Here is a 121159-nt window from a genome sequence, read left to right as displayed (position 1 = left end):
CTGCCAGTTCATTCAATGATTACTGAGCTCAGACTGTCAATTGAAAGTTAATGAAGAATGTACTGAAGTGAGGCACTGGGATAGGCAAAGATAAAAGCAGGTCCTTGCCTTTGAGAATCAGGAGAGACTGAAAAGTAACCCATTAATTACAGTACAGTAAGGTATCCTAATATATGGATAGATAGGTGTAAACTGTGAAGAGAAGATGTAAATAAGTCTCAAATGGTAACTAAGAATTTGCCAGACCCTAGAAAGGAATGGGCTTTCCAGGACAAGATACAACACATAAAGAAAGGACAAGTGGTTCATGATGTCTGAAGCATAAGGTTCTTACATGGGGTGTGAAGGTGAGAAAGAGAAGTGGGAGACTAGAAGAGAGAGAGACTGGAGACAGTTTGTGAAATACTTTAAATATAAAACTAAAGAATTCTGACTTAATCCTGTAGGCACACATTCATCCAGTACACATTTATTAAGTGCTTATTGTGTGCCAAACAATGCAGAATTATATTGAAATAATTTTTTTTTTGTTGTTCTGGGGATTGAACTCAGGGCCTCGTGCATGCTTAGCATTCACTCTAGAATTGAGACACACTACCAGATTATTCTAAATTAAAATAATTTTAAAAGTACAGCAGTGATAAGGTTGGAGGGTTATCTTAGTGAGTTGACAGTGGAAGCAAGTTGGACAATGATTAGAAGAGTTGAGATCAGGCAAGAGGGAGTTAGTTACTGAAAGAACACAGCCCCAGAGAGCTGAGCTGTGCACAAAAGGTGGACTTTAATTCACAATTCCAACTAAAGAAACTAGTTGGAACTAAAGGAATTCCAACTCAATCTCTCTGATTGAGCCTCACCTTTTCTGAGTGCTGTGAGCAAGCTGTCATTAAGAGAGACCAAACACATTTGTATTTTTCCATAGTGTCAGAATTTATTGAATAACAATTCACAGGCCACACCACTTTCATGGGGTGGCAGTTCATTAAATATTTGTGGGTAATCTGGTAGTCAAAAGCTGGGCAGCTGCAATGTTCTTTTATACCACTCAAGTCACAAATCACACTTGTTCAGGGTGTAGAGCTGTCAAAGTGCAGGAACTCACTCTAGGTTTGTCATGGAAGACAGCTGCAGAGTGTAAGCTTGGTGAGTCAGCTTGAGATGTCAAATTGGAGTGGGCTGTGTGTGGTCATCACAAGCAGAAGAAACCACAATCAGCTGAATCCTGAGCATGGATTCAGAAGTTTTTCACTGTGACAATTTCCTTGGGCAAGGCTCACCTTGAGGTGTGACCAGGTGATGGAATCAGGGTGCTGCCCAGTGTCTAGTCTCAAGGTGCTCCTCCTTATATGGGCCTTGAGTAAGAGTATTGTTTCATGCAGTAGACTGGTATGTTCAAAGAGCTAATGGCTCTGGTTTTTCTGATATGAATTTGATATGCCCACCATACACATGCTTCTGATTAATTCAGTAAGTTCACAGGTAGACTTTTTAAAAATATATTTTTTTACTTGTAGGTGGACACTGTAATGCCAGATTCATGGGACCCCAATAGACCTCCAGGAGCCGAATCCGATGCAATTACACAAGAGACTTTATTGCAAGCTCGATCCTGGACTTACAACCGTTTCCAATGCAGGGTCCCAGGGATTGAGTCCCGGCCCTTTGTCCAGTGAGATTTTATAGGTTTCTGGGGATACTCTATGCATCACAACATTACACAGCAAATCATTCCATACCATGGTAAAATCAAACAACAACTCTTAACATTGATTAGCACATTCACTGGCGGGAACAAGTTGGGTAGGGGTGATTGGTTAGTACAAGAGGCAGATTCCTTTGAAACATGGTTTAAGCCATGAGGGGGTGTACGTGCTAAACTTCGTGGTTTCCCAACATGTTATCAACCACCATAAACTACTTGGGGGTCATCTGGCATCCCAGGTATTTTCCCTGTCTCATGCTGATTGGTGGCTGCTAGGGGGCTGCTATGTGTCCTCACCTAGCCTAACTAAGTCAGAAACACCTGGCGCCACAGATCTCTCCTGTAACTTATTTACAAACAACTCAGCAGGGCGGCTATCTGCCTAGAAAGGCTCTGTGGGTTTTTTCCAAGGATAAGGGTCACGCCCCCTTCCTTAGGACAGACCTTGAGGTAGAAGCTGCTGTTATTTATTTATTTTCAAAAATGGGGTCACATCAGTTTCTCAGACGCAATACCTTTATTTTATTTTATTTATTTTTATATGGTGCTGAGGATCAAACCCAGTGCCTCATACATGCAAGGCAAGCATTCTGCCATTGAACCACAATGCTAACCCCTCACAGGTAGACATTTTTATTACCACAGTTATCAATTTGTGACTTATGGTTGTACTAGGCAGATATTGGTTGTTTACTTGTATGAAAAAAGATGGAGAGTCATTCTACTTTGGCACTTAAATTCAAAATGAAATTGCTTATGGCAAATTAGTGCTTTATAAAATGAAGTAACATGGGTTTAGTAACACAGGAGAACAGCTGTTCTATACATCATGGAGTAATGAATCTCAAGCCATTCTAGATGTCCACATGATTTAAATCTTCTCCAGAGAAGGAACTGAAGAATTTCTCTTCTCTCTACTCCACACTTAATAAGTTTCATAACAGGAAATTCTTCCTGGTATGGAGCCTAACATTTTTCTGAGAGTCTTGAAGGTCCTTATCCAGATGGCACTTAAGGATCATTGAACTGGTTGCTCACAATACCTGTGGGCCTGGATCCATAAATTGGCCCCACAATGACCTATAATAGAAAAGAAAGAGGAAGAAGTCCATATAAGAGCCTGGCCCATACTGGCTGTTATGCTGAGAGCTATATGCTATATGTATAGTTTATCATTTCATCTTCACTGTCACCATGAAGGGGATAAGCAGATGCTTTTTTTTTTTTTTTTTTTTTGGTCCTGGGGATTGAACTGAGGCACTTGACCACTGAGCCACATCCCCAGCCCTTTTTGCTTTTAATTTTGAGACAGAGTCTTGCTAAATTGCTCAAAATGACCTTGAACTTGTCATCCTCCTGAGTGCTGGGATTCTAGGCATGCTCTACCAACCTTGGCTGATGCATTCTTTTTAACAAGGTAGAAAATTGACTCTGATAGGAAAAGAAAATGTGTCAGGGCCACACACTAAGTTACAAAGCAAAGACCTGAGGTCAATTTGGACCAATTACCTGCAGATTGATGAAGGAAATGCATATGAAAAAATACAGAGATCAAAAGTAAAATGAGGTACTGGATGAACATAAAGTGCTTGAAAAGTAAGTAAACTATTTTGGGGAAAAGTGGACAGTATGTATGGATATGTGTGGGAAGCAGTTTGGGAATGGTCTTTTTCCCACCATCCACTTCCTTTATCAATCTTTACCTTTTGCCATGTCTATGGGTCTGGTAAGGGTCTAGATGTGGTAATATATCTGTTTAAATTAAATATATTATGGGATAACAGTCTGATTTTTCACAGTAATTTGGCAAATATATTTTAAGCCTCACTAAATTCCTATTTCTCACATGAAGAAATTGAGGAGAAGAGATGCAAAAGATTTATTCAATGTCACCCATCTTGGCTGACAGAAACAGAACACCTGATTCATGCAATCTTCCTATGGCTCCACACAGCCTATATTAAACTGCTACAGCTCCCATAGATTCTGAATGCCTCTATTATTTCAACTGGTTGATGTACTCCAATACAGGATGCTTTCAGAGGGCAAATCATACTCTGTGCTTCCCATACAAGGACATTGAAGGGAGATGGCAGTTGGTCTGGGAGAAGAGGCCTGGAACTTGGATGAAGGTCCATGCCATTTGTAACAATTAATATGTCCAATTAAAGAGAAATGATAAGCCATTTAATTTCTATGGGCTTTCCTTAGCTCTTTGATCTCTTTAGGAAAAGTTGTCTCACCCATTCCTTGCTATGTTTGTAAGAAACCAGGCTAGCAATGAGAGGGAGAAAAATGTCATAGGGCATGAGTGGGGAAGTAAGAAACCATAGCCTTCTGCCCCTTTTGAAGCAATATTTGAAACAGTATATCAATGTCAAGCTTGTGGCTTTCCCATACTAAGTGTTCAGTTCTCTATTGATCAGAAAGTTGTAATGAATGAAACAATATTTAGGAACTGTGCCAGCCATTGAGTTCTAATATATGATTTAATTAGAAAAACTGATTTGAGGTAGCAGGAATAAAAAAAAAACTTAGTTCTTTCAGGGTCAACATCATTGTTACCGCTAAGAAATGAGTAAGGAAGGCAGGTATATTGGCCATAAAATATAAGAAATTAGAAAAAATATAAGCCAAACTATTTTTGGCATGTTTTTACTTTCAGGAAATAGATCAAGATTTAAAAGGGGACACCAGAATGTTTGAATGCACAGTCTGTCTCTATGCTTCAATAGTGAACTCAACTATGAGAGGAGGCAGAGATACAACAGCCTTTGTTCTGAATTGCCTTTCAAAAAATAGTGCTACAAAACTCAACTCAAAGTGGATCAAGGACCTAGGCATTAGATCAGAGACCCTGCACTTAACTAGAAGAAAAAATAAGTCCAACACTCTATCATGTCAGTTTAAGAACCAACTTCCTCAACAAGACTCCTAAAGCACAGGAAGTATAATCAAGAATCAGTAAATGGGATGGTATCAAACTAAAAACTTCTTCACTGCAAAGAAAACAATCAAGAATGTGAACAGAGAGCCTATAGAATGGGAGAAAATGTTTACCCCTGTACTTCAGATAGAATATTAATCTCCAGGTCATACAAAGAACTCAAAAATACTTAACACCAAAAAAACCCAAATAACCCAATCAATAAATATGCAGAGGAACCGAATAGGCACTTCATAGAAGATGAAATATGAATGGTCAAAAATATATGAAAAAATGTTCAACATCTCTAGCAGTTAGAGAAATACAAGTTAAAACTACACTGAGGTTTCATCTCACTCCAGTCAAAAATGGCAATTATAAAAAATACAAGTAATAATAAATGTTGGCAAGGATGTAGGGAAAAAGGTACTCTCATACATTGCCAGTGGGACTGCAAATTGGTGCAATTACTATGAAAAGCAGTATGCAGATTCCTTAGAAAACTTGGGATGGAACCACTACTTGATCCAGTTATCCCACTCCTCAGTCTACTCTCAAAGGACTTAAAATAAGCATACTACAGTGATATAGCCACATCAGTGTTTATAGAAGCTCAATTTACAGTAGCCAAGCTATGGAACCAATTTAGATGCCCTTCAACAGATGAATGCATAAAGAAAATGTGGTATATACACACAATTGAATATTACTCAGCCAAAAAGAACAATAAAATTATGCCATTTGCCAGTAAATGAAGGGAAATGGAGAATATCATGCTAAGTGAAATAAGCAAATCCTAAAAAACCAAAGGCCAAATGTTCACTCTGATATGTGGATGTTAACTCACAATAAGGGTGGGTGTGGCGGGGAAGAATAGAAGTCCATTGGATTAGACAAACGGAAACAAAGGGAAGAGAGTGGGAATGGAATAGGAAGGACAGTAGAATTAATTGGACATAACTCCCTAGCCTTGTATTTGAATACATGACCAGGGTAACTCTGCATCATGTACAAGCAGAGTAGGATCCTAATTAGAATAAGTTATACTTCATGTATGTATAATATGTCAGAATACATTCTGCTGTCATGGATAGCTAAAAATAACGAATATAAAACAGTAGTGAATTTAATGCCATGTTTCTTAATCAGCATTTCTAAGAGAAAAAAGTCATTCAGCCAAATAATATTTATTATCTATTGTGTCAGATACATGTGTGGCAGTAGAGATCCCATTGTAGATATGGGATAAGGCCCTGCCCTCACCAAGTTTAGTGGAAGAAACAAGCTACTAAAAAAATAACATAAATATATAACTATATTAAGTGATCAGGGCTTGGAATAAGAAGTCTAGCTTCCTGTGAACGTGCATTAGAAGAGAAGCAACTTAGTCCAAGGAGACAGTCAAGGAAAAGCTTCCTGAAGAAAAATTTCAGTAAAAAAAAAAAAAAAAAAAAAAAAACTAGGCAGAAAGAGAGGAGAGGAGCAGGAGGTATCGACTTTTAATTAATTCATTCACCAAACACCTATTTGGTAATTAATACATTCCTAGGCTCTAGGAATATAGCATTTTACATGTGCTGTTAGTTTAATTTTTGCAATAACCTTATGGCATCCATATTGTTCTCATATTAGAGAAGAGGAAGTTAAGCCACAGAGAAATCATGTAACTTGCCCAGAGATACACAGCTAGTAGGAGGCAAAACTGGGATTTGAATTTAGTTTGGTTCCAGAAGCCATCACAGTCTTAGTCAGTCTGTTCTATTGATTCCTTAAGATGTCCATCCTCATGAAATTTATATTTTAAGTGGAAAACTCGACCGATAATCACAAAAAGAAAAAATATATATGATAATATATGGTGGAGATAAGGTAATAAAAACTCTAAACAAGGACAATGGAATAGGGTTGTGGTAGAAGTGAGAATGGTTTAGGCAGAATGGTCAGGAAAGGCCTCTCTGCAAGAAATGGCATTGTAGCAGATACCTTGGAAGGAGTCATTCATATAATGATCTAGGGCAAGATTACTCCAGACAAGGGGAATAGACACTACAATAGTCCTGAGGCAGGAACATGCTTAATGCTGATTTTGGGAAAAATATTCAGGATTGGCTGATTGAGGGGAGCAGTAATAGAGTGAGGAAATAAGCAGGAAAAAAAACAGGATCTTGTAAACCCTGGTGATGAGTTAGTATTCTATTATAAGCAGGGTAGCAACATGATTTAGTTTGTAAAGATCACTGGTATATTTATGCACATAGCATGATTTTGTTAAATTCATTCTACATTTCCTCCTCTTTCCCGTCCCTCTTCTCTCACTCTCAATCTCCTTGTATTCCACTGATCTTCCCTATATTTTTATTATATCCAATCAAACCCCCACTTTTTCCCCCTCATTTTACTCTAGCTTCCACATATTACAAAACATTCAACCCTTGATTTTCTGAGTCTGGCTTATTTTACTCACCACCATATAACCAATCAAAAATAAATAAATGAATAAACAAGGAAAAGGAAGACCAGTAGAGTAGAGGAAGGAGAATTGGGGAAAGGAGGAGATGTAAAAAGAGTGGGCACCAGGGACTAAAATGGAGTATGATTTATGAAGTTGATTACTTCATGCATATACAATTTTGTCAAAATGAAGCAAACTGTTATATATAACTATAATGCACTAATAAAAGAGAAAAATAGGAAAATAAAAGAATATACCTCCCCCACGACACACAAATCTTTCTGATTGTTGTAAGAATAGATTGTACTTGGGGTAAGAGTGGAAGCAGAAAAACCAGTAAAGAAGGCTATTACAATTGTCCAGGAGAGAGGTAATGGTAGCTGGAATTATAAAAGTAACAGTAGATATGAAAAAAATAGATTTTTTGATATGACTAGATCATGGATGTAATGAGGAGGCACAGAGGGAGAGATAGGGCAGCTAAAGAGATTCCTATAATGGGTACAATGTCATACTTAGATAGGAGGAATAAGTGTTGGTGTTCTATTTGCACAGTTAGATGACTATAATTTATGATAATATGTTGCATATTCCAAAACAATTAGGAGAGGGTTTTGAATGTGTTTACTATGAAGAAATGATAAAAGTTTGAGGGGACAGATATGATTTTTACCTTGATTTGATCATTACACAGTGTATACATGTATTGAAATATCATAGTGTACCCCACAAATATGTACAAAAATTACATATCAATCAAAAATAAAATTTAAAACAAATATCATTAATTTAAAAATAATAAAATAGCTCTTAGTTTTTGGATTGAGAAATAGAGTAGTGCCATTGATTGAGACAGGAAAGACTAGAAGTGAAACATAGATGTTAGAGTTGGAAGTGCCCCTACATGTAATATATGGAAAAACTAAAGATCAGAAATGGAAATTGACTTGACTGGGTTAGGAAATTAAAAGGCTGAAATAAGTAATGCCATTCTTCACAATCTCCCAGAAAATTATCATGTGCTCCATGTGTTCAACCCTTCAACTGTGAGGGGAGTGGTAATTAGAGCCTTACCTAAAATTCCCCCAGTACATGGGAATTGTGGGTGATTAACATGATTTGCATCTGCCTACATAGATTGTGTTAGGTATTCTCTGGCAGTATTTCAACTGAGATTCTTGCTATTTTTGATGGCTTTATGTCACTGAATTTTCATTCCTCTATTCTCTCTCACTTACCCAATATCACTGACCTAGATCCCCCAAGTGCAAAGTGCAGGAAACAAAGATCTGTCAGCAGAAGTGGGAGAACCCCACTTTTCCCTTCTCCAAGTCTGTAAGCCCTAGTCTGAAGAACCCTATTATAAAAGTAGCCTGGTGTATATCTGTTGAATTTTCTTAGTAACTATCAACAGCTTCTTCCAAAACTCAAGAAAGGAGAAGACATGTTGACTTTCAGGAACTTGGATTAAAATCCACACTCTGATACTGTCTCTGATTGTCCTTAGGCACGTGCCTCCCAGGAAGACAATCAGAGCCATACTCAGCAAGATGATATTGCACAGATATGGGGTTCTTTCCATTGGCTTTTAAGCCACATTATGCCCTCACTGCCTGCTAAAGGAGTCAAATTCTCCTTTAGCTCCTTTTGCTTTTTCCCCTTCTGACTTCAAAATAGAAGTAATTCCCAAGGTATTGACATGGAGTCTCTTCTTTTTTTTTTTTGTTATATTCCTTGGAAAATTGGCACCACTCCCTCCCCAGTCCTTCAATTCTCACTTGTTTGAGAGTGACCAAAACTAATTGTTGATCTCAAATTACTTTCATTTCCTCATTTCTAACAGCCTGCTTTTTATCACCTAGATAGAGTATGGGCCTGGGCTGAATCTTGCCAGGTTCATTTCCTATAAAATGTTCTAATACTGTGGAACTACCCATGGGGCCCTCCTCTCCCTCATAGGGTTGCTCAAGGATTAAATAAGAGATAAATTATGAGGTAGCACCTAAAACAATAAATGCAATATAATAGGCATTCAATGCATGTTAATACTCCTCAGCCTCCCTTTTCCACTTTCCCCAAATATCAGATTGACTTTGAGAAAACAAAATTGGACAGAATTCAGTGAACAGAAATAAGAGCAGAGTTTAGAAACAATACACTTTCTTGATTTATGCTTGAAAAGACAGTTATGGAGGCTTCATTTAGAAATCATAAAATAATTCAGTATTTGATATGAAGGTTGGAGACATTGTATTCCCTAAGTCCAGGGCAAAAAAATGGAATCAAGTATAGTAAAGATTTAGAAGATGATAACTTATAAAGCTATGATGACAGATAAGCAATCCTAAAAGAACAGGTGGACAGATTCATCTATATAAAGATAGAAACTGTACAATGAAAACTGACACTCAATACAAAAATGAAACAGACTGGGAAAATAAAAATAACACCCGAGTTTTAGTGTATCCCATGTAAACAGTGGATCAAATCTCAAGACAAAGAAATTAATTTCAATGAATGAAGCATCAGACATCAGCAAGTAAACAGATTGGAAGATGATGGAAATGCAGACATCCCTTTCTTGAGCCCTCAAAAATCTCCTATTTCATTTCTCACTAAACTGACTAGGGCCTTGCTAAGTTCCTGAGGCTGGTCTCAAACTTGCAATCCTCCATCATCAGCCTCCTGAGTCCCTGGAATTACAGGAGTGTGCCATCACATCCAGCTAAATTTAGCAATTTGACCTATAGGCAAATCACCTCCTCTTTCTAGGCTTTGGTGTTCTTATTTGGAAAATGAGGATGATAGCAATAGTAACTACCTCTTAGCATTGTAATTAAAATTAAATTGAGTAAATATTTAGAACTGACTCTAAGCAGCATAGTAAGCACTATAGAACTGTTTGCTATTATTATTAAAATGGATATTCTTTGATTAATGCTCTGATCACATCCTTGTTTTTCATCATTGGTAGCTTAGTTCCCCTACCAACTCCCCTATCATCTTCTAAATCAAAAGGATTGAAAGCATAATCACACATATCTACTTAGAAATTACCAAATGTGTGCACCATTGCTATGACTAATCTATCACAACATTAGGGCTAAAACAAATTTAAACCTTGACATCATTTAAAAATTTGAAAATAAGCCAGGCACGGTGGCACACGCCTATATTCCCAATGGCTTCAGAGGTTGAGACAGGAAGATTGCAAGTTCAAAGCCAGCTTCAGCCACTTAGTGAGGTCCTAAGCAACTTAGCAAGTCCTCATCTGCCACAGTCTGGCTGGGCACAATTCAGGAGCCACTTGTCAAAAGAAACAAACTTTATTTTTAGAACACACATGCCAAACCACACAGCTCTTCAGGAAAACCTTCAGAGCCCAACTGCCACCACCGGCTTCCCACAAGCCTCTCAACCTCCCCCACTCCTCCTGCTCTTGAGGCCGATTGGCTGGGTCGCATGGGCGGAGCCAAAAAAAGTCCCCCAATGAGCAGCTCCATGGTCTGAAAGGGCGGGGAAATAACCCAATGAGCATCACCACAGAGGAGCCAATCAGTTGGCAGCCAGAAGTTTGCTGGGGCCGCTGTGAGCCAATAATAAGCTGGCAGCTGAAAGTTTGCTGGCAGCTGGAAGTTTGCTGGGGCCCCTTCAGCTGCGGCTCTCAACATCCATTTCAAAATTTAAAAATAAAATAAAATAAAAATAAAAAGAGCTAGGAATGTGGCTCAATGGTAAAGTGCCTCTGGGTTCAATCCCTAGTTAAAAAAAAAAAAAAGGAAAATCATGTTCCCAGTTCTATAAAGTAACCATACTTTTACTTCACATATTGATTACATGATATACTATTCATATTAAATAATATCAGATGAATTCTAGATATGGCATATTAGCACATAAAAATACATCTCAACTCTATCCTAAATTAGATCAAAATTATTATTATTTTTTGTGGTGCTGGGGATTGAACCCAGGGCCTTGTGCATGTGAGACAAGCAGAATATCATGCTAAGCAAAATAAGCCAATCCCCAAAAAACCAAAGACCCAATGTTCTACCTAATAAGTGGATGCTGATCCATAATGGGGAGGTGGCATAGGATGAATGGAGGAACTTTGATTGGGCAAAGGGGAGGGAGAGATGGGGAAGGGACATGTGGGTAGGAAAGATGGTGGAATGAGACAGACATCATTACCCTAGGTACGTGTCTGACTGCACATATGGTGCAACTCTATACTGTGTACTACCAGAGAAATGAAAAGCTGGGCTCCCTTTGTGTACAATGACAGAAATGCATTCTGCTGTCATGTATAACTACTTAGAACAAATAAAATTAATATGTTAGCTCTATTGAATGCTATTAAATATTTAATTATACTTTAATTTTGCCTTCTTAAAATTTAGATTAGCTTTTTGGAAAGTTATTTGAATGATTTGGGTTTCTTGGCGGGGGGGAAGGTAGTCAAGAAATGATGTCTTCTTTCCTAACTTTTCATATCAATTCATGCTTATTAAGTGCCCTCCTTGTTCTAGGGATTGGAGATCCAGAGAAATAAGAACAGTTCCAGCTTTTAGGATGTTCATAGCCTAATTGAAGACAGGCCAGTAAATAAACAATGACAATACAATGCATGCCATGTTATAATGGAGGGATGAATAGCGAGCTCTGGGATCACACAGAAGTGTTATTAAGCAAGGGCTATTGTGCAACACACATAAAAACTAACCCTATGGCACCATACTTTTGCAAAAAGAAGTGGCAAGGAGGTCAGGAGCTAGAAGTTCAAATCTGCCTCCCAAATGCATTGTTAATTGGGGAATTTATAGGAAGGGAGGCAGAAAAATTTGCTTATTGACTGATAACAAGAAGTACATGTTTCTTTTCAGAGGGAGTTATGCTTTGTATAGAGATATCATTGACTACATAAATTGGATTCTTCTATTCGTGTCCATTTTTGAAAAGTTATTTCCTAACTGTAAGAATCATTAATGAAAGTCCTACAGTTAGAAACACTGGTAAATAAGGGGGCTGCTATGATCCTTCCCTCTAGAAAATAGTAAAGAAAATTTAAATCAGTCAGAATACAATGTATTCTTGGTCTTCCTGTAGCAAAACCAAGATGATGAAACAAGTTGTAGGGAACTGACACAGAGATTCCTTCAGGAAAATTGTAGCGGGACCTAAAATACCACTTCTATTATCACATTCAAGTTCATCATCAGAAGACTGAAAGAACTAAAAAACCAGTAGAAGTTCTATCATTGGAGTTATTACTAGCCTATAATACATAGATTGGTTTAGGGAAAAAATAAATTTCAACTTAATTATGCAAAAATCATATGCAAAAATTAACTCAAAATCAATAATTGATTTAAATGTAAGACATAAAACTTGTAGGGAAAATAAAACTAGGAGACTCTTCAGGATCTAGTTTAAGCAAAGAATTTTAAGTTTGACCCCCAAAGCATTACCTATAAAGGGAAAAGTTTATAGAATGGACTTTATGAAAATTGAAAACCTTTTCTCTGTGAAAGAAGATGAAAAGACAAGCTATAGACTAAAACATTTGCAAACCATGTATTCAACAAGAATTAATATCTACAATATATGAAGATCCCTCAGACTTTAAGAGAAAGAAATCAAATTAGTAAATGCATCAAAGAAATCACTAAGGAGAATATATAGATGTCAACTAATTACAAGAAAAGATATTCAATATCATTTTTTTCAAAGAACTTACTTTCAGTTTTGTTTATTCTATTGTTTTTATATTTAACATGTCATTTATTTATGCTCTAATCAGTATATTTTCCTTCTTTCTGCCAGCTTTGGTTTCAATGGGCTCTTATTTTTACAGTTCCCAAAGCAATAAAATTGAGATATAGTTTATAGTTGATACAGTTTATATTGAGATAGTTATAGTTTATAGTTATTTATTTGAGATATAGTTTTTTTCCCTTTATGTGGGGGGGGTGGGTACCAGGGATTGAACTCAGGGGCACTCATCCACTGAGCCGCATACCCAGCCATTTTTTGTATTTTACTTAGAGACAGGATTTCACTGAATTGCTTAGTGCCTCACCATTGCTGCAGCTGGCTTTGAACTCATGATCTTCCTGCCTCAACCTACTGAGCCACTGGGATTACATGCATGTGTGACAGTGCCTGGCTGAGATATGTCTTTTTTTAAAAAATATTTTTATTAGTTGTTGATGAATTTATTTATTTAATTTATTTATTTGTATGTGGTGCTGAGAATCTAACCTAGTGCCTCACACATGCTAGGCAAGCTCTCTACCACTGAGTCCCATCCTAGCCCCAGAGATATATGTTCTTTTTAATGTAGATACTTATACTATGACTTTCCCTGTGAGTTTTGCTTTTGCTATATTCCATATGTTGTGATGTGGTGTGTTTTAATTTTAATTCATTTCAAGGTATTTTATAATATCTGTACAATTGCCTCTGACTTTTTAAGAGTGTGTTGCTTAATTTCCACATATATGTGAATTTCTCCAATTTTCTTTCTATTATTGATCTGTATCTATTTCATTTTGATCAAAGAAGGCATTTTTGCAGGATTTCAGTCTTTTGAAATTCACTGAAACTTATTTTTTTGGCTTAGAGTATTATCTATCCTAGAGAATATCCTGTTTCATATGAAAATAATATATATCTGATGTGTTTGGGTAGAGTATTCAGAGAATGTCTTTTAGATCTAGTTAAATTTTAATGTTGTTCAAGCCCTCTATTTCCTTATTAATCTCCTATCTAATTATCCTATTATTGAATATGTGTATTGAAGTTTCTAGCTATTGTTGTAGAATCATCTTTTTTGGTGTTAGAGTTTCAGTATGTAAAATTTGGAAAGACCTGAACATTCAGACTGTAGCAATAAGGAAATCTGAGATTAATAATAAAAATAAATCAATCAGTACATGAAGGGAAGGAAGAGGACACCAATACAGAGCGTTTGAAGGGAAGGGGTAGCTAAGCTGATGCCAACTCCACTAGGGGCAGGGTTACCAATTAAAATACAGGATGCCTAGTTAAATTTGAATTTGAGATAAGTTAAAAAATTAATACCCAGGATTATTACATAACACATACTTATACTAAAAATGTATTTCTTGTTTATCTCAAATTTAAATTTATCTGAGTGCCAGTTTTAGTAAATAAAATACAGGGCACTCAGATAAATTTGAATTGGTAAGGGGGATTGAACCTAGGGGCATATCTGCCCTTTTTATTTTTTTGATACAGTTTTACTAAGTTGCTTAGGGCCTCACAAAGTTGCTGAGGCTGGCTTTGAACTTATGATTATCCTGCCTCTGCCTCCCAAATCATGGCTAGCATTTCTCTTAAGATCAGGAAGAAAGCAAGAATGTCGTATTTCACCACTGTTATTCAACATTGTAGTAGAAATACTAGCCAGAAGAATTAGACAAGGATACAAAGTAAAATATATTCAAATTGTAAAGGAAGAAGTAAAACTTTTCCTGTTAGTAGATGGCATTGTTTTATATATAGAAAATTCTAAGGAATTCACAATAAAGCTACGAAAGCTAAGAAATAAATTCTGAAATATTTTGGGTTATAAGATCAACAACAACAAAAAAATAAGATGTACTTCTATATACTAGTGATGAAATATTTGAGATTGAAACTAGGAAAAACAGAGGAGACACAATATTTAAAATCAAAAATTACCCTTGAGTTAATTATTCTTTAAATAATGGGTAGAATTCTCCGGTGAAACCATGTGATCCTAGACCTTTTTTGTTTGGAGATGTTTGATTACAGATAAAATCTCTTTACTTCTTATAGGTCTGTTGAGATTTTCTATTTCCTATTGAATGAGTTTAGGTAATTGTGGTTCTAAGAATGTGTCCATTTCTTCTAGGTCATATCATTTGTTGGCAATCATAGTAATAATGTAAATAGTGATTTCATTTATGATTATAGGTATTTATTCCTTTTCTCTTTTTTCTCAAACTTTTCCAAAAAATAGAAGAGGAGGGAATACTTTGTAATTAATTACTTCTATGAGGCCAGTGTTACTCTGCTACCAAAAACACACATCACAAGGCAAGAAAATTACAGAGCAATATCCTTTATGAATACAGATATAAGATTTCTCAAAAATACTAATAAACCAAATCCTATGACATATTTAAAGAACTATGTGTTTATAATTAAGTCTGTGTGTTTAACAACAGAAACATATCCACAGTTCTGGATTGAGATGTCATCTGATTTGGTTCCATTGTGAGGGCTCTCTTTAGTCTGCAGTCAGTTGCCTTCTTACTGTGCCCTCACTTGACAGAGGGAGAGAGCATTCTGGTTTCTTACTCTTATAAGAACACTAATCCCATCATGGGTCCTTACCCCTATCACTTCACCTAAACTTAATTACTTCACAAAGGCCCGCCTCCAATACTATCATATTGGGGGGTAGAGTTTCAGCACATAAAGATTTGGGGAGCACATTCAGTCCACAACAATAGGAAAAGCATATAAATAGACACTTCTGAAAAGAAGATACACAAATTACTGTTGAGTACATGAGAAGATGCTCGAAATCATTAATTATATGGAAATGCAAATCATAACTATAATGAGATAGTACTTCATACCTAACACTTCAGGACCATTAGTAGGCTTTAATTTAAAAATAAGAACAGAAAATAACAAGTGTTGATGATTTGGTAGAGAAATTTGAACACTTGGACACTGCTGGTGGAAAAGTAAAATGGTACAAACTCTGTGGGAAACAATCTGGTACTTCTTCAAAAAGTTAATTACATAATTACTTTACGACATGTATACCCAAAGAATTAAAAACAGAGGCTCAAACAGATACTTGTATGCCATTATTTACTGAAGCATTTCTAACAATAGCTAAATGATAGAAACAACCAAGTGTTCATTAACAGATGAATGGCTAAACAAAGTGTGGTATAGCCGTACAATAGGAAATCATTCAGTCATAAAATGTAATGGAGTTCTGGTATATGCTAGAACATGGATAGATCTTGAAAACAATTTGCTAATTGAAACAAGTCAGATGCAAATTGAAAAATATTGTCTGGTTATATTTATATGAAATATCTAGAATAGGTAAATTGACAGGGATAGAAGTGTACTAATAGGTTAGGTGTGGCAGTGCATGCCTATAATCCCAACTGCTCTGGAGTCTGAGGCAGTAGGACTGCAGGTTTAAAGGAAGCCCAGGAACTTAGTGAGACTGTAAGCAACTATCTGTTTTAGTCCATTTCATTTATGTTAGCCAATTTTGAAACTCTGTCTCAAAATAAGAAATAAAAAAGAGCTGGGGTTATGGCTCAGTGGTTAATGACCTTGGGTTCAATCCTGGGTAGCACCCCCCCCAAAAAAATAGTGTGCTAACAGGTACTGGGGGTGGGCATATAGAATGAGGACTTATTGCTTAATGGTTAAACATTTCTGTTTATGGCTGTGAGAAATTTTGTGCCATAAACATGCCTCTGAATTATACACCTAAAATGGTGCTTATTTGTTTTAAACAAATGTGTGTATGTAAATATATTTATATTTTTATATATTTACATATATAGCTGAATAAAAAAGATTAAATAGCTTTTCTTATAGCTTTTCTTCATTAGTTAAAACCAGGCATTAGAGGAATCCCAAATCAAATTTAATCAATAAAGGCAAAAAACAGGTTCTCATGAGTAAATAAGAATTGAAAATATATTCAAATGATCTTAAGTGATAGAATTGAAAAGTGAGGGCTTGACAGGTGATCCATGAACACAGAGTCTGGAGTTCCGTGCCTTGGTATTCATTCAATCATTCAAAAATATTTATTAAGTACACAGTATATGATCCCCTTGAATGATCTCCATTAAATTTTCCATGATTTAATAACTACTTGTGTATCAATTATCCTAAATCCATAATTCTAGTTTAAAACTGTCTTTAATTCAGATTAATATGACCAATTGCTTGCTTGCCATTGTCACTTGTATGTTTTGTAGACATCTCACGCTGAACTTGAACAAAATTCATAAATTATGAATTTATGTTCCTCAATTTGTTCCTCTTCCTCTCCTTCCATATATCAGTGGCTACCCTAGAGTTCCTCCATAAAACAGAACACACCAGTTGTTTTTATAAAGAATATAATACAAAGGTTTGTACTGGAGAAATGAAAAAGCAAAAAGAACACAAAAGAGCAAAAAAAGAAAGAGATATTTTGGAGGTGGTAACTGCAGGAAGCAGCTAACATCCCTTGACTGGGGAAATAAGGGAAAAGATTGGGATTATTAGACTTTAGAAGTGATAGAGAGCTAAGATCCAGTTCCCTGAAAAATAGGACCTGGTGGTGCTGGGTCTCTTTCTGGTCTTTAATTTGTACTCAAATGCACATCCTATCTAGGTCCATCTAACCCTCTTCATCTTATCTAAATTCCATCTATAGCTCCTTATTACTTTCATGACAAAATTCAAAATGTCTGATTTTTTAGACTTACCTACCTCTCTACTTTTGTTTCACACCACCTCCAAAAAGACTCTTATATCCAGCCTCCTGTAACTACTTTTTATATATACCTATTTTTTTTTTTTTAGTTCTAGGTGGACATAATATCTTTATTTTACTTTTATGTGGTGCTGAGGATCGAACCCAGTGCCTCATGTATGCTAGGCAAGCTCTCTACCACTGAGCCACAACCCCAGCTCCATACTGGTTTTTAATATAAAGAATATTCAAACAGAATTAGAAGCATTTAAGATAACATCCTGAAAAGAATGTTACTTTCCTAGTTTTATCAACTCTGGGAATTACCATCTTGGCTAATGTTAAGAAATAGTCTACATGTTCTGTAATAATTCTTCATGGTTCTCTCCTACTTCTTCATATTTTCCAGGCAGAGGCACTAATGGCGCTTTTATTTATTTATTTTTTTACTTATTTTTATATTTTTTAGTTGTTTATGGACTTTCATATTATTTATTTACCTGTGGTGCTGAGAATCAAACCCAGTGTCTCACACATGCTAGGCAAGAGCTTTATCACTGAACTATTACCCCAGCCTGGCACTTTTATTTTTAACTATCTGTTTTAATCCATTTCATATAGGCTAGCCAATTTGTTGGTGTTTCATGTTTCACTGTACTCTTGAAATATATTTTATTTCTCTAGAATCAGTAGCATTGTCCCCATTTTCATTTATTATTTTAGTACTTCAAGTTTTCTCTTTTTTTCCTTTAGTCCATCTAGCTAAAGCATGATCATTTCTTTGTTATCTTCCAAAGAATAATCTTTTAGTTTCCTTTATTGTTTTTCTATTTTCCATTTTGATCATCTCTGTTCTAATCTTTATTATTTCCTTCCTTCTGCTGTTAGTTTAATTTTCTTGTAATTCTTCAAGATTTAAAGTTTTTTTTATTTGAGATCCTTTTCTTTTTTAATGTAAGCATTAATAGCTATAAATGTCCCACTGCATTCCATGGGTTTTGGTATATTTTGTTTCATTTTCAATTTCTCTATGTATTTTCTAATTTCTCTGATTTCTTCTTTGATATGTTGTTGTTTAAGAGTGTGCCATTGGCATATAATGCAAAGAGACAAATCCTCATATGTAAAGTGGCCTGGTAATTGACAAAGGTGCCAAAAACAATCTTTGGAAAAAGATAATCTCATTAAGAAGTGGTACTGGGAAAACTGGATATACATATGTAGAAAAATGAAACTGCATCCTTATCTCACCCTGTAAGAAAGTTAATTCAAAGTGGATCAAAAACCTAGAAATTAGACCAGAAACTCTGCAAGAAGAAAATGTATGCTTAACACTCCAACATATTGTCACAGAAACTGACTACCTTTAGAAGACTCCTAACATGCAAGAAATAAAACAAAGAATAACTGGGATGGCATCAAATTAAAAAGCTTCAGCACAGCAAAGAAAACATTTAAGAGCATAAAGAGAGAACCTAAAGAATGGGAGAAGATCTTTGCTCTTCAAATATGGAATTAATATATAGAAATTATAAAGAACTCAAAAAACTGAAGACTGGAAAAAAAATGACCACAAGAACTAGAAACACGGGGAGAAATGAATTACAGTAGAGGGGGTAGAGAGAGAAGAGGGGAAGGGAGGGGGGAGGGGGGATAGTAGAGGATAGGAAAGGCAGTAGAATACAACAGACACTAGTATGGCAATATGTAAATCAATGGATGTGCAACTGATGTGATTCTGCAATCTGTATACGGGGTAAAAATGGGAGTTCATATCCCACTTGAATCAAAGTGTGAAATATGATATAGCAAGAACTATGTAATGTTTTGAACAACCAACAATAAAAATTTTTAAAAAAAGAACTAGAAACACTTCTCAAAAGAAGAAATACAAATGGTCAATTAAATATATGAAAAAAACAATTTGACATCTGAAGCAATTATGAAAATGCAGATCAAACTATCTTGAGATTTCATCTCACTCCAGTCAGAATGTCAATTATCAAGAATAAAAATGATAATAAATGTTGATGAGAAAGTGGGGAGTAAGGTACACTCATATATTGTTGGTAGGAATGCACAGTAGTGCAACTACTCTGGAAAGCAGCAGGGAGATTCTTCAAAAAAACTAGGAATGGAAATACCATATGACCCAGATATCCTACTTCTCGGTATATATCCAAAAGATCTAAAATCAGCATGCTACATCATGCACGTGATACAGCCACATCAATGTTTATGGCAGTGCAATTCACAATAGTCAAGCTTTGGAGCCAGCCTAGGTGACTGTCAACAGATGATTGGATAAAGGAAATGTGGTACATATACACAATGGAGTTTTACTCTACCACAAAGAATGAAATTATGGCATTTGCTGATAAATGGATGGAAATGGAAAACATCGTGCTGAGTAAAACGAGTCAGACCCAGAAGTCAAAGGTTAAATGTTTTTTTTCTCATATGCAAAAGCTAGAGCAAAATAAGGGGGGAAAGAAAAGGGGGAGAAGTCCCATGAAAATAGAAGAGAGATCAGTGGAGTAGAAGGTGGCAATTGACAGGGGGGAGGAAAGATAGGTAAAGGGAAGAATGGTGGAATAAATTTGATTAAATTATATATATATATATATATATATATATATATATATATATATATATATGAATATGCCACAGTGAATTCCACTTTTATGTATATTCATGATACTCTAATTAAAAAAACTATAAATAAATAGAAGAAAGACAAGTAGAGTAGAGGACAAGGAACAGGGAGAGGGAAAAAGGGAGGCAAAGAAAGTACTAGGGACTGAATTGGAGCAAATTATATTCCATACTTGCATAAGTATGTCAAAATGAACCTCAATATTATGTATATCTATAATGAACTAATAAAAAATGGAATAAAAAGAGTGCATTGGGACTGGGGTTGTGGCTTAGTGGTACAGCGCTTGCCTCGCACATGTGAGGCCCTGGGTTCGATCCTCAGCACCATATAAAAATAAATAAAGATATTGTGTCCATCTATAACTAAAAAATATTAAAAAAAGAGTACATTGTGGAGCTGGGATGTAATTCAGTGGTAAAAGTACTTACTTAGCATGTGTTAGGCTCTGGGTTCAATCTCTGCATATAACAAGAGTTGTTTAGTTTCTACAATTTAAATTTTTTTTCCAGTTTTACTTCTTTTATTGATTTCTAACTTTATCCCATTGGGTTCATAGAAAATACTTTGTAGGGTCATTTTTATAAGTCTATTAGGGCTTACTTTATGACCCAATGTATGGTATAATCTGGAAAATATCCCATGTGCAACTGAGAAGAATGTATATACTGTTTTTAGCTAGAGTGTTCAATATATGCCTGTTAGATCTAGTTTGTTTATTATGTTAAGTCTTTTATTTAGTTTTTTAAATCGGTTTTTAAAATATGTTTTAGTTTTTGATGGACCTTTATTTTATTTATTTGTATGTGGTGCTGAGAATCGAACCCAGTGCTTCACACATGCTAGGCAAGCGCTCTACCACTAAGTAAAAACCCCAGCCCATAATCTTTTATGTCCTACTCTTCTACTTGATTATTCTATCCATTATTCATATTGAGGAATTAAATTATTCAACTATTATTGTAGAACTGTCTATTTTTTCTTCAATTCTGTCAATTTTGGATTGATATGTTTCTAAGATCTGTTGTACAAAACTTTATAACAGTCAAGTAATCTTGCTGCATTGAATCTTCTATTTATAATGCATTTCTTAGTCTCTTATAATCATTTTTTAAATTCAGAACCTATTTTGTTTTATGTTAATGTAACCAGACCTGTTCTCTTTTGGTTACATGGCATATCTTTTAGTGTCCTTTTGCTTTCAATCAATTTATATCTTTGGATCTAAAATGAGTCTGTTATAGACAACATATAGTTGGATTATGTGTTTTTATCCTTTCTGTCAATCTTTGTCTTTTGATTGGAGGTTTTAATCTGTTTATATTTAAAGTGATTTTTGATAAAGAGGTATTTACTTCTTTTACTGCTTTATGATTTCTATATGCCTATGGCTACTTATCCTTCATTTCCCACATTACTCTCTTTTATATTTATTTGTTTTTTAGGTGAATGTTTAATTAGTTTTTCATTTTCTTTTGTATATATTATGTTGCTGTTTTCTTTGTGGTTACCATGGGGATTACATTTAACACCCAAAAGCTGTAACACTCTAATTTGGAGTTTTACCAGCTTAACTTTAATAATATACAAAACCTCTGCTCCTTTTCATCTTCTCCTCTATTCCCTTTTGGATGTTGATGTCATAAAATTATATCTTCAGACATTGCATAACCCTGAAAAGTAAAGTAATAATTGTTATATTTCTATTATATGCATTGGTGTCTCAAATTATATAGAAGCCAAAATGTAGATTTACAAACTGAAGTTATAAATTTATAGAAACATTAGCTTTTAGACACACACACACACACACACACACACACACACTTTTTTGCAATGCTGGGTATCAAACCCAGGGCTTCCACTTGGCTTTACCTCTGAGCTACACCTTCATCCCCTGATATTTGTTTTTTAAAGCATTTATTTATTAAATAATAAAGAAAACAAAATATGAAGTTACAAAATGTTATAATAATACTAACTTTTAAAAAATATTGCTTTTTAGTGGTATTTGGAGACAATACCTATATTTTATTTATTTATTTTTATGTGGTGCTGAAGATTGAACCCAGTGCCTCACACATGCTAGGCAAGTGCTCTACCACTGAGTCACAAACCCAGCCCCTAAGTTATTATAATTGCCCATCCATATATTTATTTCTTCCTACGACTTTAGGTTACTGTGTATGATCCTTTTATTTTACTTTGCAGGACTCCATAAGAGCATATCTTAAAGTGCAGGTCTGGCAGTAAATTAAGTCCCTTAATTTTCATCTATCTGAGAGCATCTTAATTTCTCCCTGACTTTTGTTTTGGAGGTGGGGTTACTGGGGATTGAACTCAGGGGCATTTGACCACTGAGCCACATCTCCAACCATGTTTTGTATTTTATGTAGAGACAGGTTCTTACTGAGTTGCTAAGGATCTCACTTGCTAAGGCTGGCTTTGAACTTGCGATCTTCCTGCCTCAGCCTCCTGAGCTGCTGGGATTACAGGCATGCACCTCCACACCTGGCTCTCCTTGACTTTTGAAGGATAGTTTTGGGACACATAGGATTCTTGTTAACAGGGGTTTTGTTTCTTGTAGTACTTTTAATATATCAGCCACTGCCCTCTGGTCTCCAAAGTTTCTGGGGAGAAATCCACTCTTATTTAGGATTCCATGTATGTGTTCAGTCACTTTTGCTGTTTTTAAAATTCTCCCTTTATCTTGGCCTTTCAAAAGTTTCACTATAATGTGTTTTGATATGGGTCACTTTCAGTTCATCCTACTTGGAATTTGTTAAATTTCTTAGATGATTATATTCATGTTTTTCATTAAATTTGTGAAGTCTTTAAATATTGTCTTTGTCACCCTTCTCTCTCTCTCTTCCTCTTATTGTACTCCCAGAATACATATATTGTCACATGCCTTTTAGATTCTATTCAGTTTTCTCTAATCCTTTTTCTCTTTATTCCTCAAGTTCAATAACTTCCATTGTTCTATCTTCATGTTCACTGATTCGTTTTCTGCCCACTAAAATCTACACTTTTTTTGTGATTCTGGGGATCAAATCCAGGACCTTAAACATGTTAGACATATTCACTACCACTGAACTACATCACCAGACCCCTAAAATACCTTTTAATCCTCTAATGAATTTTTTTAGCTATAGCTGTACTTTTTAGCTATAGAATTGCTATTTGTTTTTTAGATTTACTGTTTCTTTACTGAATTTCCATTTTGTCCTTAAATTTTTTCTTACCTTTTGCACACCTTTATTTAGTTAATTGTGCATCTTCAATATAGTTGTTTTAAATCTTTGTCTAGTATATCTGCCATCAAGTTTTCCTGAGAGATGTTTAGGTTGATTATTTTTTTCTTTTGAATCAGCCATATTTTCTTGTGTCTTTGAATGTCTTGTAGTTTTTTGGTTGAAATCTGGACGTTTAGTTCTAATACTATGGTAACTGTTGAAAACAGATCCTATTCCTCTTCCAGAGTTTTCTGGGTTTTGTTATTGTTTTATGTTTTTTTTTTTATTATTGTAGGTTGTTTCTGCATTGAGGAGTAGCTTTAAGTGTAACCTCTGGTTTTCTCAGATCCTCTCTGAACCTTCCTCTGGACATGCATAGTCACTTCCTAATTTTCTCCATATATACATTTGTTTTTGAATGTCCCAGTCTTTAATATCTGGCTTCTTAAAGTGAAAAAGGTAAAAATGAAAGGCAAGAAAAAAAGTGCTATTACTTTAAATCTGCAGGTAGTCACTTAAGCCAGAGGGTAAGGGGCTTGTCACTATGGAGGGAACTGCAACAACAATGGTGACCTATTTTTTTGTATGAGTTTTTATGGTGAAAAGCAGCAGTCTGTGCTATGAGTACACAGAGCCAATGTTTGGAAGCAAGGGTCTTTTTAAAAATATTTATTTTTTAGCTTTAGGCGGACACAATATCTTTATTTTACATTTATGTGGTACTGAGGATTGAACCCAGTGCCTTGTGCATGCTAGGCGAGCGCTCTACCACTGAGCCACAACCCCAGCCCAGCCAGGATCTTTTTTGCATCCTCTGGCTCCCAAAAGCTCTTGATAAGTTGCTGTAGGAACACAGTGCACAGCTGCCTCCTGTGTGAATGAGGGTTGTGTTAGAAGGGTGTCTCCTACTGTGCTAAGAGCTAAATTTGATCCAAATTAACCTCAATTCATAGTCCAATCCTTCCCCTAGAAGTTGCAAGCCTTAGATAAAATCCAGAGTTTGAAAATACTTTCATCAGACAGACTCAGTGCAATTGCCATCTATGTAGGAAGACATAGACTACTCTGCATTCATCCCAGAAACCTGTCTCCTGTGTCAACTATATTTTTGTGATGTTGGAGGTGGAATTCAGGGCTTCACACATGTTTGGCAAGTGCTCTACCACTGAGCTATAACCCCAGCCCAGTCAACTATATTTTCAAATTTCATAGAGCTAACAATTTTGGAAAATAGAGAGTGTCCTCTTTTAGAGCAGAGAGCAAGTTTCCTTACTGCCCAGTATAATAACGTTAATATCTCCTTCCAAAGCAAAAGTAATACAGGTTTGTATGCTGCCCATTATGAAAGATACAGGTTCCCTATCTTAAAGTTCTTTATTGTGATGCAAAGTCATTGGAAGTGCAGTATCCACCCAGACCATTTTAACATTATTCCATTACCCTTTCATGGCAAGGGGAACCAACATAAACATGGTGCTTGCTATGCTATAATAAAGTCCTTTGTCACAGGTGCTCTGTCAGCACCTATGGAACTGTGTAAGGCTAATTTGTTATCTTATAAGTGGGGTAAAAGCTCAAACTCTTCATGGTCCTTTACACTACACAGCCTAGCTAGGAGGTGTCACATTTAAGTCCAGAATTTGTGACAGCAAAGAAATATATTGAGACTTATTTAACTTATATTCTTTAATAAAATAGTATGAATTTTTATTACCTATAGCATATGCTAATGTATAAAACAACCAAAAGAATGCATCATCACACAAGTGTCCATCACTGACATATTTATATAAGCTTTCCTTTCTCTTTGATATTCTCTAAATTTTCTCTCCTCACTCGGATTTTGTTCATGCCCATATTAGAATTGGTCATCTTCTTTTTGGAGGATACTTATCATTATTTGCTTATCTATTTATCTGTGTAATATACATGATATTTTCAGTCTTCAAACTCAAATGTGCAAAAAACTACAATATGGTTTATTTGTGTGTGTGTGTGTGTGTGTGTGTGTGTGTGTGTGTGTGTTATACTCAAACAATTCAGTTTTCTGATCTTTTTCTCATTCTTTTCTCTGGGATATATTTAAATACCTTATTCACATAAGGTGAATTCCCAGTCTTTTGGGGTTCTCCATTCTTATTGAAGCTATTCCTTCTCTTGGATCAATTTTTCTGATTTAATTCCTGGCCCTGTGGTCTATGAGACAATCAAATGGATTTAGAAAGAACATCTGAGAGGGAGAAGTCTGGAACCAAATTTTGTTGTTCATATAAAATGTGGTAAGAGAAGGGAACAGATCAATTCTAAAAGAGCCCACAGAGAAGTCTGTATTACTCCCCAGGTATATACCAGTTTTAATGAAACTCAGGAGATGTTTATCATTTGCAGAGAGTAGGTCAGTAATAATTTTTTTCAAAATAATTATTTTAAGCCAGATACATCTTTTAATTTAATTAGGGATTCCTTTTTAAAAATATAGTATTAGTTGTTGTAACAGTGGTCTACTTTATGCTTTGAATACAGCCTTTGCTACTTTGCCACTGCAACTTGTTTTTTAAATGGACATGTTTCTTTCTCTTCTTCTCTCCCTGCTCCTCCCAAATCTCTCCCCCTCCCTAGTCTCAGGGGAAATAGGATTACCTTTCTTCCACATTCTAGACAGAGTTATCTGTCCTTGAGTACACAATCACCATGGGAATGAAGTAATTCAGATTACTTCATGGTACCAGAAGATCTTAGAAATGACTATCTCCCAAAGTAACCAGTGGATTACAACTCCAACAGAAAACACGTGGAATGTAGCCTTTGAACTACTTCTTCAAAAGCCCCCTGTTCTTGCTGATGGGCAGAATCACAGCTTTTGGGACAGGAGTTCCCTGTGTTTCTCCTTTGCTAGCAAAGGAATAGCTTTTTTTCATTTTTCTCAAGAAGGTGTCCTTGTTATTTGATTGGCATTGGGGACAAGAACCAAGCTTTTGGCAACAACATAAACTCAGAACAATTAAGTAATTTAGATAACCTCTTTAGTAAATTAATATTTTTTTCAGTTTAAATGCTGAAGCTTTTAGAATAAATGTGATTTGAGTTGGATCTTGAGAATTGGATTGGAGTTCAGTAAGCAGAGAAAACAGCATAAGCAGAGACTTTTTCCCTCTAAGTGTTACTGAAACCTTGATCCTTGTCTCCAATGCCAATCAAATAATGAGGAAGAGAAAGAAACATGTCCATTTTAAAAATAAGTTGCAGTAGCAGAGCAGCAAGGGTTATATCCAAAGCATAAAGTGGACCACTGTTACATAAGATTCAGATAAATTTTTCACTAAAAGGACATATCCATACTAGGCATAAGGCAAAGTATTTTTTGACTAACATTCCTACTTCTACACCTTATGATAATCCAATGATAAGCTGAGGCTTAAAAAGTCAAGTGACTTTGTTCAGGGTCACCCTGCTGAGTATCTTAGCCTGAATTTGAGTCTGTCTGACTCTAAAACCCATATATTATTAGTACACCATTTCTTTCCTTTGCTCAATCTCTTCTCTTGGCTCAATTCTTCTGATTCTTACCCCCATGGTCTGTGAGAGTATTAGCTTGATTTAGAGAGGTTCTGGGAGAACCAATTTTCTTATTTGTATAAAGTCTGAGATCCAATTTTGTTATTTGTATAAAGTGTGGCAGCAGTGAAGTTATTCTCCCAGAATTAAGTACTAGATCTTTGCCTAACAATCCAAATATGAGTAATAACGTAACAGTTGTTAGGTGAAGGGCAGGCTGAACGAATGTTAGCTGCAGGATAACCTGGACACTCAACCCTGGATCTGTCTGGTTCTTTATCGCCTGTTTGCCTCAAGTCCCAAGGCTCAAACACCACTCCCCACCCCGCCAAGGCTGAAAGCTTAACCCCCCTTATGCCAATAAGGCAGTTTGCAAACCCAGAGACCCTATTAGATTTAGACAGCACAGCAGAAGGGCACAGGCTCTCCTCCCTCCTCCCCCCTCCTCCTCCTCCTCTTCCTCCTCCTTGCTGCAATAAAGATCTCTTGGTCATTCTTAGTGTTGTGGTCACTTTCCTTTAAACAGTGGTCCACTCTATGCTGTGAATATAGCCCTTTCATGACTACCACTGCAATTTATTTTTAAAAGGACGATTCCTCCTCTTTCTCTCCCCGACTCTCTAATCTCAGGGAAACAGGATTACCTTTCTTTGGCATACTAAGCAGAGTTATCTGTCCTTGAGCATACACCCATCACAGGAATAAAGTAATTAAGATTTTGGGGATGACACCAGAAGATCTCAGAAATGACTGTCTCCTACTTTAACAAGTGAATTACAACTCCAGACAGAGAACATGGATTGTAGCCTTGGGATCAACTCTTAAAATAAAACCCATAAAACTGTGCCCCCTGATGAGCAGAATCACAGCTTCTGAAAGAAGAGTCCCATGTGTTTCTCCTTTGGTAGCAAAGCAAGTAAACTTCTCTTTCAGGGCTGGGGTTGTGGCTTAGTGGCCGAGTACTCACCTAGCACATGTTAGATACTGGGTTCAATTCTCAGTATCACATATAAATAAAAAAAATAAAGGTATTAAAAAAAAAACAACTTCTTTTTCCTTCATCTCAAAACTGTGTCCTCATTATTGGATTTTCATCAGCTTTTAGTACAGTAAACAAAAGAGTTACAGACTCACTTATCTGGGACACAAATTGAAATGGAAAAATACTATATATTATTTGGAGGTAGAAAGGTTTCTTGTCATTCTCCAGTGACTGAGACCAGTAAAAGCTAGATGCAGGGAAAAAATATGCCATCTTTGTGAGTCAATAGTGTGTGTCTCTTTGGTCATCGTCTCCAGTCAAAAGTAGCTCTGAAGTTTAAAAGCCATAGGGAAATTTAATACATTAGACTAATTTCAATATTAAGTCTCCTGCTATTATAAAAAAATAACTCACATGTTCATCCAAGTCATATTTGGTTACCAGTTACAGAAATTAGCTCAAGTAAAACAAGGGTTTCTGTAATCATACAGTAGAGAATCTTATGTAACCCAATTATAAGAGCTCAATCATGTCACCAGGGAATGGAAATCATTTGCATCTTTGGCTCTCACTAGCTCTTTCTTGTAGTACATGATTTCTATTTTCTTTTCTCTTGAAACTTCTGTTCCACAAACTCACTTATTATTTATCCTCTGCATATTTATCAGTGTATACAGCTAATCATGTCTATTCAAAAATGAAGTTACAATCATCTAGGGTACATAATTGCAACAGGTAGGCATGCTTTCAGCAGTAGCAAAGATTCAGAAATCCAACTACAATGGCTTAAATAAGGGCTATCAGGACCAACATTTCAGTGATCTTTCCCACATGGTTTCTTTAACTCTGCCCATCATATTCATGTTTATGGTAGAAAATAGGAAGGAAAAAAATGAAACAAAGTTATAACTGTTTCTGTCCTTCCCCCTTAATTTTTTTTTGCTACCAGGCATCGAACCCAGGGGTGCTTAACTACTGAGCCATATCCCCAGATCTTTTTATGTTTTTAGACAGGGTCTCACTAAGTTGCTTAGGTCCTCACTAATTTACTGAGGCTGGCTTTGAACTTGAGATCCTCCTGCCTCAGCCTCCTGAGTAGCTGGGATTACAGGCATGCAACACTGCACTCAGAGTGTTTTTGTCCTTTTTTTTTAATCAGGAAAGAAAAACATTCTCAGAAATGCACATCAAATTTTCCTGTATATTTAAGTATCCAGAACTAGTCTTATGGCCACTTCTACTTGTAAAGGGAGTAGGGAAAATGAGCTAGGCACACTGTTGCCCTGAATAAAACTCAGATCTATTAGCAAGGAAGAATATGAATATGGATGCAATATTGGTAGCTGAAAGCTACCATTATAGCCTACTAGCTCCCCTCTCTACAGCAAGCAACCCAGTCACTTTATAGCATAATCAAAGTTATTGACCAATCTTCAACCCAGCAAGCTGAGGGAACATAAAGAAGGGATGTCTTGTTGGGAGCATACCAGAGATAAGGGGTCTGTGGATAAGTCAAATTCTAAGATGATATGCAATGATTCCTGTCTCTTAGTATCCAATTCTTTGTGCAATCACTGTGATTGAATGTGAGGTAGACTTAATGACTTATTTCTGATGAATATAATATGGGAAAAGTCACAAGATATCATTTCCAAAATTAGGTTACAAAGATTGTGATTTACCTTTTGCTATCAGATTCTATTGTCTTCTTAGCTCAATAGAATGTTCTAATAAAATATTCTGCCATATTGGATAGGCTTATGAAGAATAAAATGAGGGCAGCCTTTGGTCAGTGGCTTGCAAAAACTAAGACTCCTCAGTCCAACAATCCACAAGTAATTGAATCCTGTCAACAATAATGGAAATTTGGAAATAGATTTTTCCAAAGTTGAATGACTACATCCCAGCCAATACAAAGAGACATGCATGTCTCTCTGCCTGTAAGAGACCCTGGAGCAGAGGATGTAATCAAGCTGAGTCTGCATTTCTGACCCACACCATCTATGAGATAATGTGACTGTTTTAAGATGCCAGATTGGTGGTTGGAGGGTAACTTGTTATGCAGCAAAAATAATACAGTAAGGAAATGATAGACATGTCCAGAATAATATTCAAACATTCTGTCATAAGCTAACAACTTGTGATTCAGATATTTTCTCTTCTACCCTCACTTCCCTCAGATGATTGCCTGTGTAAAGGAAAATCTTTTTAATATTTAGGTAGAAACAGCCCAATAATGGGACTGGATCCTTCATACATAAATTCCTCTTCACACTTAAAATTCATTTGTGGTACACTGGTTTGCCATGTTCCACTGATTTGAAAGCCCTAGACTTGGTGACTTAAGGCTTTCCAAAGTTAGATTCCCTGGATCAACGTGTGTGTGTGTGTGTGTGTGTGTGTGTGTGTGTGTGTGTCTGTGTGTTTTGTGGTGCTAGGGATTGAACTCAGGGCCTTATGCACGTGAGGCAAGCACTCTACCAACTGAGCTATATCCCCAGTCCAGGATCAATTTTTTTTGGTGTGATCTACAGAACAGCAGGGTCAGCATAACCTGGCACTTGTAGAACGCAAACTCTCAACACCCATCCTAAAACTATTGAATCAGAAACTCTGAAGGCAGGTCCCAGCAATTTGGATCAATTCTTCATGTTTGCATTTTCTAGCTGTAACCTGGGGGAAAGCCACTTTGCCTCTCTGAAACTCAGCTATATAATCCATAAAATTTACTGAAGAGTGTATTGAATGTGATATTTGTATAGTGTATAATGTATTACTCAACATATAACAGGTATTTGCTAGAAGTTAGTTCTATCCCCATTGAAAAAAGTGAACTGAATTTATCTTTTAAAAAATGTTTTGGTTGTAGATAGACACAATATCTTTATTTATTTTTATGTGGTGCTGAGGTTTGAACCCAATGCCTCATATGTGGAAGCATGTGCTCTACCACTGAGCTACAGCCCCAGCCCCCTGAATTTATCTTAAAGAGCATTTATGAACATATTCTGCAGCATGAAAATTGCATGAAATTATAAAGTGAGCAAAATTCCATAATTTTAGTTTATAAAATTATCATTCTCAGCATTATAGTATCTATCATTCCAGTCTTTTTTCTATACCCAGTTATACCTAGAGAAAATGAATGACCTGAACAGTTTCTCATTGTGAGTAATGGCTGTATTTTTCCAACTCTTGATCATCAACTTAACTGTATACATTGTGGATCACTGATGATGAATTAAAATCCCAAGCTGGTTTCCCTGTGCCACACAGCATGTGTCTTTGTTGCCTTCTCCTGCCACAAATTAATATTTGCTTGGGAGTGAAAATTCATTTTAATATTGGCCTGAGGGAAACAAGCTGCCCAAAAATCAAATCCTGCATTACAGAGCACACTAGAAATAGAAGTCAGATTACCTGGGGCTTATTCCTCTCTATTAAGGCAGGTTTCTGGAAATTGGCCTTTTAAGTACCTATTATGTTCAAAGGCATTTTGTTTAATAAACAGATGAATTGAGAGTCCAATTTTAAAGGGAGTTAAATAAGTTTATCAAGAATTATAACACAAGTCATATTGGTTGACTTCATTTCCAGACTATCTACTATGTTCCAGGTATCTGAAAAAAATGCCGAGATGTAATAATAAATGATATGCTATCTGGGTTTTTGAAGAGCTCATCACTTGCAAAGACCAAGGAACACATATTATCCAGATGTTGGCTGGGGTAGCCTTACTTATCAGAGATCTTTAAATTATTGATTTTGCCCTCAATCATTCCATGATGTATGAATTACTAACTCTCCCTGACTTCTAAGATCATCTGTGAGGCTTATACCCTCTTCCTTTCCTTGAGCTCTGGTCTCTAACTCCTGCATCTACTCATGCTGATTGCATTTTACTCTAATAAAATTTACACACAGAGCTCAACACTATACCAGTTTTCATAAGAAATCCTTTCATTAGTTCTCAACTTTTAAAAAAACTCGGAGGTAACATGGAAAGGTCAGCATTCACCATCTTTTTCTCCTCCTTCCATCTTCTCTTGGTGCTCTTCTTTCCATTTTGCTCTTCAAACTTTCTCCTCTGTATATTATGTAAAACACTTTTGTCCTTGCCTAACTTGCTTACCCCCAGGGATTAAAGATATCTAGTCCATTTTTTTAAATGGACCAATAACCACCTTGCAAGGCAGTTAGGTTTATATGGAGCAAATTCACTTTTGTATTATATCTCTAAATAAATGTATTAGTATAGTAGACTTTGCTTTTTTAATGGCCTTCACAATATATATTTCTCCTTTCTTCCCTGTCAATGAGAACCCAAAATGTTGTTTCAGGCAGCAGTCATACTGGTCATACCAGTCCCGGAAGTGATATTTTTTTTTCAGTTTACTTAAAATCAGGGTGACCATGCACCTAGTTTATCCAATGATCATGAAGTGGAATCAACTTGAAGAGCTCACAGAAAAGCTTTTGCTCTTCTGATAAAAGGGAAAAAACATCCTGTGCTCATGGAATAGAAGAATGAATATTCTTAAAATGCCATTACTACCCAAAGCAATCAGGAAATACAGTGCAATCCCCACAAAAATACCAATGGCATTCTTTATGGAAATAGAGAAAGCAATCACAAAATTCATATAGAACCACAAAAGGCCCAAAACAGTGAAAGTAAACCTGAGCAATATGAACAACGTTTGAGTCATCCCAACAGTGACTACTAAAACTACAAGGTTATAGTAACCAAATGTTGTGAAACTGGCATAAAAGCCATCATATAAACCAATGACAATAGAAAATCCAGAAATAAATCAGAAATAAACCCACACACTTATAACCAACTGATATACTTTTTTTTCTTTTTTCAGTGCCAGGGATTGAACCCAGGGCTGCTAATATGCTAGGCAAGCACTGTATCACTGAGCCACACCCCAACACATAGTCAACTAATTTTCAACAAAAACACCAAGAAAATAAACTGGAAAAGGTGAGTCACTAGAATAAATACTGCTGGGGAAGCTGGATATATTTTTCCAGAAGGATGATATTAAAACCCTACTTCTTTACATATAAAAAATCAACTTAAAATGAATTAAAGACCTAAATGAAAGACCTGATACTATGAAACTATTAGAGAAAACATAAACATTTCAAAATATTGGTATAAACAATGATTTTTGGTTAAGACCTCAAAAGCACAGTTAAAAAAGCAAAATTGGACAAATAGGATTATATCAAACTAAGAAACTTCTGCATAGCAAAGGAACTAATCAACAGAGTAAAGAGTAAAGAACCAAGTTGCAGAATGAGAGAAAATACATGCAAACCATGCATCTGTCAAGGGATTAATATTCAAACAACTCAACCACAAAAATGTTAAATAATCCAATTTACTAATGGGCAAAAGACATGAATAGACATTTTTCAAAAGAGGACAGATAAATGGTCAAGAAGTATATGAAAAAAATGATCAATATCATTAATCATGAGGGCAATGAAAGTCAAAACCACAATAAAATGTCATCTCATCCATGCTGCCAGTTAGAATTACTAAGATCAAAAAGATAAAAAATAACAAAGACTAATCAAGGTGAGAGCAAGGGAACACTTATTCATTGTTAGGGGGAATGTAAATTATCACAGCCATTGTGGAAAACAGTGTGGAGGTTCTTAAAAAAAGAAAAACCCTGAAAATAGAACTACACACGACTCATCAGTTGAACTACTGAAAAAAATCTGTCAATCTCTCTCCCTCTCTCCCTCCTTTCCCCCCATAAATATTTCCTTTCCTTTGGAGAATATATATATATATATATATATATATATATATATATATATATATATATATATACACACACACACACACACACACACACATACACACACATACATGAGATGAATGAAATCATTATAGGAAAGAGATACCTGCGATTCTGTTTTTATTGCAACACTATTTTCAGTACCAAGATGTGGAATCAAACAAGATATCCCTCAAAAAATGAATGGATTTTAAAAATATGATACATTTGCATTACAGAATAGCATAAAAAGAATGAAAATCTATAATTTGCTTCAATATGGGTAGAACTGGAGTAAATTTATGTTATATGAAATAATTCAGGAATACAAAGACAAATATTGCATGTTCTCCCTAATTTGTAGAAGCTAAAAATTTTGGGGCACATAGAAGTAGAAAGTAGAAAAGTTGTCATTAGAGGCTAAGAAGAGTGGGGGATGGGAGAATAGAGAGAAATTGAATAACAAGTACCACTATATGTTACATAGAAAGAATTAGTTTTGATGTTATATATCACAGAAGGAACTAGTTTTCATGTTTTATAGCACAGTAAGGCAACTATAGTTTACCACAATTTTTTATACATTTCAAAAATCACTAAAGAAGAGGCTGGAAGTTCCAAACATGCAAATATGATAATATTTGAGATGAAAATGCTATTTACCCTAACTCGATTATTACACTTCATATATATGTATTGGATTATCATATCATGCCCCAAAATGTTAACTACAAATGTTATATGTCAATTAAAAATAAAAATTTTAAAGATAATGAAAAGAAAAAAAAAGTCCTTACCCCAGGGAAAGAATCAAATGGCTTACCTGAAATACTGTACCCACCGTGGTCCAAACAACTAAGCCTAGGAAGTATGATTAGGTTGTAATAACACAGCAACCCTCTCTTTTATTTGTGGTACTGGGGAACAAACGTGGGGCCTTGCACATTCTAGGCAAATATTCTACCAATAAATTTTATCTCCATTCCCAGCATGGTTGTAACCATCTAGATGGTCAGGTAGAGGAACAGGATAAGGGGAGCAAAATTTCTAGAGACTGTTTCTGGATATATATATATATATATATATATATATATATATAAAATTTGATAGGTACCTGCTATAAAAGAAGATTAAGATTTAATATGTGGACAGATTTTATTGTTATTGGCCAGAATATAAAAAATTTGTACTACTCTTCTTTCTCAATTTTCCCTGAGATTAGAATAATTAAAAAAAGGAAACAGAGGATCTTATTATTATTTGGACTTTGGTCTAAATATATATAATACAGAGTTCTAGCAAAACTGATTTGAATCGCAGGGCACAAATTTGAGGGCTAAGAGAGGCTGGTATCTTCTCAATTCAGCACAAATAGAAATACAACCTTTTTTTTTTTTCTTAACCAGCCATAGGGCATGGGAATCTTCAATGAAGAGAAAGAACTTTGATGATTCCAGCATAGTTGAAGGGGGATATAGTTGAGACCAAGGCCTTGCCCAGCTGCCTGATCCTTAGTCCAGTGATCCCATTTCTTATGCCACAAGAATATATGATCAGGCTGGGGATGTGGCTCAAGCAGTAGCGTGCTCGCCTGGCATGTGCGGGGCGCTGGGTTCGATCCTCAGCACCACATAAAAATACAATAAAGATGTTGTGTCCACCGAAAACCAAAAAATAAATATTAAAAAATTCTCTCTCTCTCTCTCTTAAAAAAAAAGAATATATGATCCAGGCAGTTTACTTCCTGTTTAGGAAGAAGGAAAAGAGTAGGAAAATATGTAGAAACCATTTATTACATGTATTTCTGATGTGAAGAGGGGTAGTGGGAGCTTATTTCCCCTTACATCATTTTACATTTATTACCTCTTAGCCCTTTGGGTGTGTTAGCTAAATTCATGGTCATACATACTATCATTCTTGAGGGAGAAGACCCATTAATTTTTTTTGCCTCTTTTTGTGATACCATCTCCCTGACATCCATAAACATTTTGTCTATCTACTACTTTATTTCCCATACCAAATTATGCATATCTATACTTGTTCAACCTAATTCAGTAAGTACTACATGGTAGCATATTTCAGATAATGCAAAACCAGCCCAACAATATCAGAATATCCTTCATTTTAACAAATATCCTTCCAAGGATTGAATTTCTACAAAAATAAACGTCTCATACTGAATCTTGCTTCATCTTTAGAAATTAAATTCCCAAAGAAATGAAAACCAAAATTATCTTCCCCTAATTTTTCATTTTGTTTTAACTCAGCCAGAGTAGGTGTCACTGAGATGCCTGGGTAGAGTCTAGTTTCCTTCAACATCTGTATGCCTGGCTGTATTTCACTATGATTAAAATTCTTCTAGAATTTCTGAAGTTGGATTGATTCAATTTCATGTATCCTGAACATACCTTATCAGAGACACGAAAAATTGTGGCATAAAGGTGTATTGAGAGTTATAATGCAAAAAATAATAAAAAATTAAAAATTTTCATGTATCCTTTTTAATGTTACATTAATTATTAGCCAATCATTGAGAAAACTTATTACAAAAATGGAGATAAAGGTGACTATATATTTATAGAGTACAATAAATTCTGCTATCTTGCAACATATGCATAGATAACAGAAAAAACTGGGATTATATATCCCTTGGGTTTTGCTTTTCTCTAATTCCAGTCCCATACTCATAAAATGTGCTTACAACAATCTTAAGCAAAAACAATAATGTTCTTATATTGCTGTTACCAGCACTATTGTTTGGGGAATGAGAATAGAGGGTGTGGGGGTGGGGAGAGAGAGAGAGGGAAAGAGAGAGAAATATTTATTACTTCATCTGTATCCCTGTCAATTTTTGTTAATTGTACAGTGTCTACAACGTATTAAATAAAATTCAACTGACAGCATTTGCTCCTGAGAGACTGCAGATGAACTGCCCTGTTTATTTACAAATATCTCATGGAATTCCAGATCTGTATTAACTCTGTGCTGCTACTATTGTCACTTACCAAGCATGAATCCATAACAGTCTTGAATTCCCTAGGCTTCAGTTACCCAAATGGCAGAGCTAAATTTCTCCCACCATATAATGTTCCTGCCTTAGCAGTATGCAAATTTTCTTGAAAAAACACACCATTCCTCTGCTGCAGGTTAGAAATGGGTTGGGGTGGTGACAGCAAGATACCATATGGCTAACCAATGCACAGAAGTATGTAAGCCCAAATCCTTCCTATCTATAAAGGGTTTTTCCTGACTGGGTTTTCTTTCTCTATGTGGGACTCCACCTTCTAACCTAGCTTTAGTGGAAGGGAAGTGGCCTCATCAATCAACATTCCCCAAGGATATTCTATTCTTTAGGACAGAATATCTTAATACAAACTGTATCTGAGATTACCAAACATAGGAGCCTGCATAAAACATTCCCTATATAGGGCTGGGGTTGTAGCTCAGTGGTAGAGCATTTGCCTAGCATGTGTGAGGCACTGGGTTTGATTCTCAGTACCACATATAAATAAATACAATAAAGGTCCACAGATAACTAAATTAAAAAAGTTATTAAAATATTCCCTGTGTAAAGCTATGGGAAAGTGCAGTTGAAATGTGGTTCACTTGAAGCCTTAGTGAGGTTTCCTAATGGCACTCTTGTATTGAAGTTCAAATCAAAATAGTTCTCTTCTCTGATCAACCACATAATGCAGGAATATGAATTGATGCCTGTATTCTTAGTACAGAGAAGAGCATAGCTGGAATTGCCTCAAGGTAGACCCTGGTTTGCTCACAGTATCCACAGCAGGGAGAGAGGAGGGGCAGGAAAGGAAGTGCCATGCATTGGACATGAGACCTATTTGAAACACTGATTCCATTGTTACTGAAAGTTTGGTCCTTGTCCCCAGTACCAATTCAATAATAAAGACAAGGTTTTGAGAAAAAGGAAAAAGAAATCATTTTGCTTTGCTAGCAAAGGAGAAACACAGGAGATTCCTATCTGTGATTCTACACATCAGTGGGGACAAAGGGTTTTTAAAGAGGTGATTCAAAGGCTACATTCCAGGGGTGCACCTGATGGGGTTTCAAAATTCACTTGATAATTTGGGAGAGGGGAAAAGAGGAAAAAACACATCCATTTTAGAATAAGCCTCAGTGGCCAAGCAGCAAGCGCTATATTCAAAGCATGAAGAGGTCTACTGTTACACCATCTATTATTAAACCTGACCCAGTGAGGGTCATGTCATCTGACCTATAATTATTTCCTTTTTAAAAATAATTATACATGATAGTGGAATTTATTGTTCCATATTTGTATATGCATGTAATATAATAATATAATTTAGTCTATTTCATTCCCTACTACTTCCTTTTTCCTTCCCTGGCTCCTTCTCTCTGGTTCCCTTCCACTATTCTACTGGTCTCCTTTCTATTAGTATTTCCTTTTCTTAGGAATGAATGAGGTAAGAGAAGGATAGAAAGACAAGTATCTTCCTGGTACAGGTAGAGGGACTGAGTGCTACCTTCTTCATTAAAACGAGAAATTATTCAGGCAAAATGGTTGTGGAAGAAACAGCAATTTTCCAGGCAGTGGGAAAAAAATAATGTGGGAAAGAAATATGTTTGTTTGAACTTAAACTAGCTTGAGCAACAAAGGGATTTTAACATGAGGATAGAAGAGTGTCTTATAGAACCCCAAAACAACAAAGCAAGTGAGGTTTTAGAAGTAAGCTGGAGCTAGGAACTCAACTGTTATCTGGAGTATCTCTCTCATTGCTGAATCTTACTGTGTGTCTGCTTCATCTTGCAAAACAGACTAGTTTTTTCTTTTCTATTTACCAGACCATATGACAGAAAAATGGTTGTTACCAACAGTTCTCAATTTTATACTACTCAGCAGAAGAAAGCAACCATACTGGGATAAGATTTCTTAGACTAGATTTCAGATTCCTGAGGAAGGACTATGATAGTCCCAGGTTATTTGGTCCACTATAACCCAGAGATTACGTAACATGAAAACTCCTACATTTAAAATAGATGGAGTTGATGGGAAGAGAATCCCCCAAGAGAAAGGGAATATTAATTAAAGAAGAATTGGAAATAATATATTTCTAAGCATGAAGTGGGATGTGGAGAATGTTAGATATAAGGTTGAAGAAGAGATGCTTTATGAAGAGTAATATGGATCTTAAAGCATATTCATTAGAAAAAAAGAAAAGAAGCCCACTTAGGAAGTTTTTGAAATACACCTGACAAAATAATGATGAAGACCTAAACTTAAGGCAAAAATTGTGGTAGTGCAAGTATAAAGGAAAAATGGATATAAAAAATTTAGGAGATGGAATCAGGAGGGCTTAGTTAGATGTATGACACAAAAGAGAGTGTCTGAAATGACAGGAATATATAGGACTCACGTGGGGGCCTGCATGCAGAATTGCATTGCCCCTTAAGATTATAATTCATTTTGCTTCTTTTGGTCTCAACAAGACATAATTTCAAGAAATCAACAGGAACAGAATAGACAGAGTGTTTCACATATCCTTTATTCACTATTGAATAGAGTACCAAACAAGATGAAATGAACTTTGTAACTAAAGTAGGCATCTTCAGTTGTCTGTATTGCTGATTTCTAGAGATGCCATTTTCACATAAATTGAAATAACTACAGGGAACTTTTGTGTATAACAGATTATATATATATATATATATATATATATATATATATATATATATACACACACACACACACACACACACATACACACACACACACACACACATCTGGAAGAACTACAACAGACTGTTCTAAGAGATAGATGAAGTACTTTTTGTCCCCCTCTGCCTCCTTTTTCTTTACTCTCTATGTGTGAAAATCTGGGTGAAATGTAGTTACAAATATCTTTTGCCTTATTTCAGACATAAAAGTAATATTTCTCCCTAATCTATGGATATATATTGATATCTATTCATTTATATCTATTTATTTGTCTATCTATTTATTTGGATGCTATGATCTACTAGAATTCCTGAACTAAGAGTCTTTAAGTATAGGATTACAGAATACAGAATTATTCATTGAATTATTCAATGAAGATTGACTGAGGGCCTATTATGTGCCACATATTATTGTGAATATTGAACAAAGTCAACAGGAATGCCTGTTCTCATGAAGCTCCTATTCTGATTATATAACTTATTCCTCTTTGGTGCATATTTGCACTTTATTTTTCAGGAAAAGGTATAGAAGTCTTGGCATAACACGTAAAATGCTCATAAGACAGCTATTTCTGAGAGAATATGAAATCATTATGTGATGGTATCAGTGTTTCCTTTTTGGGAGTTATTTGGGAACTGAACAAAGAAAAACACATTGGCATGGAAAGATAATGAGCTCAGGTAGGGATGCATTGAATTTGAATTGCTTGGAGGCATCCAAAGCAATGTCTAGTAGGCACCTGAATATACTCAAATCTATTCTGACCTAGATCTCAGGAGGGAAGTCTGAGCCAGCAATATAGATTTGAAAGGTATTCAAGTACAGGTAATAGATTTCAGATAGTAGAACAAGAGAAACAGGCCAAGCACAGAACTGTGGAGGAACACCGACGTTTAAGGAGTGGGTAGAAGAAAAGGCTATGCAACCTATAGAAATTAAAAAGGTAAAAAGGAAGGAAACCAACAAGAAGAATGTGTGTCCCAGAACCAAGTTAGTATACAATTTCAAGCAGACCAAAGTGATCAATATTATCATGTGCAGTGCCGTAGTCCGGCTGCAGCAAAATAACCGGTGGTGGTGGTGGGGGGGTGACGAGCAACTTGTGTAGATTGATACAGCAGGAGTGGGAGCCATTTATTGTAGGACTGGAGGGGTATATATACATTCCACACAGCTTATCTTAATTAACATAAACTAGATACAGCAGTCAACCAATAAGGAATCTCCACACTTAATGGCTCGCTGGCGTTACTTCACAAACCACTCCCTCTGCAAAATGCCAGGCGCCATCTTGACTTGTTTACAGACTCTAACAGTGCAGCAGTGAAATCCAATAAGAAAAGTGTTGAAAGTTCCCAGTACATAAAGAAATTTGTCAGTATTTGGTGCTTTTAACAAAAGAGGTTTTAGAGGTGGAAGTGAAATCCTTACTACCATGTTTGAGAGGTGAATGGGAAGTGAAGGAATAGAGGCAATGTATGTAGATAAATAACTCTGAGAAGGAAAGTTGATAGGATAACTGAAGACACATCTAAGAAACTAAAGAAGGGTCCAAAATAAAGGAAGAGTATTCCTTTTAACAGTGGAAGAGCATTGATTAAGTTTTATAGGCTGAGGAGAGTGACTCACTAGAGAGAAGTGTAGGATACTGGAATCATAAAGTAAAAGCAACAGGGCAAGATCTCTGAGGGGCTAAATGAGACAAGGATCAGGAGCTCAGATTGACAATTTAGTATTACACATGCTATGTGAAACTGCAGGGATAAAGGTTTAACATGGGAGCAGATGCAGATTACAGGTGAGAAAATTTCCTGTTAGCTTTAATTTTTAAAGGAAAGTACAAAATAAAGTCACTCATTTGGTGGTGGGCTTGAGAAATAGGTGATGAAGTCATCAGTAAATGTGGAAAATGGTTAAGGATGGGAATAATAGTAGGACAGAACTGGAGAGAGATTGCTCAGGAAAAAGTGAAAGGATTTCCAAGCAGTACTGAGTCAAGAAACTAAATCTGTGGTGACACAAATTTTCATTAAAAGGTATTGTCTTTTGCTTGACAATCTCCATGACCAAATGCTGAGTCAGGCTCCTCTGAGTCTTCTTAATTAAGACTTGAACTTGGGGTCTGCCTTTGACCCACTTAGTCCAGTTTTAGCAAAAATCTTGAGTCAGTATGGTAAAAATGATCCTTCCTTGTTATCTGATCACCCTTGATATCTGATCAGACTCCTTATATTCCATTCTCATTATGGTCTTGCTTTAGCAAAAATCCTGTTGAGTAGGTTTAGCAAGAAGCCCTCTAGCAGGGACTAGGGTTGTGGCTCAGTGGTAGAGCACTTACCTAATAAGTGTGAGGTACTGGGTTTGATCTTCAGCACTACATAAAAAATTATTTAAAAAACAAGCCCTATAGGCTGGAGGGTTCATATAGATTACTTACCCAGGTGAATCTCGGGATTTTCTACTTTCTTCTGTATTATAGGCAATGATGAACTACTAAAAAATAGCTCTAATTTTTACTGAATGCTTACTCTGTGCCAGAAGAAGTTATGTGTTAAGTGCTTTACAGGCATTTTTTCATTGAACTTTCATAATTATTCTGTAAGTACTATGATTATCCCCATTTTTCTAGCTGAGGAAACAGATTCAGAGAGGTTCAGTATTCTAACTCAACAAACAAAACAAAAACAGAGCTATTCAGTGGTGGAACAGAAGTTTAAATTTGGTTCTAACTCCAAAGTCCATTCTCTGAACCAGAGAAGTGAGAATAGATGATGTACAAAATCATTCTGATAGAAATATGATAAAGGCTGAAGGGAGACAAGTCTAAAGGCAGGGAGACCCTAAAGGATACTGTTGTGGTAGTCAAGATTTTTTAGGCCCCATTAAGGGGTCTGTCCCTTAATCATGGGAGTTTTGCAGACAAGTGACATGGTCAGATAAGTTATTTAGAAACTCCCTTTGGCAGGCCTTGTGAAAGATGGATTGGAGGAGGCAAGAGTAAAGGTAGCGAAATAAGTAGGGAGGTTGTTGAACTCTTACTCTTAACTGCCCAGGTGCCTGTCCTGGGGCTGGGAGATGGTGGTATTCCAATTCCCCAGTCCTTTCGAATTGCAGAGCAACCTGGACCTCTCCCTGTCCCACCCTTACCTTGACATCACTCCATTTAGATTCCCAAAAGTGGGGTTTTGCGCACTTTTCTAGATGGCAGACTGGCTGGTCCGAGCTCTTGACAGTGGCGCCAGCGGTGGCGGCGGTCGCCGGCGGGGGTGGGGCGCATGCGCGCGGTTGCTAGGCAACGGCGGTCGGGGCGCCGCGGCGGTAACGGCGCCAGGGCTGTGTGTGTAGGCAGCGGCGCCAGAGGAGGAGGAGCACGAGGATGCAGCTGCGACCGCGGCCCCAAGAGGGAGCCGCCGCTGCTCTGTGGCCGCGGGGGCCGAGGGACGGAAATCAGGCCTGGGGGTCGTGTCGTTGAGGGGACCCGGGGCGGCGGTCCCGCCAGAGGCTCGGGCCTAGTACCTTCGGAGGGTCCGGGCCCCTGGGCGAGGGCCTGCCCCCCCCCTCCCCCCGTTGCCTCCCCTGGTCCCTCCACGTCGATGGTGGTGAAGTTGGCAGCGCCAAGGAGCGCAAGGCACCGGGCTGCCTCTCTTGCACCCAGCTTCTCTTTGGCCCCGGCTCTGGGACACCTGCGCTGCTGCCTCCTCTCGCCCGCCGAGCCCACTCTGCGTGGCGGGCGGGGGAGGGGCTCTCCCCTGCAGAGGCTGCGTCGAGCAAGGCGATGACCAGGACCTTAGAAGAGTAGGGGTGAGTAGTGGCACCACACTCGCCCAGTGCTGGATCGCCTTCCTGGCTTCCGGGGCCCCGGGAGGCGAGCGAAGCGATTTCTCCTGCAGAAGCTTCTGATGCTTCTCCTACATCTCCTCTCAAGCTCACTAATCCCTTCGAGGTAGTTTTCCTTCTCAGAGTCATGACTTTCTGGGCTAGACCCTGGTGTCCAGGAACGTGGAGTCGGTGTTTAAGGCCTGGCTTTGCTACTTAGATGCCTTAGATGCTGATAATTCTACGTACAGTCACGCAGCTTGGTCCTTGACTCGGGGACTGACTCTCCCAGTGCCATGCTCGCCCCTTTCCCTTCGTTCTGGCTCTGGCTTTTGCTCTCGCGAGGCTCAGCCTGACCTACAGACTTTTCAGGAGCCATTCTCTAGGCTGCTGTCTTTTCTTGACTCAACGCTTGAACAGCTAGCTCGAGTGGCCCCTTACTTTTCAGTGTTCCTTCTACTCGTGTGCCAAGAGCTTCTGAAAGCCTGTGCCTGGCTTCTGACTCCTGAAATGTAAAAGTAAGAAGATAGTACTTACATTAAATGGTAATACTAAAACAAACTAGCAACACTAGTCACTACTCGACTTCCAAAGTGCCATCAAACTTGAGAAGTAGGCAGAGTAGATGATTGATAACAGGGGAATTAGGCTTTACAAACTATTCTTCATCCAGAATGACGTACTTTTTCTTTTATAAATATGTTGATGAAACCAAAATGTTCCAAATAAAACTGAGAATGGGTTATTGTGATCTCTTGTACTCCTGAGGTAGCCTGCAGTTGAAAATAGTCACTTCCAAAAACATCGATATGGGTGCGTTTTGAAAAGGAAAGACATTATCTCTGAGGAGTGATATTTTTCTTTAAAAGTAGGTGGTCAAAATTTTCAGTTCATAGTTGAACGCTTTCAAAAGTGAACTAAATTTAAATTAAATAGTAATTCTGATTGTAAGGTGCTCTGAGCAGGCAGTCAATGATGGATTTCTTCTTTGCTTTGGCTCTCTTCCCTCCCTACTGGTATTAAGCCATTTTAGGTTCCTTTATCCAAAAGAAGTGGTGAAAAAAAGGCACAATAATGGAAAAGCCAAATTTAGTTTTTAGCTTAAAAGCTAAAGATATTTAAAAGTATATAGATGCCATTTGTGATTAGATAACTTTATTTAGTGAATCTGTTAAGACTGCCAACTCCCTGATAGTTTTTGGGTGAAATACTTTGCCTTGGCAGCATTTTTGTTTGAGCTTCTCTTGGTTATGGTTTAAAGCACAATATAATTCTGGTACTACTGGAAAATGATCTTGGTCCTCAGTGTGTATTGTTTGTTTTGTATACTGGCAATCTGGAGTACTTCTAGTTGCTACATTCCAAAGTTAAAGATTTTTTTTTGTTTTGTTTTGGACAATCTCTTGATGAATTCAACTTTGAATTATTTGAAATAATGATGTGCCATATGAGTAAGTACTGTTCACCTTCATGTACTTGCAGAACCAGGAAATGATTGGATCCAATATATTTCTATTGTAATGAATATGGCTAGGTAGGCACCAAATACACACGAGCATTTAACAAGGTTGTTATAACCAAGTGGCAAATTAATATTGATAGCTCATTTTGCAGGTGCAGTCAGAGCACTTGACCAATGAACTCTGGAATGAGTTTTTTTTTTTTTAAGTTACTTTCAAGAAGCTTTAATTTTCAAGCTTCTGTTCATTACTCACTACTGTCCTGCATAGTGTGGAGGACAGAACAAAATATATATATGAGACATCATAGTCAATGATTGGAACACAGAACATTGCAGAATAGGAACTAAAAGAATTAAGAGTTAAGAGAGATCACCGGAGGCTGGGTTTTGCCTGAAAAGGTTTTATAGGAAAAATCAGTTTAGATTTTGGAAATATAAGCTTTGTTGGAAGGGGAAGGAATTCAGCATAGCATGAGCTAAGGTACTTGATTTTCTAATGCTTGTGCATAGTATTCTCTTAGGTAAACCTAAATAAGGAGGGGACCATCAATGGCAATTAAGTTCTTTGTAGTGGGCATAATTTTCATTGATAGATTACATAGGAAATTAATAAATATAAATAATTTAACAAATGTTTCTGCTATAAAAGTCAGACTTAAAAACAACTGTTCTATTTCCTGGAGCATGTGAAAATGTTTTCTAGGTAAGTATAGATAATTAAGTTCACATATTTTTATAATCTGTACTTTTTTACTGTTCATTTTGTACTATCTAGGAAGAGACAGTTATAACTTAAGTGTTTCATAAAAACTGTTCTGATAAGTACAACCTTAGGTTCTTAGTATGCTCCAAAGACTACTGGACAAATTCCATAAGCAACATGAATTTTGGTTCATTAAAATATACAATAACTTAGTTTTTAGCATTACCATTTAGTACTACTATTTCTATCATTTTCTGAAACAAAGGGGAGAGATATGTCAGAGGCCTGAATATTTATACCTGTCAAAGCTGTAATATTATTAATAAGGCAAATATTAATAATTGGCAGCTAATATCAGTATTTAAAATACAATTACACTCAGCAACTTATGGAGATCCTGTCTCAAAATGAAAATAAAAATGACTAGGAATGTGGCTCAGTGGTTGATTGTCCCTGGATTCAATACTTGGTACCAAAAAAGAAAAGAAAAGCTTACTGTAATTACTGATGGTCCCTGTTTTAGTATGTTTTCTCTTACAATTTTTTAACTTTACAGTGAACACTGGTGCAAAAACAATATGCATTAAGTAGAAACTACTTTTAATTTTGAATTTTGATCTTTCCCAGGGCTTGCAATATGTGTTTCAATATTCTCTAGCACTGGGCATGGTGACTCATGCCTGTAATCCCAGAAGCTCAGGAGGCTGAGGCAGGAGGATCTTGAGTTCAAAGTCAGCCTCAGCAAAAGTGAGGCACTAAAGCAACTCAGTGAGACCCTGTCTCTGAATAAAAAAATACAAAATGGGGCTAGGGATATGGCTCAGTGGTTGAGTGCCCCTGAGTTTTTATTTATACACACACACACACACACACACACACACACATACATACATACATACATGTATACACACACACACACACACACTCTAGCAATGCTGGGCAGCTGCAGTGAGCCATAACTTTCTGTCAGCCATGTGATCATGAGGAGTAATAACCTCTACTCTATACTGTACTGTGTTGCTAAGCAATGTTCAATAGGTTAAGTGTATTAAGTGCATTTTTCACATGATATTTTCAACCTGTGATAGTTTTGTTGGGGCATAACTCCATCATACATGAAGGAGCGCCTATATTGTATCAAAAAAGAGGCATGTCTTCCAACAGAAATTCACATTTTGGAATTAACCAGGATGCATACACTTAAGGAACAATATAGCCAAACTTGAAAAAAATTTTTTTGAGTACTAGGATTGAACTCAGGAACACTCAAGCACTGAATCACATTCCTAGCCCTATTTTGTATTTTATTTAGAGCTAGGGTCTCGCTGAGTTGTTTAATGCTTCGCCATTGCTGAAGCTGGCTTTGAACCTGTGATCCTCCTGTCTCAACCTCCCAAGCTGCTGGGATTATGGGCATGCACCCCTGCTCCTGACTCTCAACTTGAGGCTCCAAATTTTTGAGGTTTCTATACACTATCTTGTACCTTTCATGTGGTATTTTTTGCTACAGCATTAGTTTTCTTTGATTAAAATTACTTCTTAAATTTTAATTCACAGTAACTTAAAGTTTCTAGATTCAACAAGTAAAATTTTTATTTCAACTATTGTCTACTTAGCAGGTCTGATAATAGTTAAATAAATCATATTAGAGAACATAATGATCCATTCAGACTCAGTCCACAAATATATGATTATTGTTGGAATTCAACCAGTTAACAAGTAGCGAAATGTATTCAGAAGTTATTGAGGTAAATCTCCCTTGCTAAACAAATGTTGCACATTTCTATTCTTAGCTTCTTATGCCAGTATCAAAAGGAAGATCTTTTGAAAGAGAACTGGTGAATTGAAATGATGGAGAAACTGCTGAGACAATGAAAAGTAATTTAATTCAAGTTCTAAGTACTATGATGGTTTAAGGTGCATATCTTAGTTGATGACAGCATGTGAAACAGGGTAAAGAACTGTCAGTTTCTGTACATTTCATCTAATTACTGAGTCCTGACGAAGAACAACATTATACTGAGTACTAGCAATGTATTCATAAGTTTTACTTTTTCTTAAATATGTAGTTTTACAAATGTTATTCTATTCTATGATCTTTTTGTGGGTGTGTCAAATGACCATTTTCCAGCTGAGCATATCTGTACATTTTATGATGGAAGGTTGTCAGAAATACGACTTTTCCCCCAACTATTCCTTTGGAGTAAATTGTCCTAGAACATAACCTTTTTCATTAAGTGAAAGGTACCAATAACAAAGATACTTCAGTGTAGGAAAAGAGGTGGACAATGGAATTCCTTCTTCAAATACTGTGCCTACAAATAAAACAAAACCCTTCATATATAAATTATCAACTAATATTCATTGGAGCTATCTCATGCACTGTTATCATTCTCTTAATGTCATATTATGCCTTGTTAACTCTTTGAAACATGGGCATCCAAAAGTTCCCCTGTGGTCGGATTCATTATTTTCCTACCCACAAATGTACCTCTGGAATTAATTTTGTTGTTGATAATATTGTGTAATAGAAAATTTTGTAACAAATTGTAGTTGCAATAAATATTAACTGAAACCTTGAATTGTAAAATAATTAATAATGATGAAATGGTATTTTAACATTAACAACTTTAATTTAAAACCACTGTAGAGTAAGCATTAGTATATCCATGTATTTCATGATTGCTTTTTCTATTTCTATGAGGAATGTCATTGGAATTTTGATCAGAATTGCATTAAATCTGTATAGTGCTCTTGGAAGTATGGTCATTTTGATAATATTAATTCTGTAGGCAGAATTAATAAGGTAGATTTTTCCATCTTCTAAGGTCTTCTTGGATTTCTTTCTTTAGGGTTCTGTAGTTTTCCTTATATAGATCCTTCACCTCTTTGGTTAAGTTGATTCCAAAGTATTTTATTTTATTTTTTGAGGCTATTGAAAATGGGGTAGTTTTCCTCATTTCCCTTTCTGAGGAGTTGTCACTGAGATACAGAAATGCCTTTGATTTATGGGTGTTGATTTTATATCCTGCTACTTTGCTGAATTCATTGACTAGTTTTAGAAGTTTTCTGGTGGAACTTTTAGGGTTTTCTAGGTGTCCCTGACCTTTCACAATTTCTGAATTATAGAGCTCTTCATTAAGCTCACTTTTTGTACTTCACTTCCACTTTTCCTAACCACTATGGATATTGGGTTTGTCCTCATTGTCACTTCTAAGTTATTTCTGTGGCCCCACTAAATGAGTTTTACAAAAGATACTTGTATATATTACATTCATATATATGAATATATATTTTATATTTTATATATTTATATATGAATATATATTTTATCATATATATATATGAATATATATTTTATATTTTATATATTTATATATATTATATATATCTTCAAATATATGCATGCATATATGACATATACAAATATAGTTATATGTAATATGTAATATAGGTATATATAATGTCTATATTTGGATATGTATTTGTATATATTTGTATATATATGCATGAACATATGTATATATATATTATGTAATAGAAACCAAATATGATTGTACATTTGTATATTTACAGATGTATATGTATACATATGTATGTACATATATTACATATTTATGTCATTCAGGAGAGATTTTATGTGATAATTTAAATGGCCAGATCCCTATCAGATGAATTGCATTTGAAATTGGGTGATTTGACTGAAAGTCGCAGTAGGGAGAATAATTTATGTGTTTGTTTGTTTTTTTTAAACTGTATCTATCCCAGGAAATTTAAAAATCATTATTATATAAAGTAAATTGTTAAGTTGAATACTCTTGAATAAAAGTAGGACTTCTTTCATTGGGATTAATTCAGAGTTCATCATTATATTTTTATCATCTGTGCTTATGTAGTTATACTTAGGTTTTATTATATTTTAGAATAAAAATGATTATCTTCTCTGTTTTCTGATATTATTGTCAGTACTTTGTATTTATGTATCTTTCAGTGGAGACATTTAGAGGATACTTATATATTCTGTGACATTTCTTACCATCTACTTGGAACTGCTTTTATATTTCTTCCAAACTGAAAACTAGTTGACATATGAGTTGTAACATAAATAGGTTTGATTCCACAGGTCATGTATAAGCCAGTCTCATTACTTACAAGTGTACCTTTGTATTTCTGGGTATATTTCATACACCAGTACATTTAATGGTTCTTGGTGAGTTTAATCTCTAAATGTGCACATATATCCTTATGTTCTATTTCTCTTCCTGCACACTTTCAAGCCTATCATTGTTAACTGTGTCGTCTGTGCTCATCATCAATAGACTTAATTGCTATTGTTTTACTATTATTGCTGCCAATAGGTACCTGTGATTTCATAGAAAAAGAAAAATGTAGGTGTATAGAAAAGGGGTATTAAATTTTGTTTCAAATTTTTCTAACTTTCCAATAATTTAGGGAGAATAAGTCCAAAATCATTGAAATTTTAATATTAGAATATGTTTATGAGCTGGTATTTTATGCATTTCATATGCATGTGGTAAACAGATTTGGATTAGTAGAGTAGTAAATTTAGGTAGCTTGTTCTAATAAACAGGAGAATGATTTATAGTGAATGTATTCAGTGGATTATATATAAAAATGTATGCCTAAAATGCTTAAGGGGGGCTGGGGATTTAGCTCAGTTGAGAAAGTGCTTGCCTTGCATGCACAAGGCCCTGGGTTCAATCCCTAGCACCACACACAAAAAAAATAATAAAGTGCTTAAGGGTTCTTTGAAATAGTTTCAATTTCCACTTTATTGTCTTATTTATTAATTTGTTAGCAAACTCTATACAAAAATATCCTAATTTATTTTTTTTTACTGTGAATTATAACAAATGCTGGTTCAGTGAGTCCAACAAAACTTTATTAATTCACACATGCCCCACAAATAAACAATTTGTAATAGCCTGGAGAGAGAGATGGATGGATGGATGGATAGCTAGATAGATAGGTAGATAGGTAGATAGATAGATAGATAGAATGGTCATAAAAAACATTTTCTACATGGTGTCGACCCATGCTAGTGATGAATTCTACTTTATAGAAAAAGCAGCTATATTCCTACCAGATGTTAGGAAGTAATAGAGCATGTATCAGTGTGTTGGTACTGAATGCAAGTAAGTGCTAAGAGGGAATGCTAAAGTTAGGAAGATCTAGGTTTTAAGTATTTAAAAACCTAAGCACTCTGTTACCAATTAGGATATTAGATGTAATGGGACTGTGAAAGAGATTTGAAAACTCTTAACTCAAATTGATTATCTCTATCTGAAATGCTTGGGATTTCAAAAGTATTTCAGATTTTGGAGTTTATTTGGATTTTGGAATATTTGCATAGATTTACCAGTTGATGATCCCTAATCTAAAAGTCAAAAATTTGAAATATTCAGAAATATGGAACTATTTGAATATGACGTTTTGCTCAAACATTTTTGAAATTTGGAGCATTTTGAATTTCATATTTTTATATTAGGGATTGTCAATCTATAGTGTATGCAAAATTGAGGTAATAATTATTATGGTAAACTACTATTAGATATTTTAAAAATTGCAATGGCAGTATTATTTGGATACAAATTCACTGCATTTAAAAGTTTGTATTGATTCATCAGAGTATGAAAGAAAAATGTGCGTTAAAAGTTACGACCCAGTAGTCTTACTTATTGGTGCATATTGTACAGAATAGTGGGTTTCACTGTGGCAGATTCTCACGTATATATAGCATAATTCAATTAATTTCAATCCCCAATACCTCTTCTTATCCTCTTTTGTTCCCTCCTCCCATTCTATTACTCTACACTAATGATCTCCCTTCTACATTCATGATATCCCTCCCCCCAACTAGCCTCCACATAGGTAGAAAATATACTTGTCTTTTTAGTCTGGTTTATTTCATTTAACATGATGATATGCAGTTTCATTCATTCTTCTGCAAATGACATAATTTTGATCTTTACAGCTGAATAATAATGCACTGTGCATATATACACCAATTTTACTTCATTCATTCATCTATTGACAAACACCTAGGCTGATTCTATAACTTGGGTATTCTGATGTGCCATGATAAATATGGGTATGCAGGTGTCTCTAAAGTATGTTGACTTAGTTCTTTTGAGTAAATACTGAGGAGTGGTACAATTGGATTATATGGTGGTTTTGTTTTTTAGCTTTTTTTTTAAACCAGGGATACTTAACCATTGCCACATTTCCAGCCCTTCTTATTCTTTTTTACATTTTAAGACAGGGTCTCATTTAGCTGCTTAGGGCCTCACTAAATTTATGAGGCTGGCCTTGAACTTGCAATGCTCCTGCCTCAGCCTCCTGAACTTCTGGCATTACAGTTGTGCTCCAACCACACCAGGCTTATATTTTTGAGTAACATCCATACTGATTTCCATAATGGCTGTAATAATTTACATTCCCACCAACACTGTATAAATTCTTCTTCCACTGAATCCTTACCAGCATTTATTATTATTTGTATTGATGATTGCCATTCTGACAGGTGAGATGGAATCTTAGTGTAGTTTTGATTTATATTTCCCTGATAGTTAAAGATGATGAATATTTTTCCTTATAATTGTAGACTATTTGTACTACTTTTTTCAGAAGTTTCTGTTCAGTTTATTTATCCATTCAGTGAATGGGTTATGTATTTGGGGGGGGTCAGTCTTTTAATGTTTTTAGTGCATTATAGTTATACATATTAGTTGGGTTCATTTGACATAATCATATAGACATGGAATATAATTTGCACTATTTCAGTCCCTAGTACTTTATTTTTTCCTCCACCCTACCCCTAATACCCTTCTTTTACTTTACTGGTCTTCCATCCTTTTTTAAAATTCATGCTTTATAGATATAGAGATGGTTGATTTTTTTAAATTCTTTTTATATCCTGCATATTAGTAATTTGTCTGTAAACTTGTTTGTTTGCAGAATTTTCTCCTATTCTGTAGGCTCTCTCTTCATTCTTTTGTTTCCTTTGCTATAGAGAAGCTTTTTAATTTAATATTATCCCACTTATTGATTCTTGCTGTTATTTTCTGAGCTTTAGGAGTCCTATTCAAGAAATTGTTGTTATGCCTACATGATGAAGTGTTTCCCCTTTGTTTCCTTTAGCAGTTGCAAGATTTCTGGCCTTACACTAAAGTCTTTGGTCTATTTTTGAATTGACTTGTACAGGGTGAAAGATAGGGATGTAGTTTTCATTTTTCTAAATATGGATATCCAGTTTCCCGAGCACCATTTGTTAAAGAGGCTGTCTTTTCTCCAGTGTGTGTTTTTGGCACCTTTATCAAGAATCAAATGACTAGCTGTTTAAGTTTGTCTTTGTGCCGCCTTCTATTCCATTGGTCTTTGTGTGTGTTTTAATGCCAGCACCATGCTGCTTTTGTTACTATGGCTCTGTATTTTAATTTGAAATCAGGTATTCTGGTGCCTCTAGCATTGTTCTTTTTGCTCAGGATAGCTTTGGCTATTCTGGCTTTTTTGTTTTTTCATATGAATTTTAGGATTGTTTTTTCTATTCTGTGAAGAATACACCCAGTAGTCTAAATATGCTGATGGTGTTGTCCTAGCTTGGAAAGTAGTAAACTTCAGGATCTTATTCCCCAGTTCTGAATTAATAATCATATAATGAATGTCTGTATGTTGATACCAATTTGTACTATATGTTATTTTGCAATAAATTTTTAATATTCTATTTTATTTTGCAAGTGAGTTTTAAAGCCTAACATTTCTGATATTCTGGGATTAAGTTCTTCTGACAAAATACTGGAACTTCCACTCTGGTTAATTCATTAATGAGAACAGAGCACAACCACACCTAATAATAGGGTTTCGAGAGGATTTCTATTTACTACTGATGTTCTTTCGAGGGTGGGGGGGACCTAGTTCTTTGTTTCATTCCTTTTACAGTAATGATAATTTGCCTCTACTGTGTAATTCATGGTTATTTACTTATAGACATTAGATCTTAGGCAAAGGAAAGCAACAGCACAGAGGTTATAGAATCAATCAGAATAAAAATTTAGCTCTTTGGAATTTTTTTTAACTAATTAGAATTCTCTTCATCTCCCACCTCCTTTGCCATTCTTGTGACATGCATGATAAGCTTTGCTGTGTGTATTTATGGATGAGAGGAAGAGAGAGTGAATGCTTATAGCTAAACATCAAATGCAAAGTAGGAATTAGTGAAATCTGTTTAATTCTTAGTAATTTATTTTACAGAAAGCAATAGAAGTTTATAAAAATGTAAAATAATTTAACTTTGAAAGATAATTTTGAATTTACATTTGAATATGAATGTTTCTAATCTAGGTAGTCCCAGAGATTCCGTTAACTAAAAAATGGAATATAATAGCTTGCTCATGAATTCTCTAATTAACTAAGGACTAATCCAAATATGTAATGAAGCTGTGGCAAGGATGCTTCATATAAGATGTCCAGAGTTTTAAGTTGTAAGTTGTACATAATTTTTTACTGACTATTGACCAAAAAAAAAATATATATATATATTACTGGGAATTGAATGGAGTACATGGTGCATGCTATGCTCGGTAAGAATTCTACCACTGAGATACATACCCAGCCCTTTTGAGACAGGGTTTTGCTCAATTGCCTATGATGAGCTCGAACTTGCAGTCCTTTTGTCTGAGACTACCAATTCACTAAGATTACAGGCATGCACACCTGCCTTGTATGTGTCTTAGATAAAGATTTTTGGTAAGCCAGGATTGTTGTGCACACTTATAGTCCTAGCTACTTAGGAGTCTGAGGCAGAAAGATTCCTTGAGCCCATGTTAAGACCAGTCTGGGCAACATAGTGAGACCCTGTTTAAAAAAAAAAAAAAGATATTTTTGATATCAAATAATAAAAATGTACTCCAAACTAACTTAAAGTATGAAAGGGGAGAATATGAATGAATTTATAGAATTTGGTAAGGAAGGAAGTGTAGACTAGACACATGATAAAGGACTTGAACTAGGATGAAAAGCTATCAGTAGCTAAGGAACCATTGTCTGCTCTTCCTCTTCTCTTTCTTGATCCCTGAGGCCATAGGCATTAGAGGGTCTCCTGTTTATCTCTGTTTCTTTCAGTATGTGTACCTAATTGTTCTCACTCCCTCAGCACGTGTCTTATCCAAAAGCTCCCCAGTTTATATATTCTAAATTCAGGCAATCAGAAGAGACTCATTAGCATTTCTGAATCCTAATTCCCAATTCCGATTGACCTAGTTTGGACCATATGTCCAGTTTGTCTATGGATGGAGGGGCAAAATCATGTTGCATATTTGTGGTTATTAGGCCCCAACCACAAATATGTGTACATACAGTTTCCAGAGAACAGTAAGTGTGGGATGAACAGAATCTCAATAGTGTCTACCATGGAGTATAAACCGTGGTGCATGGAATACAGGAATACATTATGTAAAGACACATGTATAAAATATGTTTCTAAAAAAACGAAGAAATAGATCACATTTACCATCTGTTTATTTTCATTCAGAGAACAAGAATGAACGTTAGAGATCATATCATCGAGCCTACTCATTTTAAGGAAACTAAGGCCCAGAGATATTTTTAGTAAAATAAAACTTGTCCAAAGTCACACAGTAAGTTAATATAAAAGCTGTGATTAGAATGCAAACTTTGTGGTTTCTAGTTTTTCCTAGATACTAGCATCCAGAATAACCAGAGTATCTGATAATATGTCAACATGTTTTAAAATAAGCCTCATGAAACATACAATAATGTGTGATTTTTGTCTAAGCAATAAAGTAAATGTAGAGGAGACTAAAAATTATGTCTTAACAATGATGCAGAAAATATAAGAAGTCCATGGTTAATATCCATTTTTTTCAAAAATAAAAATTTAGAAGATACAAAAACAGGATGATTCTAAAGAAAAGATAGGCTTAAGGAAACAGTGATGTAAATATCACATCTTGGCTACTGGGAAACCTAGATTTTAAATCAAATCGGTTTTCCCCCTTTTGATCTATGCATTTATTAAACATGTGTTTATTGAATGTCTACTAAGTGTTCAGCTCTGTTTTAGGCATCAGGGATACAGTGGTAAGCAGAACAAAGTTCCTACACTCATGGAGTTTGCATTCTAGAGGCAATGATTAAACAATATATAATGCACGATGTTATTGATGAGGGCCATGAGGGTAATAAAGCAAAATAAGGGTAAAAGGAGAAATATGTAGTGCTATTTTAGATACAGTGGTAAGGGAGAGTGTCTCTGATGAGGTTACATTCAGCAGAAACCTGGATGCGACAAGGAAGTAGGACATTTCAATATCTGAAGGAAGAGTATTTCAGGCACAATAAGGTGTGCAAAGGTCCTGAGATAAGATCCTGATTGACATGTTCAAGATTTAGCAAGTAGGACAATGTATCTAGAATGTAGAGAGTGATGGAGACAATGATAGTAAGTATAAGGCAAAAGATGTGTTCTGAGGCCAAATTGTAGGGCAACCAGCAGTTTCAGATTTTACTCTCTGTGCTGAGAAAGCATGGAATTTTGAGAGATTAGTGGCTTGCTTTGATTTAGTCCCTTTGATTAGGAACTGCTCTGTGGAGAGGGCAAGAGAAGTATGGAGATCAATTAGGAAATGTTACAGTAATACAAAGAAAAAAATTGTTTGAATTGGGGTGGCAATAGTAGAGAAAGTGAAAAGTAGTCAGATTCTGAATAAACATACACAGGCACTGACATATACATACATAAATATACTGTATATGCTATTTTTTAAAATATTCATAGGAAGTTTCAGCAAATGTACAGAGAGATCTTATTCACACTTCACCTAGCCTGCTTCAGTGTTATATTGCATAACAACAGTATAATATCCCCCAAACAGGATACTGGCATTGATCTTATTCAGATTTCCCTCTTTCATAAGCACTTGTATGTGTGTAGCTGTATGCATTTTTCACATGTCTAGCTTCATGTAATAAATACTACATAAAATATTCAAGTCTGCTTAAAGGCACAGCCCCTTTCTTTACCCCATTCCCAAACCTCTAACCTCTAATATGTTCTCTCTATAAATGATTATGTTATTTTGTGTATATTATGTAATGTTTCTGTTTCTATTTAGTAATTTTCTTTGATTTGAAGTCTACTTTATCTGAAATCAGTATACTTACTGGCACTTTTTAAAAATTCACGTTTCAATGACATAGACTTTTTCTTTTTACTTTTAATGTTCTCATGTTGTTACTTTGAACTTCTTGTATATAGTGTATAGATGGGCCATGTTTTTTTTTTAATCTACTGTCAGGCTCTGTCTTTTAATTTATGCATTTATACTATTTATATATTAAAATAAATAGGGTATGATTGCCTTCTACTTTTTACTGTCTAAAATACATATAATCTGAAATCTATCTTCTTTGCAAACTTTTAAGTGTACAATACAGTATTATTAACTGAATGCACATTGATGTACAGCAGGCTTCTAGAACCTTTTCATCTTGTATGATTGAAACCCTATACTGATTGAACAGCAGCTCCACATGTCCCTTTCTTCCCAGTCTGTGGCAACAACTATTCTCCTTTCTGTTTCTATGCATTTGAGTACTTTAAATATGTCCTATAAGTAAAATATTGCAGTATTTGTCCTTCTGTGGATGGATTATTTCACTTAGCATGAAGACTTCGGGGTTTATCCAAGTCATAAAATATGACAGGATTTCCTTCTTTTAAAAGCTGAATAATATTTCAGTAAGGGCACAGTTTGTATATCTATTCATCTCTTGATGGACATACAGGTTGTTTCTATCTCTTGGCTATTGTGAAAAATGCTACAATGAACATGGACATATAAATATCTCTACCAGATACTGTTTTGATTCTTTTGAATGTGTACCCAGAAGTAGGATTACTGGATCATATGATAGTTTTATTTTTAATTTAATGAGAAAGCTCCATACTCTTTTCCAAAGTTGTTGCACCATTTTATAGTCCCAGCAACAGTGCACAGAGGTTCCAATTTCCAATAACACTTGGTTTCTTTTTAAAACAAATGTTATTGTGTATATTTAGCATATATATAATATGATGCCATGAGGTATATATAAATATATACATGTATATATATATATATGTGTGTGTGTAGATATAGATATTTACTACAGTGAAAGAAATTAACATATCAGTCATCTCAAACATTTCCCCATTTCCCCTCATGTCCAGAACAGGTACAGTCTACTCATTTAGCAAAAATCCTGAATTATAATATACTTTTTTCCCCTTTCTCCACATTTTATTGGTGCATTATACTTGTACATAATAGTGGAATTTTTCTTATGTATTATTACATGCACACAATATAACAATATAAGTTGGCCAATATCCATCTCCAGCATTTCCCTTCTCCCTCCCTCCTCCCACCAGAGTCCCTTTTCTCTATTGAACTTCCTTTCCTTTTCATGCAATTACCACTGCCTTTCTTTTTTCTTTTTCTTTTAGCATTTATTTTTTAGTTTTCAGTGGACACAACATCTTTATTTTATTTTTATGTGGTGCTGAGGATCGAACCCAGCGCCCCGTGCATGCCAGGCGAGCATGTTACCGCTTGAGCCACATTCCCAGCCCCCTTTCTTTTTCTTTTAATTCTTTTGCTTCTACATATGAGAGAAAATGTATGAGCTTAGCTTATTTCACTAAATATAATGGTCTCAAGTTGCATCCTTCCTGCAAATGCTTTAATTTCATCTTCTTTATAGCTGAATAAAACTCCATTGTGTATGTATACCACATTTCTTTCCATTTTCTATTTTTTAGAGCATTATAATTACACATAATATTAGGGTTTATTTTGGCTAATTAATAAGTGTAATGAATTTGATTTTGATTTTAACCCTCATTCCCCCCTTCATTTTTCCTTCCCTGCTCCCTCCTCCTGTTCTTTCTCCTCCCCTCTATTGATCTTCTTTTCACTCTTTTATTTATTTTTTGATTGGTAATATAATAAAAATTGATTAAAGTTCACTTATTTTTGGTGAAATTATTTTTAGAAAATTTATATATGCATATACCATACTGTTGTTTAATTTATTTAAACTTTACCCTTTCCCTTTCTGTCTTTCCTCCTTCTTCTACTCTACTGATCTACCTTATATCTTTAAGGTATCCAATCTCCTTCCTTGCCACCTTCTCTCCCCTATTTTGCTCTAGTTTTCACATATGAGAGCAAACATTTGACTTTTGATTTTCTGAGCCAGGCTTTTTTCACTTAGCATGATATTCTCTATTTCCATCCATTAACTAGCAAATGCCATTATTTTATTCTTCTTTGACTAAGTAATACTACCATATTTTCTTAATCCATTCATCTGTTGATGGACATCTGGGTTGATTACATAGTTTTATTTTTTTAGAGTGTGTGTGTGTGTGTGAGAGAGAGAGAGAGAGAGTGAGAGTGAGAGAGAGAGGGGGGGGATTTTTAAATATTTATTTGTTTTTAGTTTTTGGCGGGCACAACATCTTTGTTTGTATGTGGTGCTGAGGATCAAACTCGGGCCGCACGCATGCCAGGTGAGCGCGCTACCCCTTGAGCCACATCCCCAGCCCCTGATTACATAGTTTTATATCACATTTTATTTATCCATTCATCTGTCAGAATAGTAACTAACAAAGATTTTCTTTCATTCTGTGGGTTCTTTCTTCACATTTGTAATTGTTTCCTTTGCTATGCAGAAGACTTTTAATTTGATATCATCTTATTTATTAGCTCTTGGAGTATTATTTCCTGAGCTTTAGGAATACTATTGAAAAAGTTGTTGCCTGTGCCTATATGCTGGAGTGTTGACCTGATTTATTTTATTTTATTTTTTTGTAGTGCTGGGGATTGAACCCTGGGTTTTGTGCATGTGAGGCAAGCATTTTACCAACTGAGCTATATACCCAGCCCAACTCTTCTAGGAATCATAGAGTTTCTGGTCTAATTCCTAGGTCTTTAATCCATTTTAAGTTGATTTTTGTTCAGGGTGAGAGATAACAGTCTAGTCTCATTTTTTACATATGAATAACCAGTTTCTTACCACCACTTGTTAAAGAGGTTGGCTTTTTTCCACTGTATAATATATTATTATTACCTACAGCCCTCATAAGATATAATATATAATACTTGTTATTTGCTGGTTTGTTTTTAAACCAATATCCATCTTAAAAGGTGTGTGGTGATAACTCATAGTGGTTTTGATTTGAATTATTCTGATGATTCGTAATATTGTTCTCTTTTTCATATACCAGTTAGTCATTTATTTCTCTTCTTTAGAGAATTATCTACTTCAGTCCTTTGCCCATATTTATTTATTTATTGACTTTTATTTTTTTAATTAATTATTTTTATTTATATATGACAGTGGAATGCATTACAATTCTTATTACACATATAGAGTACAATTTTTCATATCTCTTGTATGCAAAGTTTGTTCACACCAATTTGTGTCTTCATACATGTACTTTGGATAATAATGTCCATCACATTCCACCATTTCTAAACCCATGCCGCCTCCCTTACCCTCCCACCTCTCTGACCTATCTAGAATTTGTCTATTCCTTCCATGCTCCCCTTCCATATCCTACTATGAGTCAACCTCCTTATATCAGAGAAAACATTCGGCATTTGGTTTTTTGGATTTGGCTAACTTCACTTAGCATTATCTTCTCTAACTCCATTCAATTACCTGCAAATGCCATGATTTTATTCTCTTTTATTGCTGAGTAATATTCCATTGTGTATATATGCCACATTTTTTTTTTTATCCATGCCTCTATTGAAGGGCATCTAGGTTGGTTCCACAGTTTAGCTATTGTGAATTGTGCTGCTATAAATATTGATGTGGCTGTGTCCCTGTAGTATGCTGTTTTTAAGCCTTTGGGTATAGACCAAGGAGAGGGATAGCTGAGTGAAATGGTGGTTCCATTCCCAGTTTTCCAAGAAATCTCCATACTGCTTTCCATATTGGCTGTACCAATTTGCAGTCCCACCAGCAGTGTACCTGTTTCCTTGCATCCTCGCCAATACTTATTGTTGTTTGTATTCATAATAGCTGCCATAATAGTGAGATGAAATCTTAGAGTGGTTTTGATTTGCATTTCTCTAATTGCTAGTGATGATGAACATTTTTTCATGTATTTTTTGATTGATTGTATATCCTCTTCTGAGAAGTGTCTGTTCAGGTCCTTGGACCATTTATTGATTGGGTATTAGTTTTTTTGGTGCTTAGCTTTTTGAGTTCTTTATATACACTAGAGATTAATGTTCTATCTGATGTGTGAGGGGTAAAGATTTGCTTCCAAGATTTAGGCTCTCTATTCACCTCATAGATTGTTTCTTTTGCTGAGAGGAAACTTTTTAATTTGAGGGTATCCCATTTATTTACACTTGCTTTTAATTCTTGTGCCAAAGGAGTCTTATTAAGGAAGTCAGGGCCTAATCTGAAATGATGGAGATTAGGGCATACTTTTTCTTCTATTAGATGCAGGGTCTCTGGTTTTATTCCAAGGCCTTGATCCATTTTGAGTTAAGTTTTGTGCATGGTGAGAGATAGGGATTTAATTTCATTTTGTTGTGTATGGATTTGAAGTTTTCCCAGCACCATTTGTTGAAGAGGCTATCTTTTTTCCAATGCATGTTTTTGGCACCTTTGTCTAATGTAAGATAATTGTAATTTTGTGGGTTGATCTCTGTGTCCTTTATTCTATATCATTGGTCTACCAGTCTGTTTTGGTGCCAATGCCATGCTGTTTTTGCTCTGTAGTATAGTTTAAGGTCTGGTACAGGGATGCTACCTGCTTAATTCTTTCTGATCAGAATTGCTTTAGTTATTCTGGGTCTCTTATTTTTCCAGATGAATTTCATGACTGCTTTTTCTATTTTTATGAGGAATGTCATTGGGATTTTGATTGGAATTGCATTAAATCTGTATAGTGCTTTTGGTATTATGGTCATTTTGATGATAATAATTCTGCCTATCCAAGAGCAAGGTAGATTTTTCCATCTTCTAAGGTATTCTTTTATTTCTTTCTTTAGCATTCTGTAATTTTCATTATATAGATCTTTTTACCTCTTTTATTGATTCCCCAATATTTTATTGTTTTTTAGGATATTGTAAATGGGGTAGTTTTCTTCATTTCCCTTTTTGAGGATTTGTCACTGATATACAGAAATGCCTTTGATTTATGGGTGTTGATTTTTTAACCTGCTACTTTGCTGAATTCATTTACTAGCTCTAGAAGTTTTCTGGTGAAATTTTTAGGGTCTTTTAGATAAATAATCCTATCATCAGCAAATAATGCCAATTTGAGTTCTTCTTTTCCTATGTGAATCCCTTTAATTTCTTTTGTCTGTCCAATTGCTCTGGCCAGTGTTTCAAGAACTGTGTTAAATAGAAGTTGTAAAAGAGGGCATCTGTATCTTGTTCCAGTTTTTAGAGGGAATGCCTTCAATTTTTCTCCATTTAGAATGATATTGGCCTGGGGCTTAGCATAGATAACCTTTATGATGTTGATATATGTTCCTGTTATCAACACCTAATTTTTCTAGTGTTTTGAACATGAAGGGGTGCTATATTTTGCCAAATGTTTTTTTTTGCATCTATTGAGAGATGATCATATGATTCTTATCTCTGAGTCTATTTATGTGATGAGTTACATTTATTGATTCCCATATGTTGAACCAACCTTGCATCCCTGGGATGAATCCCACTTGATCGTGGTGCATGATCTTTTTGGTATGTTTTTGTATTCAATTTGCCAGAATTTTATTGAGAATTTTTGCCTCTAGGTTTATTAGAGATATTAGTCTGAAGTTTTCTTTTTCTGATGTGTCTTTGCCTGGTTTTGGAATCAGGGTGATATTGGCCTCATAGAATGAGTTTGGAAGTACTCACTCTTTTTCTATTTCCTGAAATGAGTTGAAAGTATTGGTATTAGTTTTTCTTTAAAGGTCTTGTATAACTGGGTTGTGTATCCATCTGGTCCAGGGCTTTTCTTTGTTGGTAGATTTGTGATTGCATCTTCTGTTTCCTTGCTTGAATTGATCTGTTTAAATTGTGTATATCTTCCCAATTCAATTTAGGCAAATTAATGACTCTAGAAATTTGTCCATGCCTTTGATATTTTCTATTTTATTGGAGTATAAGTTTTCAAAATATTTCTTATTATCTTCTGTATTTCTGTAGTGTCTGTTGTGATGTTTCCCTTTTCATCATGTATGTTAGTAATTTGAATTTTCTCTCTCCTTCTCTTTGTTAGCATGGCTAAGGGTCTGTCAATTTTATTTTTTTAAAGAACCAACTTTTGTTCTGTCAATTTTTTCATTGTTTCTTTTGTTTCAATTTCATTGATTTCAGCCCTAATTTATTTATTTCCTATCTTCTACTGTTTTGGTGTTGATTTGTTCTTCTTTTTTCTTGATCTTTGAGATGTAATGTTAAGTCATATATGTCTTGACTTTTTTCTTCTTTTAAGGAATGAACTCCATACAATGAACTTTCCTCTTAGAACTGCTTTCATAGTGTCCCAGAGAATTCTATATGTTGTATGTGTGTTCTCATTCACCTCTAAAAATTTTTTAATCTCCTCCTTGATGTCTGCTGCAACCCATCACTCATTCAGTAGCATATTATTTAGTCTCCAGGTGTTGAAGTAGCTTTTATTTTTTATTTTATCATTGATTTCTAATTTCATTCCATTAAGATCTGATAGAATGCAGGGTAGTATCTCTACTTTTTTATGTTTGCTAAGAGTTGCTTTGTGGCATAATATATGGTCTGTTTTAGAGAAGGATCCATGTGCTACTAAGAAGAAAGTGTATTCTTTCATTGAAGGATGAAATATTCTATATATTTCAGTTAAGTCTAAGTTATTGATTATATTATTGAGGTCTATATTTTCTTTGTTTAGCTTTTGTTTGGAAGATTTATCTAGTGATGAAAGATGTGTGTTAAAGTCACCCAAAATTATTGTGTTGTGGTCTGTTTCACTTTTGAACTTGAGTTTGTTTGATGAACATAGATGCTCCATTGTTTGGGGCATATATATTTATAATTGTTAAGTCTTGTTGATGTATGGTTCCCTTGAGCAGTATGTAGTGTCATTCTTTATCCTTTTTGATTGACTTTAGTTTGAAGTCTACTTTATTTGATATGAGGATGGAAACCCTGCTTGCTTCTGCAGTCCATGTGAATGGTGTGATTTTTCCTAACCCTCACCTTCAGTCTATGGATGTCTTTTCCTATGAGATTAGTCTCTTGGAGGCAGCATATTGCTGGGTCTTTTTTTTAAAATCCAATCTGTTAGTCTGTGTCTAGTCTGTGATTGGTGAGTTTTGACATGATTTGTATTCCCAGCCATTTTTGTTTATTTTTGGTATTTAACATGACTTGATTTCTCCTTTGATTAGATTTTTCTTTAGTGTAATACCTCCATATGCTGATTTTCATCATTGTTTTTCATTTCCTCTTTGTGGAATATTTTGCTGACGATGTTCTGTAGTGCAGGCTGCCTAGTTGTAAATTCTTTTAACTTTTGTTTATCATGGAAGGTTTTTATTTCATCATGAAATCTAAAGCTTAGTTTTGCTGGATATAAGATTCTTGGTTGGCATCCATTTTCTTTCAGAGCTTGGTATATATTGTTCCATGATCTCTTGGCTTTGAGGATCTGGGTTGAAAAATCTGCTGAGATACGCACTGGTCTCCCCCTTTTATGTGATCTGATTCCACTCTCTTGTGGCTTTTAAAATTCTATCCTTATTCTGTGTGCTAGGCATTTTCATTATAATGTGCCTTGGTGTAGATATGTTGTAATTTTTTTTTGTTTGTTTGTTTTACATTTGGTGTCCTGTAAGCCTTTTGTATTTGGTTTTCCAATTCATTCTTCATTCTTTGGGAATTTTCTGATATTATCTCATTGACGAGATTGTGCATTCCTTTGACTTGAAACTCTGTGCCTTCCTCTATCCCAATAACTCTTATATTTGGTCTATTTATGCTGTCCCATAATTCTTGGATGTTCTGTTCATGGTTTCTTACTATCTTCGCTGTGTGTTCAACTTTATTTTCTGGATTGTATACTTTTTCTTCATTATCTGACGTTCTTTCTTCCAAGTGATCTAGTCTGTTGGTTATGATTTCTTTTTTCTTTTTTTTTTTTTTTGAGAGAGAGAGAGAGAGAGAGAGAGAGAGAGAGAGAGAGAGAAAGAGAGAATTTTTAATATTAATTTTTAGTTATTGGCAGACACAACCTCTTTGTTTGTACGTGGTGCTGAGGATCGAACCCGGGCCGCACGCATGCCAGGCGAGCGCGCTACCACTTGAGCCAAATCCCCAGCCCCGGTTATGATTTCTATTGAGTTTTTTATTTGGTTTATTGTATCCTTCATTTCAAAGATTTTTATTTTATTTTTTTTCCAGAGACTCTCTTTCTTGAAGTAATCTTTTGCTACTTATATTTGCTCTCTTATCTCTTGGTTGGAGTGATCAATTTTTGCCTGTATTTGTTTATTTAGGTCATTCTTTAATTCACAGATCCTTTTAATTATGAACCTTCTGAACTCCTTCTCTGACATTTCATGAACTTTGCTGCCCATGTGTTCTGTTATTATAGTGTCCTGGCTTGTTTGGGACACTTTCCTCCCTTGGTTTTTCATGTTGTCTATGTGTCTTTCTTTCTTGCAGTGTGGATCTGAGATATTACAGTTTCTGCCCTATATTCTTGTAGTACCCAAGTAGATTGTCTGTACTTCACATTGATGTTGGGCTTCCAGATCCTGCTGGAGTCCCTCAATGTATGCTACTGCATCTAATGGTGGTGGTGGCAAGAGCTGAGGTAACTCGAGATAATAGTTGAATTAGTTATATAGGTTTTAAAGTATTCTCTCTCATTCTGTAGATTGCCTTTTAACTCTTATTGATGGGCTCCTTTGCTATTCAGAAGCTTTTTTCTTGACTTAATTCCACTTGTCTCTTTTTGCTTTTATAGCCTATGCTTTTTTCCCTTTTTAAATGAAGTTTTTATTTTTATTTCCTTATTTTTTGGTACATTATAGTTATACATATTGATGGGATTTGTTGCTACATATTTGTGCACACAACATAACAATATAATTTAGTCAACATCACTCCCCAGCATTTCTTACCTTCCTCCCTTTTCCCACTCCTTGGTTCCTTTCTTCTACTGATCTCCCTCTAATGTTTTGGAGGTCCACCCCCAAATTTGTTTTCCTTTTCCTCTCTAGCTTCTGCAAATGAGAGAAAACATATGTGCCCTAACCTTCCAAGTTTGACTTATTTCATTTAACATGATGATCTCTATTTCCATCCATTTTGCTGCAAATGCCATAATTTCATTTTTCGTTCTGGCAGAATAAATCTCCACTGTGTATATATACCATATTTTCTTTACTCATTCATCCATTGATGGACCCCTCTGCTGGTTCCATAGTTTGGCAATAGTGAATTGTGCTGCTGTAAAAATGGGTATGCATATATCACTGTGGTAAGATGCCTTTAATTCTTCAGAGTAAATACCAAGAAGGGGTATAGCTTGTTCATGTGGTGATTTAATGCCTAGTCTTTTTAATTTTTTTTGTACAGGGGTGTGAACTCAGAGGCACTTAACCACTGAGCCACATCCCTAGCCCTGTTTTGTAGTTTATTTAGAGACAGAGTCTCACTGAGTTGCTTAATGTTGCAACTGTTGCAACATTGAGTTGCTTAATGTTGCAGCCTCACTGTTGCTGAGGCTGACTTTTAACTTGCAATCCTCTTGCCTAGCCACTGCGATTACAGATGTACACTACCACGCCCTGCGTCTAGTCTTTTGAGGAGCCTCCATATTGATTTCCTTAGTGGTTTTACTAATTTACGGTCCCACCGACAATGTAAAAGTGTTTCTTTTTCTCTGCATCCTCTCCAGCATTTATTATTACTTGTTTTCTTGATGACTGCCATTCTGATTAGAGTGAGATGAAATCTCAATGTAGTTTTGATTTACATTTCCCTAATTGCTAATTATGTTGAATATTTTTCATGTATTTGTTGACCACTTGTGTTATACCCTCTGCTTTTAATGTCATATCCAAAAAGTTATGAATGTTATGAAAATTTTCCTTCATGTTTTGTTGATAAGACTTTTATGGTTTCAGGTTTTTCATTTAAATCTTTAATCAGTTTTGAGTTGATTTTTGTATATGGTGTAAGGTAGGTATCCAATTTCATTCTTTTGCATGGATATCCAATTTTCCCAACACCATCTGTTGAAACATTATTCTTTCCCTATATGTAGTCTTGGCATCCTTGTCAAAGATCATTTGATTGCATATGTGTGAGTTTATTTCTGGACTCACTATTCTTTTCCAAATTGGTCTAAGTTTCTGCCCTTATGCTAGTTCCATGCTGTTTTGATTACTCTAATTTTTAATGTTTTGGATTCAGAAAGTGTGAGGTCTGCAGCTTTGTTGTTCTTTCTCAATATTGTTTTGGATGTTGGGTGCCCTTTGTGGATCCATATGAATTTTTAGGATTGTTATTTCTATTTTTGTTAAAAATGCAACTAGGGTTTTGATGAGGATCACAATGACTTGGTAGATATCTTTGGGTCGTATGAACATTTTAACATTATTATGTCTTACAATCCATTAATAAAGGATGTTCTTTAATTTATTTGTTCTTCATTAGTTTTTTTTTCATCAGTGTTTTCTAGTTTTCAGTGTATGAGTCTTTCACTACCTTGATTTAGTTTATTCCTTAGTATTTTATTCTTTTGATGCTGTTGAAAATACAGTTGTTTTCTTAATTTTCTTTTTGTATTTTTCATTGTCTGTTTTGAGTCACTACTTGTTTTCACATGTTGATTTTTTATGTTGCAACTTTACTGAATTCATTTATTATTTCTAATGGTTTTCTCTTGCATGTGGAATCTTTATGTTTTTTATATATAAAAATACTTAATTTGTGAAGAGAGATAATTCTACTATTTCCTTTCTAATTTAGATGCCTCATTTCTTTTTCTTACCTAATTGCTCTGGATACAGTTTCTAATGCTATCTTGAGTAGAGATGTGACAGTGAGCATCCTTGCTTTTTCCTGATCTTATAGGAACAACTTTCAGTTTTTGAACATGGGGTATATTGTTGGCTTTGGTCTCTTTGTTTATAGAATTTATTTTGTTGAAGTAATTTTCTTCTACTCCTAGTATTCTGAGAGTTTTTATCATGAAAAGGTTTTGAATTTTGTCAAATGATTTTTCTGTATCCATTGAGTTGATCATGTCATCTTTTATTCTTCATTTTCACAATTTGGTGTATCATATTAACTGATATTCATATATTCACACATTCTGGGGATAAATTATACTTGTCTATAATATACAATTCCTATAATGTGCTGGCAAATTTGGTTTTCTGAAGAATTTTTGCATCTGTGTTCGCCAGGGATATTGGGTTGCTGTTTTATTTTCTTTTATCTTTTTCCAGTTTTGTTAGTACTGACCTCATAAAATGAGTTTGGAGCTGTACCCCCATCTTCATTCTTTCCCTTTTGCTCTCCTGTTCTTTTATTTTCATAATATGTATATGAGAACACTTAATGGTTTTTCCATAAATCCATTACACTTCTTCATTCTTCTTCATATTTTTCTCCTCTGACTGATACTTTTAAATGACTTGTCTTCAAGTTTTCTAGTGCCTTTTCATATTTCATTAAGTCTTGTTGAACATATTTATGATTTGAATTCTTTGTCATATAATTTGTATATGTTCTTTCCCCTATGTGCACTCTTTGGAGATTTATTCTGTTGCTTTTTGGTGACAATTTATCCTTTTCCTTCATTTATGTTATATCTTTGTGTTTGAAAAAATTATCCTTCTCTAAATCTTCATTGACTCGATTCATATGGGGAAAGACTTTCACCTATCAGTCTGGTTAGAGATTGTGGGGGACTTTAGGACATTTTCTAGACCTTTTCTTCTTTGAACTTGAGTGTGCAAGTTACTGATTAGAAGAGTTTGGTAGTTCCTTTTTTCAGCTCATAATATCTTGCCTCCTTGTTGTGTTAGTCTGCGGTACTACATATCCTTTTGGGGCAGAATAGCAATAGGCCACCCCTCTCCCTTTAGTTCTTAGTAACCCTTAAGCTTGTAGACTATGCTGGGTCTCATTAGTTCTTTGAATCTGGTGAAAAAGAAACCAATCCTTTGGAGAGCCCCCTTAAAGTTAGCATATGGGACACCCACTCCACTCTTCTCCCTCTCACCTTGAGGTAGAGACTACTGAGCTATACTAAACTGTCTATTCTACTGTATATTCTGTGGAGCAGCAGCAAGTCAACCCATCCTGATCTATTGTATTCTCAGTGGCCCCAAGACCTGGCCTTTGGACAGGTGAGACATAATCTAGCACCTTGGGTGGCTCCCCCAGATGATAGTATGTTGGATACATGCTCTGATTCTTTCCCTCCCAAAGGAGAGTCTAAGAACTGAGAATTTTCACCCTTTTGTTCCATGCTGAAATCGGGGTAGGAGTACCAAGGTGAGTGAGTGCATTCTAGTCTAGGCCTTTACCCTTATTCTCAGTGGCCCCTAAACCCTTCCCAACAGTGCTCAGATTCAGGCAAGATATAACTCAGTTCCTTAGCCTCTGACCAAAAAAAAAAAAGAAAAAAAGGAATGTTGGCTATATATTTCAGTCTTCTTTCTTTATTTCCAGAGAGAAGCCAAGAATTGAGTTTTCTCCTGACTTCATTGTGCTGAGTTGGGTGAAGAGACCATGGCAAGTAAGTACTACAGATTTTCCTCCAGGTATCTGTGTGGCTGGTTTCATGCTTGCCTGGGATGCAGGAGCCTATTAACTGGCATCAGGATTTCTTTTGATGTGAATTAGTCGATGTATTTATTGTTGAATTGGTGTGTTTATTGGAGAAAGGAAGGTCTCAGGCTTTCTATTCTCCCATCTTGCTCACATTAACAGTCTCCATTTTGTTATTTGTTTTTTGTTTGTTCTCTCCATTCCCATTGATCTTTGAATGCATTATTTCTCATCCCTCTCTCTCCCCCCCCACCCCGCCTTTTAAAAACTCTGATGACAGGAACAGATAATAGATCTCTTATTATGACTCCATAGATGCCTATGGCTCTCTTTTTTAAAAAAAAAATTCATGCTATTTTCACTCTTTGTTAAGACTGGGTAAGTTCTTCACTGATTCTGTTCTTTTTCTTCTCTATTCTGGTATTGAATTCATCTTGCAACTTAAAAAATGGCTATTGTATTTTTTCAGTTCCTTAATTTGTATTTGGTTCTTTTTTGGAAAACTATCTCCCTTTTCTTTGATGAGATTTCTGTTTTTTTTTCCATTTTTCAAGATAATTTTTAATTGCTTGTTGAAGCATTTTTATGAAAGTGGCTTTGAAAATCCCTGAATTTATCTAGGTATTGATGTTCAGTTAATTGTATTTCCTCATACAGTTTGTATATTCTTGGTATGAAGAGTGATTTCCATTGAATCCTGGACATTTTTGTTAGTATTTTAGGAATCTCTTGATCATATTTAAGTCTTCTGTTTTAGCAGACAATAGTCCATTTTAGGTTGAGAATACAGGCCCTGACATTCTGTTTTGGGTTTCAGTTTTTGTTGACCTCTTTCAGTGGTACTCTGATCTGTTTTTTTTCTTTTGATACTCTTTCTTATTCTTTATTTGTGCCACCTGCTTGGGCGTAAAGCACTATCCTGGGCTAGCTGGTGCCATTGGGACACCTTATTTACTGTATTTGGGGCATAAGCCCTGGAACTGTTTTTTTTTTTTTATGTCATTAGATGGAGGACCAGAAGATGGTGATGTTATGGATATAGGATGGAAATTGGATGAGTTCAGCACTTTGCTGTTTCCAATGTAGGTGGGCCAGTCTGCAAACACCGCAGGTATTGAACCAGGGTTGGATTAGCCTCCTGAAGCTTTACTGCTCCCCCATGAGCTGCCAGTGTCCTGATTATATTTCAGAAGTTATGATAGCCCATCTGTAGGTAGATAAACACACCTATTAGCCTCCAGTTTGTGGAACAGAGGTTGGCTCAGCCAGAGACTTGTGCCATGGGCCTGCCTCTCTGAGCAAAACAGGTTATCCTCAGGTGTTTCACTTTTGGAGCAAGGGTTGAGGCTTTCCAGTAGTTAGGCCAGAGAAATCATGTTTTACTTTTTTATTGTTGTTTTTATTTATGTCTGTTGGTTGGTTGAGATTGCAGTCCTCTCTCAGTACCTAGTGTGGAAAATTTAGAGATATAGAAAACTCAGGGAACTCATGATATTTTCCCATCAAATTATGGGGTTCCTAATTACCTTATTTTCATATTTCAGAGTAATTTTTATCTTGTGGGTTCAGTTGTTTTTCAGAATATTTAGTTGTACTTAGAGGGGAGAAAGATGGAAAAGTGAATCTATACCATCCTTTTTCTGCACACATTTTAAAGGCTGAACAACAAAATTTGCTGATGGATCACATTTTGGGAGTGAGAAAAATCACGGGTGGTTCCAAGGATTTTAGACAGAGCTGAGCAACAAATTAAATTGTGATACCATCAACTGAAAAGGGAGGTAATTGGGGAGGACCAGGTTTGATGGGACTGAGCTGGGAATTAAGCATTATGTTATAGATGTATTAAATTTGAGATAATTCAAATGATTATGGCTACATACAAATAGATTTACAAGTTTGGATTTCAGAGATAGAAATATAAATTTGAGAGTAGTCATAATATAAATGGTATTTACAGCCATGAGATTTCATAAAATTACTTAAGGAGTGAGTACAAATAAAGTCTAAGGATGAATCTTGACAAATTCTAACATTCACAGTCAGGAAGTATCTAGTGAAGGAAAACAAAATGAACAATTAGTAATTTAGGAAAAAATAAGAATAATTTATTGTCATAAAAGCTATGTGAAATAAGCATTTCCAGAACAAGGGAGTGATCAATTGCACAAATGTTTCTGAGACATCAAGTAAGATGAGGACTGAGAATTAAATATAGATTATAATAATATGGAGATTATTGGAGTCTTTAGTGAAAAAGATCTCAGTGGAGTCTTGAAATCAAAATATTGATTGGAATAAGTTCAAGAGAGTGATAATTGAGGTGATAATTCTTTGGACTAATTTTATATGAAGGGAAACAAAGATATGGATAGGCACTAACGAGTTTTTGTTTATTTAAATGAGAGATATAGAATGTCTGTGTGGTGGTGGAAGTTATCTAGTAGAGAGAGAAGTATTCTTGATACAAGAGTGAGAAGAATGTGATCTAGTGTAACATGAAAGGGTTGATCTTGGGAAAAGGAGCAGCAAGCTGTATAACAGGCCAGGAGTGATAAAATTCAGCATAGGTAGAATGGCAAACTTTGTTCTGAGAACATGAGAAAGTTATTTTTTGATAGCTTTTGTTTTCTCTGAAACCAGAAACTGAGAGTAAGAAGGACACTGTTTTAAATATTCAAAAATATGAAGAAAGAGAAGATATGGAACAGCAATCTCAAGAAGTAGAGGAGAGTGGACCAACTAGGGTACAGCAGTAATCAACCACTTTAGGCTGAAACCAAATCACCATGGCTTTATGGGCTTTTGTTTTTATTCTTAAAATTATGAAGCAATCACAGATTTAGGGAAAGTTGGATGTATATTTCAAATAACTTTAAAAATATTTCTTGAGAGTCAGTTGCTGATCTGATGCCTTATTTCCCCTAAATGTGATTTCCTACAGGCAAAGACACTCTCTTATATGACCACAATACACCCAGAAAAATGAAGAGAAACTAATAATCATATAATACTATAATTTAATTTTATATCCCATTCATATTTCATGAATTGTTTCAATAATACTCTTCAAGGAAAAAAGATCAGTTCAGAATCATGTGTTACATTTAGCTGTCACATTCCTTTAATCCCCTTCAGTTTGGAATAGTTCTCTAGTCTTTCCTTAACTTTTATAACTTGTTACTTTTGAAGATTATGATATAGTTATTTATATCTATATTTATCTATAAATATTAAATATATATGTTTATCTATAAATAGATGACTTCTAGATAGGGCAGAGGGGTGGGAGAGAAAGGGAGGGGGCAGGGGATTAGCAAGGATGGTGGAATATGATAGACATCATTATACAAAGTACATGTATGAAGACATGAATTGGTGTCAACATACTTTATATACAACCAGAGATATGAAAAATTGTGCTGTATACATGTAATAAGAATTGTAATGCATTCTGCTGTCATTTATTTTTTTAATCAATAAAAAACAAACAAACCACAAAATCTAAAGCTATTCTAACATTATGGGATTTATTTTAGGTTTCTCCCTTTATTTGTAGCTATATGAAATCTGGCCTATATTATACTTAATATTTACTTGTTGGAACAATCTCCTAGTAACTAACCTCCAATTTCCACCAACATCCTCTTCCCCATGATTCATAATCTTGCTCAGGAATTGATTCCCCATTCTCAGATACCTTCCCTGTATGCATGCCATCCTAACTGCTATGGTCTGAATATTTGTGTTCTCACAAATTCATACACTTAAGCCTAGTCACCAATGTGAGGATATTAGAGTGTGGGACTTTTAGGAAGTCATCATATTATGAGGGCAGATTCCTCATGAATGGTATTAGTACCCTTATAAAAGAGAACCTAGAGAATTCCTTTTCCCTTTACATCATGTGAGGTTACAGAGAAAAGATGACCTATGATCCAGTAAGTGGACTACAATCAGACACTGAATCTTTGGCACCTTGGTCTTGGACTTCTTAATCTCCAGAACTGTGAAAGCAACCCAGGTTATGGTATTGTGTTACAGTAACCCAAACAGACTAAATTATTTCAACCTTTTTTGACTTCACATTCCGTGTCTTGGGCTCTGATACTTAAATGCTGGTATGTCCCCCAGCATGGAAAGCCACTTCATTCTGCTTTGGTTTAATATCCTATGCTACACCAGCCCCCAACATGGCTACCTCCTTTACAGTTCATGGAATACACTCAGGTTCTGAGTCTCTCTGTAAGTTTCCTCTCTGAGTCTAGAATAACCTGATCATTATATTCAAGGTCTGATATTCCACAACTTGTGTGCTTTTCTAACCCCTTAGACTCTGATACAGAAGAGTATGCCCTTTGGGTAGATGCCTTCTTCATCCTGTTGGGGCACTTACACTCCACTCCATTCCAAGCCATCAGAGCTACCCCTTCTGCTGTGGATACCTTCCTTTCATTTGCTTTATTTCACCTAGTGGCTTTAGTACTGAATTGATTGAGAAGGGAAATGAGTTAATTGGATTTAACTAGGGTTGGTGGTTTCCCAGGGAAGTATGACAAAAGAGGAGACTCTCAAGGGAGTTGAAGACATAGTCAAGAGATAATTATGCAATGGATTATGGAGTCTAAGATCTATAAATACATGAAAAGGCATAGGAGAATGGTAGACAAAGGTGGTGAGGTGGACAGAATGGCTATGCAATCAATAAAAATTATTAGTGGTCATAATCCAAAGAGTCAGTGAAGATATGGATCTCAGAGTAGAATGAAGGAAAATGAGATTTTGGAAGTGGTATCATTATAGTTAAAAGGTCTAGAATCTGACCATGGAGCAGGGTAGCTTAAATAAGGTGGAAGAAGGAGCTGGGGTTGTAGCTCAGTGGCAGAGCACTTTCCTAGCACATGTGAGGCACTGGGTTTGATCCTCAGCACTGCATAAAAATAAATAAATAAAATGAAGTTATTGTGTCCTTCTCCATTTGCAGCTAATTTTTTTAAAGGTGGAAGAAAAAATCTCTAGATGAAAAAGTCAATCAGGGAACTGAAAGTACAGAAAACTGGTGTTTATGTAAGTAGAAAACTTCAGAAATATGTGATAAGCAACAGGTCAATACTACTCTCAGTGCAAGCATTTTGTACTGTGAGTTGAAACCCATTAATAGAGTCATGAAATCAATTTTATGAGTTATGATGGTAACTTTTAAAAGATGAAATAGACAAAGATAGAAAGTGCAAGTGAATTGGATATACTAAAAGTTATTATTTTTATGAAACATGTTTGTACTTGATAATGATATAAATGTATTTTATTTTGTGGCTCATGGTGAAAGAAAATATCTGGAGGCTGTTGTTTTAATATATGGCCTTCAGATATATTGTTGTGATACTGATGGTGGCAAGGTTTGAATTAGTCTGTGGAAGATTCCCAGACTTTTGACTGAAATTAACATTCACAAGTCTTTCCAAGTTACTGCTGAATCTTAAAACCTCTTTTTTAAAAAAATCATTTGTGATAGTTATTCTCAAAAAGATGGAAAGAAACTGACCTTAGGGATGGTGATGGAAGAGTTTCCCTGGGGAGATTTTGTAAACTATGCTGGCCCCTTTTATTTTTCGTTTTTCCTATTGAGTCAGATTTATTTTATTAGTTCTTTTTAGTTATACATGACAATAGAGTCCACTTTAATATAATTATACAAGCATGGAATGTATCTTATTCTAATTAGGACCCCAGTTTTGTGGATGTTACGATGGTGAGATTCACTGTGGTGTATTCATATGTAGTCATAGGAAAATTATGTCAGATTCATTCAACTGTCTTTCCTAATACTATTCCTCCTGCTTCCCTTCATTCCACATTGTCTTATCCACTGAACTTCTGTTCTTCACCTCCCCCCACCTTATTGTGGGTTAACATCCACATATAAGAGAGAATATTTGACTTTTGATTCTTTGGGATTGGCTTATTTCATTTAGCATAGTAGTCTTTAGCTACATCCATATACCAGCAAATGTCATAAAGTCATGCTTTTTTATGGCTGAGTAATATTCCATTGTGTGTGTGTGTGTGTGTGTGTGTGTGTATCTCACATTTTTTTTATATAATTACACAGAATTATGTTTAATTCCTCTTCTACCTGATAATTCTTCAGTTATTAAGGACATTTTTGTTACGTCCTGAAATGACTCCAACCTTCCTTGGTGCCTTAGAAATACAATACACTGTAGTGACTAAGTTGTTAATCAGCTTTCCATTGCTGTGATAAAATACTGAGAAAATAAACTTAGAAGGGGGAATATTTGAATTTTTTTCACAGTTTCAGAAGTATTAGTATATGGTCACTTGACTCTATTGTTTCTAGATCTGTGGTAAAGCATAATATCATGTTGAGGAATTGTGGCAGAGCAAAGCTGTTGACCTCAGGGAAGCCAGAAAACAGAGAGGGAAAGAGAGGGGAAGAGAATGAGAGGAAGTGGACGCACAGGCATAAGATATAACCTTCAAAGGTGTGCCCCCAATGACCTACCTTTTCCAGCTAGGTCCCAACTTCTAATCTTTCCAGTAGAGTCACCTCCCAGTAGAGTCACCAGTTGGGGATCAGTCCTGTAACATGTGAGCCTTTGGGGGACATTCCAGATCCACAACCAGATTGCCTGTTTGTGATTCTGGTATGCTATTTTACTGGAATGTTTGATTCTAAGCAAGTTTCTTAATTTAATTTGTACCTTAATTCTTCTCCTGAAAAATTTGGACAATTAACACATAATATCTACCTGTTAGAGTTGTTGAAAAAATTAAGTGAGATAATGTGTGTAATATATCTAGAATAGTACCTGGCATATTTACTATAGATATTAGCTATGTGTTATGGAACAACGTTTTTAGTTCTTTATCATCCTATTTTCCTCAGGATAGGCATCACTTTTTCTTTGTGTCTTGGAAACCATGGAAATAATGTATAATAGTCCAACTGTGATCTGGCTTGGTCTGTTCTCTCTCATTTCTGAACCCTGTACTTTTTTGATAAATACAGCAAGGTTTTTTTTTTTTTTTTTTTTTGTGTGTGTGTGTGTGTGTGTGGTGTTGGGGATTGAACCCAGGGACTTGTGCATGTAAGGCAAGCACTCCAGCAACTGAGCTATATCCCAAGCTCATACAGTAGGTTTTTTTAAATAAGCAAGTCACAATGGTGATCACATTGATTTTATCAACTAATATTGTTTTCAAATTTACTGTTGTTGATCTAGGTTTCTTCCTACCCCACTTTAAACTCAAAATACTTAATTTTTTAAGCCTAGATGCAATATTTACATTTATACCTTCTGGTAAGCTGAATAATAGCTCTTCAATTTATCTAGTCTTAATCTCTGGCACCTGTGAATATTCCCTTTTATGATAAAATGGATTCTACACATGTTATTGGATTAACAATCTTAAGATGGGTTGATTATCTTATATTATTTAGGTGCCTTAATGGCATCATAAATGCCATTATGAGGGAGGCAGATGGAGATGGGACCAGAGAAGTCAATGCAATGACTTAACAAAATACCACATTTATGACTTTGGCAATGGACAAGGAACCACAAGCCAAAGGATGCAGGGAATACAACTTTAAAAAGTAGAAAAGACAAGAATCACTGAAGGGAGTGTGTCCCTGATGACACATAGATTTTGGCTAAGTGAATTTGAATTTTTAATTTCTGACTTCTAGAATAGTAAAATAATGAATATTTGTTGTTTTAAACTACTATGTAGTAACTTACTTCAGTAGCCATAGTAAATGAATATATACCTACTGTTATGGATCAAATATGAGGTGTCCCCTAAAATTTCCTATATTAATACAGGAATGATCAGGGGTGAAATTACTAGATTATAAAAGATACAATGTAATCAGTGGAGAGAGGTAACTTTTTCTGGAACTTTGCCAAGAAAAACGCCCCCAAAATGCTATACTGTTGCACCATCATTGTATATGTGACCTTATGTTGACTGAAGCATCATTATGTGGCACATGACTGTATAGGTTTATAGTGGCAAAGGTTTTGCAAGTACGGAGATACTCTACATACTTTTGTCTCAGTTTTGCTATGAACTTAAAACTACTCTAAAATAAAGTTTATTAATTAAAAGAAATAAAACTGTATAAGAGAAAAAAGAGAAAAAGCAGATTTGTCCTACTGCAAAACTAATGGAGGAAGCAGTATTGACTGCAAGTCTGTAGAATTAAAGAACTCGTTATTCTTTCCACTATACCAGTGAGTCCCAGATTGTTGTCCAAGGAGCCTCAAAAATCTATGTGATAATTCCAGGGAGGCTATGATATCAAAATTATTTTAAATAATGCTTATTTTGATATTATTTGTTCTTTATATTTTACAGTGTTGATATTTCTACAGATGGGGAAAAGCAACTTCATTTTTCCACTAATGAAGGCAGAGGTACCAAACTGTGCTAGTATTTATTATATTCTTCACTACCACCCTCTCACAGAAAAATATACATCAGTTTCACTTGAAATGACCTTAATGAAACAATTAAAATGTATTTTTATTAAATTTTGACATTGAGTACATGTCATTTAATATTCTTTGTGACAAATTGAAAGTTCAGTAACACACTTCTGCTACATAAAGAAGCATAATTATTTCCTTATATGTTTGAGTTCTGAGTCAAACTAGCAACTTTTCTCATGAAATATATTTTTACCAAAAGGAAAAACTAATAGAAAAACTGATTGTTCAGATGTAGGCATTTACAGACATTTTCCTCAAAAGAATATAAATTGAACCTGTTACTTTAAGGCAAACAACTGAGAATATGTGATACAAATGATAAAATTTGAACTTTTAAATTAAAATTAGAATTGTGGAAAAATTATATTCATTACCATGAGATTGACAGCTTCCCAATTCTTTTCTGGTGTCCACTGGTGTTATTTAATGAAGTTTCTTTATGTTGTATAATGAAATGGGTTAAAAATGGGAAGATCTGCACAAGTCAGTGAATCAATAAAAATGACCAAAACATGGTGTCACAGAATCATGCATGGGTAAAAAAGGATGCATTCCAATGTGAGACAGAGTATTTTATTTTTGAGTCTGACATGGAAGGAGCTTAGAAGTCATAACCTCCATCCTAACCAAAGGCAAAGATTTCAACAAACTGAAAGTCCACAGCCTTTTTTGATTGGTTAGTGAACTCAAATCCTGGGGTAAACTGCTGGACCTAAATTGGAGGGCTAGAGAGGCAGATACAGGGGAGCACATCTTACCAAAGCAGAGATACACAGAAGAAACCTCTGTAGGAACCAGTACTGATGAGGCAAAACTGAAAGAAGAACTCTGCAGGTTTTCACAAAGAAGATCAGAGAAAAATCTACTTGTGCTTCTGGCAATGGGAGGGGGAAAGGTGGATTTTTTGAAATGTGCCAGAGCATTCCATTGATTTTAGCAATGCCTAGTCTCAAAAAATAAAAATCATCACAGTCTAAATGTAGAGTTTTATCAGAGCTAACTGATCAGTCAAATCCAGCCACTTCTAGCCATCTTGTTCCACCTAAGGGAAGATAAAACTGAACAGCACTTGTGGAGTTCATAGTGCAGAAGCACAGGCTCATTAAAGGACTGAGATCTAATCAAAGGGCTATAGAACACTTCCTGAGACATTTACCTTTCCCCCACATTACTAAAGATCTATTTACTGCTCTTCATTTTCTCTAGTATATTATGTCCATCTTTCAACAATTATGAGTCAAAAAGAAAAGAAAACACAGGTTTGAAGAGACGGGGCAAGCATTAGAATCATAGTCAGAAATTGCATGAATGTTGGAATTTTCAGACTAGCAATTTAAAATAACTATGATTAATATGATAAGAGCTCTAATGGAGGCTGGGGCTGTAGCTCAGTGGCAGAGTACTGGCCTAGCATGTGTGAGGTACTGGGTTTAATCCTCAGCACCACATAAAAATAAACAATAAAATAAAGATCTCTAATGGGTAACAGACAACATGCAACAACAGTTGTATAATATAAGTTGAGAGATAGAAATTCTAAGAATCAAAAATAAAAGCCAGAGATGAAAAACATTATGACAGACAAGAAAAATTGCCTTTAATGCAGTCATTTAGTAGGCTTCATGTGAATGAGAAGAGAATTTTAATTTAAGGACATATTGCTAGAAACTTTCAAAGCTGCAAAACAAGGAGGAAAAAAAGTTTGAAAGAAAAATGGGATACTTAGAAGCTGTGCATAACTGCAAAACGTCTAACATATGCCTAATGGGAGTATCAGAAGAAGAAAGAGAGAGAAGAAATATTTGGAGCAATAATGACAGAAAATTTCTTCAATTAATATCAGACACCAAACCATAGATCCAAGGGTTCAGAGAACTGCAAGTAGGATAAATGTCAAAACAAAAAGCAAAATACCAAATCAAATGAAACAAATGAAAAAAAAAAAAAAAACTATACCTAGGCACATCATATTAAAGCCATAAAAATCTAAGAAAAGGAAGGTATCTTGAAAGAAGTGAGAGGAAAAGTATACCTTCTTATGCAAACATAAGAATTTTATTTGACTTCTCCTCAAATCATGAAAGCAAAAGAGAGTGGAATAGAGATGAAACAAAAACAACCAACCAAAAACCCAAGCCCACCAACTTACAATTATGTGCCCTGAAAATTATTCTCCAATAGTGAAGAATAAATACATTCTAAAACAAACAAAAATGAAGGAATTTGTTTCCAATAGCCTTGCCTTTCCAGAAATGTTCTATTCTGCAGGGCATGTTGGTGCACACCTATAATCCCAGTGGCTCTGGAGGCTGAGGCAGGAGGATCACAAGTTCAAAGCCAGCCTTAGAAACTTATTGAGGTCCTAAGCAATGTAATGAGACCCTGTCTATGAATACATAAATAAATAAGGGCTGTGGATTTGGTTCAGTGTTTAAGTGCTCCTGGGTTCACTCCCAGGTACCAGAAGGAAAAACATAGAATGTTATATTCTTTTGAGGATACGGAAAATTAAACATTTATGTCTGCATGAGGAAAGGAAGAGTTTTGGAGAAGGAATAAGTGAAAGAATTTTTTTAAACTCTCACTTTTCTTGTTCTTAATTGATGTAACAGATGATAGTGTGTTCAAAATAATACCGATAATATATACAATGCATATAGCTATAATGTATATATGCAATTAATGACAGTAATGATAAAAAAGATGAAAGAGAAGAGTTATGGATACTTTGTAGTTATAAGGTACTTGCACTGCCTGTGAAATGGTATGTGGTATTTGAAAGTAGACTTGCCTTAGTTATAAATATGTAGTAAAACCATAGGACAAGCATTAAAATATTAAAAAACAATATTATATGCTAAGAAAGGAGAGAAAATTTAATCATTAAAATACTCAGTAAATCACAAATTCAGGAAAGAGTAGAAAGCAAAAATAGGAACCAAAAACAAGAGTAATAAATAGAAAACAGTAGCAAATATTGTACATATTCAATCTAATTATATCAGTAATCACTTTAAATGTCAGTAGTCTAAATACACCACATAAAAGATTGTCAGATTGGATCAAACAATAAAACCCAGCCATATGCTGTCTGCAAGAACCCATTGTAAATATGGATACATGTATGGATTAAAGTAAAGGATTAGGGAAAGATATATCATGCTAACATTAGTCAAGAGAAAATGGGATTAATTTTATTAATTTCTGACAGAGTAGATTTAAAAGCCAGGAAATTATCAGGGATAAATTGAAAAAACCAGTTAATTCTCCAAGAATTCATAACATCTTTAATGTTTATAGGCCTAAAAATTGAGTGTTAAAATAAGCTAGGTAAAGTGAAAGACAGATCAAGAAATTGTAATGTAAAAAAATGTCATTGACATGGCATCAAATCCCACATTATCAACTTTACATATATATATAAAACATCAATTAAAAATATATGAATTGGAAGGTAGACTAGAAGAGTAGAAGAAGGGAAATAGGGGAAGGATGGAGGGGAGGGAAAGGGTGGGCACAGGGGACTGAATGAAGCAAATTTAAATTTATGCATATATGAATATGAATCCAACTATAATGTGCAACTATAATGTACCAATTAAAGCAAAATAGTGGTAGATAAATGCCACTAAATAACATATATGGGTACACACACACACACACACACACACACACACACACACAGTGGTGTGGTTATAAATAGTTTTCTCCATGTTTACTATGAATTTATTAAGCTTATCCCACATTTAAATTCTTCCAGTTACAAATCATTGAGATTTGTAGTTCTACATTCTCATCTGGATAATGATCTGTATGATCAAATAAGTGAGCCTGTTACTTATATGTTTTTGTTCTGATTCCACCTATAATAAGTCATTTTCCATTATCATTAGTATTTTTATAACCCTATTTCACTTTGGGCTGAGCTTTCCTCTTAGAATTATTGTGCTGTGGCTTTTGTATTCTCATCCTTTTTCAATACCTTGTCTTCCATCTTTTATATATCTTCTTTTTAAATGTGACTTTATTAAAGAGAAGTTTCAAAGTTGTTTCAATGTGTCATATGGTTTCAAATAACTCAGATTTTAACACTCCTTTCTCTTCTATTCCTATATGGTGTTTTTTTTTCAAAATTTTGCTTTGGAGAAATGTTTGTCTTTAATTAATTAATTTATTTTTCTTTGTTCTTTTTAGTCATACATGATACTAGAGTATATTTTGATATATCAAACATACATGATAATGCAGTATAACTTCTCATTCTTGTAGTTGTACTTGATATGGAGTAACACTGGTCCTGTATACATATATGAACATAGGAAAGTTATGTCCAATTCATTCTACTGTCTTTCCCATTCCCATTCCTCCTGTCCAATCTGGTGAACCAACATTCCACCCAACCCCTGCCTATTGTGAGTCAGAATCTGAATATCAGAGAGAATATTTGGCCTTTGGTTTTTGGGATTGGCTTATTTCACTTAGCATGATAATCTCCAGTTCCATCCATTTACTGGCAAATGCCATAATTTCATTCTTCATGGCTGAGTAATATTCCATTATGTATATGCACCACATTTTCCTTATTGATTCATTTGTTGAAGGACATCTAGGTTGGTTCCATAGCTTAGATATTGTGAATTGAGATGCTATAAACACCTATGTGGCTGCATCACTGTAGTATGCTGATTTCAAGTTCTTTGGGTATATGCCAAGGACTGGGTCAAATGGTGGTTTCATCCCGAGTTTTCTGAGGAATTGGAGAAATGTTTATCTTTCTTAAACCAACTTTTGGAACCTATGTTTGTTTTATTTATTAAGTACCCCTTATGCGTGAGATAGAAATTCAGAAATTCAGATCTGAGACCCAAAATAAGAAATGCATTTAATAGTCATGGCCTAGTGCATACACACATACACACACAAGTGAAACAGAAGTTTCACAAAAGAATCCTTATTTTGTCAAAATCTAATCAAAAGACAAATAGGGGAGATCCAAGATGGTGGGCTAGAGGGAGGCAGCATTCTATGTCGCTCCATGAATTTTGATTCAAGTAGTAGGAATACAGGTTCACTGGGAGTGATAGAGGACCCCCCACAGCTAGACCAGAAACTGTGAAGTCTACAGGCATTATAAGGAGATAAGACCAGGTGCCTCCATCACATGAGTGGGCCCCAAAGGAGATCCTTGAGGTGCAGTCTTCCATTGGGTACTGGCAGGTGCTATACCCAACTTCTAGGAGACCTGCACCCAAGACCAACTCTCTCACCTGGTAACCTTCACCATCCTGAGGGTGGAGATACCAGCAAACAACAGAAAACCCCACCTATTGAATGAGAAGGGAAGCAGGAAAGATTTCCAACCAAAACAATCCTTGTATCTTCCTTCGAGATTTTTTTTTCTCCCTCTCTGTTCTCCTGCCCTCATATTCCCAACATTTGTGAAACCAAGTACTTTGCATGAATTAGGCTACTGAGGACTGGGATGTAAGAATAGTGTATTACAATTTTGTTGTATATTCTTTTATCTCCTATTTTTACATTTTTATTTTTCTCAATATTTATGTTTTTGGTTTGTTCTTAAAAATTTCTTTTAAAAAATATTGTTTAGTTGTCAGTGGACCTTTATTTTTATTTATTTATATGCAGTGCTGAGAATCAAACCCAGTGCTTCACTTATGCTAGGCTAGCACTCTGTCACTGAGCCACAAACCCAGCCCTGTTTGTTTGTTTTTTGTATTCTATGCTCTTCCCACTTTCTTGTCTCCTCAAAATCAATTACTCTCTTCTCCTGCTACTAACCCACTTCTTTAGATTTCTCTTTCACACTTCTTAAGATCCAATAACTCTATATCCTCATCTCCTACCCCCTCAACATCTGATCTTACACCTCACCCCCAGTTCTTTGTCCACCATCAGAAACTGTAGACCCTTTTGCAAACCTACTGTGTATATTGTAGATAATAACTGAACTCGCCATTTCTGTATATTGTAACAAAACTATACATGTCTTAATAGCAGCTATTTGGTTTAAGGTTGTATATTGTTTGTATTGGAATCTGTTTACATCCTTCTCCACCTCAGGAGAGGTATTTGACCCCTGCAGGGGCACTATAAGCCTATAGGGTAAAAATGGTAACACATTGGATCCATAGTGCTGGAAGAGAAGACACATGAACAACATGAAAAAACAAGGGAAGAAAGTGCCCCAAACAAATCAAGATACTACATTATTAGAATCCATGGCCAGCACAACAGAAGAAATTACAGAGAAGGAGTTTAGGATGTACAAAATTAAAATGTTCTGTGAATTAAAGGATGATATAAGAGAGCAAATACAGGCATTAAAAGATATTTTGATAAAGAGCTACATAAGCAAATTCAGGAAGCAAAAGATCACTTCAATAAGGAGATAGAGGTTCTGAAAAAAAATGAAATCCTTGAAATAAAAGAAACAATAACCAAATTAAGAACTCAATTGAAAGCATCATCAACAGATTAGATGATTTTGAAGACAGGACCTCAGACAATGAAGACAAAATATATTAATATTGAAAAGAATGTAGACCACACAGTGAACATGGTAAGAAACTATGAGCAGAACATTCAAGAAATATGGGACAGTATAAAAAAGACTAAATTTAAGAGTTATTGGGATATAAGAAGGCATAGCATTCCAAACTAAAGGAATGAACAATCAATTCAATGAAATAATATCAGAGAATTTTCCAAAAAGACAAGTGAATTTGAAGCAGGAAAGTTAGTAAAAAGAAATATTACCAACTATGGGAAGAAGTTAAGGTAGTAGGTAATTGTTTATTAAAGGATAAAGTGCATTTGGAAGACTATAAAAGAGCAGACATGGCTGAGATAGAGTACCCAGGGAGGAAAAATTTTGAGAAGACCCTATTTCCTCTTGCTTCAAGACTAAGAGCCAGATCTTGTTGGAAAGACATGGCTGCGGCTAACTAAATGGTTGAAATTCGCTAAGACATCACACTGGGCTAACACTCAGGGAATCTGGGGACATTGTTTTCTGGAATGCTAAGGGAAAGCATCCATGAGGAGATGCCATACCTTGAAACTCAATGAAAAGCTTCCTGAACATGTGCTAGAGAAGCTATCCATAGGTACTTTTAAATAAATGATATGGGGAGTGACAGGGAAACCTTTATGTGAAATCACCACTGGGATGGCATTCCAAATTTCAGGGGATGTCAGAAAGAAGCTTCCTGTGGTGAGATGTTGCATGTGGCTAGTCACCTTGCACTAGAGGAACCTGCTGAGGATGCTTTGACCAGAAGGCAATAAACTGATAACAGGCATTTTTACCCCTTACTATGTACAATGGTCTCTGATAATTCAAATTTCCTTTTTTTTAAATCAATGCTACATTGATTTCATTGGTTGTGACCTATTGTTCACTAGATGAGGTAAATGATATATAGAGATATAAGCTATGATTCTTGACTTCAAGGAGCATAAAACCCATTTGGAGCAAAGGATATTTTAATAAATACATGATATACAAGGTATTATAGACTGATGCCTATACAAATGCTATATTCACTAATCACTAATATAGAAATTATATGTTATTAGATTATTAATAAACTAGATAAGTGGAGAGGGGTGTGGTAGGCATTTTAATTGGCCTTAAGAAGTTAAGGGTTTATAGGTAATAGATTGTCATTGCAGAATTATAAATATGGACATGACTTGGTCAGATTTACATTTGATTTGTTTTAATTTATTTTTTATGTGTGTTGTACTAGTGATAGTTTAATAGGTAGATTTGAAGACAATATCAGGAAAGGGAATTATCTAGGAGTCTATTATAGTTCTTATAAGAGATTGAAGGCATCGACTATAGTTTAGAAAGTATGGACTGAGAGGAAAAATGAATTAAGAATAATAAGTGTCAAATCATTAGGTCATGGTTCTTGATTTTATATCTATTAAGAGGAAAAGGAAGGAGGCAATTGGAAATTCCAATTTTTTGGTTATAGCAACTGACTGGCTGATAGTCAAGGAACACAGGAAAAGGACCAAATCACACAAGAAGGTAATGAATTCACTTTGGTGAATAGTAATTATACTTTTTTTCTCTTTTCTTTCTTTCTATTTTTTCTTTTTTTGTACCAGGGATGGAACTCAGGGGCATTCACTCACTGAGCCATATCCCCAGACCTATTTTGAATTTTATTTAGAGACAGTGTCTCACTGAGTTGCTTGGCACCTCGTTTTTTGCTGAGGCTGGCTTTGAACTTGTGATCCTCCTGTCTTAGCCTCCCAAAGTAATTATAATTTATGATAACATTTATTTATCACTTACCATGGAACAGGTTAAATCTTAAGCAATTTATGTATATTATTTAATTTAATTCTCACAAAATCCCCATAAGGTAAGTACAAGTGTTATCATTTTCATTTTCAGGTGAGATTATGTAACTTTTCCAGTATTTAACAATGGTAGAATTTGACAGTCTGGTTGTAGAGCCTGTGAAATGCTTATGGAAGACATTCATGCAGAGATGAATAATCATACTTAAAATGTAGATTGAGACTGGAGGTCTAGATATGGATGCAGAAGTGAATGGGATCATTAGATTAGTGATTGGGAAAAAGTTATGATATGTCCAGATTAGGAAGGACCTTGAATTCTTCGATTGAACATTAGCTCTTGAGGGTGGAGGTGCTTCTAGAACTTTTTTAAAGAAAATTCTTAGTTGTAGGACACACTACCTTTTATTTATGTATTTATTTATCTTTTTATTTTTATGTGTTGCTAAAACATATAAAACTCAGTACCTCACACATGCTAGTCCAGCCTGAGATTTGCCTCGTGGATAGGCAAGTGCTCTGCCACTGAGCTTTGCCCCCAGCCTCGCTACTAGAACTTTTTAATTCATCATGAGATGAGACAAGGATGTGCAAAAAGGCTGTAAGTGGAGCTTAAATCCCTGTTGGGCAGAGAATAAAAGGAAAATGGTTCATTAGTAGATAATAGTAGTCTATTATGGGATTAAATAGTAGTCTATTATGAGATGATAACCAAGAGGCCAGAAAGGAAGATCTGTAATCATCAGATGGGCAGCCTTTGAATATATATCTTTAAGGTTTTCCCTAGCTTTTAACTATAGCTTCCAGTTTTACTATGGGGCCAGTACTTCAGGATTAATTAAGATGGTAGTATAATTCAAACTAAACTACCACCTTTGGTTTATTCATAGAGAACATTCTGATTGAGATACTCTTTTTTTTCTGATTGAAATATTATTATTGACCAATATGTTATTGTGGCTTTCACTATTATATTTTATTTTTGGAGCAGTTTTACTGAGATACAATTCTTAACCATATATTTCACACATTTAAAGTGTACAGTTTGTTGCTTTTGGTATATTCAGAATTATTTTATCACCACAATCCATTTATATTACCCTAAAATAAATTCTGGTACCTCTTAGTTATCATCTTCAACCTCAGGAAAACACTTGTCTTCTTACTCTCCTGACAGACTTGTCTGTTCTGAACATTTCATATAAATGGAGCCATAAAATTTGTGTTCCTTTGCGACTAGCTCCTTTCACCTAGCATAATGTTTTCAAGGTTCACTCATGTTGTAGCATGTATCAGTACTTAATTCATTTTAAAATTGTCAAATAATATTCTATTTATGGATATTATTACATTTGTTTATTCATTTGTAACTGAATTTTTGAGTTATTACTGCATATTTGAGCTGTTAACTACCTTTTGGCCATTGCAAGTAATGCCATTATGAACATTCATGTACAAGTTTTTGAGTTGACCTATGGTTTTTGTTCTTATAAATATAAGCCTAGGAGTCAAATTTCAGTTGTATGTAGATAACGTATATTTTACTTACTTAGAAACTGTATGACCATTTCACATTTTCTCCAGTAGTGGATAAGGATTTCAGTTTCTCCAACATACTTATGAATATTTGTTATTTTCTGCCTTTTTGCTAATATACAGGGTGTAAAGTGGTATCCTGTGATTTTGATTTGTATTTTCCTAATGACTAATGATGTCAACCATCTTTTCATATGCTTCTTGTAATATTTTTTTTAATTTAGCCCTTCTGATAGGTGTGTTGTGCTATCTTCATGAACTTTTAATTTGCATTTCCCTAGTTGCTAGTAATGTTGACCATCTTTTCATATTCTTATTTGACATCTGTATATCCTCTTTGTCTTTTATGCATGTTCTAATTGGATTTTTTCCCTTGAATTTTGAGAGTACTTTCTATATCTAGATACCAGTCCTAATTTTTCTCCTAAAAGTTTTATAATTTTATGTGTTACATTTAAATTTGATTCCTTTTGAGTAACTTTGTTATAATGTATGAAAATTTAGGTGGAGGTTCATTTTGTGATTTTTAGTGGAAATCTCTTTGCTCTAGCATCATTTATTGAAAAAACTATTTTATTTTTACTTTCTGTCAAAAATAAGTTATTACTTGTGTGGATCTGTTTTTGTTCCATTGATGCATCCCTGTACCATTTCTACACAGTCTTTATTTACTGTGCCTCTCCTAAAAACTGTTCTCATCAGATAGGATGTTTCTTTTGACTTTACTCTTTTCAACATTGTTTTAAGCTATTTAAATGTATTTATATTTCCATACAGATTTTAGAATTCTTTTGTCTATTTTTTAATATTTATTTTTTTTTAGTTGTTGTTGGGCACAATACCTTTATTTCACTTAGTTATTTTTATGTGGTGCTGAGGATTGAACCCAGGGTCTTGTGCTTGCAAGGCAAGCACTCTTACCGCTGAGCCACAACCCCAGCCCGCTTCTGTCTATTTATACCAAAAATCTTAAGATTTTCTTAGGATTTTTTATATGTATATTAACTTAGGAAAAATTGACATAATTAATATTTTAAACATTTTAATTTAGGTATTTATGTCTCTCCATTTATTAGATATTCTCTGATATTTTTAAATAACATTGAGTAGTTTTCAGGACAAGATCATTCATATATTCTGTTAGATTTATACTGAAGTATTTCATTCTTTTGACCAACTTTAAATGGTATTGTATTTTGAATTCTAGTATTCATATGTTCATTGCTAATGTGTTGAAATACATTTGATTTTATGTTGATCTTATATTCTGAGACTTTGCTGAACTCACTTATTAGTTCTAGGAGTTTTTTTAAAGAAAAATGAAAAAGAAGTTTTATTGCTTTGCTAGTACAGGAGAAACACCAGGGACTCTTGTCCCAGAGTCAGGAGATAATTGACTCTCCAGAGTTGCAGGGTCCTTAGAGGGCTCCCATCATTCCCTGGGTCTTAGTTTACCTTAGGTGGCAAGTGTCAAAAATGTCGGCTGAGGGTCTATACATAACACTTTATTTTCATCTTCTCAGCTAGATATATTTGAATATGTATGATTAGTTGCCTTTTACAAATGATGATACTGAGACTCAGGGATATTGAGTGGATACCAGTGAGCTTCCATAGGAGCATGTGGCAGGGTCTGGATCTAATGGTGGTCTGATTTACTTTAAACCCTTCACTCCAATGTTTTGTTCAAACAACATAAATAATAGTATAAGCATGTATATTACTAAGCATCTCCATTCCCATAATGGAGAATTGTAAACTATGAAATTGAATAACTTTAACAATAAATAACTACATAAAACATATTTATAAAAAAAAATGTTGGCCGATTTTTCCTTGGCCCTTTTTACTTCTTTCACTTTGGTCACCAAGTTTTGTTTTGTTTTGTTTTTAAACACCCAGGAGGTCATTTTCACCAGTGTTAAACAGGGAGTAATGGATTAAAACTTCAATATTGATAATTTTACAGTTACGTTTTCCATTTAATTGGGGTAAGTATTAGTCCTGAAGTCAGCCTTATATCCTATCTGACTTCTAGATGATGGCTTATTGTCTTAAATCAGCTCAGGTTATTCTGTTAGAAGTAGTACTTCTACAAAACATTGACAGGCAACAGTTATAAAGATTTACAAGAAAAATACAAAATGAGTAGTAATGCATCTTTGGTTTCTATTTAAACTCTATGAAGAACAATATATTTATCAATTCCATTACATACAAATTTTACTTTCTTTTATACCCCCTATATTGTATTCCTATAATTATACCCCCTATAATTATGTCCCATTTATTTTAAGATTGTAGTAATGTTCACAAAAAATCTCTTTTGAATACAACTTTAAGCTTAATTCTAGCCTAATTTGGAATCACCTTAGCATGGAGAAGGATAAGAGGCAGAGCCTTATCATTTGAGTCTGGTGTCTTGACAAATATTAAAGTGTTTTTTTTGTTTTGTGAAGCTCATCTTTGCTTCTTTTTAAAAAGTATCAGTCTATAAAGTTCTCATGTTTAGTTTCCTGAGTCTATCTGAATATCAGTTAACAGTATTACATCTGAAATTTGAATCAAACTGAAAGTCTAAGAGAGTTCTTAATATCCTTTCTATGGAAAAAGTGGCAAAATGTTTTCATATATCATATTGTCATCCTTTGGATAAAGCAGGCTCTCCTTATCCTCCAAAATACATTTAAATTTTCATCTCCTTGTACAGAGCACACAAAATACTTATTGACAACAGGTTATTTTTATCCAGTTACAAAACATTAAATTGCATAAATTAATACCAACCAAATTTGTTATTTCTATGTAAATCTGAAGGAGATTTTTTCTATAGATAATTTTAATTTGGAGAACAGCAACGTGGTGAAGTGCTCTCCCAAGCTTTGCATTTTTAAAAAATCTAGAAGATCACGAATACATCTAAAATACAAGTAGTCAGTAATGGTTAGTATCACAGTAATACAGATGTCCTTATATTAACTAATAAGACTGACTTTTGAAGTAAAATTTAGATTCCATTGTATATAGTAACAATACAAAAATCAAAGGATATGCTTAAATACCTTATACATTTAGGATACAGTGTTAATAGATCAGAAATAGTCTTATTCAAAGGAAACAGATATAAGCCAGGTCTTCAAATGGCAGTGTGGCCCTTCTGTGTCAAATACAATGTATAAAAGAGAGCACTTATTGTTACCTTGCTGTTACAGAATTTTTTATAACACTTAGACAACACTGAGACAAACATAGTTTTCAGATTATATATATATATATATATACATACATACATATATATACATATATATATAATCAGATTTTATATATATATATATATATATATATATATATATATATATATAAAACTAGTCATGTATTTAGGGTGTCAACTATATTGTAATAACTTCAAATAACACTCATTTTACCAGTTATAAAGTAATTATTTACCAGTTTTGAAGTAATTATTTAAAAGACTTTAAAACCAGTGTGAACCCTAATTCCTTTAAGACTTAGTTTCCCTAAGTGTTAAAGCATTATACACAAGAAAATTATCTTGATACATAGGAGCAGATCAATGTTTCAGAGTTTGCTTCATATCAGTAAATTAAAATTCGAATAACTTAGTGTGCAAATGATAGCCAATTTAATCATATACACAAACTTTTTGAGATTTACCTTCCACAAACCTTAAGCAACTTACTTAGACATTCTATATCTAGTTTACATCTTTAACTTTGTCCTCTCTTCATCTTGCATTTTAGCACAATAACATTACTTTATCAAATAAAATACTTTCTCATCTAAAAAAATATTTCTTTTACCTTCTAATTTTCTATACTAAGATATATTTTCATACTATAAATTTCTTATATTTCTTTTCTAGTTTCAGACACTTTTTAATATTCATATTCTGAAATAATCATTATGAATGTTATCTGCGCATTTAATTTTGACAACAAATTTCATCCCAGGAGAGGGATTGGATAATCTGGTGTATACAAAAACAGTGCCTTAGCTAGGCACAATGTCACATGCCTGTCATCCCAGTGGCTTGGACGGCGGAGGCAAGAGGATTATGAGTTCAAAGCCAGCCTCAGCAAAAAGCAAGGTACTAAGCAACTCAGTGAGACCCTGTCTCTAAATAAAATAGGGCTGGGGATATGGCTCAGTGGTTGAGTGACCCTGAGTTCAATCCCTAGTACCCCCCACCAAAAAACAAATAAATAAACAAACAAACAAACCTTTGCCTTTGTCTTTTTTCTCCCAGGTTGCATTCAAGGATTTAGAGCACAGGACATGTTTGAGCCTGACCTATCTACCTTTTCATTATCACAATGTTATCAACTTTGAGTTACTTCCCCACTGTCCACTGTATTCAGAGGGTTTTTGGGGACCTTTTTCTTATAGTAGGCATATTTATATTCAATGGAGAAGACCCTTTCCCTCCTTTTCTTTAGGCTTCCTTGAAGATGATTTTGCAGTGGCTGCCAACAAAGCATGGGTTGTCTTTAGTTTCTGTTTTTTCATATCTAGGTACAGTTGTTGATCCTGCCAGTCTCCCCATGTGTTTAGTTTGATGGGATACTGTTACAGGAAGAATTGTTCTGCCCCAGTGATGGATATGTCCCGGCCAAATTGTGTCCTGTCAGATCTTAAAATAGGAGACCATTCCTGTCTGCATATCATAATAGTGCTGGAAAAGGACACATCATTTGTATCCAGCATCCTCCATACCCTCCATGGGCAAAAGGGGCTAGAAGGCAGGACAGAGGCCAGGTCTTCTTTGGCCAATTTTTTTGTCCTCTTTGGTCAGGCAGTTTTCCTGGAATATATTTTCTCAGCCCAGGGCTGGTGTCCCTGATCCATAGTAATATATCTGTGGCTGCCTGGGGCCAGGCTGAGAAACAGTGCTGGGACTGCCAGCTCTGGGTTGAAAGGATTTAAACCATTTTAAACCATTTCTTCTGGTGTCTTTCTATCCTTACACACCAGAGACAGTGCCTTTTTGTACCTTTAATGTAGTTTTTGATTGTTCAGATTCCTTATCATGCAACTGCATAATGTCTGTACGTACAGAATTTCTTCCATTTGCCTTACCTCTGATAGATCAACTCCAACTGCAAGAGTGTATAATAATATAGAAAAACATTCAAAGGTAGATTGTGTTACAGTAAAGCATCTTGCTTTTGGACAGTCTTATACATGGGGGTGGCCCCTTCGGCGAAGATCTTTGTTCCCAAGAGACTACTGGTAAGCTCAATAAAAAACAGAAATAAAAAGAAACAGACAATAAAAGAGGATCCCCAAAAACATGGCCAATAGGTGGGAAGCTTCAAAACAGGCATACCTGCACAAACAGAATTTCTCCCACTTACTTTACCTCTGACAAACCAACTCCAGCTGCAAAATTGTATAATAATTCAGAAAGTCATTCAAAGGCCAGGAGTTACAGTAAAGCATCAAGTTTTTCTTAGACAGGCTTATACCTGTATAGGTGGCCCATTCAGCCAAGATCAGATCAGCATTACCCATGTCTTGAAGGGCCAGTAACAGTTCTTAAATAAGCTTATATTTATAGGTGGCTCTTTTTTTTGCTTACTTTGGCTCTGTCAACAAACTCCACCTGCAAGATTATATAAAAAAGAAACAGAGTCAGTCAACGAGATAGGATCCCCAAAACCATGGCTGACAGACAGGAACCTTTAACACAGATCAGTCCAAAATCTTTCCCAAGAGACTACTGATAGGATCAACACTACATTGTCCATATCTTAAAAGGGGAAGTAACAGGTACAAATCAAAACACAGACACCAGAGGGAATTCCTGAACCCAAGACCAACAAATAGGTAAGAACCAAGTACAGACCAGAAAGGAGTAAACATCCCTAGTTCTTGAATACTGCTTAACTTGACTCCTATACCAGCAGCACCACAGATGTCCCCACAAAGAGGGACCAGATGTTCCCACAAAGAGGAACAGATATGTGGAATCAAGGGTCTCAGCATGCACACCAGGAGACTACCAGATGGCCAAGGGTGGCGTGACTTTATTGCATTCAGTTTCCTTTTTCGTAAAGTGGGCCAAGATGGAGCACCCCATACCATACAGTGAGAGAAGGCAGGAGTTCCTTGAAGCAAAAAGAGCTTCAGCAGCTGCTAGGACAATCCCTCAGTCTTTCCCTTTACTTACAGGAATATTTTACTCCTCTGGTTCCATCCAAGGCAAACTCACCTATTTTTTTTTTTAACTCTCCAGCAGTTGGTTCTCAACAAGTCTGCCAGCTACCTTGCTTCCCCAGCATGTAAGTGGGGTTTATTGGAGTGCCAGACCTGCCCATGAAAACTGGAACAGGGGCTATTCTCAGGTTTCATCTGAATTGCCAATTTGTTACAAAAGCTTGGTCTTTGTCCCCAATGCCAATCCAATAACGAGGACACAGTTTTGAGAAAAAAGGAAAAACAAGTTTTATTGTTTTGCTAGCAAAGGAGTGACACAGGGGACTCCTGTTCCAGAGGCTCTGATTCTTTCTGGGAGGGTTTTTTTTTTTTTTTTTTTTTTGGTAGATTCCTTGATATTTTCGACACAATCATATCATCTCCTAATAGCCTTGTTATTTTCTAATTTGTGTACTGTATTATCCTTTTTTTTTTTGACTTATCATACCGGCACTGTTAGTACTATGTTGAAAAAGAGTAGTGAGAAAAGAAATCCTTGTCTTGTTATCAATTGTACTGAGAAAATGTTCAGTCTTTCACCATCTCTTATAATGTTACTGAAGGATATTATGGATGTTCTTTAACAAGTTGAGGAAGTTCCACGGTATTCCTATTTTTCTGAAAGTTTTTTTAATCATGTATGTCTGTTGAATTTTGGCAAATAATTTTTGCATTAATGGATAATTCATTATGTATGTTATTAGCCTGTTAATATGGTATTATAGTGAATTATTCCTTTAATAATGAGCCAGGTTTGCATCCCTGGAATGAACCCCCCTTGGTAATGGTACATAATTCTTTTTATATACACCTTAACTCCATTTGCTAATTTTGTTAAAAGATATTTGTGTCAGTGTTCTTTAGGGATATTTGTAGATTCTTATACTTTTTATTTCTGAATGTAGTATCAATATAATATCAGGTTCATAAAATGAATTGGAAAGAGTTCTTTATTTTCTGGAAGGGACTGTGAAGATTTGGTGTTAATTCTTTAAATTATTGGACAAGTTCTCTAATGCAGATATCTAATATTGGAGATTTCCTTTCATGGAATGTTAAAATCATGAATTCAGTTTTCTAAATAGTTCTATGGCTATTCTAATTATGGTTTTATATTGGATGAGTTGTGGTGGTTTGTATTTTTTATTAATTGGCTTATTTCACCTAAGTTGTTCAAATCTATGTGTGATGAGCTCATCATAGTATTAGTTTATTATCCTTTTGGCATTGACAGAGGCAATAGTAATATCCTCTTTTCCCTGTTTTGATATTAGGAATTTGTGATTTTTTCTTGGTTTGATTTGCTTGAAATTTTGGTAAATTTTGGTAAATGAAATTTTGGTAAATATTTGGTAAATTTTGGTAAATGAAATTTTGGTAAATAAAAGGTTATTGATATATTTAGAGAATCAGATGTTTGTTTAATTGATTTTCTTTATATCTTTTTGAGTTCATTGACTTTTGTGCTTATTCTATTTCCTTCATTCTATTTGCTTTGAGTTTACTTTGATCTTTTTCTCAATTCTTGAGTTGGGGGACTATATTATTGACCTAAGACTTTTCTTCTTTTCTATATATTCAATTAATGCTATAGATTCCCTCTCAACACTGTGTGTGTATGTATATGTGTGTGTGTGTGTATATATATATATATATATATATATATATATATATATATATTTAATTTAGATGTTATATTTTTATTTTTTATTCATTGTAATATATTTTTCATTTCCTTAGACATTTCCTTTTTGTCCTATAAATTATGAGAAATATTATTGTTTAATATTGAAGTGTTTGTAAATTTTCCTATTAATGTTCCACTGTTTATTTCTAGATTAATTTCATGGTGGTAACAAATCACTACTGGTATGATTTCTGCTCTGTTAAATATTTTGAGATTTGTTTATAGTCTAGGATATGTACTATCTTGGCACATATTTTGTTGACACCTCAAAAGAATATATATTCTGTTTGAAGTGTGGTCTCCAAATAAATGACAGTTAATTTCTGTTGGTTGATAGTGTTTTTGCATTCTTCTGAATCCTTTCTTATTTTCTAATTGCTTTATCACTTGTTGAGAAATATTGAAGTTTGTAACAACAATTATAGATTTGTTGATTTCTCCTTTTTACTTCTAGCAATATTTTGTTTACATATTTTAAACTCTAGTTTTTGGTGAATTCACATTTAGTGTTGTTGTGACTTCTTGATGAATTGGCACTTTTTTAAAATATATTTTTTAGTTATCAATGGACATTTATTTATTTATGGTGCTGAGAATCAAACTTAGTGCCTCATACATGCTAGGCAAGTGCTGTGCCACTGAGCTATAACCCAGTCTGAATTGACACTTTTATAATTATATAATTTCCCTCTTTGTCTCTTATACTTTTTGTTATGATATTTACTTCAACTAATATCAACATATATACTCCTGCTTTCCTTTGTTTATGTTATATTATTGTTATATATTTCCTTTTAGTTTTCAACTTTCTTGTTTTGTTTGAAGTGATTATTTTTAGACAGTATATAGTTTGGTTATGTTATTAAATCCTACAATTCTCTTTCTTTTCATTGATATCCATGTTATTTATATTTAACATAGTTATTAATATGTTAGAAGTTAAATTCCTGCCATTTTTTCGCTGGTTTTCTATGTATGCTCTTTCCTTTTCTCAGTTTATCCTTACCTGCATTTCAGGGAGATACTTGAAAATTTTCAGAATTTTATTTTGATCTATCTAGTGTTTTTTAGTGCATTTCTGTTTACCAATTTTAGTAGTTGTTCTAGTATATGTATGTATATTAATATATGAAATTGTCTACTGTTGCCATCATATTATCAATTGTAGTGAAGTATATAAGCCTTATTAACTTGCATGTTCCTCTACCCTCTCACATTTATAGTTTTCTTAAATATTTACTCTTTAATAGAAGTTATCCAAGAGTGTTATAATTTTTTCTTAAACTGTCAAATATAATTTTAAAAATTCAAAAGAAGCCTATTTATCCATATTTTAGCTTACTGTATTCTTTTTTTTCTTTCCTTAAAGTTCATATTTCCTTCCCTTATTATCATTTTCTTATGTTGAGAAGGCATTTTGTTATGTTTACCTATAAATTTAAGGTGTCCTTTTACTTTGGTTTCTTTCAGAGAGTTTCCTTTGTTTTAATTTTCACAATTTAAATTATGACGTGTCTTTTAATGAATGTATTTGGGTTTGTCTTATTTGTGTTTCCCTCTACTTCTTGAATCTGTGACAATATATCTCTGGCCAAACTGGGATGCTTTAGAGCCAGTTTTATTTCTTCTAGTTCTTTAGCACTCCCAACCGTTTCCTTCTTTCTGGTTTTCCAATGACATGAGTGTTAGTTAGATATATTTATTTTAATCCCACATGTCTCTGAGCTCTCTTTTTTGTCATCATTGTTCTTTGATATTATTCAGATTGAGTAATTTCTATCATTCTACCTTCTAGTTACTGATATTTCCTTCATCCCATCCTACTACTGAACCCATTCACTGAGCTTTTCATTTTTATTTACTTTTCAGTCCTACAATTGTCATTTGGTTCTTCTTTATATACTCTATTCTTTTGCTGAGGCTTTCTATTTATTTGATGAAGCTGTTTCCATTGGATTCAAATTTCTTCAAAGTTGTGCACCTAAGCATTTCTATATCTGCTTTAAAACATTTGAAACATTGTTATAATTTCTCTATCTTCTGGGTATTGTCATCTGTTGATTAGATTATTTCATTCTGGTTAAGATCTTCCTGGTCTTAGTATGATGAATGATTTTCAATTGAAATTAATTTTTTTCCATTATGTTATGAGACTTTGGGTCTTTTTAAACCTTTTCTTATTGACTTTCTTAAAAACTATTCCAACAGCTAAGAGGAATTTCCTCATTTCTAGGTGGAAGTAGAAGTCAGTTTTCTTTCTTAGCCTTTGTTGACAACCAATGGGACAAATCCTTCACGAGTGCTTCTTTAGTTACAGAGCTGGATCCTTCCAGGAAACTGAGGCAGTGTGAAGACTACCTCCCTTCAAACCCCAATATTGGCATTCAGGTCACAAAGATTTCAGTCATGTCGTTCAGAGAAACAGGAATGAATTTATTGAAGCAGTAGGAAATATGAAAAGAGGCCCTCTCAAGGGAGAGAGAAGGTCCTCTGAGGAGAGACAGCATGCCCTTCCTGCACTCCAGTTTTATTAGGGATCCAAGACAAGTTTCCAGAGAGAACCACCCAGGTCCACCTCTTGACTTTTGACTGACAGCAGAGTGAGATCAGAATTTCAAGTCCTCACTCCCATGACATCTCTAGGTCACCATGGCCCATGGTGACCAATTCTAATTGGATTCTTAACCATAATTTCTCACAGATTTATGGTTAAGAGTAATTACCTTATTTCCCTAAGTTCTGGGATGTGGTCTATTAAAAGGCACACAAAATTCTCCCCCTTCAGGGTAACTTAGATTCCTCTTATTGACATTATTTCTGGCCTGCATTTCTCCTGCAGATAACAGGTAATTTGCTGAGGAATGTGACATATCTTGTCCACTTAAGCTAGGCAGGCCTGCAGGTAAATTGCTTCTTGGAAAAGAAAGCATCCTTGGGGCTGTAGCTCAGTGGCAGAGCACTTGCTAACATATGTGAGGCACTGGGTTTGATCTATAGCACCACATAAAAATAAATAAAATAAAGTCATGCTGTCCATCTACAACAACAAAAAGTTTTTAAAAAAAGAAAGTATGTGGGTGTCAGCACAGTGGGCCCATTTTATAGAATTATTCCCTTAACCTCATGTTCCCACCACTTACATTTGTCTGTCCCCTAACATGTAGAGTTGGGATTTCTGACTCCCCACATTGTTTCTACTGACATTTTATGTGTGAGGAAAACTTGTTAATGACTGAGAGGTTGGAAGTCCTGGCTGCCTACTTGACTTTCTTATATACTATCTGAGTGGGGGTGTTGCTGCTCTTTGTTAGTGCCTGAATTTCAAGAGTGAAAATTTAGGCTCTCCACTTGGCCTTTTCTTGCATGGGTTGGAGTAGTCAGTTTTTTTGCTGGAGTAAATCTGGAATGATTTAAAAGATTTTAAACTTACTAGGTTGCTCCTTGTCCTTTGGCTAGTGAAGAGTGAGATTTTATTGGGGCTTTTGTCTGTGTTATTGGCAATTCTGGAAAGCTGACTTCTCATCTTCAAGTCTGTGATATATGCAGTAAATTGGAAACCCAAGGAAATCATTGCTGAGTTGTTCCTCAAATCCTGAGGTTCCTTGCTGCTCTACCATCTTCTTTTCAACTTTCTTAGTCTTCTCATGTTTGTAGTATATATAATATACAAAATTATATATGTGTGTATAATGTTCAGAATTTTTAGTTGTATTTAGCAGGGAGAATAGTTGGAAAAGTATGTCTACTCAATCTTCATGGAAGCAGAAAGAGGACCACAAGGTTTAAAAATTTGTTATCTCTTTTAAGTTCTACGGATTCTAAAGTGCTTTGGCTTCATAACCTCAGATGTGATATTTTGTCAATTCATCAAGAAAAGATAATAATAAAAATAATTTTAGGCAATATAATTAAATAAAGTAACTTTGTATTATTAGCCATTTAGGTTATTTCTAAATAAAAATTATTCCAAGTTTACCAAATTTGAAAAAAAATATACTTTCTACTAATATAACAATGTTTTAAGAAGTTTTCCTAATGCAACAAATTAATATTTAAATATTTTCAAACTAAAGTCTTATTATACCTATTTAAAAGAGACAAAAAGTAATGTATTTAGATTTTTAGGTTAGAGATGCCAACATTGACTTCTGTATCAAATAAGCTTATAAGTTTTGTGGAAAAAGAGTTAGAATTGTGAATATAAAGGAAGATCCTAACTCCTAAAGTACAATGTTACTTTTTGAGAGGACGTTCTGTATGCTTAATCTTTACTATTTATAAACTTGGTTTTTAAAATAGATCCTCATGAAATTTTCTTGTTGAGAGCGAGAATAATGGGAAATAAGTAATTTAGAATTAAATGAGCTTACTGTTATTCTTCATAGAAATTCTTTAAGCAACTCAGAAATACAACTATAGATAATTTAATTTTTAGGTTAAATCAGGAAAACATTATAAAATGAGTCATACCTTCATTTATCCTTCTATTTCCAAATATAATAACCTATTTTGAACTCAAAACTTTGTCATTTTTAGACATATTATTTATTGTAGAGTTAAAAAAATTTCTCAAATTTAAATATTTTGAGATTAAGAATATATAGAATAGCTATAGAGAGAGTGAATATGTATGTGTATGTATATATATATATATATATATAATATACAATTATTTCATATTTATATGAATAAATTTTAAGTAGCTGAAACTTTAAAGTAATACCAAATCAAGATTTATAGTTTTTACTTAATGAGTATTTATTGACTCAATGAGGACTTTTAAATATAGGTTTCACAGACATTGGATTGTCTCCAGAGCATTTTCTTGGAAAAAAGCTAAATATTTGGTACTTCAGTAAATCATAGTGGAAAATTTTTTTGAAAACTTAATTTAGTTTATTGCAAAGGTGATATAGAGCTTGTGTGGGCCTCAGGGCAGAAATAATTATGAATGTACTTTGTCTTTGGCATCATAATTTTATTGCTCATTAAAAAATTGTTTAAATTATCTTGTTTGTTTTCTTTTATGTTTTTATCTATATATCTATCTATTTATTTATATACTGTGCTGAGGATCAAACCCAGGGCCTCATGCATGCCAGACAAGTGCTCTACCACTGAGTCACAGCTCCAGCCCACCTTGTTTATTTTCTAACATTTTAAAATTCATTTTTAGTTTTATTTCTGATTAACAAATAAAAATTTAATATATTTAATCCTGTACAACATCATGTTTTGATGTATGTTTACATAGTGTAATGGCTCCATTGAGCTAATTAACATTTCCATTACTTCATGCATATTTTTTTTTCTGGTGAAAACACTCAAATAATTATGCTTAGTAATTTTCAAGAATATAAAGTATTGTTATCAACTATAATCACCATGATGCAAATGGATCTCTTAACACTTATGTTTTCTAACTGAGATTTTATATACTTTGAACATGTCTCCCAAATCCTCCTTCTTCTCTTCTTTCCAGTTCCTGGGAACCACATATCGTCTCTGTTTCTGTGAGTTCAGCTTTTTTAGATTACACCTATAATTTAGATTATGTGGTATTTGTCCTTCTGTGCACTGCGTATTTCAGGTAATATAGTGTCCTTCAGGTTTATCTATGTTGCTACAAATCACAGGATTGCCTGCTTTTTAAAAAAATGAGTGATCTTCCATTATGCATATCTACCACATTTTCTTTTTCCATTCATCCCTTGATGGATACATAGGTGAATTCCATATTTTGACTCTTATGAATAATGATGTTGCAATGAACATGTACTTTTAGCTATACCTTTGATCTACCAATATATCATTTCCTACTAATATATAAATATGTATATATTATGCAACTTATATACTTGTATTTAAATGCTTTTTCTCTCTATGTATTTATCTAAGTAAGACTTTTAATTGCTGCTCATTGCTTGATATTGGTCTATTTAGGTTTTTTATATCTTTCTGGTTCAGTTTGGGCAGTCCATATGTGTCTAAAAATTTGTCAGTGTCTTCTAGATTTTATAATTTATTGGAGTATAAATTTTCAAAATAGTATCTATCAATCCTCTGAATTTCAGAAGGGCCTGTATGGATATCTCCTTTTTAATCTCTATTTTTTCTAAGAATTTCTTGATTTTCTCTCTCATTTCTTCTGCAGCCTATTCTTACATTGTAAGTATTGTTTAATGTCCATGTGTTCATGTGGTTTCTATAATTTTTCTTGCTTTTGATTTTCAATTTAATTCCATTATGGTCTGATAAAATGCACAGGATCATATATTTTTTTTTTAATTTGCTAAGACTTAACATTGTGATCTAGAATTTTTGTCTATTTTGGAAAAGATTCTATGAGCTTCTGAGAAGAAAGTGAATTCCTCTGAATTTGGGTGAATATACTGTAGGTGTCTATTAGGTCCATTTGATTTGTAGTATTATTTAGGTTGAAAATATCTTCATTGCTTTTATATCTGAATGACCTGTCTTTTGGTGAAAGGGTCACATTGAATTCTGCTGGTATTATTGTATTGTGTCCTAAGTGAGATTAAATGTCAAGAAGTATTTTTTAAAAATATTTATTTTTTTAATTGTAGTTGGACACAATACCTTTATTCCATTCATTTATTTTTATGTGGTGCTGAGGATTGAACCCAGGGCCCCCGCGCATGCTAGGCAAGCGCTCTATCGCTGAGCCACAATCCCAGCCCCAAGAAGTATTTTTTAATGTAATAATTCTCACTGACTTTTGGGCATTGCTCATTTTACCAGCATGTAGAGACCTTATTTGTCTCTTCTCATTAATTTTTGCTTGAAATCTACCTTGTCAGAAAAATTTTAGAAACCACATAAACCCATGTATTAAATATGAGAATATCTACTCCTGCTGGTTTTCATGATATACTTGTATGGAATATTTTTTCCAGCCTTTTAAACTTTTACTTATGAGGTGAATCTCTTGCAAACAACGCAAGAGTTGGATCTTGTTTTCTCATCCATTATCCAATTTATGTCTTTTTAATTGGGAACTTGAGACCATTTACATTCAGTGTTATTATGGATAAATGGTTGTTATTTCTTGCCATGTTGGTTTGTTTGCTATATTTAATTGGTCTTAATTTTCACTTATTTAGTTGCTGTTCTAGAAACCATATATTTAGGAGTTTGGGGTTTGTTTTTTGAGTTCTGTGTATAGTATTATCTTAGTTTTTTTTTTTGTATTGCTAACTTAGTGGTCATGAATCTTTTTAGTTTATCCTTTTCATGGAAAGTTTTAATTTATTCTTTTTTTTACAAATTTTTTTATTGCTTACTTATAAAAATAAATTTCAGTTGTCACTTATCCTTCATTCTAAGTATAATCATCATTTTCATCCTAAAGAGTTGATATTCAATCCTCAGTCACAGTTTGGAAAATATTGTGTGGGATCATTGAGCAGGTCTATGCTTAGCAGAGATCATATCCCCGGGGACCTCTCACCTTCACCCAGGGAAGTATTCTTTTTTTTTATTTAATTGATTTTTTATTTTTTTAAATACATGACAGCAGAATGCATTATAATTCTTATTACACATATATACCACAGTTTTTCATATCTCTGTTTGTATATAAAGTAGGTTGACACCCAATTCGTGCCTTCATACATGTACTTTATAATTATAAAAGCTTGCTTTCTTGGATACATCCATGTTGGCTAGCAATCTCTTTCTTTCAGAGCTTGGAATATCTGATTCCAAGCCCTCCTTGATTTTAGGGTCTGAGTTAGGAATCAGTCAGAAATGAGCCTTATTGGTTTACCTCTAAATGTGACCTGATGTTTTTCTCTTACATATATCTCTATATTATATATATATATTATATCTCTATTGATATTCTTTCCTTAGGCATTTTTGATTCTACATGTATCCTGTGTGTGGATGTCCACCTAATTTCTAAGGTTAGGATAAATTTCTGCTGGTATTTCACTGAAGATGTTCTTAATATCCTTAGCCTTTATCTTCATGTTCTCTTCTATCCAGTAACTCACATACTTCTTCTGTTGATGTTGTCCCAGAATTTTTGTATATTTTGGTCATGGTTTTTATTTTTTTCCTTTATTGCATACGGAGTACTCAAATTCATATACCCTGTCTTCAAGGCCTGAAATTCTGACTTCAGGTTTAAAATTCATTTTTCCACAGTCTAATATTTTGGTGATATTTTCAAGTGAATATTTTAAATTTGGTTCATCTTGTCTTTCATTTTCTGGAGTTGTGATTGATTTCTTTATGTTACCTATATTTCTTTTTTGAAATGTCTTTCACCTCCTCTATTTGCTCTCTTAATTTGTTCCTTTGATTACTTTAATATTCAGTTTTTTATAGTCTTTATCTGACATTTCATTCACTTCTCTATCTCTGGGTTCTTTTGATGGGGAATTGTAAATTTGGGGGGAAGACTTATTTGCTTGTCTTCTTGTATTTTCAGAGGTCTTGGACTTGTGCATCTGTTGAGATGGATTCCTCTTCCTCTCATGCATGTATCCTTTGGTGTGTAGGTATCATTTTGTTCCAGGGACTTCTTTCTGTTTTTGTTGTATGAGTAGATGTCCAGGAGTGTGACCTGAGGTCCACCTCTAGCTATCCTTCCATGAAGCCTGTTTGTTGATTTAGAGTTTTCATCCCTCCTGTTTTATGTATTTTTTTAAATTAATTTTTAATGTTGGTTGTTCAAAACATTACATAGTTCTTGATATATCATATTTCACACTTTGATTCAAGTGGGATATGAACTCCCATTTTTACCCCGTATACAGATTGCAGAATCACATCAGTTGCACAACCATTGATTTACATATTGCCATTCTGGTGTCTGTTGTATTCTGCTGCCTTTCCTATCCTCTACTATCCCCCCTCCCCCCTCCCATCCCCTCTTCTCTCTCTACCCCCTCTACTATAATTCATTTCTCCCCCTTATATTTTTCCCCCTTTCCCCTCACTTCCTCTTGTATGTAATTTTGTATACCCCTGAGGATCTCCTTCCATTTACATGCAGTTTCCCTTCTCCCTCCCTTTCCCTCCCACCTCTCATCCCTGTTTAATGTTAATCTTCTTCTCATGCTCTTCGTCCCTACTCTGTTCTTAGTTACTCTCCTTATATCAAAGAAGACATTTCGCATTTGTTTTTAAGGGATTGGCTAGCTTCACTTAGCATAATCTGCTCTAATGCCATCCATTTCCCTCCAAATTCTATGATTTTGTCATTTTTTAATGCAGAGTAATACTCCATTGTGTATAAATGCCACATTTTTTTTTATCCATTCGTCTATTGAAGGGCATCTAGGTTGGTTCCACAGTCTTGCTATTGTGAATTGTGCTGCTATGAACATGGATGTAGCAGTGTCCCTATAGTGTGCTCTTTTTAGGTCTTTAGGGAATAGACCGAGTAGAGGAATAGCTGGATCAAATGGTGGTTCCATTCCCAGCTTTCCAAGAAATCTCCATACTGCTTTCCAAATTGGCCGCACCAATTTGCAGTCCCACCAGCAATGTACAAGAGTACCCTTTTCCCCACATCCTCGCCAGCACTTGTTGTTTGACTTCCCAATGGCTGCCAATCTTACTGGAGTGAGATGGTATCTTAGGGTGGTTTTGATTTGCATTTCTCTGACTGCTAGAGATGGTAAGCATTTTTTCATGTACTTGTTGATTGATTGTATGTCCTCCTCTGAGAAGTGTCTGTTCAGGTCCTTGGCCCATTTGTTGATTGGGTTATTTGTTATCTTATTGTCTAATTTTTTGAGTTCTTTGTATATTCTGGATATTAGGGCTCTGTCTGAAGTGTGAGGACTGAAGATTTGTTCCCAGGACGTAGGCTCCCTATTTACCTCTCTTATTGTTTCTATTGCTGAGAAAAAAACTTTTTAGTTTGAGTAAGTCCCATTTGTTGATTCTAGTTATTAACACTTGTGCTATGGGTATCCTATTGAGGAATTTGGAGCCTGACCCCACAGTATGTAGATCATAGCCAACTTTTTCTTCTATCAGACGCCATGTCTCTGATTTGATATCAAGTTCCTTGATCCACTTTGAGTTAACTTTTGTGCATGGCGAGAGAAAGGGATTCAGTTTCATTTTGTTGCATATGGATTTCCAGTTTTCCCAGCACCATTTGTTGAAGATGCTATCCTTCCTGCATTGCATGCTTCTAGCCCCTTTATCAAATATAAGATAGTTGTAATTTTGTGGATTGGTTTCTGTGTCCTCTATTCTGTACCATTGGTCCACCTGCCTGTTTTGGTACCAGTACCATGCTGTTTTTGTTACTATTGCTCTGTAGTATAGTTTGAAGTCTGGTATAGCTATACCGCCTGATTCACACTTCCTGCTTAGCATTGTTTTTGCTATTCTGGGACTTTTATTTTTCCATATGAATTTCATGATTGCTTTCTCTATTTCTACAAGAAATGCCGGTGGGATTTTGATTGGCATTGCATTAAACCTGTAGAGAACTTTTGGTAATATCGCCATTTTGATGATGTTAGTTCTACCTATCCATGAACAGGGTATATTTTTCCATCTTCTAAGATCTTCTTCTATTTCTCTCTTTAGGGTTTTGTAGTTTTTATTGTATAAGTCTTTCACCTCTTTTGTTAGGTTGATTCCCAAGTATTTTATTTTTTTTTTGAGGATATTGTGAATGGAGTGGTTGTCCTCATTTCCATTTCAGAGGATTTGTCACTGATATACAGGAATGCCTTTGATTTATGCGTGTTGATTTTATATCCTGCCACTTTGCTGAATTCATTTATTAGCTCTAATAGTTTCTTTGTAGACCCTTTTGGGTCTGCTAGGTATAGAATCATGTCATCTGCAAATAGTGATAATTTGAGTTCTTCTTTTCCTATTTTTATGCCTTTAATTTTTTTTCATCTAATTGCTCTGGCCAGTGATTCAAGAACTATGTTGAACAGAAGTGGTGAGAGAGGGCATCCCTGTCTTGTTCCAGATTTTAGAGGGAATGCCTTCAGTTTTTCTCCATTCAGAATGATGCTAGCCCGAGGCTTAGCATAGATTGCTTTTACAATATTGAGGTATGTTTCTGTTATCCCTAGTTTTTCTAGAGTTTTGAACATAAAGGGATGCTGTACTTTGTCGAATGCTTTTTCCGTATCTATCGAGATGATCATATGGTTCTTATTTTTAAGCCTATTGATGTGGTGAATAACATTTATTGATTTCCGTATATTGAACCAACCTTGCATCCCAGGGATAAATCCTACCTGATTATGGTGCACAATTTTTTTGATATGTTTTTGTATCCGGTTCACCAGAAGTTTATTGAGGATTTTTGCATCTAGGTTCATTAGAGATTTTGGTCTGTAGTTTTCTTTCTTTGAAGTGTCTTTGTCTGGTTTAGGAATCAGGGTGATGTTGGCCTCATAGAATGAATTTGGAAATTCTCCCTCTTTTTTCTATTTCCTGAAATAGCTTGAAAAGTATTGGTATTAGTTCCTCTTTAAAGGTTTTGTAAAACTCTGCTGTATACCCATCCGGTCCTGGGCTTTTCTTAGTTGGTAGTCTTTTGATGGTTTCTTCTATTTCCTCAATTGATATTGGTCTGTTTAGGTTGTCAATATCCTCCTGCCTCAATCTGGGCAGATCATATGACTTAAGAAATTTATCGATGCCTTCACTATCTTCTATTTTATTGGAGTATAAGGATTCAAAATAATTTCTGATAATCTTCTGTATTTCTGAAGTGTCTGTTGTGATATTGCCTTTTTCATCCCGTATGCTAGTAATTTGAGTCCTCTCTCTTCTTCTCTTTGTTAGCGTGGCTAAGGATCTGTCGATTTTATTTATTTTTTCAAAGAACCAACTTTTAGTTTTGTCAATTTTTTCAATTGTTTCTTTTGTTTCGATTTCATTAATTTCAGCTCTGATTTTAATTATTTCTTGTCTTCTACTTCTTTTGCTGTTGTTTTGCTCTTCTTTTTCTAGGATTTTGAGTTGAAGTATTAGATCATTTATTTGTTGATTTTTTCTTTTTTTAAGGAATGAGCTCCAAGCAATAAATTTTCCTCTTAGAACTGCTTTCAATGTGTCCCATAGATTCCGATATGTTGTGTCTGTGTTTTCATTTATCTCTAAGAATTTTTTAATTTCCTCCTTGATGTCTTCTATAACCCATTGATCATTCAGTAACCTATTGTTCATTCTCCAAGTGATGCATGATTTTTCCTTACTTCTTTTATCGTTGATTTTCAATTTCATTCCATTATGATCAGATAAGATGCATGGTATTATCTCTACTCCTTTATATTGTCTAAGAGTTGCCCTGTGACATAATATATGATCTGTTTTTGAGAAGGATCCATGTGCTGCTTAGAAAAAAGTGTAACTGCTTGATCTTGGGTGGTATATTCTATATATGTCAATTAAGTCTAGGTTATTAATTATGTTATTGAGTTCTATAGTTTCCTTATTCAACTTTTGTTTGGAAGATCTGTCCAGTGGCGAGAGAGGTGTGTTGAAGTCTCCCATGATTATTGTATGGTGGTCTATTAGACTCTTGAAGTTGAGAAGTGTTTGTTTGATGAACATAGCTGCACCATTGTTTGGGGCATATATATTTATGATTGTTATGTCTTGTTGGTGTATGGTTCCCTTGAGCAGTATGTAGTGTCCCTCTTTATCCCTTTTGATTAACTTTGGCTTGAAATCTATTTTATTTGATATGAGTATGGACACTCCTGCTTGTTTCCGAAGTCCATATGAGTGATATGAATTTTCCCAACCTTTCACCTTCAGTCTATGTATGTCTTTTCCTATCAAATGCGTCTCCTGAAGGCAGCATATTGTTGGGTCTTGTTTTGTGATCCATTCTACTAGCCTGTGTCTCTTAATTGATGAGTTTAAGCCATTAACATTTAGGGTTATTATTCAGATATGGGTTGTTCTTCCAGCCATATTTGTTTATTTATGTTACTAAACATGGTTTGTTTTCCTCTTTGATTATCCCCCCCCCTTTACTGTACTACATTCCACTGTTGGTTTTCATTGATATTTTTCATTTCCTCTTCCTGTAATATTTTGCCGAGGATGTTTTGAAGAGATGGTTTTCTAGCTGCAAATTCTTTTAACTTTTGTTTATCATGGAAGGTTTTAATTTCATCTTCCATCCTGAAGCTTAATTTCGCTGGATACACAATTCTTGGTTGGAACCCATTTTCTTTAAGTGTTTGAAATATGTTATTCCAGGATCTTCTAGCTTTCAGAGTCTGTGTTGAAAGATCAGCTGTTATCCTGATTGGTTTACCCCTAAATGTAATCTGCTTCCTTTCTCTTGTAGCTTTTAAAATTCTCTCCTTATTCTGTATGTTGGGCATCTTCTTTATAATGTGTCTAGGTGTGGATCTCTTATGATTTTGCACATTCAGCGTCCTGTAGGCTTCTAGGATTTGGGATTCTGTCTCATTCTTCAAGTCTGGGAAGTTTTCTCGTATTATTTCATTGAATAGATTGCTCATTCCTTTGGTTTAGACCTCTATACCTTCCTGTATCCCAGTGACTCTTAAGTTTGGTCTCTTTATGTTATCCCATATTTCTTGAATATTCTGCTCATGGTTTCTTAACAGCTTTGCTGAGCTGTCTATGTTCTTCTCCAGTTGAAATACTTTGTCTTCATTGTCTGATGTTCTATCTTCTAAGTGTTCTACTCTGTTGGTAGTATTCTCAATTGAGTTTTTAAGTTGCTTTATTGCTTCCTGCATTTCCAGGATTTCTGTTTGTTTGTTTTTTATTACCTCTATCTCCCTGTATAATTGATCTTTTGCTTCTTGGATTTGTTTATGTAATTCATTGTCGAAGTGGTCGAATTGGTCTTTCGCTGTCTGATTTTGCTGTCTAATGTCTTCCTTGAGACTCCAGATCATCTGAAGCATGTATATCCTGAATTCTTTATCTGACATTCCATCTGCTGCAGATATTACCTCTTCTAAAGTTGAGTTGACCTGCATTGCTTGTGGTCCTTTCTTTCCTTGTCTTTTCATACTGATCGCGTTTCTTTCTGCTTGGTGAAACTGTTATGTTATTGATTTTTTCCCCCTATATATTTATATTGCTCTTGTATGGTTGCAAAGTCTCCCTCGCAGGCTTTGGCGGTGATTCTGCCCCTCCTCCAATTGGGGCAATGTGCCTACCACGCCGGCAGGCCACTGGGCCTGTACTTTCGGTGGGCCAGTTCTTTCGGTGGTCACAGGTCCGCCTACCTTGCAGGCGTGAGCAGCAGCTCTGCCCCTCCGCTGGCCGCTAGGCCTGTTCTGTCTGTCGGTTGCAGGTCTGTCTACCTAGCAGGCGCTGGTGGCGTGTCTGCCCCTCCCCCAACCTGGGCGATGTGTCTGGCGGGCCACTGGGCCTGTTTTGTCAGTGGTCATGGTTCCGCCTACCTTGCAGGCGCGTGGGGCAGCTGTGCCCCTCCGCAGGTTGCTGGGCCTGGCCTGCCGGTGGGTCGCAGGTCTGCCTACCTTGCAGGCTCGGGGGATGGCTCTGCTGCTCTGCGGATTGCTATGCCTGTTCTGCTGGTGGGTCGCGGGTCCGCCTACCTTGCAGGCACCCGGCGGCTCTGCCCCTCCCCCAACCGGGGCGGTGTGTCTGGCGAGCCACTGGGCCTCTTTTGTCGGTGGTCACAGTTCCGCCTACCTTGCACGCGCGTGGAGCAGCTGTGTCCCTCTGAGAGTTGCTGGGCCTGACCTGCCGGTGCGTGGCAGGTGCGCCTACCTTGCAGGCGCGGGGGTGGCTCTGCCGCTCCACGGGTCGCTGGGCCTGATCTGCTGGTGAGTTGCAGGTCTGCCTACCTTGAAGGCGCCTGGCGGCTCTGCCCCTCCCCCAACCGGGGCGGGGCGATGTGTCTGGCCGGCCGCTGGGCCTGTTCTGTTGGTGGTCACGGTTCTGCCTACCTAGCAGGCACGTGGGGCAGCTGTGCCCCTCTGCAGGTTTCTGGGCCTGACCTGCCGGTGGGTCGCAGGTCTGCCTACCTTGCAGGCTCGAGGGGTGGCTCTGCTGCTCTGCAGATTGCTGTGCCTGTTCTGCTGGTGGGTCGCGGGTCCGCCTACCTTGCAGGCGCCCGGCGGCTCTGCCCCTCTCCCAACCAGGGTGATGTGTCTGGCGGGCCACTGGGCCTGTTTTGTCGGTGGTCACGGTTCCGCCTACCTTGCACGCGCGTGGAGCAGCTGTGTCCCTCCGAGAGTTGCTGGGCCTGACCTGCCGGTGGGTGTCAGATGCGCCTACCTTGCAGGCGTTGGGTGTGGTTCTGCCGCTCCGCGGGTCGCTGGGCCTGATCTACTGGTGAGTCACCGGTCTGCCTACCTTGCAGGCGCCCGGTGGCTCTGCCCCTCCCCCAACTGGGGCGATGTGTCTGGCCGGCCGCTGGGCCTGTTCTGTTGGTGGTCACGGTTCCGCCTACCTAGCAGGCACGTGGGGCAGCTGTGCCCCTTCGCAGGTTGCTGGGCCTGACCTGCTGGTGGGTGTCAGGTGCGCCTACCTTGCAGGCGTGGGGGGTGGCCTTGCCTCTCTGCAGGTCACTGGGCCTGATCTGCTGGTGAGTCACAGGTCTGCCTACCTTGCAGGCACCCGGCAGCTCTGCCCCTCCCCCAACCGGGGCGATGTGTCTGGCCGGCCGCTGGGCCTGTTCTATCAGTGGTCACAGTTCCGCCTACCTAGCAGGCACATGGGGCAGCTGTGCCCCTCCGCAGGTTGCTGGGCCTGACTGCCGGTGGGTCGCAGGTCTGCCTACCTTGTAGGCTCGGGGGATGGCTCTGCAGCTCTGCGGATTGCTGTGCCTGTTCTGCTGTTGGGTCGTGGGTCGCCTACCTTGCATGCGCCCGGCGGCTCTGCTTCTCCCCCAACCAGGGCGATGTGTCTGGAGGGCCACTGGGCTTGTTTTGTTGGTGGTCATGGTTCTGCCTACCTTGCAGGCGCGTGGAGCAGCTGTGCCCCTCCTCGGGTTGCTGGGCCTGACCTGCCGGTGGGTGGCAGGTACACCTACCTTGCAGGCGCGGGGGTGGCTCTGCCGCTCAGCGGGTCGCTGGGCCTGATCTGCTGGTGAGTCGCAGGTCCACCTACCTTGCAGGCGCCCGGCGGCTCTGCCCCTCCCCCAACCGGGGCGATGTGTCTGGCGGGCCACTGGGCCTGTTTTGTCAGTGGTCACGGTTCCGCCTACCTTGCACGTGCGTGGAGCAGCTGTGTCCCTCCGAGAGTTGCTAGGCCTGACCTGCCGGTGGGTGGCAGGTGCACCTACCTTGCAGGCGCGGGGGTGGCTCTGCCGCTCCGCGGGTCACTGGGCCTGATCTGCTGGTGAGTCGCAGGTCTGCCTACCTTGCAGGCGCCGGCGGCTCTGCCCCTCCCCCAACCGGGGCGGGGCGATGTGTCTGGCCGGCCGCTGGGCCTGTTCTGTTGGTGGTCACGGTTCTGCCTACCTAGCAGGCGCGTGGGGCAGCTGTGCCCCTCCGCAGGTTGCTGGGCCTGACCTGCCGGTGGGTCGCAGGTCTACCTACCTTGCAGGCTCGGGGGATGGCTCTGCCGCTCTGGGGATTGCTGTGCCTGTTCTGCTGGTGGGTCGCGGGTCCGCCTACCTTGCAGGCACCCGGCGGCTCTGTCCCCTGTTTTATGTATTGAAGTATTATTGGAGCTTAGGTGGGGCTTAGGTTCTTGTGTGGAGTGAGGTTTGCTGTTACTTCGCTGAATTGTGAGTGTAGCTCAGTAGCCAGATCTCTGTCCTGTGAATGCATAGTGTTGCCATCTTTTTCCAGCCCCTCTTAGATAAAGGGAGTGAGCAAGAAATAGCAATAATGGTAGCAATCATTGTACGGCTTTAAAATAAATATTCAATGCCTACTATGACATTGCCACTGAAAGAGCAATGGTGATGTCAGTATTTAACATCAGTATCAACAATGAATAGCTATCAACAAGGTAAGACCTAGAGTGCAGGCACCCCTGTCTTATTGGTTTCTGACTTCTTCCTAGCTGCTTGTTTGGTGGGCTGAGAGCAACAAAGGGTCCTCTTTCCCCTCAATATTCCCAGCCTGAATCACCCTAGGCACAATCCTCTCTGCACCTATTTCAGTCATGCTTGTCCCAGCATGCTTTGGAACCCACAACAGGTGACTTCTGGGTCTGGCCGACATTGCCTTTTATGAACTCCCAATCTTCCACCTCTGCTCACTGTTGTGTGTCCATGACTCTGCTATTGACTGAGTGATTCTGATCACTTTTTCAATCATCAACTTATCCCACTGTCCCTGGTTTAAAATTAATATCAGCCTCCCACTCTGTTCTACAAGTTTTCCCAAGGCAATTTAATTAACCATGATTTTTTCTGTCTGTGTTACCCCCTCACCTCTGCAGTGAGCTGGCCTTGCTGGTACCACTCCCACCAACCAAGCTGGCACTTCACTAACTTATTTTTTTATTTTATGTTCAAAGATTCTGAATTTCTGTGTCTCTTTGATTATTTTACTGTCCAATGTTGAATTTAACTGAATTCCCTCTGTCACTCATTTTGCTGAGCAGCAGTACTCCTATTGATTGAATATTGAATTGACAAACTTGTAGAGAGTACACTCTTCCTCTGATACAGCATCTTCTTCCTACCCATTTTTATTTGAATTGCTTTATTACTATTGAGTTCTTTATGTGTTTTTGGAAACCAACCTCTCATCAAATGTTTGACTTTATAAATATTTTCTCCCATTCCATAGGTTTTCTCTTTACTCTGTTGATTATTTCCTTTACTGTATTTAAGCTTTTTAGTTTGATGTAATCCCAGTTGTCTATTTTTCCATTTGTTCCATATGTCTTTGTTATCATATCCAACAAACCACTACCTAGACCAATATCATGGATCTCCTCTCATGTTATCTTTTAGTAGGTTTAGAGTTTTCAGTCTTCCATTTAAGTCTTTAATCCATATAAGTTTATATTTGTATGTGGTGTAAGATAAGAGTATACTTTAACATGTGGATATCCAGGTTTCCCCACATTATTTATTGCTTTCCCCATTCTGTATTCTTGGAACCTCTATTGTAAATCAATTATTATTAATATGTGGATTTGTTTCTGGACTCTATTATGTTCCATTGGTCGATGTGTCTGTTTTTATGCCAATACTATATTATTTTGGTTATTATGCCTTTGCAGTATTTTCTTTTCTTTACAGTATATTGTGAACTCAGGTGGTCTAATGCTTTCTCTTTGTTCCATATGTTCCAGACTGCTTTGGGTATTTGGAGCCTTTTGTGCTTCTATAAGAATTTTAGCATATTTTCTATTTCGATGAAAAATGTCATTAGAAGTTTGATATGGATGGCATTGCATTTGTAGATTGCTTTGGGTACTGTGGACATTTTAATAATATAAATTCTTCAAATAAAGGAACACAACATATTCTGGTTTTTTTGTGTCTTTTTCAATTCCTTTCATCAATGTTTCATAGTTTTGCATGTAAAAGTCTTTCACCACCCTAGTTGAATTAATTGCAAGTATTTTAATTTTTGTAGTTGTAAATAGGATTGTTTTTCAGATTTCTGTTTCAAAGAGTTCATATAGAAACACTCCTGATTTCTTGTATGTTGATTTTGTACACTGCAAATTTATTGAATTTGCTTATTAGTTCAAATAGATTTTTTCTGAAATATTTGGGTTCACATCATTCATAAACACACGCATATACATACACACAATTATATTTCTGCAAACAGGAACAATTTAAATACTTCCTTTCCATTTTACATATCTTCTATTTCTTTCTCTTGCCTCTAAGTCACCGGTACTTTCTACCCACCATTCATAGAAGTGGATAGAGTGGGCATCCTGTTGTTATTATCTCAAAGGGAAAGCTTTCAATTTTTCACTATGGAGTATGATATTAGCTGTAGGTTTACCATATATGACCATTATTTTGCTCATATACAGTCTTTTCATACCTAATTTTTGAGTGTTTTAATTGTGAGTGGATATTGAATTTTGTCAAATGTCTTTCTGCATCTAATGGGTTAATCATATGTTTTTGTCTTTTATTCTGTTTATATGGTGTTTTTCACATTTATAGATTTGTACATGTTTAGCCATCTCTGTATCCCTGAGATTAATTCCACTTTATCATTGTGAATGATCTGTTTCATGTCTTGTTGAGTTCTGTTTGCTAGTATTTTGTTGAGGTCTTTTGCATCTGTGTGCATCAGGAATATTGGCCTGTTTGACTTTGTGTCCTTGTCTGACTTTGGTCAGAGTAATGCTGGCCTTGTAAATTGAAGTTGTAAGTATTTCTACACCTTCAATTTTTAGGAAGAGTTTGAGAAGACTTATGTTATTTTTTAATCAAGCATTTGGTGGAATTGAATGGTGAACTATTAGTTCACATTTTCTATTTCTTATTGATTTAATCTTGTTAGGTTGTTTGAATCTGGAACTTTATCTGATTCTTCTAGGGTTTCCAAAATATTGTCACATAACTGTTCTTAGGTGTCTTATGATCTTTTTTTGTTGTTGTTGTACAGGTTGAGCATCCCTAATCTGAAAATCTGAAACCAGAAATGCTCCAAAATCCGAAACTTTTTGAGTGCCAACATGACGCCACAAGTGGAAAATTCCACACCTGATCTCGCGTGATGGGTTGCAGTCAAAACACAGGTGCCCTAAAAATAGTGTATAAAATTACCTTCCATTGATATGTATTAGGTATTTTATGAAACATAGATGGATTTCATATTTAGCTGGATCCCATTCCCATGATATCTGATTTTATATATATATGAATTCTTCAAAATCTGAAAATATCCAAAATTGAAAGCACTTCTGTTCCCAAGCCTTTCAAAAAAGGGATACTCAACCTTATAATTTTAATATGTACTCTTTAATTTCTGAATTTATTTAAGCTTTCTCTCTTATTAATTTGGATAAAGATTTGTGCATTTTGTTTTTTCAAAAAACCAAGACTCAGATTCATTGATTTTCCTATTGTATTCCTAGTATATATTTTATTTGTTTCTGCACTGGTTTTTATTCTTTCTTTCCTTCTAATAACTTGACTTTCATTTGTCCTTCTTTTTCTAGTTCCTTCAGGTGTAATGTTATATTGTTTATTTGAGATATTTGTTTATCTTTCAGTACTGAGTATTGAACCAGGGCCTTGCACGTGCAAGGCAAGTACTTTTACACTGAAGTACACTTTGCCTTCCACACCTTTTGTGGCTCTGGGGCTGGCTTGCTGACTGGTTTCCTCCCTCCCTTCCCTTCCCTTCCCTTCCCTTCCCTTCCCTTCCCTCCCTCCCTCCCTCCCTCCCTCCCTCCCTCCCTCCCTCCCTCCCTCTCTCTCTCTCTCTCTCTCTCTCTCTCTCTCTCTCTCTCTCTCTTTCTTCCAACTAAGAATTGATCCCAGGGCCTTGCTCATGCTAGGCAAACATTCTATCAATGATCTACATTCTCATTCCTTTGTAAATTAAAAAAAAAATAGTTGAAACAGGGTCTTGTTAAGTTGCCCAGGCTGAACTCAAACTTCTGATTCTCCTGCTTCAGCCTCATATAGCTGGTATTACATGTGTGTACCACCATGCCCAGCTTGAGCTGTCTTCTTTTTTGATGTAGGAGTATATTGCTGTGAACTTCCTTTTTAGGAGTCCTTTTGTTTGCATTCTATAATTTTTGGCATGTGGTATGCCCATTTTCATTTGTTTCAAGATATTATTTTTTATTTTACTTTTAATTCCTTCTTTAACCCATTGATTGTTTAGGAGTAAATTGTTTAATTTCTTTGTATTTTTCAACTGTTTAAAATTCCTCCTGGTTTTGAATCTAAGTTTCATACTTATGGTTATCAGAAAAGATACTTGACATGATCTGTGTGTTTGAAGAAGTATGGTTTTCGAAAGCCATTTAGAAGTTAGCCTGTCCAGACAAAGTCTATCTACAAAGACTAAAATTGAACTTAAGTCTGCAGGGACTAGCTAGGTGTTGAGACGGGTCTGGTGCTAGGTCCACTGGATGGACTTGGAGCTTGAATTCATGGTGGCTAGCCTGATACTTACATGGGTCTGGAGCCTAAGTCTGTAGGGATGGTCCTGAGATATAGGTCCATAGAGATTGGCCTGTAACCTGATTCTGCTAGGGTGATACTGAATCCTGGGTCTATTGAAGGAAGCCCATTCCATAGGTCAACTAGTATCTGGGGCATGAGGCTGACCTGGTATTGGGGCAGTGGAGCCTGGAATCATAGATGTCATCCTAGATTCTGAGTCTTTTGGGACTTGCCAAAAGCCTGGGTCTGCTGGAGTTCACCTAGGGGCTGAGTGCATGGGTAGAGGCCTAGAGGGTAGGCCTATAAAGGCTGCCCCAAAGTCCTGGAGCCATGGATGCCTACCTAGAACATAATTCATATGGGTAATTCTGAAGCCTGTGACTGTGGGGTCTGGTCTGTCACTGGAGTCTACTGGAATGGGACTAGACCATGGGTCTGCAGGGGCCAGTATGGAGAGTTGTGCCACAGAGACTGTGGGCAGCTCTGGAACTTGTATCTGTGGGTGCCAGTCTGGTACCTAAAAGCCAGGTGTGTTGACTTGGCACTAAGGTGAGCCAGAAGCCTTAAGCAATATAGGTAGACCTAGCTCTAGGCGATTCTGAAATGAGGTAGGCCTGGAACCTGGGTCAGTGAGATTGGCTTGATATAGGTGCAACCTTGTAAATCAAATCCACCAGGCACAAGTGAAGCTTGAGCTTCAGAATCCCCTGGCACTGAGATCTTGGAGGCTTTGTGTGGAGGTAACAACCTAGAGTCTGAATCTTTAGGAGCCTGCCCAATGCCTTGTATTATTGGAACAGGCCTGGTAATCAAGTTCAAAGAAAAGTCCAGTGCTCGTTTCCTTCTTCTTACCTAACCCAGAGAATACCTCCTGAGGTTTGGAGAGGGATGATATAGATAATATAAAACTGTTCTTTATACCTACTTTAATTCATATTTTATTTTTTATATGCTATTCTCAGTGCTCTAAGCTATAATCTCTCACCTGGTTTCCTTAGTTATTGTAAAGGTATTTTTGTGCCTAGATGGTTGTTCAAATTAATAATTATTATGGGGCTGGGGCTGTGGCTCAGTGGCAGAGCACTTGCCTTGCATGTGTGAGGCCCTGGGTTCGATCCTCAGCACCACATAAAAATAAATAAATAAAAGTATTGTGTCTGTCTACAACTAAAAAAATATTTTAAAAAATTAATAATTACCTTGGGGGATGAGCACTGGAAAGCCCTATCCTGCCATCTTGCTGACATCTGGACCTGTCAATACTCTTTCTCCTTGATATTTCCAACTCTCTTTTTTCTGTCTCCTGTTCTCATTAGTCCATACTAAAGGCTTAATTGGTTAACAGTTTTTTTTATTCAGTGTTTGCTACTTTCTCTGTGCATGTGATTATGGCTTGTGGAGATTAGAGAGAATACCCAGCTGCATTGTTCTCATGTTTACCACCATTCATCCATGTCTCAGGACCTCCAAGTTTCTAAAGATAATAACCTGAAATTTGGGGGAAGGAATCATCCAGGTGTTTCCTATGAAACATCTATCTGGGTTCCATGAGGCCCATATGACCTCCAGTCTTGGGAAAAAAGAAATTAACTATCTGCATCCTAGCCTGGCCTCTTCCTCAAAAGAATTTTTGAACTCGAGTTACTTGACCTTTCTGTGCTGGTGTTTATCAGCTTTGTATTACTATAATGAAATACATGATATAATTATCTTAGAAAGGGTTTATTTAGTTCACAGTTCTTGAGGTTCCAGTCCAAGATTATGCAGGATCATGGCTTTGGGCCTCTTCTGAGGACACCAGACGGTGGAAAGTAGATGGTGGAGCAAATCATTTGCATCATAAACCAGGAAGCAGTGAGACTTGGGTCCCACAATTTTTGAGAGCACACCCCAATGATCTCCCACTAAGTCCAACCAACTATTGATTCACTGTACCTCCCAATACTGCCACCCTGAGAACCAAGCCTTTAATACATTAGACTTTAGATGGACTCTATCCATATTCAAACCATGGCAGTCTTCAAGTTTCTTTGTTACTTGCAAAAAAGAGTTTATAACACTTATCTACTTCTTAAGGTTGTTAAACAGATAAATTAACAGAGGGATAGTTAATTATTCCTTCATGAAAGCACTTTAAAAATATGAGGTATTATGATGAGGGCATCTCTAGTAACTACCTGTGTATAATGCTATTTGAATAACTTTTAGGTCTTAAGAATAAAGCTACTTAAGAAATATAAAAATACATTTTTCAAGTAAAAGTTAACAGAAAGCCAGTAAACTGAATTCCTTAAGCACCTTGAGTCATTAAAAGCTATTACTATCAATATTTTCTGGGGGGGGGATTCTAGGGATTGAACTCAGAGGCACTTGACCCCTGAGCCACATCCCCAGCCCTATTTTGAATTTTATTTAGAGACAGGGTCTCATTGAGTTGCTTAGTGCCTTGCTTTTGCTGAGGCTGGGCTTTAAACTTGTGATCCTCTTGCCTTAGCCTCCTGAGCCACTGGGATTACAGGCATGAGCTACCACACCCAGTTCAATAACCTGAATATCTATAAGCATATCCTTTCTTCATTTGAAACCCCAATGTCATGTCTTCTTTTTATTTTATCACATTACATGTAGTTGAGATAAAAAGTCCCTTTAAGTTTCATATCTATTTTCCTTTTTCTTTCCCATTGTCACAGTTCTACTATTTACTTTCATTACTTATTCCCAGGACTATGGTTACTGAGCATAAATGTGACAGAAATCTTCAAGGAGATTTTTTAAAGAAGCAGTATGGACATCACTCACTTAGGGCTAGAAATAAATTTTTTCAGCATCTACATCAAACAAACTTACTTCTGTGGATCTTCTCATTGACTGAAAAAAACTGAATATTTCAGTTTTGTTAAATGTAATTAGCAACTAAAAAACCACATTTCTATTTTTGAGACCCAAGGTCATTTTTCTCACCTTCCTTGCTGGCTCTTCACTTCTAATGGAACCTATTACTACTCATTCTTGTGCTTTCTGGTTGAATTCTCCATAATCCTGGCTGCAGAACAGCCACATTAGTCTCTTTTTGCATCCCTTTCCTAGCTGCTTCTAAAGATAAGCACACAATATCCTTTAAAAAATTTTAATTGACAAATAATAATTGTATTTATGGTATACAGTGTGATGTTTTGATTATGTACACATTATAGAAAGATTCAATCAAATTAGTTAATGTTTTCATCATGATCCCCTTTTTATTATGCAGTTTTATTCTGATCACACTGGGAAGAAGACAATTAAAGAATAACATATAAATAATCCATTCATTTCTGCAAGAAGCTATTACTGAATATTTATACTTTGTCAGATACTATGTTAGCTATTGGGATGATTAGGCTCTTAACTATATTACAACCTGGTGGCATGCATTATAGCTTGAGTAGATTGCTGTTAATGAATGATTTTATATAGATAATAGAATTGTTATTGTAATCTAGTATACTTGAATAATAGTAAAATTGTAATGCCTGTTGTTCTTCAATTCCTGATTCCCTTTTGAGATAGCTAAAGGCTTGGCCAGATTTTTGCTTTTTCCTTTGATTTCTATCCATGGAGCTTTCTAAATCTCTCCTTCTGCTTGCCTTCTACCTGCCTAAGTATGTCAGGTATACTATCTTGTTCCACAAAACTTACCTAGCTTGTTAACCTGAAGAGCAAGCAGATGGAGAAGACCTTACTCTGGATAGGCCTCCTTCCTTCCCAAGATTGCTACCTTCTGAATGTATCCTCACATTAGGTTATTTTCTCAAGAATCAAAAATATATAATAAATAATTAAATTATGAGCCACTCCAGTGCATTTTAAAAAATTTTACCATTTGGAGGATTATTTCCCTCCTAAAACCCCATGTAGCCTTCTATTATAATTTAAATATCACATCTGTTAAATATTGAACTTGAAGCTATTATCACTTAAGTCAATCATGTACAATTTCATGTAATTGACACATTTGCTTCTAAGAAATTTATAGCATAAGTTCTTCTTTTATAAATTCTAAGTATTTTTTTTTTTTGCATCTGATATTTTACAGGCAAACTGTATTATACTATCCTGACAAGTTGAAAGGATTAATTGGAAGCTTTTGTTAAAGGTTCTTACTGAATATGAAAAATAACATTCTGAAAATAAATGTAACTGATACTAAATTGGCTACTTTTAAAAATAGACTATGATCTTCCTTTCACTCCTTAATTATTTATTTTATTGGTATTTTGTACATATATACAGGTGAAATTCTTTTTGGTATGTTTATATATGTATTTAAAAGGAAAATCAATAGAGGAGAGGAGAGAGAATATGAGAAGGTAGGAGGAAAGGGAAAAGGGGAAATGAGAATTGAAATCAAATTTGTTACATGTATTATTTTGTCAAAATGAACCCAAATGCTACATATAATTATAATGCTC

General features: G+C 35.7%; 2 long non-coding RNA genes across 2 annotated transcripts; one reads left to right on the top strand and one right to left on the bottom strand.

Annotated features, from left to right (window-relative positions):
• Window positions 1-999: 999 nt before the first annotated feature.
• On the bottom strand, window positions 1000-42760 carry LOC143639067 (uncharacterized). The gene is made up of 3 exons (XR_013154657.1): window positions 42657-42760; window positions 21831-21910; window positions 1000-2782 (listed from the first exon to the last, which is right to left on the bottom strand). It is a non-coding gene; the product is annotated as an uncharacterized LOC143639067 (long non-coding RNA).
• A 432-nt stretch (window positions 42761-43192) lies between these two features.
• On the top strand, window positions 43193-77802 carry LOC143639467 (uncharacterized). The gene is made up of 3 exons (XR_013154684.1): window positions 43193-43310; window positions 69266-69332; window positions 77750-77802. It is a non-coding gene; the product is annotated as an uncharacterized LOC143639467 (long non-coding RNA).
• Window positions 77803-121159: the final 43357 nt, after the last annotated feature.

This window comes from Callospermophilus lateralis, chromosome X (genome assembly GCF_048772815.1).
Source record: "Callospermophilus lateralis isolate mCalLat2 chromosome X, mCalLat2.hap1, whole genome shotgun sequence".
Classification (NCBI taxonomy): domain Eukaryota; kingdom Metazoa; phylum Chordata; class Mammalia; order Rodentia; family Sciuridae; genus Callospermophilus; species Callospermophilus lateralis.
This window is presented reverse-complemented; position numbering and strand designations above follow the sequence as displayed.